Below are 144,179 nucleotides of genomic sequence, written 5' to 3' on the forward strand. Positions count from 1 at the left end.
CTTCTATTAAAAAAAAGTGATAATGCCTTAGCAATGGCTGTCATAGTGGAGAGGAAGAGAAATGCATATATTTGAGATGTATTTTGAAATTAATTGAAATTATTAATGAATCAAAGGAGAAAGTTAAGGAAAAACTTGGGAATCAAATTTTTTTTGAGCAACTGGGTAGATAAATGATGCCATTTGCAGAATTAGTTTAGAATTTAAAGGAACAGGTTTAGGGATGGATTAAAACCCGCTTCAGATATTGCGATCCATATTAGTTTTTTATTGATGCAGTAGCAAATTACCACATATTTAGTGGCTTAAAGAAATACATATTTATTGTCTTACAGTACTGAATGTTGGAAGTTCAAAATCAGTTTCACTGAGCTAAAGTCAAAATGTCAGCAAGTTTAGTTCCTTCTTGAGATGCCAAGGAAGAATCTGTTTCCTTTTCTTCTCTAGCTTCTAAAGGCTGTCCTCATGCCTTGGCTTGTGGCCCTCGCATCCCATTCTCTTTTCTACCTCTTGTTTCCATGGTCACATCTCCTTCTCTGGCTTTGATTTTCTTGTATTTCTCTTATCGGGAACCTTTTGATTATATTGGTCTTACCAGGATAATAACTCGAAATTAGCTCCCATCTCAATAACCTTAATTTAGTCACACCTGCAAAGTCTCTTTTGCCATATAACATAACATATTTACAGTTCTGAGTATTAGGACAGAGTCACCTATGGGGGATCATTATTCAGCCTACCTCAAGGACTAATATGTTTGAAGAGCCTATTATGTATTTTAGTAGAGATGTCAGATGGACAGTTATGAATGAAGAGAGAACTGGCAGGCTAAATTTGGGAGTTATCAGCATACAGATATGATTTAGAACCAAGTAACGGTTGAGTCTGAAGAATTCCAAATTTAGCAGTTGGGCATCGCAGGTGAATTCAGAGTGTGGATTTCAGAAAGCTAGGCAAGTGCTGCACCTGAAAAGCCAAGAGAGCAGCACATTCAGTAGTATGGAGAACATTATTGACTGTGACTGAGAGGTCAAGCAAGAGAAAAATTGTTCATTGCACTTGGCATCATAAATAAAGTTAGTAATTTTTACAAGAGCAGTTCCAATCTAATTGAAGTGGGTCGAAGAATGAGATGGATCCAGTGAATGAAGACAAACCTTTACTCTGAAGAACAGTGACTACATAAAGGCCAGGGGAAGATTTGTGTCAAGAAAGAGGTGTTCTCTTTTTCTCAAGAGAGAAGATAAAAAATATGCTTTTTTTTTTTAAATAGAAAAGATCTAGTAGAAAAAGAAAGAAATAATAAAAGAGAAAGAAGGGGTAAAGGAAAGAGGGACATCTTTAGTAAGGTAACAAAGAGGTTCTTCAGCAAAAGAGAAAGAATTTGATGGAGCAAAGCACTTAAATAAGGAAAGGCAGGAAAGTACAAGTGAAAGCTGGCAGGTCAGTTTGCAGAGCCATTATGAGTTAGATCTGCTTTGATAGTTCTGTTTTCTTAGTTATGGAAGTTGCAAGTAAAGTTGAGGAGTCAGTTGATCAGGGAAGGTTGGAGAATTGTTCCACAAAGAGAGATATTATAAAATCCCTTTCACAAGGCCAGTTTGATGCTGGCAAAAAAAAAAAAAAGAAGGAGGTGGGAAGTGGGACAAAGCCTTCACCTTGTGATGAGATGTATTTGGGAAGTCAGTTTCCTGTCTGATAATTATAAACACATTATTTAGAATTAATAATTAAATTATGGTCAAATATGATAAATTAATTGATTAGAAAAAATATAAGCGACTAAAACAAGGAACCACAACCTGATTACTCTACCTGGCAAGGCTAACAATTAAAATTGAACGTGAGATAAACAGCTTTCCAGACAGGAAAAAGCTAAAGGAATTCTTCACTAGTAATCCATCACTAAAAAAAGTTAAATTTAAGAAGAGGAGAAAAAAATGTAAAAAAGAGCATAAATATGAACAATAAAACTGTTATAACTAAGTACCTATATTAATAATCGCTTTATTTTTATTTACTTATTTTTTGTTTATTGGGATAACATTAGTTAATATAATTTTCAGATGTGCATTGTAATTTGACATCTGTATATTCTATTGTGAGTGTCACACTCAAAGTCCAATTTCCTTCAACTACCATATATTTGATCCTCTTTACTCACTGCATCCTCCTGTTTCCCCCTCCTATATTTGACCCCTTATAACCTAACAATTCCTTCCTCCCCCGCACCCCACCTTCTGGTAACCACTAGTCTATTGTCCATGTCCACGAGACTCTGTCATTTTTATTTGTTGCTTTTAGGTTTATATCCCACATATAAGTGATATCATGTGATTTCCAACTTTTTTTGTCTGGCTTATTTAGCTTAGCATGATTACCTCGAGGTCCATACATTTTAATCACAAATGGCAATATTTCAGCTCTTCTTATGGCTGAGTAATATTCCATTGTATATGTGTACCACAGCTTCTTTAGCCAATCTTCTGTCATAGGATACTTTGGTTGCTTCCATAATCTGTCCACTGTGAATACTGCTGCTATGAACATTGGTGTGCAAATATCTTTTTGGATATGGGTTTTCAAGTCTTTGGGATAAATACCCAGTAGAGGGATTACTGGATCATATGGTAGATCAATTCTTAGCTTTTTGAGGAACCTCTATACTGTTTTCCATAGTGGCTGAACCAATTTGCAGCCCCACCAGCAGTGTATGAGGGTTCCTCTTTCTCTGCATTCTCTCCAACATTTATTATTACTTGTCCTGTTGATTATAGCTATTCTAGCAGGTGTGAGATGGCATCTCATTGTGGTTTTGATTTGCATTTCCCTAATAGCTAGCAATGTTGAGGATATTTTCAAATATTTGTTGGCCATTTCAATTTCTTCCTGGGAGAAGTATATGTTCAGGTTCACCGTCCTTTTTTTGATTGGATCATTTGATTTTTTATTGTTATTGAGTGGTATGAGTTTTCTGTATATTTTGGATATTAGGCTCTTATATATTAGGCTGTTTGGATGGTTGTTTCTTTACCTTGTTGAAAGTTTCATTTGCTGAGCAGAAGCTGTTTAGTTTGATGAAGTCTCATTCGTTTTTGCTTTTACTTCCCTTGCTTTTGAGGTCAAATTCATAAAATCCTATTTAAGTCCAAGGTCCTTGAATTTAGTTCTTATGTTTTATTCTATGCATTTTATTGTTTCCTGTCTTATATCAAGTCCTTAATCCATTTTGAATGAATTTTGGTGCGTGATTATAGTCAAAAATCTAGGTTCATTCTTTAGCAGGTGGCTTTCCAGTTTTCCCAGTAGCATTTATTGAAGAGGCTTTTCTTTCTCCACTGTGTGTTTTTGGCATTTTTGTCAAAATTTTACACACACACACACACACACACACAGTTGTTCTAATGAGTCATTTAAGGATGTTATTTCCTTATTGATTTTTCTGTTTGGATGATCTGTCTATATCTGACAGTGGGATATTTAGGTTCCTTACTTTGATAGTGTTTTGATCTGTTTCTCCCTTTAGTTCTGTTAGTAATTGCTTTAGGCATTTTGGGGCTCCCTGATTGGGAGCATAGATATTAATAAGTATTATATCTTTTTCGTGCATGATTCCCTTCATCATTATGAAGTGTCTCAAGGTATCTGTCTTTACCTTTTTTTATTTTGAAGCCCATTTCATCTGATATTAGTATCGCTACTTCTGCTTTTCTCTGAATGTCATTTGCTTGAAATATCATTTTCCACCCTTTCACTTTGAGTTTATATATGTCCTTAGAGCTGAGATATGTTCCTGGAGGAAGCGTATTGTGGGCTTTTGTTTTTTGATCCATTCGGCACCTCTGTGCCTTTTTATTGATGAGCTTAGTGCATTTATATTTAGGGTGATTATTGAAATATGAGGTCTTATAGCCATTTTGTCTTTTGCTTTCTGGTAGCTCGGTTTTTCCATTGCTTCCTTGTCCTTGCGTTTCTGTTTTCTTTATTTTGGTTGGCTTTTGTGAGTTTTTTCTCTGGTTCCTCTTGTATTATGTTATATACTTCAGTTCCGAATCTTCTGTGTGTGGGTACCATTACAAATCTATAAAGGATAGTTATATACATATAAATATGCATATATATACATATATGTGTATATATATACATATATGTGTGTGTACACACACACACACACACACACACACACACACACACACATATAGTTGTTCATTTTCTTCTGCGCATGGCTTATCTCCATTCCCCTTTGGGAATTTGGATCTTTGATTCTCCCCTTTTCAGTCTATTTATCTCAATTTGTCTCAATGTATGCTGAACATTCATTTCTACCTGTTATAACAATTTTCTTATTATTTGTTTATAATGCCTTTTTCTTAGTAAGGGTTGCACTCCTCTGCTTTTATTTGCCTTGTTTTTTTCTGATAGATATTTAATCACCCTTGCTACCCTCAGTTTCAGTCTCTGTCAGTGTTAGCAATAATTTCGGTAGTATTTGCTCATATTCCTCTGGAGTTTTGTATTGTTTGGTCTTGGAGGGTACACGGGGAGTGGCCCTCTGGGTTGGTGGCTGGGGACGGCAGCTTATCCTTGGTTTTGCAACCAGGGCCGGTAAAAATGAACTATTCTTTTTCTGTTGTCTGCTTCTTTGCCTCCTGCCCTGATGACTAGTCCCTGCCACCGGCCAGCCACAGGGAGCTCGCAGCTTTCCCAGGCAGGTCTTTTCAGGGAACTCGCTGCTCCTTCTTCCCTTCCCCTCCTCCTACAGGTATCTATGGCAGCTGCGAGATGCAGCTTTTTTATTTCTCCCAGTCCACGACCTGAAACCCGGGGTCCTGACCTGTGGTATATCTTATGCGCAGATCTCATGCTTAGACATGCTATTGTGCATTTTGGGTGTTTTTTGTTGAGTTTTAGATGTTCAGCTTGTTGTTGTCTCAAGGGGAGAGATCTGGGGATGCCTCTCGCTCCTCCATGTTTCCAAAGATCCTTCAATAATCACTTTAAATGTAAATGAATTAAATGCTCCAGTCAAAAGAGATATGTTAGCTGAATGGGTAAGAAAATAAGACCCATACATATTGTGTCTACAAGAGACTCACTTCAGATCAAATGACACAAAGAGTAATGAAAGAATGGAAAAAGATATTTCATGCAAATCAAAATTAAAAGGAAAAAAGCTGGGATACCCATACTTATATCAGACAAAATAGACTTTAAAACACAGGCTATAATAAGTGACAAAGAATGGCATTACATAATGATAATGGGATCAATCCAACAAGAGTCTATAACTCTTATTAATATTTATTCACCCAACATAGGAGCACCTAAATATACAAAGCAAATATTAACTAATGTAAAAGGAGAAATTGACAGCAATACATTCATAGTATGAAATTTTAAATTCCCATTGACATGTGTGAATAGATCTTCCAGACAGAAAATCAATAAGAAAACAGTGACCTTAAGTGACATATAAATCAGGAGGATTTAAGTGACATATAAATCAGGAGGATTTAATTGATATTCTTAGAGCACTTCACTACAAAACAGCAAAATAAACATTCTTCTCAAGTGCACATGGAACATTTTCCAGGATCAATCACATGTTAGGACACAAAACATCTCAATAAATTTAAGAACATTGAAATTATATCAAGTGTCTTCTCCAACCACAGTGGTATGGAAGTAGAAATCAATTATGAAAAAATAAACTGAAAAACAAACACATGGATGCTAAATAACATGCTACTAAACAATGAATAGGTTAATAATGAAATCAAAGAAGAAATTAAAAGATACCTAGAGACAAATGGAAATGAAAACACAATGACTCAAAATTTATGGGACACAGCAAAAGCAGTCCTAAGAGGGAAATTCATAGCAATACAGGCCTACTCCAAGGAACAAGAAAAAGCTCAAATAAAAAATCTAACCAGATACCTAAAGGAACTAAAAAAAGAATAGCAAATAAGCTCTAAAGTTAGTAGAATGAGGGAAATAATAAAGATCAAGCAGAAATAAATGAAATTTAGTCTGGAAAAAAAGATTAATAAAAGCAAGAACTGGTTCTTTGAAAAGACAAACGAAATTAATAAACCTGTAACTGGTCTCATCAAGAAAATAGAGGGCTCAAATAAATAAAATTAAAAATGAAAGAGAAGTGACAACAGATGCTACAGAAATACAAAGAGATATAAGAAAATACTATGAACAATTACGTGCCAAAAATTTGAGAATCTGGGAGAAATGGATAAATCCTAAAAATATACCATCTTCCAAGCCTGAATGAAGGAGAAAATCTGAACAGATTACTACTAATGAAATTGAATCAGTGATCAAAAATTCCCCACAAACAAAAGTCTTGTATAAGATGGCTTCACAGGTGAATTTTACCAAACAGTCAAAGAAGAATTAACACCTATCCTTCTCAAACTATTCCAAAAAATTAAAGAAGATGGAAGACTCTCAAGCTTGTTTTATGAGTCCAATATTACCCTGATTTCAAAACCAGACAAAAATGTTACAAAAAATTATAGGCCAATATTATTGATGAACATAGATGTAAAAATCCTCAACAAAATATTAGCAAACAGAATTCGGTAATACACTAAAAAGACCATACACCATAATTAAGTGGGATTTATTCCTGGGATGCAATATTTATTCAATATCCACAAATCAATGAACATAATTCACCACATAAACAAAATAAAGGATAAATTTATAAGATCATGTCAATAGATGCAGAAAAAACATTTAACAAAATCCAGCATCCATTTATGATTTTAAAAAAATCTCAGAATGGTTTGAATAAAGGGACAATAACTCAACCTAATTAAGGCCATATATGACAAACCCAGAGCTATTATCATATTCAATGATGAAAAGCTAAATGTGTTTTTCTTATGATCAGGAAGAAGGCAAAGATGTCCATTTTTACCATTTCTATTCAATATGGTATTGGAAGTCCTCGTCACAGCAATCAGACAACAACAAAATAAATAAAAGCCATCTAAATTGGAAAAAAAAGTAAAACTGTCATTATTTATAGATAACACAATATTATATAGAGAAAACTTTAAAGATTCCACACAAAAAATATTCCTAGTAGAACTGGAAAATGATTTCAGTTAAGTAGCAGAATAAAAATTAATATTCAGAAATTGGTTGCATTTCTACACACTAATAATGAGTTATCAGAAAGAAATGAAGAAAACGATTTATTTAATAATTGCATCAAAAATTCCTAAGAATAAATTTAACCAAAGAGGTAAAAGACTCAGAAAATTATAGACATTGAAGAAAGAAATTGAAGAAGATATGAATAAATGGAGGCATATATTTTTCTCATGAATAGAAATAATTAATATCATTAAAATGTCCAAAGTAATATATAGATTCAATGCAATCACTATCGAAATACCAATGACATTTTTCATTAAATTTGAACAAATAATCCTAAAAGTTATATGGAGTCAGAAAAGATCACGAATAGCCACGGCAATCTTGAGAAAGAAGAATAAAGATGCTTGAGGAATCTGCCCTGTGGGTTTGTTTTCTACGGAGGTGGTTGAGTGGTACTCTTGTGTGGTCTGAAGCTGGCTATTAGGTGTGTTTGTTCTGAGTCCTGTTAAGAGGGTTTCTGGTGCAGGGCAAGTTTAGTTATAACCCGTGCCCTGCCTGGGGTCACCTGGTGAGTCACTAAGCAATCTACAGATGGCCCCCGCTCATGCTAGGCTTAGAGGTACCTCAGGAGGCTAAGCTGCAAACCAAGGCCAACATCCCCTAGTGCCACACTTGGGGCTGCTTAGCAAGAGGTATGGGGCATACCAAGGCCAAATGCTATTTGTTTGGATTGTGTGAACCTTTTAGATATTTAAGAAAACTCCTCAGCATGAGCCAAGATGCCATTTGTGTGAAAAAGCCACTGGAAGCTGCTCGGATGGGTCTGAAATTTGGGTGGGGCACAATCTCTGGGAATCACCAGGGTAGGGTGAATGATGGTAGCCAGGCTGATGGAGACTCAGATATTGTGGCTGTCTGCATCTGGGCGTTGGCTGTGGGGAGGGCTTGACAAAAAACAATGGCTTCTGCTGCACTTTCATTGTTGTTGTTGTTGGAGACACCTGTGCCATCTAGCCCTCGTCCTGAAGTCAGTCAATTCAATTCTTTACTGTATGGCCCTTGTGCCTTTCAATCTGATGCCCCAGCAGTGGAGCTCAGAGCAAGTGAGTCTGTCAGCAAGTAAGTTCATGTGCAGGCCCTTTAAGAGGATCACCTGGCTCTCCAACAGCCCTCTGTCTCACTCAGCTACAATCTCTGCTGATTTTCGCAGCCAGAAGTTATCGGAAATTTTCTTCTTGGCACTGAAGTCCTGGTTTTGGGAGATTGGTGTGAGGCTTGGAACTCTTGTTTCTCAGGGTGGACCTCCACAGTTGATGTATTACTCCCAATATTTAACCATAATGCATGGGTGGAGAGCCAACCCTTTCTACCTCCCCACGCTTCCTACCAGTCTCTGTGAGACTTCTGTATATACTTAGATATAGAATTCTTGTCCAGCTAGACTTCAGGTGATTCTCAATGATCATTGTTTTGTAGTTCAGTTGTAATTTTGATATTTGCGAGAGGAGGCAAACACATCCTTTACCTATTCCACTGAAACTAGACAGCACCTAGTTTTTTAATATACCCAAATAACTGGCTGGGATTTTGACTGGGTTTGCACTGAATATACAGATTATGTTTGGAAGGACTGGGAACTTGACAATATTGAGTCTTCCTATCAAGGAATATGGAATATCTTCATTTATTAGTTCTGCCTTTATATTTTTCATTAGAGTTTTGTAGTCTTTCTCATATAGGTCCTGCACATATTTCATAGTATTTATACCCAAATATTTCATTTTGGGGGACACTAATGTAAACAGTAATATGTTTTTAATTCCAATTTCCACTTGTTTATTGCTGGTATATAGAAAAACAATTGTGTTTTGTACATTAACTTTGTATACAGCAACCTTGCTATAATCACATATTAGTTCCGGGAAGTTTTTGATGTTTCTTCTAGCTTTTCTATATAAACAATGCTATCTGTGAACAAAGATAGCTTTATTACTTTTTCTCAATCTATACCTTTTTTTCTTGTCTTGTTTCATTAGATTCCCAATATGACTTAAAAAGAAGCAGTGGTAGGAGACATCTTTGCATTATTCTTAACTTTACAGGAAAGTTTCTAGCTTTTCTTTATTAACTATGATGTTAGTTGAAAGTTTTTCCACATATTGTTTACCATGTTGTGAAGCCCTTCTCTAACCTGGTTTCCTGAGATCAATGAATGAGTGTTGCAATGTATGAAATGCTTCTGCATCTATCGATATGATCGAAAGATTTTTCTTAAACTTGTCGATGCAATAAAATAAATAATTTTTTCAAGTGTTGAGACAGCCTTGCATATCTGGAATAAATTGCACTTTGTCATGATGTGTAATTCTTTTTATACAGTATTGTATTAAATTTGCTAATACTGAATTGAGGAATTTTGTATATGAGTTAATGAGAAATATTGCTCTGCAGATTTCTTTTCCTAAAATGTCTTTTTTCTGGTTTTGGTATTAGAATAATGTAAGCCTCATAGAATGAGTTATGATGTATTCCCTGTGCTTTTATCTTTTGAAAGAGATACTAGACAATTGGTATAATTTTTTTTCCTTAAATGTTTGGTAGAATTCAACAGCTCATCTGGTCCTGTTACTTTCTCTTTTGGACAGTTATTAATTGTGAATTAAGTTTTTTTAATTTTTATTTTTCAATTAGAGTTGATAGTCAATATTATTTTATATTAATTTCACGTGTACAGCATAGTGATTAGAAATTTATATGATTTGTGAAGCGATTACCCCTAATTAGTCTAGTACTCAACTGGCATTAAACATAGTTATTACAATATTGTTGACTATATCCTCTGTGCTGTACTTAACATCTCAGTGCCTAACCTGTAACTACTAATTTGTACTTCTTAATTCTTTCTCCTTTTACACCCAGTCCCCAAACCTCTCCTATCCAGTAACCATCAGTTTGTTCTCTATATTTATGAGTCTGTTTGTTTGTTTGTTTATATATATATACATATCTTTAGATTTCACATATAAGTGAGATCATATGGTATGTGTTTTTCTCTGCCTATCTGAGGAATTAGCTTAATACCCTCTAGGGCCATACATGTTGTCCCTAATGGTGAGATTTCATTTTTTTATGGCTGAGTAATATTATATTTTTTATATGTGCCATTCTTCTTCATCCGATCATCTGTAAATGGGCACTTGAATTTCTTCCATATATTGGCTACTGTAAAAGGTGCTGCCGAGAAATAGGGGTGCATATATCTTTCAAAATTAATGTTTTGGATTTCTTAGGATAAATACCCAGAAGTAGAATTGTTGGGTCCTAAGGTAGCCTTATATTTAATTTTTTAGGAACCTCCAAATTGTTTTCCACACTGGCTGCACCAGTTTGCAATCTTACTAACACTGCACGAGGGTTCCTTTTACATCCTCACCAACAATTGTTGTTTTTTCATTTATTGATGATAGCCATTTTGACACATTAGGTGATATTTCATTGTGCTTTTAATTTGCATTCCACTGATAGTTCGTGACATTGAGAACCTTTTCATTGTCTTTTGGCTATTTGTATATCCACTTGAAAGAAATGCCAATTCAGGTCCCTGCCCACTTTTTAATTGGATTGTTTGTTTTTTGATGTTAAGTTCTATGAGTTCTTTATAAATTTTGGATATTAACCCCTTATCAGATATATCATTGGAAAATATCTTCTCCCATTCAGTAGGTTGATTTATCATTTTATTGATGATTTCCTGTGCTGTACAATAAATTAAGTTTACTATAGTCCCATTTGTTATTTTTTCCTTTGTTTATCTTGCCTGACGAGATGTATCAGAAAAAAATTGTTACTAAGAACAACGTCAGAGAGTTTACTGCCTATGTTTTCTTCTAGGAGTTCTATGGTTTTGAGTCTTTTAAGTCGTCAGTCCAGTTTGATTTTATCATTGTATATGGTGTAAAAATGCGGTCCAGTTTTAATTTTTGATGCATCTCTTTAGCTTTTCCAACAACATTTATTAAATAGAATGTCCTTAATCCATTGTATGTTTTTACCTCCTTTGTCATAGATTAAATGACTATATAGGTGTAGGTTTATTTCTGGGCTGTCTATTCTGCTCCATTGGTCTATGTGTCTGTTTTTATGACATTACCATAATGTTTTATGGCTATACTTGTAGTATAACTTGATATCACTAGTGTGATACCTTCAATTTTGTTATTCTTTATCAAGTATACTGGGGCTATTTAGAATATTTTGTAATTCCATATTTATTTTAGTATTATTGGTTCTAGTTCTCTGAAAAATGCCATTGGCATTTTGATATGAATTGCATTAAATCTATAGATTGCTTTGGATAGTATGGACATTTTTTAAAAAATAATTTAAAGTTTTTTAAAAATTATAGTTGGCATACAATATTATATTAGTTTCAGGTGTACAACACAGTGATTAGAAAACTATGTGACTCACAAAGTGATCACCTCAGTAAATCTAGTACCCATCTGACACCATACAGTTATTCAAATCTTACGGACTATATTTCTTATGCTATATTTTGTATCTCAATGACTATTTTGTAATTACAATTTTGTACTTCTTAATCCCTTTATTATCTGTATTTATGAGTTTATTTCTGTTTTTTTTGTTGTTGTTCTTCTTTAGATTCCACATGTACATGAAATTATGTAAATTTATTTTTCTCTAACTGACCTACTCCACTAGTACAATACCCTCTAGGTCCATCAGGAATCAGATCCTTTGTTTACTCAAATGTAAAATAAAATAGCACCCTGACAGAACTAAGGTAAGTCAAATGCAAAGAGGCATTAGATACTTTGTAAAGTGTAAAACACTATGTATTTCAGTTGTCATCTTCACTGTTTCTGTTGCCTCTTCACTTGCCACGTAAAATGTTAATATGGATACTGTTGTGAGGGTGTTCCATCTTATCCCATAACTAATTTATCTCTTGTTTGTGCTCTCTTACCGAGGTTTCAGATAGGCTTGAATTTGCATGTGACAAAAGAATATTGCTTTAAGGCAACAGAGGGAAAGACTCTTTGTTATAAAGAGACCACCTCCCTCTGCAAACTGCAAGTAGACCTCTCATACTCCCAAATACCAAAAGAGCCCATGAGAGCTGTATCCACCTTTCCTTGTCTAGTGGATAGGTTTGAGCCTTATCTCAGCCTTCTATTTTCCTTTGGCAACTTTTTTTTTAACATTCAGAAGATTTTTGGGATCTACGAGCCAAAAGATGGTACCTGCCGCTCTGACTTTGAGGCTTCCTCTGGAACAGGTTTTTTATTTCTAAAACACAAATCTGTAGGCTCCACAAAGGATAGGTAGACCCATTCTATTCTTCCCCCTACCCCCTCCACCACTGAATGCTCTTTGTTTAAATCATAGTCACAACCTTCTGGAGACCACAAGGAGCGTCAAAATCACCAAGTTCACTCATACAGTGTTCTAACATGTACTTTAATGTACAGAAATTTCTGCCTAAAATATGGAGAAGACACTCAGCATTTTCTTCAGGGTGATTGTGCCAGGAACTTGGAAGAATAACGTCCTAAAGAACTTCTGAATCCAGAAGTTAAAGGTACTCATGCAACCACCAGCCACTCGCTTTTCGAAAACAGTTCACTTCCAAGGAAAATCAAAATAAAATTTGGATCTTCAAATCTCACCCCACCAATTTTCCCATTATCCCTATGTTCTTAGTCCATAGTTTAGTTGTGAATTATCTTCACAGCTCACTTAGCTTTGGTTAAGAATGAATGTGCCTAGGTCCTGGAAAACAGAAGAAACAATCAGTGTGTTTTACTCTTGTTATTTACTCTGTGAGAAGGATCAGTCTTTAGGAATTCCCACACCTTCCAGTGTCAGTTGGTGATATAATCTAGCTGTTGAAATTTGTGATATAAGATACAAGGGGAGTCACTTATCCCTAAGTGCCCAAGTGGAGCAAAACAAACAAACAAATGAACAAACAAAGAAAAAGAGATAGTACATCATTTCCATGGAAATAAATAACTGAAAAAAAATCCTCAGACAAGTTTTTATCCTTCATCTGCCTTTCTGCTACCCATGCTCCTTTGACAGCAGAGGTAGCTACTAATCCATGGCTTGCTGGGAGTGCATTCCAGATATGAAGTTCCAAAATCCAGCTGTTACTTCTTGAGAGACAGAAGCTTAAAGCTATCATCCAGAATCGACCTTCTGTTACGTCGGAGTTTTTTCTGCTGATGTTGGTACCAGACCACACCACCAAGAGCCAGAGCAATGAGTAGGAGAATGGCACCCATGGCAATTAAGACAGAAACCAGCACCTCAACATCCTTTATGGGGATCTGTATGCCGAGAATCCTCACATTGTCTTCTCCAATGTCTCTGGGGATTGCTGCTGAAATGGAACAAGAAAATATGGGCACCATGGGCTGGAGAGTACTCCACAGGGGCACTTTTGCTGTCAACTTCTGGAAGAGGAGAAATAAGTCCATCCAAATAAAACAGAGGAACTGACCCTATCCTTCAAAAGACAAGCTGGTTAAAACAGATTTAGGGGTTACAGAGAATCAGAGTAACAAGATGTTACACCTGAGAAAGTTCTTAGGAATCATTGAGGCCCCAATCTCCCATTGGAAAGAGCTCAGTCTCAGAGTGGGAAGGGCCTTGGTATATTTCTTCAAATATATAAAGACCTACAATGTAAAGACAAAGAAATTGGATTTGGTTTATGTGGTGTCAGAGGGTAGAATTGAGGCAATAAGTATAAATTCCAGGGAAGAAGTTTGACTCAATGATCTAGCTTGTTAATGCTCACTTTGATTACTAGACCATAACGATAGCCTGCCACTGTGCTGTCTGGTCTCTCACCTCTTTGAGCCATGATAACACATGATGTTATGAACTTTTCAGGTGAAATATTTGATTGTCTTAGTTCCTGCCATGCAAACTTTTGATTTGGAGATAAATGATCTACAATTAACCTATGGAGTAGAGCTCAGACTCAAGGCAGGCATTCTGGCTCTCAAAATCAGGCTATGACCTACTTTTCTAGTCTTTTATCTACTACTCTTCAGCTATAGTAACTCATTCTTTGTTTCCTAGAATAGGTGGTCTGCTTTTAGGTTTCCAAGACTTTCTCATGCTACTTCCTTTGTCTGAACATCCTTTCTACCTCTTCACCTTTCTATCCCTGCTTAAAATTTACAGGTCTCTGTGAAGCTTTCTTCAATCCATCAAGACAGTTAATGGTTTTTCTGTGTTCTTAAAGTATCTGTACTGTTTGTAATCCTACAAGTTACTTGGTTGGGCCAAGTGACCTTTCACTTCTGCACTTTAGTCATCACTTTTTAAAAAGGGGGATAAAAACCACACTTAACTCCGAGGTTTATAGTGAGGTTTAAATAAATTAATATTTATAAATATATAGCATAGATACTGAAAGATATCAAATGCATAATAATTAATAGCCGTTATTATCATCTGCCTTTTATACAACATATAGCATCCAGCACTGCAATTATTGTTTCTGCGTTTCATTCTGTTTGTAGAAACAAACCTCTTTGAAAGTAGTATCTATGTCTTGTTTTGGTGTACCTGACACTTAGCACCTGTTTAATGAATGCATAACTGGATGAATGTATGTTCTTACAGAACAGAGACATGATGAAATATATGCATATGTATGTATGGTGCTCCACTCTCTCAGGCTCACCTTACCTCTTCTAAATCCCTCCAGAATTATCTGAGTTCCATGGTTGACAGTTTATGAGATAAAAATACTTAGGCGGATCATTAGAAATGTTTCAAACACAGCTGAAAAACCTCCAAACTAAATTTATGATCTCTAATGTTCCTTCTATCTCTTATAATTTCCTAAATCTTTCTCAGTTTAGGTACAAATAGGTAGAGAGTGAAAGCACTATTTGGACCTAGATTAGACAGAACAAAAATCTCTATTTTCTTAAAGGGTAGAAATGGTTAGTTCTAAAGAGTCGACTCTTCATTATTCCATAGATGCAAGAATTCAAAGTACTTAGTGCAGACTCTATGGTATTTGTTCTAGTTTCTCACTGTCCCTATAGGAAATTTATACCTGTGCTACAACATCTTTATGCCCACCCAAGCAAGACCTTGAATTTTCTTCCCTATCACACATTAAGTGGGAGGCTAGGATAGTAGCCTTCAACTGGGTATGAAGCAGTTTTCACCAACTCTGGAGGTTGGGGGTGGGTGCCAGAGAGAATAGGCCTACCAAGAAAAGCTGAAACTTGGATACCTGGCTTATGAAGTCTTGTAGAAATCTCAGGATTTCTAGTATTGCATTCTGCTTTTCAGTTGTGTGAATCCCATATTTTAGAGACACTGCATCTCCCCACAAATGCACACCACATATAACTATCCATTCTGTGCATCACTTTCCCTACCTTTTCCAATCTCTTTGGTGATGGTGGTGATAGTGCTTAAGTGTTCTGGAGAGGAAAAAAAAGAAAAGATGTTAGTTGTGTTTTTTTTTTGTTTGTTTTTTCCATATCAGTCCACAAGCTCATTGTTGGAAGTTGGCATTGGTTGAAGGAATCTCTCTGTGCTATAGTAATCATAATTAATGTCCTGGAATTAATTAACTTACAGTCAAAGTCAATATTGGTATTTAATTTGATTTTGAGTAGTGACAGAAAATATGAGCCTATATGGGTGGTTGGGAATAGCACTAGAGTAGTAAGTTGAAACCACATTCTACCAGTAAAGGTTATCAGAGAACAAAGTTTTTTGAATATATAGGAAATCATAGTATACAATTATTTGTTTACCTCCCTGGCTGTAAATAGCAGAGTTGTAATCTCCACTCTGGTTTCTTAAGCCTGTTTGAATTCCTGAAGATGTTTGCCCACTTTTTTTTTCTTGCTGACAGAGTGCCAATGGCTGGCAATCCCAAAATACCTATTTTAACACCACCATTTTCCAAAGTCATATAACATTAAAAAAAAGGAGAAAAAAATCTGGATTCCTGTGGGTCCCAGGAAGTTATATATGGCCTCTTGGTGGGGGAATAATAGTAAGTACTGGACTCAGGTCAAAAGGCTTAAAAAATGCGACACTTAACGCGTTGACAACCCAAAAGCACACAATCTAACACTGCCTACACTTCTATGTTGTTGGTGAGTAACAAAGACTTATTAGTAACGAAAATAGCCTAGCTATTCTCTCTCTATAAAAAAAAAGGTAAAGAAAATATTTTTTCATCCTTGGTAGCAACTCTGTCTGGGCTAAGCTATAATTGAAGGCCCATATCTATTTCTATCCTTAGACAGAGTTGTTCCAGGACAGAAATAATTGCCTTTCACAAGCCCCACAAAACAAATCAAGGGGTCACTGTTAGAATTATATTTCTTTTTTTTTATAAACTGGATTTATTAGCAAAATTTCTTGAAATAGTCTGCAACTCTAATGAATTATAAAATGATTCATTCATATAAGAATTAAATGTATTTCAAAGGAAGCAAATCTGCACTAAGCATCAATGCCTAGAGTTCAACCAGTTTCAGGCTGGTTCGACAGACATGAGCTCAACAGGTGTCAAGGGGGCCATGGGAAATGAGAAATTTTGGATGCTAGAACACCTAGAGGGGTATACCCTGTCTTAAGTCCTGTTATTTTCTGGGATTAGAAGGACAAGTGAAAAAGACTTCTTGTGATTATCTGATTTCTGTAAGCTAGATAAAGTGCTAAAAGATGGCACATATTGGTTGTTAGGCCTTACCTCTTTGGGACAAGACAGTAAAGAGTGTCTCCATGCCAGCATGGACATGGTCAGTAACATGGCAGTGCATCAGCCATGTCCCAGGGTTGCTGGCCACCATCTCCACAACCTCAAAGGTCCCTGGGAACAGATCCACTACATCTGCTCGGTAGCTCTTGCCACTCTGCAGGAGAGATTAGGGGTAGAGGAAAGGAAATAAAAGGTATAGAGAGCATCTCAGAGTTTATAGAAATGAAAAGGTTTGGATGTCCACATCAGGGACATGGGACTATGATTTACAGACCAGAAAGCAGCTTAAGGATTCCTTTCCTATGTACTCACCCACACAAACTGAATCAATAGAGGGGACTCTTTCTCCTACTTATTCTTAAAGTGTTTCAAAGTAAAAGACATTACAGCTTCCTTTAGGAAGCTAAAAACTAGTGCTTCCATACTTTTCAGCAAGCTAAAATCTGGGGAATTCAGCCTAAATCCAGACTCCTAAGAAGGAGCCACATATTTACTTTGGCGGTGAAACTCAAATTAGTTTATTTTTCATATCATCACCTTTATCAGCACCTCTAGATTTTTATGTCTATATGAATACCTCCAACTCTGCCCCTTTTCCTAAGACTAGATCTTCTTCTTCAAAACCTATATGCTTTTTCCATGTAGCTCCTGAACTGAAGTTCTTATAATGCAGTGAGGATTTTCAGAGATTGAGACAGCACTCTGAAATTTCTATATCTTAGAATAACTGTTCAGTATCATAAGTCCTTGGCAAAGACCTAATTACATTGATTCCTTTCATCTTCTTACCCCATAAATGAATCACTTGTTTCTTCTATATCAGCAGAGAAAGCTAAGGCCTAGAGAGAAGTGACCCTGAGATACACAGCCAAACTAGATTTCCAGTTCAATGCTCCATGTACAAGATCTCTCTTCTTTTAACTGGTTATTATTTTGTTCCTTGCTATTTCCTTCCTCTTTAATGACTGTTAAAGCGCTCCTCTAATTACCCCTAAAGGACTCAGTCCACTTTCCAGCTTACCTGGTAGAGGAAGCTCTCTGCATGGAAGTGGACAGTGTGCAGGTCAATATCTTGGCCCATGGCCAGCATGTACCAGGCCACTCGTTCTCCTTGGTACATGGTAAGACCCTTGAGGTTGGCATAGAGCTTTCCATTAATGGCTGTAAAAAAAATAAAAACTCCTATATCTCTAATTTTGATTTCTGATTGCCATTGCCCTAGGGTTAGTCCTTATCATTTCTGATTATAGCAATTGCCTCAGCTTCTCTTGTTTCTATTTAATTTGTCCCCCTCCAGTCTATCTTCTGCACTGGTGTTATAGAAATTACCTTCTAAATAACTAATATGACCATGTCATTTTGCTGCTTAAAATATTTTACTAGCTCCCTCCTGCCCCAAAGATTAAGTACATGGCTTTTTAGCCTAGCCAACATGGTCCTTCAAAATTTGTCCCCAAAACATTTTCCAGACTCATCTCCTATTATCTAACACACTTATTCCAATTAGGGTGATTTATTCATCATTCCCCAGATAGCCCAATGTTCTTTGTATCACTACTTGTGTTTTTTATCTTTCCTCCCAGAAATTCTGCCTCCTTGTATCCATATTTTCAAAGCTCAGTTAAAGCCTTCAACTCCTCCAAGTATACTTTTTTGATTAGCTCTCCTCAGTACCTCCCATTCCCTGCATTCCCTTCAACCTCCGAAATTCTCTAGTACTGTCTTACCACTCTTTGAAATGCTCTAGAAATTGTTTTCTAGATTTATCTAAATTTTAATTTGTGGAAGCTCATATCCTCAACTAGACTCTAGGCTTCTAGTAAGCAGAAGATGAATGTATATACTATAGTACTATAGTTCTTTTCATTCTTCAGAACACCCAGAAGACATCAGAGCATACAATACATGTTTTTTAAAAAGACTAGTCACATTTTTAAATTAATCGTATTAATGCATGGATCTCATCATCTGCCTTTTCTCAGGCTATATCCTGTACATTAAAGACAACAAACTAGTTTATTGCCATGGTAATTAACACTACCTAGACTATGCCCAGGACATAGTCCTCCATTTCTCATGTACTCACAGAAGGAAGGTAATTTTCACTCTACTCCATAAGAGGGGAAATAATGGAAGGAATATTTATAGCATGTCTCTGTATTTACCCCCACCAAATTGTGAATTTGCTAAAAGGGACTAAACATGCTCAACTCAGCCTTTACTGAATCTTCTCTCTTTTAGATCAGTCTGACAACAGAAAAGAGTGCAGACAGATTTACTATTTCATTATGGGAAAGATTCTGCCCCTGAAAATGGAGAAGACTATTGTTTTCCATCTATATCAGTGGCAGAGTGGACAATCTATTACAGAACGAGTATTAGCAACCTTATTTAATTGCAGAACTAAATTCAGTTTTCCAATTAGCCTTCTTAGTAGCCTCAAATTTGATTACTTTTTCTTTCACTATTGGTTCAGGAATCTAGGAGGAAAGGGAAGGATATTGTTTAGTTTCCCTCAGACCACAATTTTATTTAACATTTTATCTCCAGTGCCAGAACTCAGAAAGTGCTCAACAAATACCTGGTAGACAAATAGGTAGATGGATTAATACCTGAAGACTTTGGATAAATGAACATATAAACAAGCAGATGGAAATGGGCATTAGTCTAACCCCTATACTAGCAAGATCTCACTGTGCTCACTCTTTTTGTTACTTCTCTGATTTGACAGGAGCTGAAAATTTCACATTGTAAAGTTTGTGAATCATCTGTTCTGATGTAAAACACTCTTATCTCCAACAAGCAGAAACAACTAGAGTCTGTGTGGCAATGAGATGCTACTTCTGAATTTCATTAGAGTCACTATCAAGCCACACCTTATCCTCAGATAAAAGAAATATTAGGTTAGAAAGAATAGTGAGAAATCATTTCATCCATTGCACTTAAGTTCTCCCTCTTATTTGAGATTTTCATATTTTTAAAGAGGCATGTGTATCACTAGACAAAGGAAGGATTGGATGCACAATTTCCCTCTGAAATCTATTCGAGCATCAAAAACTCTTCCTTGTATGTAATACAAACCCAGTATGCTACTCTCTGAGGCTCTCTTTCAATTGTTACATCTATAAAATAAACTTTGTTTTAAAAAAATAGACTAAAATACAAGTTGTACATCTGTCTATATTGAAAAAGAAGATATGAGATCCAAAGTGGTAAATAAATAAGATGATATTGAGACACTAAAGTTATGATTTTGAAGCAGAGGAGCCCTGAACAACCAGCTCACCAAATACTTTGAGTGTCATAAATGTCCACTTTGCCCTCTCTAAGGTGTTAAAATGTGCTGGTGACACTACAACAATTTCACAGACTAAGCTTCCTGTTTTCTAGGCACCTGATCTAATATGGATCACATGTCTGCTTTGTCTGTATAAATGTACAATAGCAGGGGACATTTTTTCCCCAATTTGCTCCCATTCCAACTTCCTACTTTCCTACTTTTTCAGGAATTATGCTCTTTTGGGTAATAATGGGTCTATCAGATACTACTAATGTGGGGATTTCTATGGAAGAGGGGTATGTTATTTTCTACAGACCATGCATTTTATTACTCTCCAAGAAAGTCTCATCCTGTAGGTTGACATGGCCTGGATCTTGGGGCCCATGGGTTGCCACGTTCTCCTCCAGGTACCAAGACTGATTCTCATCAAAGATCAAGAATAACAAGGCAAATTCTCGGTCCATGTCACTCCGTCTTCCATGGGGCTCCAGGATGCCCTTTCTGCAGATGGCCAATGGCCCCACCAGGCCACTATACATGTCCTGAGAATAGGAGGAAGAGGAGAGAGTGAAGAATATGAGGTTGTTCCTGGGTGGCATTGTTCTACAGGGAGCCAAGCCAACATCTAAGGCCACTCTACTTTCAGAACATCGTCATAATATCTTACATTTATAAGCACCTTCGCAACGTTATCTGAATTCACCCTCACAACCATCTTGGGACACAGGTAAGATGTGCTATATGACTTATGTTTTAGCTAGGCTAGACTATTCATTGATCTTCAAACCAACCAAGAACTTTCAAAACACAGTGACTTTCTCATGCTGTTTCTTCCTGTAATATCCTCCCCTCTGCCAAATTTCTAATCTTATGGGATACTACTGTTCATCTTTCAAGGCTAAAAGTAAGTACATATAAATTTCATTAAATGTATGGCCTTCTCTGGCTTCCTTCTCATTCATCCTCTTGTCCAAGTAGAAGTAATCACTCTCTCCTGGACCCCCAACAGAACTGTTATATGGTTTTAAAGATATGTTAACACAGAGATAGATGATGATGATGATGATAGATAGATAGATAGATAGATAGATAGATAGACTATTATACTTATATTCATCTGTTTCTCCAACTAGATCTTATTCTTTGAAAATGGGAACTCTGCCTTACATTTGTACCATCCAAAGCACCAAGTGAAATGCCAAAAGTATGGTAGGCTCTCAGTAAATGATTGCTGTGATCTGTCTGTAGATGGGTGGCTAGGGAGATAAACTCATCTTCCAGATGAAGAAACAGAAGCAGAACGACTTATCCAAAGTTACTCCAAAGGCTAGATAAAAACAAATTTGGGACTAGAACCCTAATCTCTTGACAACTATTTCTAGGCTTTTTAAATGAGAACATTTTGCCTTATAGGATCCAAGAAGAGTAAAACAAGAAGTGCTTAGCACAAACATGTGGTGCTACCTACTCCCTTTAATCCTCCTTCTGTCTTTTAAAATAAATTGAGCATTTAAGGAATTTCCCCAAAACTCTGGGATTAATAGTCCAGAGATGGGCTTCTTACTGCACCTATTTAATAGCTTTTTTATGTTGGCCATTCTGCCCATTTATGAGACTCACCTCCAGGACGCCAATATAGTATTTACCTTTATGGGATCTACTGCAGAATAATAAATCCAGGAAACACAAGCAGAATCATTGGGTCCAGGGCCGGATCTCTCTGGGATGTACCATTTGTAAGTGAGAACCTCACCTAGGAAGGGTAACAGGTATCTCCAGTTGGACAAGGTCATAAATTTCTCCCAACTCTTAGGTCTTACCAAGAGTCTGTGGAGGGTGAGTCCCAAACCCTTTAAGATCCTTCCCCATAATTTTCATACCAGTCTCCATTTTATTTTTGTGACTTTTTTATTCCTCCTGGGGTACCCTCATCCTTTCTTCTACTAACCCGACCCTTAAAGGCCCAGGTCCAAAATCCTCTGCTAAGGCAGCCATGCTACCGTTATCTCTACTTAGGATGTCCTCTCTACTTTGGCTCTATTTTGTTCTTTTCCTGCTGCTGCCTCTTATGTAAAGCAGTTTCCCCAGGCTTTGTTTCCAGTCCTCTTCCTTTTATTCATACTCCCTCCATGGAAGCCTTCAGCCACCTTTCTGATATTGATTATTATCTATATATTTATGACTCTTAAATACTTAGCCAGACTTTTCTTGTCATTAAGCTCCAAACTGACATTTCCAATTAGCTACCTTGGCATCTTCTGAAGATTGTCCTGACAGCACATCAAAAACTAAAATTGTTATGAACTCAGCTGCCTCTTTTGAAGAAAATAATGCTGTTACTCACTTTGTGCTCCCAGTGTCTAGTAAAGACATCAAAACAATCCTAGCTACCCAGACTCAAAACTTTAGTCTTTTTTGTCTTCCTACCTTCACACATAAATCACCCAACCCAATGGCAAGTTCTATTGATTGTACCTCTACAATATATTTTACAGCCATACTTCTTTACAATTCCTAATACTCCTACCCTAATGTAGACAGTTGTTTTTTCAACTGGACTATTATAAAACCTTCTAATATGTTTCTCTGACTCCAAGTCTTGCCTTCTCCAATCCTTCTTCTGACTAGTGCCATATTAATTTTTAAAACAGCTTTATCAACATATAATTTGCACACCATATGATGGACCCATTTGAATTGTATAATTTAATGGTCTTTAGTATAATCACAAAATTTTATAATCATCAACAGAGTTTTAGAAAAATCATTGTCACAAAAAAATCCCTATACTCTTTATTTGTCATTCCCTAATGCACCCACTCATCTAATCCCTAAGCAACAATTAATCTACTTTATGTCTCTATATATTTTCCCATTCCAAACATTTTATACAAATTGAATACTAAAGAAGTGACATCAATAAAATGACACATTAAGGAGGTCCTAATGCATATTTCCCCCAAAATAACAACAAAAACAAGAAATATGCTATATACTTATAAAAATAGCTCTGAGTGCACTCCATAATACAATAAAGAATCTGTAGCAAACTGGTAAAAAAAAGAAAAGAAAAAAGAAAGAAAAAAACTAAAGAAAGAAAACAGCCATATAACCAAGAGTAGGAAGTATTTTATGATATCATCCCAATTATCCCAGTCTGGTACAGCTAGGGAACCCCCACTGGGGAAAAGAATGGCAAGAGAACCCCAGCAGTCCTCAGCACGAGGAAGTCTTTCTTGATGCTGACCCCAACTGACTGAGCTGTATAGAGTCCAGGTTCCTCTGCCACCTCTACAAGAAAGAGCCACCACCACTCTTCCACAAGCCGAGAAAAAGTTGTAGTTGCTCTACCCTCCCCAAAGAAGGAGCTGCCATAACCTTACCTAACAAAAAGGATTCTCTGGAGTGACATCAGAAACATGGTGGAATGAGAGACATCCCCAGATCTCTCCCCTTGAAACAAAAATAAGCTAAACATCTAAAACTCAACAGAAAACACCCAAACTTCAAACCAGCACATCTGATAATGGGATCGGCACATAAGAGCTACCACAGGTCATAACCCTGAGAGTCAGGGGGTAGACTGGGAAAGACGAAGAAGCTGCCTCTTGCAGATGGACTCCCTGCAGGAGGAGGGGGAAGGGAGAAAGTGTGGCAGGTACCATGAACAATCCTGCCTTGGAGAGTGTGAGTTCCATGTGGCCGGCAACAGTGCCCAGGCATTAGGGCAGAAAGAAGAGAAGGGGGACAACAGAGAAGTGGGGACAGCAGAGAAATGGGGATGGCAGAAAAGTGGGGATGGCAGAGAAACAACAGCAGATTATTATGAGCCATGGTTGCACAATGTGAGGCTGACCCACAGACCCCATCCACCAACACAGAGGGCCCCACTCTGCATATTCTCCTAGACTGAACACTACAACACCAAGGAACCCCAAGGGAATCTCAGCAAACACTACTGAAACTGTAACTAACACTGACAGGGACTGAGAATGAGAGTAGCAAGCCTGATTGAATATCGATAAGGGGAAAAAAAAGCATTATTAAGACTTTATATACAGCAAGGATCCAAAAAGATTAGACACCACCTACTAGAAACCAAAAGAAAAATGTCTTTGCAACAGGCTAAAGAAAAACCTTTATATAATAAATCTTTCTGGAAAAAAGATTTCCATTAATGCTCAGGCAGAGAAATAGTCCATTAAACACCAAGAACAACCAAGGTGACAAAGCAGCTTAGAAAGAAAAAGAAAACTCTCCAGAATATAAGCTTACAGACATAGAAATGTGTGACTTAAGTGACAGAGAATTCAGGATAGTATTTCTGAAAAAAACTCGATGAGATTCAAAACGATTCATATCAACATTTTCAGGAATTAAAAAAAAAACATCTAGATGAGCAGAATGCATTCTTTAGCAAGCAAACCAAAATCCTCAAAAAGAACCAAAGAGAACTTCTGGATATGAAGAACACACTGAAAGAGATGAAAAATGAAATAACAAGCTTGGGAAATAGAGTTGACCAAATGGAGGAAACGATCAATTATATCGAAGGGAGAAATATAGAAATAAATTAGAAGGAAGAAAAGAGACAACAAAAAATGAAAAATAATGAACAAAAATACAAGAGCTAGTTGATACCATCAGGAGAGGAAACATAAGAATAATGGGCATTCTAAAAGAGGAGGGAAAGGAGCAGAGGTTAGAAAGCATTTTCGGACAAATAGTTTACGACAATTTCCCAAATCACAGGAATGAGATGGAGCTTGGAATTCAAGAATTCAACAGAACATCAAAATCTCAACACAAAATGGCCTCTCCAAGACACATTGTATTATAATTATCAAAAATCAAAGACAGAGAAAGAATTCTCAGAGAAGCCGGGAAAAAGAAGTCAGTAACCTAAACATGAAAAACCATTAGATTATCATTGGACTTCTCAGCACAAACTTTACAAGCCAGAAAGGAGGGGAATCAAATATACAAAACAGTAAATTAAAGAAACTACCAGCCAAGAATAATGTATCCAGCTGAGCTTTCCTTTAGATATGAAGGAAAAATAAAGACCTTTCCAGACATAAAAAAATTGATAGAATTCTCCACTACAAGTTCTTCATTATAAGAAGTATGAAAGGGGTCAGGTCCTCCAAAACAAAATGACAAAAATAAAAATACATAAGGAGGAGTTTGGTGACTAGCAGGTAGATAAAAGCAGAGGAGTGCAACCCTTACTAACAACAGGGCATTATAAGCTTAAACAATAACTATCCTTTACATATTTGTAATGGTAACCATACACCAAAGAATCAGAACTGAAGTATGTAATATAAAACAAGAACGGTAGAGGGAAAAACCATAAAACACAATCAAAATAATTTTTAAAAAAGATACACAAAGACAAGGAAGCAATGGAAACACTGAGCCACCAGAAATGAAAATATAAAATGGCTATAGGAAAACCTCATAATCAACCTAAATGTACATGGATTGAATTCAACAGTATAAAGGCATGGAGCTGCAGAATGGATTAAAAAACAAAACTCAACCATACGCTGCCTCCAGGAGACACATCTCACTCAGCTCCAAAGACAGATATAGACTCAAAGTGAAAGGATGGAAAATGATATTTCAAGCAAATGGCACTCAGAGATAAACATGAGTAGCAGTACTAATATCAGAGGAAATAAATTCAAAATAAAAAAGATAAAGAAAGATATTGAGGGATACTTCATAATAAAAATGAGAATCATGCACCAGAAAGACATAACATTTATTAATATCTATGTTCCCAATCAGGAAGCCCCGAAATATGTAAAGCCATTACTAATGGAACAAAAAGGAGAAACAAAACAAAACTTTATCGTGGTAGGGGACTAAAATATCCTGCTATTGGATACAGACAGATCGTCCTAACAGAAAATCAATAAGGAAATAACATCCTTAAATGACACGTTAGACCGATTGGACATAATTGACATATACAGGGCTTTTTGTCTCAGAACATCTCCTTATACATTGTTCTCTAGCGCACATGGAACATTCTCAAGGATTGACCACATACAAGGACACAGAGATAGCCTCAACAAATATAAAAGGGTTGAAATCCTACCAACCATATTCTCTGATCATAATACTTTGAAACTGGACATAAACTGTAAAAAGAAAGCAGAAAGAATCACAAACACGTAAATATTAAACAACATGCTACTGAAGAACGACTGAGTCGGAAAAAAAAAGGAGAGATTAAGAGATACATAGAAATGAATGATAATGATAGTACAACATATCAAAACTTTAGAGGCATGGCAAAAATGCTAATAAGAGGAAAGTTTATTTCATTGCAGGCCTATCTCAAAAACCAAGAACGAGCTCAAATAAACAAACTAATGCTTCATCTTAAAAACAAATAAAGAACAAATGAAGTCTAAAGTCAGCAGAAGGAAAGAAATAATCAAAATTAGAGCAGGAATAAATGAAATGGGAAAAAATAATAGAAAAAATAAATGCAACAAAGAGCTGGTTCTTTGAGAAGGTTAATAAAATTGACAAACCCCTGGCCAGACTCACTAAAGGAAAAAGAGAACGGACACCAAAGTAATTTGGGATGAAAGTGGGAAAATTATAATAGACATCGCAGAAATGCAAAGGATTATACAAGAATACTGTGAAAAGTATATAATACCTAGAAGAATTGGACAATTACTTAGAAAGATACAACCTTCCTAGACTGAATCAAGAAATACTGGAAAAATCTAAATAGACTGATCAGTAGTATGGAAATTGAAACAATCATCAAAAATCTACTAAAGTAAAAGTCCAGGATCAGATGGCTTTACCAGTGAATTCTAACAAACATTCAAAAAAAGATTTAATACCTATTCTCTTCAAACTCTTCCAAAAAATCAAAGAGTAGGTGAAACTTCCCAACTCATTTTATAAGGCCAATATTATACTGATAACAAAACCTTGTAAAGCTAACACAAAGAAAGAAAACCACAGACCAATATCTCTCATGAACACAGATGCAAAAATCCTAAATAAGATAATAGCGAACCAAACATAACAATATATTAAAAGATTATACACACAATAAAGTGGGCTTCATTCCAGAGTTGCAGGGATGATTCAACAAATCGATTAATGGGATACACCACATAAACAAATTAAAAAATAAGAATCATATGATCATATCAATAGATGTACAAAAAGCCTTCGAAAAGATACAGCTTCCATTTATGATCAAAACACTTAATACAATTGGTATAGAAGGAAAGTACCTTAACATAATAAAGGCCATCTATGATAAACCCTCAGCCAACATTATACTTAATGGTGAAAACTAAAAACCTTCCCTCTAAGATCAGGAACAAGGCAAGGCTGTCCACTATTGCCATTGTTATTCATTATAACATTAGAGTTTCTAGCAAGTGCAATCAAACAAAAGAAAGATATAAAAGGTGTCTAAATAGGAAAAGAAGTCAAACTGTCATTGTTTGCGAATGGCATGATTATATAGAAAACCCTAAAGAATCCACAAGCTAAACACTAGAAACAATAACCAAATACAGTAAAGTTTTTGGATACAAAATCAACATTCAAAAGTCCATAGCATTCCTTTACTCTAATAATGAAGTGTTAGTAAAAAAAAAAAAGTTGAAAAAATAATTCCTTTTACAATTGCACCAAAAAGAATAAAATACTCAGGAATAAATTTAACAATATTTTGAAAGGACTTATATAATGAAAACTATAAGACCCTATTAAAAGAAATCAAAGAAGATACAATGAAATGTAAAGATATTCTGTGTTCTTGGATTGGAAAAATCAACATAGTTAAAATGATCATATTACCTAAAGCATTATATAGATTTCATGCCATCCCCATAAAAATCCCTTTGGCATTTTTTAAAGAAATGGAACAAAACATCATCAGATTTGTATGGAAGCACAAAAGACCCTGCATAGCCAAAGACATCCCGAGAAAAAAGAACGAGACTGGAGTCATCACTCTGTCCGACTTCAAATTATACTACAACACGAGAGTAATCAAAATGGCATGGTATTGGCAGAAAAACAGACACATGGACCAGTGGAACAGAATTGAGAGTCCAGAAGTAAACCCATATTTATATAGGTAGATAATTTTCGATGAAAAAGCCAAAAACATACAGTGGAGAAAGAAAAGCCTCTTGAATAAATGCTGCTGGGAAAACTGGAAAGCCACCTGAATGAAATTAGACTAAGGTTTATCACCACACACCAAAATTAACTCAAAATGAATTAAGGACCTGAATATAAGACCTGGAACAATAAAATGCATAGAAGAAAACATAGGAACTAAACTCTTAGACCTTGGATTTCTAGCAGATATTATGAATTTGACCTCAAATGGATGAGGAATAATAGCAAAAAATAAATAAATGGGACTACATCAAACTAAAAAGTTTCTGCACAGCAAAATTAACTGTCAACAAACTAAAGGGACAACCATCTAAATGGGATAATATATTTGCAAGCATGACTTCTGATAAGAGCCTAATATCCAAAATATACAAAGAACTCATACAACTCCATAACAACAAAAAAACAAATGATCCAATTAAAAAATGGGTAGAGTACCTAAAGAGACACTTCTCCCAAGAAGACACACAAATGGCCAAGAAACATGCTCAACTTTGCTAGCTATTAGGGAAATGCAAATCAAACCACAATGAGATACCATCTCCTACCTGTTACAATAGCTATAATCAACAGGACAATAGTAACAAATGTTGGAGAGGATGCAGAGAAAATGGAACCCTCATACACTGCTGGTTGGACTGCAAATTGGTACAGCCACTATGGATAATAGTATGGAGGTTCCTCAAAAAACTAAGAATTGCTCTACCACATGATCCAACAATCCCTCTACTAAGTATTTACCCCAAAGACTTGAAAACCCATATCTAAAAAGGTATTTGCACACTGATGTTCATAGTAGCATTATTCATGGTGGGCAGGACATGGAAGCAATCGTAGTGTCCTATGATAGATGATTGGCTAAAGAAGCTGTGGCACATATGTACAATGAAATATTACTCAGCCATAAGAAGAGATGAAACACTGTTATTTGTGACAACATGGGTGGACCTCAAGATAAGCATGCTAAGCAAAAAAAAAACAGACAGAAAAAGTTCAAAATCACCTCATATTACTTATACGTTGGATATAAACCTAAAAGCAACAAAAGAACAGGACAAACAGAGACTCATGGACATGATCTATAAACTAGTGGTTACCAGAAGTATAGGGTGCTGGAGGAGGGCAGAAGTCGATGGGGTAATGGGGGTCAAATACAGGGGGATAGGGGAGTGTGAAGTGGGTAAAGGTGATCTAATATATAGAAGCTGAAGGAAACTGGACTTTGGATTGTAAACACAGAATAGAATATATAGATGTCAAATTATAATGCACACCTGAAAGCTATATAATTTATTAACCAATGTTACCACAATAAACTTAATTTTTAAAAAGTTTTTATAAAGGTCTAGAAGGAGACAAAAATTTTGTGAGATGGGTTACCTTTGAGAAGGGAGCTATGGTTGAGACTAGAACCAAGGGGGCTTTTGCTCATCTGTACCATTTGAATACTTTATAATGAAAATGCATTCATTTATTACCTCTATGATTAAAAATAAAATTTTACAAATGTATACAAATAAAACATATTCAATGTTAAATATTTTAGATACTATGAAAAGTATAAAAATAAAATTAAAGACACTACTCACATTATATAGACATTAGTACTCACTTATATTTAAGTGCATTTCCATTCACTACATATAAATATATGTAGGTAGATAGGTACATGTATATGTATGTGTACATAGGCCTATTTTCTAATTTTATAAAATTTGAATCATAGTTTTTAATATAGTTTTGGAGCATGACTTTTTTTAAATTTAACTTTATATCATCAGCACTTTGCAGTGCATTAGAAAACCTCGAACACATGGCTTTAATGGCTTTATAAACTCTACATCTTATGGATTAGCCGTAATTAATACAAGCAGTTTCTCTTTGTTGGGCATTTGGTTTGCATCCACTTTTCCCCCTAATAATTCTCAAAGGTTATACTAATGTAAAGGTCCAAGGGAAGTGCATATTATACTATGTCCCCACTAACACTGAACATTCTAATTTCAAAATACGTTTTGACAATTTGAAAATGTGAAGGCCAAAAAATAAAACAAAAACATATACCGCCCCCCCCCCAATTAAAACAGGAAGATTGGTTTTAGTTTGAATTCATTATCTGAAACCTTAAATGGATCCTTTGTACTGTTCAGCAGTCTTATTTTTTTTTTCAAAAAAGTGTGTTTATACTACCTGAGTCAAAAATTTCATATGATCAGTGGTTGCTAGGGATAATAAGGGAGGGGAAGATGAATAGGTAAAACACAGAGAATTTTTAAGTCAGAGAAACTGTTCTGTACGATACTCTAATTATGGATACAAGCCATTATGTATTTGTGAAAATCCACAGTATGCACAATGCCAAGAGTGCAACCTAATGTAAACTATGAACTTTGAGTGATAATGGTGTATCAATGTCAGATTGTCAATTATAATATATGTACCACTCTGATGTGTGATATTGATAGTGTAGAAAGCTATGTGTGTGTGAAGAGAAGATGTATATGGTAATGCTCTATACTTTCTGTTTACTTTCGCTGTGAATCTAAAACTACTCTAAAATTAAAGTGTGTTAAAACTACAGACAAGGATAAAACAATTGCAATATATTTAATGAATGATCTATTTCCATCATACATTAAACAACTACTCCTTTAGAATAAATTTAATAAAAAAAGCAATTTAATAGCACGATGGCAAAAGATAAGAAAAGGAATTTCAGAGATAGTACAAATAATAAAAACAAGAAAAAATAAAAATATGTTCAACCTCAATGATAACCAGAAATGCAAATAACAGCAAACCAAAGTACTATTTTTTACCCATCAGATGAGCAAAAAATAAAGCAATTGATGACATTCAGTGCTGCCAAGGATCTGAATAAAAGAAGATTCTCATAGTGTTTCTGGAAATGTAAACAAATTATATTGGAAGGCATTTTTTTAGTTCCTATGAAAATTGAAACTGTATAATCTACTTCCATCAATTCAATTTCTAGTATTTATGCTAGAAAACCCATCCATGTTCACCAAGCAGCCCATTTAGGGATATTCCCTGGAGCTCATTATCAAACGAACAAACAAACAAACAAAACACCTTAGGCATCCATCACTGTGAAAATGCTTAAATGCAATAAGGTAAATCTATCTCACAGAGTACAACACGGTATTGATTTAAAAAGTAGATAAATAAAAATATGCATTGCAGAAATATCTGCATAGTGCAATCCTCATGTTATAAAAAGCAAAAGAATATGTTAGTACATATAAATATAAACATAAATTCATTAAAATTACTGTAAAATATAATCCGAAATTAAATTATTAATTTAAGAGATATTAATTTTTTATAAAAAGCAAAAAAAAAGACATCATGAAGGTGCATTTAGGTAATTTCAAAGTCTACAGGATAAATGACCTGTTTCTTCAATAAATAAATGGCATAAAAATTTGTAAGATAAGGGAGTGGTCAGCATAAAGGTGGAGTAGCCATCTCTAAATAACAAAAAAAAAACAATGAAAAATTAGCAGAAAATGTCAAAAACAATTTTGTTAGAACACTGTAAAACAGTTCATAATTTATAACAACCTAGTGAATGCTGAATCAAGAACTTAGAAACAATCAGAAAGCTTTGTGGAATTATTTTCTTGCTTTTGTCCCACACTTCGCTGGTGTGTAGAAGCAGTCTTGAAGAGTTCAGCTCACATGCCCAGTGTGAGAACCTGGTCCCTAGTTCTGGCAATGTTTTTTGCAGTTTTACAAGTCTTTATAGCAGTATTCTTATGGTGATAGTTCGGATAGCAAGTACCTATCTACTAACTTAAGTTTATCGATTTCACTTTTCAGAATTTTGATTTATTGGCTTATTTTGGTTCTGTTTGAGATAGCAATTTCAGAGAGGGGTATATTAAAATCACTAACAATAATTCTTGCTTTAATGTTTACTTCTTGAAGCCCTATCAGGTGTTGCTTCATATATTTTGATCCTATATCATTGGGTATGTATGTGTTTATAATGGCTATATCTCCTTGTACTATTCTTCCTTTTTCTATTATATACCCAGTTATTATTCAAAAAAATATTGCGTACATCTGTTCTACCTGAAGGAGTGGCACAAGGTGCTTGTCTCTATTTTTCCTAACTCTCAGTTCATCCAGGATGGAAAAGTGGTAGTTATTGTTCAAATATACTGTAAAGTGGGTGAATGACCCAGAGCTAACTGAGACAAAATATTATGGTTGAGACATACAATAGACCTTCAGTCTGGGAGAAAAGGCTGGGGAAATAGCTCTTTTTGGAAATTAGGGCAACAAAACACACTTGTGCATATGGAGGAATATAGAAAGCCCAGGGCAAGATACATGTTCAAAAATACCTGAGAAGACACTAAGTTTATATCTCAAGCCAATCCCTAGTTTAAAGGAAACCCCAGCTAAGTGTTGAAAGATGTCCCTTGGACAGAGCATATCTGAAAAGTTTAGAAGAGTTGATTTCTCTCTTTTTCAGCTCCTAGTATTCAAGGAAATTTCTGTCAAAACACTAGTTAAATAAAAGCTAAGAAACAGGGACTTCAAAAGTGGTTTATAGTGCTCCTATACAACAAAGAATACAGTCTCTGCAAAAATAATAATTGGAAAAAGTCACTAAACAAATGGACTATTAAAGCCTTCAACGATCAAACACGCATGCACGTGCACACACACCCACACACACATACACACACAGTAAACCCTGGAAAGGGGAAGTGGGGAATCTAATTTCCATAGTTATCACATTATATTCAAGTTTCAATGAAAATTAACAAGGTATACAAATGAACAGGAACATATGTCCCATTCAATGGGAAAACACAATTTTTCAGAAACTACCCCAAAGAAGCCAAAACCTAGGAATTGCTAGACATATATTTTATATTAGCTGTCTAAATATGCCCAATGAGCTGAAGGAAAACATGGACAGAAACTAATTTTACTTGAAGCACATATGGGAGTCTCCAAAGTAAGAGAGAAAGAGGCAAAAAAAAAAAATGCCTGAAGAAATAATAGCCGAAAAATTCCACAAAGTGAAGAAACATGAATCTATACACCCATGAAGCTCAACTAACTCAAAGTATGGTAAGTAAGCTCAAAGTCATCCACACCAAGACACAATGAAGCTGTAGCAAAACAGACAAAGAGAGAATCTTAAAAACTTCAAGGAACAAAGACTTGTCACAAAGAAAATTCTCAAGATTAACATCTGATTTCTTATCCAGCACCATAGAGGCCAGAAGGAACTGAGTTGACATTTAAACTGCTGAAAGAAAAAAACTGTCAAGTAAGAATTCTATATCTGGCAAAATGGTCTGTCAAAAATGAGACATGAATTAAGACATTATCAAAAGTTGTGGGAAATCATTATCACTAGATCTGTCTAGCAGGAAATGGTAAAGGGAGACCTTCAGGTTGAACTGAAAGGACTCAATGCCAGGTGAAGAAATAAAGACCTCTGTTAAAGGTAACTACACAGGCAAATAAAAAAGTCAGTATGACTACATTTGGTTTGTAATTCCACTTTTTATTTCCTACATGATTTAAAAAACAAATGCATAAAATAATTATAGGTCTATATTATTAGGCACACAAGATATATGGATGCAATTTGTGAAAAGAGCAGCCTAAAGGTGAAGAGGAACTATATATGAGAAGAATTTTTGTATACAATCATAGTAAAATTATCAATTCAATATAGATTGTTATAAGTAGAATGTTAAATATAATCTGACTAGTAACCACAAAGATAAATGAGAAGGGAATCAAAACATTTCATTACAATAAGACCAAAAATAAATGAGAAGGGAATCAAAACATTTCGTTACAATAAGACCTGAAACAACAAATTGCATTGAAGGAAACATAGGTACTGAACTCATGGACCTTGGATTTAGAGAGGGTTTTATAAATTTGACCTTAAAGGCAAGGGAAGTCAAAGCAAAAATAAATGAATGGAACTATATCAAATCTAAAAGCTTTTGCACAGCAAAAGAATCCAACAAAACAAAGAGGCAACAAACTGAATGGGATAAGATATTTGAAAATAGCACTTCTGATAAGGGGCTAATATCCAAAAATACATAAAGAAACTCATGCAACTCAACAACAAAAAACAAACAATCCAGTTAAAAATGGGCAGAGGACATGGACAGACACTGCTCCCAAGAAAACATACAAATGGACAACAGACATATGAAAAGATGCTTGACTTTACTGGCTATTAGGGTAATGCAACTCAAAACCACATTGAGATAACAACTCACACCTGTAAGAAAGGCTAAGTGTTGGAGAGGTTGTGGGGGAAAATGACCCCTTACATACTGCTGGCAAGAATGTAAATCGGTACAACCATGATGGAAAAGAGTATGGAGGTTCCTCAAAAAAATTAAGAATAGAATTCACATATGACCCAGCAATCTCTCTTCTGGGTATTTACCCCACTGTTCATAGCAGCATTATTCACAGTGGCCAAGACATGGAAACAACTGTAGTATCCTTCAATAGGTGATTGGATAAAGAAGTGGTACATATATACAATGGAATATTACTCAGCCATAAGAAAAAGTGACATACTGCTTTTGTGACAACATAGATGGATCTTGAGATTATCATGCTAAGCAAAATAAGTCAGAAAAAGTTGAAAACCATATGATCTCACTTATATGTGGGATGTAAATCTGAAAGCAACAAACAAACAAGATAAATAAATAGGGACTCATGGACACTAACAACGATTTATTTGTTACCAGAAGGAATGGGAGAGGTTGTTAAAGAAAAAGTGGGTCAAATATATGGTGACACAAAGAAATTTAACTCTGGGTGGTGAACACACAGTACAATAAACATATGATGAATTATAGAATTATATACTTGAAACCTGTATAATTTTATTAACCAATGTCACCACAATAAATTTAATAAAAATATAGTAGCCAAATGAGAATGAAAGCAACATTTTTTCAGTAGTTCAGCCAGTGTCCAGAAACCCATGCTGCAGAGTTCTGATAGCAGATGAGTTGAAAAATAAAGCTTTGAATTACAGGCTTTAAGCAAGGCTTCCTCTTTCTAGCTCCATGAAATTAAGATAGCTAGATATGCAGTGCAGGTATTTTTCTAACTCACATAACCAATCTACCCAGTTACAGGCACAGGTCAACTTACCACATGGAAGCAGGCAGTGCAATAGTAAGTGTTGAGATGAAAGAAACAGTAAACCTACCCACTAGTAAAACATTGTCCAACTAATACTCTGTGTTCTGACTGATAATAGCATCTCCTTTGTGAGGAGCTATAAGGAGGGAAGTAGAAGGAAGAAGTGTGGGCTAGTATTGAAGTAGTTGAATTTACACTACTATTGACAAAGGCAGAATTTGGGTCTATTTAAAGAATTTTTATTTTGCCCTATTGATTTTTTTTTGCAGTACCATGTTGTTTCAATTATTGTACCTTTATAATATGCTATACTATCGAGTTGTGCTTATCTTCTCTCATTAATCTTTTAAAAAATTATTGGATATTCTTGTCCAGGTTTCTTTTTTGTTCCTAATGAACTTTATGTACAATCCTTTCATTTAAGTACAAAAATGTCCAATTGTGATTTTGATTAAAACTGCTTTAAATCTACAAAGTATTTTAAGATAGATCACCTTCTCTTCAATAATGGTATTTTCCGAAGTTTCATTCTCAAATCAATGTTATTGTTACTTTACACACTATATAACTGGGTGATCTCATATATAATCATGATTTTAACAATCTTCTATTGCATTGCTGATGACTGCTAAGTTGCTGTATCTATTTGAGGTGTCTCTTCCAAATTACAGACCCATTCTCAAATTGAGTATAACCTCCTGTTCTTATAAGCACTGTCATTTCCATCTAAGTGACTTACAGGCACCTCACATTCAAGATGTTAAAATAGAAACTCCATATATTTACCCTCTAAACAAACAAACAAACAAACAAACAAACAAACAAAAACACCCCCTGCTTCTTGCATTTTTAATCTTCTTTGTGAGTGGTACCAGCTCTAGGTGCATAATCTAAAAATTTGTTTGTTATTCTTAACTCCACCAGCTCCTTTATCCCCTAAACATTTGTTCAATCATCATATCCTATTGATTCTTCCTTAACATCTTTCAGACCTATCTAATTTTTTCAATTCTCATGTCCTACCATCTTTGTTAAAGTTATCATCACTTCTAAGGATTACTGCAAGAAACTTTTAATTGGTTTTCCTGCTTCCAATGTGTCACTTCTCTCCTTTTAGTAATTTATGGATTATTTTAGTACCTGAATCACCATTTTTCTTTCAACCTCAATATCCCCCATTCTTCTGAGTGACTTCAAAATCTATGTGGATGACTCATCAAACTCTTTAGCCTATCAGTTTTTTAATCTCAGTTTCAGTGTCATTCACTCCCACTTTGCTTTTGCCTTTGGTCAAACCACAGACTTTCTTATTGCCTGAAAGTGTTTTCCCTGTCTTAAAACTAAACCACATTCACCATTTCCACTCCCACATCTCCTGATTACTCTTTAGTCCATTATAATCTGGATTCTATTCTCAGCAAGTTATTAAAATCACTGGTCACTCCCCTGTTGCTGTATCCAATGGAAAAAATTCCTTTCTGATCTTATTTAACCTCTCTGAAGCAGCTGAAACTGTTGACCTCTTCATTCTTAGAATAATCTTCCTATTACCATTTTGATACCAGATTTTCCTGGTTTTATTTTTAACAACTTGCTTATTTTTTTCTCAGGCTCCCCTCCCACCTAGTAATTACCAGTTTGATTCTTGTGTCTATAAGTCTGTTTTTTGTTTTGTTTGTTCATTTATTTTGTTTTTTTTTTTGATTTCACATTGAGATCATATGGCATTTGTCTTTCTCTGACTTATTTCACTTAGCATAATACTCTCTAGATCCATCTATATCATTGCAAATAGTAAGATTTCATTTTTTAAGGCCAAGTAATATTTCATTGTATATATGTACCACAACTTCTTTATCCGATTGTCTTTTAATGGACATGTTTATGTTCACTGCAGTGTTATTTACAATAGCCAAGATATGGAAGCAACCTCAGGCTTATTTTTCAATGAGTACCTCCCTTAAAAATTGGTCTTCCTCGGGGTCTTAGGATTCTTGATTTTCATTTAATATACTCTTCCACAGTGACTGCATTCATTCTTTGCCTTCAATTACTACTTAAATGTCGATGCTTCTTACATCATTCCTCAGATCATATCTTTCTCCTAAGCTCCAGAGCGTTATTTCTACTAGATATTTATATCTTATTATCTTATAGACATTTCAAATTCAGTGAATTTAGAAGTGAACTCATCATCATCCAATCTCCCCTATTTCAACTCAACTCCCTCCCATGTTCCTTATCTTGGTGAATGGCATCACTATCTACTTGGCTGTCCAAGCCAAAAAACCTGGGTAACATTTCAGAATTTTCCTCCAAAAATATGGGTTTTATTCAACAATCCTTCTCTTTCTAACCTTCGATATCCAATTAATCACAAAATCTTGTTGATTCTACCTCACTTATCTTTTTAGAACCTATTCCCTTTTCTCTACTTAAACTTTCATCTCTCTTACTACTGGGTTTTACATATTGTATTTGCCACATCTGAACTTCCTTTTCCTTACTTTTCTTTCATATGATTCCCTTACTTGCATATTTCTTTCTCAGCCTTTGTATTAGTGGTTCTAAAAGTATATTTCTTGATCCTGCTACATCAAAATCACCTGGGAATTTGTTTGAAGTAGCAAATTTTTGAGCCCCATCCCACATCTAATGAATCAGAAGCTCTGAGGGTTGATCCCAGAAATCTATTGTTTAACAAGCCTTCCAGGTGATTGTGATGCATGCTAAAATTTAAGAACTGCTGATTTAGATCTTAGCTGCATTATAATTACCGGTTTGCCTGTCTCTCTATGATAATAGCCCACATTATTTCAAGGGTAGAATAAGTATTATTTCCCACTGCATCTATACCTTCTAAAATTGTTCTTGTACCCAGGAGGCCTCCAGTAAGTATTTATTCAATGAATGAATGAATGGAAGAGAATGTAGTCAAGATTATAGTCACCCTACATTTAGTATCAGGAGTTTAGTCTATGATTGAGGTTAGAGTTAATTTGTACTAAGGGGACAAAAACTTTATAACTGTGGTTAAGGATCAGTTTGTGGTTTGAGACAGGTAACTCTCTACCCATGATTTGGAGATCATACTATAACCAAGATTAACTTCACATCTAGAGAGGGTTCGAAGCTCAATTTGTATTCAGAGTTAAGGCCAGTATAAGTGTTAAGAACTTTGCTGATGAAACAAACAAATGAAAAACATGTAGTAGCCTGTTCTGACTGAGAAAATGAATATTTCATAAAGACAAACTCTATGGTTGTGGCTTAGTCATGGCTAACATTCCTGTTCAGTTCTCTAAGAGCATTATTTTCAAACAAGCAAAACAGAGGGCTGAAGAAGTACTGCACATCCTTTTCCCTTCACCAAGTGTTCCCACTCACCAGGCTCAGCAGCTTGTGGCCAGCCAGTACTAGATTCTAGCACTCCATGGGCATGCACAGAGTAGGGGCGGCTGGCATTATTCTTGAACACCACAGTTAGGATATCACCAACTTCTCCTCTGAGAAGTGGACCTAATATATGCAATATAAGAAAAATTATCATTAGTGGAGTAGTGGAACAGGGACATTAAAGGCATTAAAGAAAGGGACATATGTAGGACTCCCTAGAATTAAGAGTTTACCCTGAGAAAGGATTCTCCTGAGACTAAAAGTCATGACTGACTTAATTTTTAAGTTCAGAAGCCCTTAAACTGATACAGGATGAGGATACTTCAACAATGAGATTATACTTTCAGTTACTCCCACTTTTCCCACCCCAACTCTCTCCATATAATGCCCCAAGTTTTTAGAGAATCAGAGCCCTGTATAATAATTATTAATAAGGAGTTAGACACAGAGTAAAGAATTGCTGAGCTCTCGTAAAGAGCCAGTGGATCTCTTCTGCATGAGGACAAGTTTGAGGAAACTCACTGACCCCTGCCAAAGTGAAGAAACTGCAGCAACAGTTAAACTGGGGTGCAAGGGTCATTCTGGCTCCCTGTACCATTTTCTTTCTACTTTTTGATGTTTCTACATTCCCCTGCCTTTAGCAAAAATCTGTCACCTTCAGAAATTCCTAGATATAGAGGCCTAAAAAAATCTTGTTCATGTTGCAGCAGAATTCATGAATTTCCCCCTTTGAGTTCTTATATCTGTGGCTGATTTATAAAATATGATATAGTTCCAGTATATCATAAGGAAAACAAAACTGATAATGAGGAATGGGAGGCCTTCCTGATATGATGTAGCCCACCTAAGAGCAACATAGGCTTCTGGATACTAAGAAGAAAGTGAAATCACCTTACCTAAGATTCCCAGGTGCTCCTCTGGTCCAGTTCTTGGTCGAGGGATCTTGAATGTACCATCAGTATATTCCCTGAATACAGCTTTCTTGTATCTGGAACCTAGGAGCCCATCTCTGTTGCTCAGGAAGATGTGACCATAACTGGAAAATCCAAAAACTGGTATCAGCACTTTGTTCTCAACTCCTCATTTTCGTACGGGAAGCTACATCAGATCTAAGCTCATGTCACAAATAGAAGAAGGGGGACTATTCCTTCTAATGTTAGATTATTCACCATGTTGGATGCATATATACAGTTATAAATGTCAGATTTCATTATCTATTTATGCTCTTTTGTTTGCCATCATCCAGATAGGAATTTGTAGTACAATTTATATGGCAAGAGTACTGGGATATGAATCAGAAGACATAGTCTCTAGCTTCAGCCTTGATGATATTTTAGATGGGATTCATTTGACAAAAGGACAAAGTACAAAGTATCAGGAAAGTACTAACTGCTTCTGCTGCTGAAAGGTAAGATATGAGGAGAGATAGGGAGGAAATGTAATCTTACAAATTTTTCCTGATGGGATGCTTTCCTTTTTACCAAAAGCTTTATTATTAATTTTATTATTTAACATTCCCAATAGACTGATAAGGTGGGCATGTCCAGAGGTGAAATTGGCAGTCCATATATGATAGGACACATTTTCATTGATACTGTCAGCCAGAAAGAGAGCCAGAAGTTGGATTCAAGTCTGCTGCTTCTTCCCTTTCTCCTTCTTGTCAAGTTCTTTCAACATTACCTTAAAGATGAGTAAACTAATACCAAGAAAAAGGAAAGTCACTTATTCTAGGTTTCAGAACAAGTGGGCAAATATGTTTCAACTTTCAACAACCAACATAAAGGGCAAGAATTGGCAAAGGGTTGTGAGAGTACTAAAAATAAATCATAGTGCAAATTGCTAATAGAATTACCTAGGATTTAGCTGAACACATGGCTGCCTAACCATAGATTACACTTTCCAAACTTTCTCACAGCTAGGTATGGCCATATGAATAAATTCAGGATAATCAAGTATGAGACAGAGTGGGGTATATAACTTGCAAGTTATCAACTTACAGACAATACTGCTTGCCTTGGACTTCTTTCTTTTTTTTTCAATAGGTGGGAATGATTACAATTGTAACAAGCATCTTAGTTCTAAAGATGAAAGCAAGAGTTATGTGTGACTAGTTCACCTACTAGCCCTGGACTGTTCATCTTTGTACTATTATGCAAGCAAGAAATTAAATTCTAACTTATTTAAGCCACACTATTTCTTTCCTGCTATACAGCATAAGCCTAAGTTGCACCTTAATGACATTTTGTAAATGAACAGCTGCTCTTGGCGTATTCAGTCCCATAAATAAGTTCTCTATAACATTTAAGTCACAGCATAGGTCCCTCTGGGTAAGCAGAGGAAAAGAAGGAAAGATTACAATCATGAAGATCTTTTAATTCAGCCCCACAGTATAGCAATATAGAAGCACTGAGTTCCACCGTACCTACATTCTAGCGCCTTCACCAGATTTGTTGGTACTTTATGAGGTGACTTTAGATAAGTGTCTCCTTCTTTCAGAACTTCTTATCTGTAAAATGATCCACAGTCTCTGAAGCCTTACCTGTCCTTCTCAGACTGGTTATGCCATTCCAGTTCCCAGCTCCTGTCAGGACAATAGTCCCACTCCACCTCCTCTGCCATGATGTAGTAGATCCTTGCAGCCTGATAGTGTTGGTGAGGGGTAGCTTGGTGGCCAGGACACTGGGAGACATTATAGATTGCCTTCATCCCTGCTTCTTTATGGTTGCCTGTCTGGCAATAAATCTCAAATATCCCTGAAAAAGGAAGAACGAGCAAAATATGAATTAAAATACCCCCGCGTAGCACCTGGGATATTTCCTGCCTCTCTCTAGGCATACTGCATAGAGTGGGTAGTTTCGGATAAGACTATTCTATGCATTAGACAAAATATTATTGAAGGATTATTGAAAGCAATGAGCACAGAGGTTAAGAGTTCTGGCTCCAAAGCTATACTGTCTGGGTTTAAAACTAAACTCTGGGTATTTCCAGTCAAGATAGCAGAGTAGATAAAAATTGTACTTGTCCCCTCTCATGACCACATCAAAATTAAAACTAAACTATAGAGAAACCATACTTGAGAACTGCTTAAAATCTAGTTAAACAAGTTATACAACTAAGGACATACAGAAGAAGCCACCTGGTAGAAGGAGTACAGACGCATAACACACTGGACCCACACCCGAGTGTGGCGGTTAAAAATCAGGAGTATACCTCGCTTCAGAGGACCCCTCAAGGAGTGAGGGTTCTATATCAGGATCCTCAGCCTAGGTTTCCAGAAAAGGGAAGAGAGCTCCTCACAACTTCTGGCTGTGAAAACCAAGCAGTTATTGTGGCTGAGTGAGACTGGAGCTCCTCTTAAGGGGCACGTGCATGAACTTACTAATGGACTTACTCGCTCTGAGCTCCAGGTCTGGGGCAGCACCTCGAACAATTCCAGGGACATATGGGATGGCATGAGTTGTCTGGCTTTAGGTAAAGGGCTGGAGAGGCAGCTTTATCCTAGACAGAAGTGCTGGTAGGGTCTACTATTTCTTTGTTGAGCTCTCACACCTATTATTTCTTTGTTGAGCCCTACCACTGTGCAGATGCAGGAAGCTGCCATATTTGAGTCTTAGTCAATATGGCTAACACTTGTTGCCCTACCCTGCTGATTCCCTGAGATCCAACCCCAAGGAACTTGCGGACCAATCCAAGGGGCTTCCAATATCTTTTCTATACAAATAGTTTGTCTTGGCTCAAGCTGTGAGCTTTCCTAAAATCACTCAAAGGTTCACAAAACTCAAATAAGCAATATCTGGCCTTGGCATGCCCTGTACCTCTTGCTGAAAATCCTGAAGCCAGCATTAGTGGCATCTAGCTTTGGTTTGTGATTTGGCCTCTTGAGGCACCTCCAAGACCAGCACATCTGCAGATTACTTGGTGGCTCATGCTAGGTGGCCCTAGGCAGGGCACAGACTGTGGCTGAACCTAACCTGCAGCAGGGCCCCTCCAAGGAGACCCTGGGGCCTGCACACCTGGTGGCCAGCTTTGGACCAAACCAGAGTACCATGCAGGGCTGTAACTGAGGATGACACAAAGGGAAGACAGGGAAGGCACCAGAGCCCTGCTAAACCAAATCCTTTTCTGTAGAGTCAGTTCCTACACAACAACTCCTCCACTGTAGTCACTGGCTAATCCTCACAACAAATCTTGTGGGTCAATCCCTCCAAGTGAAGTGCAAACAGCAACCAAGGCTCAACTACAACAAGAGAGCACACACAACCCACATAAGTGGCATAACTAGAGCATATATATTGCGTTGTGTGCTCACCACCCATAGTTAGATTTTTTTCTGTCACCATATATTTGACCTGCTTTATTCCTCTCATGTTTTTATCTACCATTTTTCCTGGCTATTAAAACTCTAGTATCAGTAGTTTTATTGGAAGAAATGTATTATGCAGTGATATTTTTAAATATGATATGTCATTTCTATTAAATGCAATATAGGCTTATTAAAATTTAAAGCAGAACAAAAAGAAGATAAAAAATTACCAATAAACCTACATGACTAAAACATTTTTAACACTTTGCTGCATTTTTTTCTGGACATTTTTTACACATAATTGTAAGCCTCCAGCACACAGCATATTGGCTCTCTCTGGTGGTGTTTTTAATGTTATACACAAATCTACCTAGTTAAATATGTATATTTACCCATCTCCATCACTATTCCTTTCTCTAGAATCCCAAAAATGGATTCTGGTCTTGCCTTTTCCATTAACTGGGTACTTTTGCCCTGTCTTTGGAGAGCTACTCACAATGGTTTCTCACAGTCTTAATCAGAGAGCAAGTCTCCATAGGCAGAATAAAGGAGATTTCAGATTCAAGATATTATCTAGGAGTAAAAATCAATAGGGATTTAAGGAGAATGGGAAGGAGGAAAAAATAAAACAGAAAAAATAGAGGCAACACATCTAATCTGAGCAAAGCATTTCTCCCTTTCAGGCCTCTGTCTCTTCCTTCCATTAGTAAAATACGTCGATTGAGATTATCTCAAAGGTACTCTACCAGTTCCAACATTCTATGGCTTGATAACTATTCAGAAAGAGGAAAGAGTTTGAAAGTTCTAGAAAATGCAAAGGTAAAATGTGTTTGGGCTTTTGTTAATAAGAAAACTCAGGAATCTTGACAAAGAATAACATTTCAAGGCTTTTATCATATAAACCCATTTACTCCCTCTCCCTCATATCAGATTAGACTGATTTTAAGCCATCCAAAGACATCCTCCTTGGGGCCTCAGTGTGGCACACACACACAAAAAAATCATATATCCAAAGTAAGAATGAGCCCTGGGAGACATATAGACATCACTGGGGAGCCAAGCTAATTGTGCCAGAAGGCGATTAAACCTAGGGTTTGGCTTTAGGACCAAGGCTAGAGAGAAGGGTCATTTTTATTCATAAGTTCCCCACCCTAGGCCTCACTAAAAGCATTTGTTTCTGTTGTTCCTTTTAGTTTCATTAACTCTTTCTAATTTGCTACCAATTTTCACTAACCAAAAATGCTAGGTAGATGGGCAGGAATAAGGACCCAAAAAATCTGTGGAGACCAGCTTTACGTCAAGTGTTTGTCAACCCCAGTGCCAGGCTGAAATTACTAAATTGTCAAGGAGACTTGTTTTGTTTAGGATTGTTTTTTTTTTTCCAAATAGAAATGTAATTTACAAAACTAAAATAAAGTTTAGTGGGAAATACACAGAACTGACAGATATTTTTCTTATAAACACTATCTCCACCTACTGCCTAGAAAAAGAATGTACCCTAGGAACTGCAAAGAGAAATTACTGCTACATTATGAAATGTTAAGCATAGAGGTAATCAGGAGAAATATTCTAGTCAAAATCATTTCCAAAAAAAAAAAAACAGGGAGAAGGAGAGGTAGGGAGAAAAACAGAGGGAGAGGAAGAGGCAGAGGGAGAGGCAGAAAAGGGAGAGAAGGAGAAAAGAGGAAAGAAAAGGGAAGGAGGACAGACAGAGAAAGAAGAAAGAAATTTAACCACTGAGAAGGGGAGTGATTAGACAAAAATTAAACAGCAAGTTAATGAAAGAGCCTGGACTAGAAGTTTGTGTGTTCCAATTCCTGGTCAGAAACTGTTACAGCACATCCCATCTCACTCCCACCAGAAATCTTCACAGAACATCAGAGTTGGAAGTGTTTATAGGTATATTTCACGGACCTCCCTCCAAATGCAAGGACTGTATCTATAGAATCTCTACGTAGCTAAGGGACTACATGGCCAAGTCCACTGTCTGCCTATATAAGAATTGCCCTGATTCTGGGCAGCATTTCTGTTTCTCTCTTGTTCCACAAAAGAGTTTTTAAAGCTTCTCATTCTGTCCTGCCTGCGGCTGAGATGAGAATCCAAATAACCACAACATGGAATGGTTGTGGAAGAGTGAGAAACAAAAGTGTTTTCGAAAATTTCCCAAATACTCCCAATATAACTCTTCTTTTCTCATCGCCAGCCCCCTTTACCCAGCCCTATATCCAACAAAGCCTCTCAGCCTAGGCCAGTTGCTAAGGTACTTACCGGGGTTGTCAGGCTGCATAATGGCTGTTACAAAGGTATGAGGAAAGAGCATGGCTGCACTCTTTCTCATGCCCTGAAGCTGCACAGTGTTGCCCTGGAACATGACCCCATGCACGTCATTCTCTGTGCCCAGGCCAAGCAGGTGCCAGGTCACTGTGTCGCCCTTGCACATGTCCAGCCTGGGCAGGTTAGAGAATAGAAACCCATTAATTGCTGGAAAACAAAAACAAGATAGGATGGGGTGATGAAATCAGACTACTCAAGCACTGACCAAGAGCATGACATCAACTCTGTAATACGGTTTCCCACAACTTGAAATTTCTGAATCATCTTCAACTCCCTGTTTTCTTCCCTAAGCCACTTTAATTCAACTTATGAAGGCCTGCCATTTTGGGATGAGAGCGCAACCAGTCTTTCTGGCCTCACCTACAGCCCCTGTTCCACCGTACTACACATCCTTGCAAAACTCAACTACTCTCCACTGCAACTCCTTTACACATGCACAATAGTACCCAACTCTTCTTTCTTACTCTCTTGAAGCTCTCCTCATTTGGCTTCGATAGTACCACAATTTTCTGGTTCAATTACAACCTCTTTCTTTCTCCTCTGACTTGTTCTCATTTTCCATCACTCTAAAATTTTGGGGTTCCCAAGATTTCATATTGAGATTTAAACCAATCTCTTCCTCTTCATCTTCACTGCCACTGCCCTGGCTCTACCCTTCATCATCTCTGGCCTGAACTCCTGTAAAGCCTCCTCCCTAGTATTCCTGCCTGCAGTCTATCCTTTCACCCCTCTCACACACATATACACAGCATTATCATGTGAATTCTATTCGCCTCTGCAGTACAAGGCCTTAATCATGATAGGTACTTAAAATACACTTGTTTACATCACATACTGTTCTGTCTGCCTGGAATATACTTTTCTTCTGGTCTCTATTGTAAACTGCTACTCATTCATCATGCCCCAACTCAAATATCACCTCCCCTGTGAAACAGATTTATTATTCTATCTCTAGTTTTCATGAAAATGTCCCGCACAAAATTCTGCTGTATCACTTACCACATAACCCAGTGATTTACTTACAAACCTATCTCCTACACTAGATTGACCTAGCAGGAAGCACTTCTTTTTTATGTATCTGTGTCGCTGCCCAAGCACCTGATATGTTGTCTGATACTAATCAGGTGCTTCATAAGTTCAAACTGGAATGAACTTGGTTCTCAGGACTGTCTTAGTTTTTCCAGCTGATGTAACTAACTGATGATGAGAATCAAGAAATGGAGCCAATAAACAACACACTTGTTCTTGACCCCTTTCACCTTCCAAATCCCCATCAAAATTATAGGGAAGCCTGCTTGAAGTGGATCCCTTTTAAATGTCCCCACATTCAATGTAACCAGCTTTAATGAGTTACCCAATCCATGGGTAATCCCCTGAAATGCTAATGGGAAAACTGGTAACTTTCTAATTCTGCTTCACCTGCCTTTAATGTCTGATTGCAAGACTGTTTAGCCTTTGAGCTCCAGCTCAAGCATTCCTTTTTTCCAGGAATATTTTAATTGGATTGCTCCTCATTAATATTCTCCTCCTTTTAATTCTATGTCACTTAAAATCTGTTTCACACAATTTACCACTTACTTATAGTCTGTCTCAGATTGTTCTATAATTGTTTCATGGATGTTATTGGTCTCTTCTTATTGCAAAATTCTAGGAGCTCCATGAAAACTGAGACCATGTCTTTCTATTCATTCACTCACCTACTGACCCACCTACTCATTAATTTAGTAATTCACTAGTTCATAAGCATTTGCTGCATATTAGACAGAGATAAGCAACAAATAATACTCACTTTTAAGGAGACTACACTTTAGCAGAAGTCAAAAGCAATGTACTACAATATTGGAGAGTGTGCAAAACTCGCTATTAAAATAATCAGATAAAAATGCAATAGTAGTTCAGTAGAGGGTGTCATCATCCTGGGATTGGGTGATAAAAAAATTGTTATATGGAGGAGTTAGCTTTTGAGTAGAGACTTAAAGAATGAAAAGAATTTCCACAGGCTGGGGGCAAAGATGTAACGAGGGACATTTCAAGTGGAAGGCAAAGCATTGCAAAGCACAAAGTTAGAAAGGTATAAGGTAAATCCATATGGAGAAAAATAGACTTGTTTGGCTGGAGTATGGGTTGTGGAGCAAGGGTAGTGGGCAATAAAGGAGGAGATAAGACTGGAAATGCATCATTTCAGCTCACTCTTTTCAGTCTATAGTAGATTCCTTGTGTGCAATCCTCATTTTACAGTGCCTTTATCCATTGTCTCTAATACTGTGTAACACAGGACCCACATAAAGTGCTAAGTATAAGATCTTTTGTCAGATTTAATTCCTTGAACTAGCTCTGCCCTTGAGCATAGGTGACCAGTGGAATCAATGTTTTCAGGGATGGATCATGGTTAAGTTTAGGTTAAATTTTACTTATAACATCTCAGCTGTAGCTCAGGACAAAAGCACTCACTCCCCATACCATACATCCGATTGGAATCTCGAAAACCCATGATATCCTCTGAGAGTAGTCGGGAATCCAACATAGCAGCTGCTTGATTGGCATTGCTGTACCAGCTCTTGTTCTCATCCAACACAGTAAAAAGGAGAAAGAATTCTTTATCCACCCCTTTCTGTAGGCCAAGTAGAAGAGAAGAGAGGGAAAAATAACAACAGTTTCAGCAGTTGTAGACTGTTATTCACTAGATCCAATGATGCCTGGTTCTTTCCTGTTTCCTTTTCCAGACACAGAGCAAAGCCCATATCACCTGCCTAGAACTGCAGTTGTTGCTAGGTACTTTTTCCAAAGGTAACCTGAAATCACAGTGAGTGAAAGTCAGAATAAAGTGACAAGACCGTAAGGGATAGATGTTTGAAAGAGACCAAAGAAGAAGCACAAGCTCAGGATTATGAAGAAGAAGCACAGAGTATAATAGAAGAGAACCTATAGTTAGCTGGGGGAGCGGGAAAATGTGGCTAAAAGTCATAGGAGGACTCTAAGGGGATTAGAAAATAAAATAAAAAATAATAATTATTAATATGATATTTATTATTATTATTACTGCTAACATTTACTGAGTGCTTACTATGTACCAGACACTGTACTAAGCAGCACAGGAATTATTTTAATTAATCCTTACAAAAATCCAAAATACCTTCTTCCATTGTAAATTCCTTATCATAGATGAGGAAACTGAAGCAAAGAGAGGTTAAGTAACATGACTAAGGTTACACAGCTAGAAATGGTGGGCTGGATATAAAAGAAAATAATCAAATATTAAAGCAGATTTAGGAACTTGGAGCAAGGGTCAGGGGCCACAGAAACTAAAAAAAATGAGGTATTGATGAGATGATATAAATTAGAAAGCAAGAGACTAAAAAAAAGATGTGTATTTGATAGTAAAAGAATAACATGCAAGACAGCATATGGTCACCAACTATTGATGTCTGATTCAATAGCTTGATTATTTTTTTCGATCACCTCACCTCTAGAACCCAGTTCCATGCTTAACTCCTATTCAGCAACCCAGCCTCATCCTCCTCTCAACAGACTTTTTAGCCAGAAACCCTGGAAATACCTGTTTGCCATCTGCACCCAAGGCACCAGCTTTGCACACTAGCAGGGGGCCCACCAGACCAGAATTTGTATCTTTTATGGGATCCACAGCAGAAAAATACATCCAAGTGAGACAGGAAGGATCCTGAGCAGTGGGGCCGGCATGGGGGGGCACTGTCCAGCGATATGTTATTTTCTCAAAGGGCTTGGCCACCAAGCCAGGGTGTGATGAGTCTGCAGGGGAAACATGAGACTCATTACTCACGTTGAGTGAAGATCAGCTCCAAACTGTGGGGTAAAGATCATAAACTACAAAAGCATTTTGGAGCAGCAGTATGAACAATAGTAACATGGAATATTGAATATTTAAAAGAGCCCTGGGTAGGAGTCAAGACACTAGAGTTTGGTTCTTGGTTCTGTCACACCTTCTTAAATAAATTGGGAAAATTAAAACTTCCCCAAACTTCCAAACTCATAGGACCTAATGAATAAAAGTCCTTTGAAACTTACTTGGAATATTCTTCACTTGAAAACATACACTTATCTGTTATTACATCTTTACCTCTAGTTAAAAATCTCTAGAGATGGGAGATTCACTACCTTCTACCATAGTCTGTTTCATCTTTGAATTATTCTGATTATTGAATATCTTTCCTTTCTATATGAATGTATGTATGTACATGTGGATATATGTATGTTACATATATGTGTGTATATATGAAAAAGAACACTAAGGCTATAATTTCTTAAATGGGCACAAGTCAAGGTCAATCAATGTACAGAAATTTTATTTAAAATTTTCAAACTTATTAGTAATCCAAAAGTACAAATGAAAATGCTGAATAACTTTTGCCTGTCAAATTAGCAAGATTTTACAAATGAAAATAATCAGTGTTTGTGAGAAATGGTCCAGATGACATTCCTCTCATTCACCTATAATGACATGTGATAAATTAGAATAGCACTTTTGGGGAAAAAATGTTGGGAAAATGTATTAAATGCTGTAAAATTATCCATGCCCACAAAAACTGTAAGACATGCAATAAATACTAAAAAGAATGTTCAAACTAATGCAGATTAAAACAACAGTGAGTTTTTTTGTTTGTCCACAAGACTGAGATTTGGACAAAGGTTAAATTGGCTTCCCTGTGTTGGTGAGGTTGTAAGATAATGGGTCATCCTTCTCATTTACTGTTGATAGAACTCAAAATTGATGGGACTGTAAATTTTTCCAGAGAGAAATTTATATGTAGGTACCAAAAATTTTAATGTATGCACCCTCAGACACAGTGATTCCACATCATAAAAATATATTCTGAAGAAACAGTCATATACAAAGAAGTGTATGCAAAGATATTTGTAGAAGAACCTATAATAGGATGGTATAGTTTAGGATGTTATTAACTTATCTTTCCTTATTAACTCATTGTTCCCAATTTTTAAATTTTCGAACACAGAAAAAATTTCAAAGTTAGTACAATAATCTTCCTACTACCTGGAGTTGATGTTAACTTTTTGTATGCCTTAATTCATCTACATCTATGTGTATGTATATCTACACACACATATATACATGCACTTTTTGTTTGTTTGCTTTTGCTAAGTTATTTGGAAGTAAAATGCAAGCATCATGAAATTTTATTTCTAAATATATCAGTAAGCATCTCCTATATTACAACATTGCCACACCTAAAAAGTACCCTAATGTCATCTAATATCCAATCTGTAACAGAAATTTTCTAATTATCTCAAAAATATCTATTTTTTTTAATAACCAGGATCGTACAGGTTTTGCAATTTGCCCTTGGTGTTGTCTCTTTAACATTTTCCCTGTGGCACTGACTTCTTGAAGAAACTAGTCAGCTGCCTTATAGAGTGTTTTTTTAGGCTAGATTTTACTGTAACTTTCCCCTTTATACTTTCAGTATTTTTCATATTTTTGGCTTGGGATTACCATGTATTCATACTACTTTCAGAGAAAACAAGAAATCAGTTACTCAATAATCCCACCTTAGGGTTCCCTCCTAAAATAGAAATCCAGATCATATATATGTATTCATTCATGGCAATATAATTTACAATATTCTAAAATAATGAAACAAATTTATGTGTACAAACAATAGAGGATAAGATGAATAAATTATGGCAAACCCATGCGACAGTATTATATAGCTATTAAAATATTTGTAACATTATTATACAATGGGAGAATGAACAAAATATAATGGTGAATGAAAATAGTATGATATAAAATTGTATAAACCATATGATTGCAAATCTATAAATATAAACATTTTTATGATGACTGAAAAATATTAAAAGATATATCAAAATGTAATGGAAATTATCTATGAATCATGTTTAATTATTTTATAATTTTTTACATTTTTCAAAATTCCATAGTACATATATATTATTTTTATAATCAGAATATATTTTAAAGTGGTCTCTTATTGAGTCCAGCTCTGTCTTGCTATAATACATACTCACTCAACAATATCCACACGTGGCTATTAATTCTGTCTTTTTCTCCCTCCTTCTCTTCCCTATTTATTTGTCCTCTAGAGTTACCCGCTATTACCTGCAGTCCACATTAGTTGGAAACCCTGCCCACTCACCATCATTGTACACAGTTCCCTCGTAGTCTTTCTCATAAAAGACCCCATGAGGCTGTATGCTGAATGCCTGTGAGGCACGGTTGTAGAAGATCACCTGGATAGTGTCACCCACCTCAGCCCGGATCACTGGCCCTGTCAAATGGGAAGAAGAAATCATGGAAATGAAAACAGGAATGGCAAGAGAGAATGGGAATAAAAAAGAGGGAGGGAAAAAAGAGAGAAGTGAAAAAGACAGAGAACTGTTTTCTTTGCAGTTGTAAAAAAGCATGTCAGAATCTATATCATTTTGATCCTCAAATATCATTCTAAGGTACACAGGGCAGGGAATATCTTCATTTTACAGATGAGGAAACTGCAGCTCAGAGAGGTAAAATTGATCTTGTCAAGTTCAAATGACTGATTAGGAACTGAGACAGGAACTAAAACCAGGGCTTTCTCCCACACTACTATCAGATTAAATACTATTTCCCCTGCCTTTATTTCCTCAGTTGCCATATTTGCATTTCCTGGCAGGACTCATCTAAATATTTGAGCTTGCCTGAATTCTAAAACAATTCTGAGCAAATAAAACTATTATATCTTCTATCAAGGCCCTGGATTAGGTAGTCTAGCCATGACTACTGTACTTTTCTTTGTTATACTACCCATCACCTCTAATCTAGCTTAGATCACCTTTGAGACCAACCAGAAATACCAAGATAATACCCTGAGCACTTATGCTGATTCTAACCCTGGTTCAGAGTTTCTGTCTTGGGTTCTACTCAAAGTCCATACCTAATGCTCCATCTCTGCTCAAGACTAGGACCAATACACCACTCATAATAATGAAAAAAAAGATAGAGGATGGGTAGGAAATAGAAAACTTAAAAAAAACACAATAGACCAAGGTTCTGATCAAGATGGCAATCTAGGTGAAAATAGGGTTCACCTTCTTCCATGACCACATTAAAATTACAATCAAATTATACAAAAAATCCCCAACAAGCTGGAGAATCACCTAAAGTCTAGATGATCACAACACATACATCTGAGGATATAAAGAGAAAGCCACATCGAAAATAGAAGGAGGGGCAGAGACATGAAGAGGGCTGGTTCTGCACCCATGTGTGGTGGTTGAGCAACAGGAGGGAGAGCGCAGCTTCAGAGGTCCCCCTGAAGGAATAAGGGGCCCTAGACCCACACAGGGTCCTCCCAGGACAGAGTTCCAGCCTCAGGAAGAATTCCCACAAATGTGATTGTAAAAACCAGTGAGGATTCTGGTCATCTGGGTGAGATAAACAGAATCTGAAAACCCAGACGTCCCATTAAAGGGCTTGTGAACAGATTCACTCACTTGCAAACGTTCACCCTGGGCTATGGCAGAGGGTCAGCACCTCAAGAGGCACAAGAGGCATACGGGGAAAAGTTAAGTTTCATGGTACCAGTGCAAGGGCTGGAGGGGTAGCCACCACTGCTTCTTTGTTAGGCTGCCTCCAAGGCAGTCTACAGGTGAGTTTCATCTTGTCTGTGTTCGACACTTCTCTCCACACAGCCAGTTCTGAAGCTGCATTGCCCTGGTGAGATCAGATCACTCCACCTCATGTCCTCCTGGGGCTCCACCCCACCCAGCTCACAAATTGCTCCCATTGGCCTATTGTCAGGCAGCCAACCTCACCCTGCATCTTCCCTTGGCCATACATTTATTGGCAGGCAGAAGCTCACATGACCTGTGCACAGCCTGCACATTTCAGGGGAGACTTTTGGTGGTGAGCCACTGGTGCCAGTCTGAGTTGCAGTATCTCTTGGGTGGAACATGGGGGTCTGAGGTCCTGATGAGTACAATGGCTGGCCTTGCTGTGATCTGAGACTTTCGCAAGAAGCTGCAGATTCAGCACTGGCATGAAACCTGACTTTGCATTAGCCAGGTAAAATTTGTTCACTTTACTCCAGTGACTCCCTGGGTCCCATTCCACCTAACTCACATACTACCCAAGGGTTCTTCCAGCTGAAGAGTCATAAGGGAAGCTAGCAAGCAGCCCTAGGCCTTGAGATGCACTGGTCCTTTTGCTAAGCCACCCCAGGCCTGATACTAAAGGTATCTGACCTTGGCTCACAGTATGTCTCTCCCACTTGCCTCCAGAACCAGCACGGGCAGCAACCATTTGTGGATCACTTTTTAGCACATACCAGGTGACAATGAACAATCAAAGGAAGTGGCAACCCTTGGCCTACATGGGAGCCCCTCACAAGGGGCCCAAGAACTAACACACCCGAAGGCTGATGTCAGACTACAACGGATTATCACCTAATTAGCCCTACAAACAGAACACCAAACAGGGCGGTCTTAATAAGTACACAACCTGATGGAGTGAATCCCACTCCCTGTGGGTGTAACCAAACCCATAGCCAGTCAAACACAGAGATCAATCCTGTCCACTGACATGATAACAACAATCAAGGCTTAGCTACAACAGGAGAACACACATGACCCACACAAGGAACACATCCAGAGCCCCCAGTGCAGGTGATCAGGGAGACTGAGCCACTGAGCCACACAGGATGCCTACTACATAAGGACACCTAACCAAGGCAGGAAGAAGTTACAAATCTTCCTGACACATAGAAATGAACATGAAGAGGCAACTAAAATGAGAAAACAAAGAAAAGAAACATGCCACAAATGAAACACCGGGAGAAAACTCAAAAAAAAAAACCTAAATAAAATGGAGGCAAGCAACTATCAGAAACAAAGTTCAAAACACTGGTTATAAGAACATGCTCAAAGAACAGAGGGGGAGAATAGGTGATCTCTATGAGGACATCTACATAGAGATAGTAAGCATAAAAAGGGGCACAGAAACCATAAAAATATCACCAGTCAGAAATGAAAAATACAATAACCAAAGTGAAAAATAGAAGGAATCAACAGTGGATTAGTTGAAGCGGAGGACTGAATCAGTGAATTGAGAGACAAGGAATCAGAAAACACTCCATCAGAATAGCAAAAAGAAAAAAGAGAAAAAAAATAAAGAAAGCTTAAGAGACCTGTGGGACAACATCCAACATCCGCATCATAGGGGTACCAGAAAGAGAAGACACAGAGCAAGGGATTGAGTATCTATTTGAAGAATAATGACAATAAACTTCCCTAACCTGGCAAAGAAAATAGACATACAAATCCAGGAAGCTCAGAGAGTCCCAAACCAGAGGGACCGAATAGATCACACCAAGAGACATCATCATTAAAATGCCAAAGTTTGGAGATGAAGAGAGAATCCTAAAAGAAGCAAGAGAAAGGCAGCTAGTTAATTACAAGGGTATTCCCACAGAGTGATAGCTGATTTTTCAATAAAAAACTATTGGCCAGAAGGGATTGGCATGAAATGTTCAAAGTGATGAAAAAGAAAAACCTGCAAACAAGGCTACCCAGCCAGGCTATCAATTAAAATTGATGGTGTGATAAAGAGCTTCCAAGAGAGGAAAAAGCTAAAGGAATTCATCACCAGCAAGCCAGAATTACAAGAAATGCTGAAAAGCCTTCTGTAAAATGAAGGAGGGGCGGTGATCATAAATACAAATAATAAAATAGTAGTAACTATGTACTTACCAATAACCACCCAATGTAAATGAATTAAATGCTCTGACCAAAAGGCATAGGGTAGCCAAGTGGATAAGAAAACGAGACCTATACATATGCTGTCTACAAGAGATCTACCTCCAATCAAATGACACACACAGACTGAAAGAAAAGAATGGAAAAAGATATTTCATGCAAATGGAAATGTTTTAAAAAGCTCAGATAACAATACTTAGACAAAATCAATTTTAAACAAAAGCTATAATATGAGACAAAGAAGGACATTACATAATAATAAAAGGTTCAATACATCAAGAGCATATACTCTAGTAAACATATATGCATCCAAAATAGGTACACCTACATATATAAAGCTATAATTAACCAACATAAATGGAAAGATTTATGGCAACACACTCATAGTAGGAGACTTTAACACCCCATTTACAACAATGGACAGATCTTCCAGACAGAAAATCAATAAGGAAACAGCAGCTTTAAATGACACACTAGACCAGATATTCTTGATATTTTCAGATAATATCACCTCAAAGCAGCAGAATATACATTCTTCTCAAATGCATACAGAACATTTTCCAGGATAGACCATATGACAGGCCACAAAACAAGTCTCAATAAATTTAAGAAGATTGAAATCATATCAAGGGTCTTCTCCAAACCCAATATAATGGAACTAGAAATCAACTACAAGAAAAAAACTGGAAAATACACAAACATATGGTGAACATTGAGATCAAGGAAGAAATAAAAAAGATATCTAGAGACAAATGAAAATGAAAACAATGATGCAAAATATATGGTACACAGCAAAAACAGTTATTGGAGGGAAATTCATATCGATACAAGCCTATCTCAAAAAACAAGAAAAATCTCAAATAAATAGTCTAACTTTACACTTAACCAGAAAAAGAACAGCAAATAAAAACCAAAGCATGTAAAAGGAAGAAAATAAAGATGAGAGTGGACATAAATGAAATAGCGTCTAGAAAAATAATACAAAAGATCAATGAAACCAAGAGCTGGTTCTTTGAAAAGATAAACAAAACTGGTAAATTTTGAACCAGACTCATCAAGAAAAAAAGATAGAGGACCCAGATAAATAAAATCATAAATGAAAGAGGAAAAGGAACTACAGACTCCATAGAAATACAACAGATTGTAAGAAAATATTACAAGCAATTATATGCCAACGAAGTAGACAATCCAGAAGAAACAGATACATTCCTAAAAACATACAATCTCCCAAGACTGAGTCAAAAAAAAAAACAGAAAATCTGAACCAACTGATTACTACCAATGAAATTAAATCAACAAACAAAAACTTTTTCCCCAAAAAGTCCTGAACTAGATGGCTTCATAGGTAAATTTTACCAAATACTGAAGGAAGAATTAACACTTATTCTTCCCAAACAATTCCTAAAAATTCAAGAAGAGAGAGGATTCCCTCTTTATATGATGCTACCATTACCCTGATTCCATAAACAGACTCTCTCTCTCTCTCTCTCTCTGGTATTCTTGATGAACATTAATGCAAAAATCCTCAACAAAATATTAGCAAACTGAATTAAGCAATATATTAAAAAGTTCATGATCAAGTTGCATTCATTTATGAGATGCAATGTTGGTACAATATCTGCAAATCAATTAATGTGATGCACCTTGTTAACAAATTGAAAGATAAAAATCATATGATCATAACAATAGATACAGAAAAAGAATTCAACAAAATTCAGCACGGATTTATGATAAAAAATCTGAGCACAATGAGAATAGAGGGAATATATCTCAACATAATAATGACCATTTATGACAAACCACAGCTAACATTATACTCAATAGGAAAAGGCTAAAAACATTTTCTTTAGATCCGGAACAAGACAAGAATGCACACTTTTACCAATTCTATTTAACATAGTATTGGATGTCCTAGGTACAGCAATCAGACAAGAAAGAGAAATAAAAGGCATCCAAATTGGAAAGGAAGAAGTAAAACTCATTATTTATAGATGACATGATACTATGTAGAGAGAACTCTAAAGATTCCACCAAAAAAAAAACTGTTAGAACTGATCAATGAATTCAGTAAAGTAGCAAAAAACAAAATTAATATACAGAAGTTGGTTGCAATTTTATACACCAATGATGAACTATCAGAAAGAGAAATCACAAAAACAATCCTATTTACAATTGCATTCAAAACAGTAAAATATCTAGGAATCAAATTAATCGAGGAGGTAAAAGACCCGTTCTCAGAAAATTGTCACTGAACAAAGAAATTGAAGAAGATATAAATGAATTGAAACATATTCTGTGTTCAGAGGCAGGAAGAATCATCATCATTAAAATGACCATACTATCCACACTATCCAAAGCAATCTATAGATTCGGTGCAATCTTTATCAAAATATCATTGTCATTTTTTATAGAATTAGAACAAATAATCCTAAAATCCACATGGAAACATAAAAGATCCCAAATAGTTACAGCAATCTTCAGAAAGAACAAGTTGGAGATATCACACTACCTGATATGAAACTATATTACAAGGCTATAATAATCAAAACAACATGGTACTGAAATAAAAACAGACACATAGATCAATTGAACAAAACAGAGAGCCCAGGAATGAATTCACATCTATATGGTCACTTAATCTATGACAAAGTTGGCAAGACAGTCTCTAGAACAAATGGTGTTGGAAAAACAGGACAGATATATGAAAAAAATGAAACTGGACCACCTTCTTACGCCATATACAAGAATAAACTCAAAACAAATTAAAGACTTAAATGTAAAAACTTCTAAAAGAAAACATAGGCAGCAAACTCTCTGATATTGCTACTGGTAATTTTTTTTTCTGATTTATCTCCTTAAAGAAGAGAAACAGAAGAAAAAAATAAACAAATGGGATTATATCAAACTAAAAAGGCTTTGCAAAACTAAGGAAAGCATTAACAAAATGAAAAGATAACCTACTAAATGGGAGAAGATATTTGCCTATGATATTTCTGACAAGGGGTTAATATCCAAAATTTATAAAGAATTTATACAGCTCAACAACAAAAAGCCCCAAACAAACCAATTAAAAATTGGACAGAAGACCTGAATAGGTATTTCTCCACAGAGGACATACAGATGGCCAAGACATAAGAAAAGATACACCAGGTCACTAATCATCAGAGAAATGCAAATTAAAACCACAACGAGGTATCACCTCATACCTGTCAGATTGGCTATCATCAGTAAATTAAAACACACACACACACACACACACACACACACACAAACAAAAAAAAACAAAAAACAAAAAAACCCACAAATGTTGGGGAGGATGTGGAAAAAAGGGAGCCCTTGTTCACTGTTGGTGGGATTACAAACTGATGGAGCCACTATGGAAAAAAATTTAGAGGTTCCTCAAAAAATTCAAAATAGAACAACCTTTTGACCCAGCAATTTCACTTCTTGATATTCATCCAAAGAAATTTAAAACACTAGTTCATAAAGATCTGTGCACCATATGGTCACAGCAGTGCTATTCACAATAACCAAGCTATAAAAACAATTCAAGTGCATATCAATAGGCAATTGGATAAAAAAAGTAATGGTACATATATATACTGTAATATTAGTCGTCCATTAAAAAATGAAATCTTACCATTTATCATAATGTGGATGGACCTAGAAGGTATTATACTGAGGGAAATAAGTTCACAGTGAAAGATAAATACCATAGGATCTCACTTATATGAAGAATCTAAGGAACAAAAGAAACAAACAATCTAAATGGAAACAGACTCACAGATACAGGGAACAAACTGGTGATTTCCAGAGGGGTTGAGGGTTAGAGGTTTGAGTGAAAAAGGTGAAGAGATGAAGAAATACAAATTAGTAGTTACAAAATACTCATGGGTATTTGGAGTATAGCATATTATTACTATTGTGATAGTTTTGTGTAGTGTTGGGTGGGTACTTGAGTAATCAGAGGGATCACTTCAAAGCTTACATAAATATATAACCATTGTACTGTGTACCTGAAGCTAATATAAAACATTAAAAATAAAGTAAAAAGAAAAGAAAAATATCAGAATAGACCAACTAGAGCTAACATATACAGGACACTCTACCCGATAACAACAGAATACATATTCTCAAGTGCACATGGGACACTTTCCAGATAGACCATATGTTAGGCCACAAATTAAGCCTCAATAGATTTAAAAAGATATCATACAAATTATATTCTCCAACTATGATGAGATTAAGTTATAAATCAATAAGAGAAAGAAAAATGTAAAATTTACAAAATCAAGGAAGATAAACAACACATTTTTAAAGAACCAATGAGCCCAAGAAGAAATCACAAGAGAAATTAGAAAATACTTAGAGGCAAATAGAAATAAAAACACAACATACCAAAACATGAGATGCAGTGAAAGTGGTACTAAGGGAGAATTTATAGCTATAAATACTTACATTAAAAAAGAAAAAATCTCAAATCAAAAACCTAACTTTACAACTTAAGGAACTAGGAAAAGAAAAACAAACTAAACCAAAAGCTAGAAATATATTAGAGTAATGGTAAATGAAATAGAAAATAGTAAAACAATAAAGAAATCAATAACATCAAAAGTTAGTTCTTTGAAAAAATTAACTAAATTGATAAATATTTAACTAGATGGCTTAAAAAAATAGAAAAGACTGAAGGGTTTAAAGAAGCACAAATTAGTACTTGTTAGATGGTCACAGAGAGGGGGAACATGGCATAGGGAATGCAGTTAACATTAATATATTAGCTCGGTGGAAAACCAGAGGAGAGAAGGAGCAATTAGGGAGATAGTTTTATAAACTATATAAATGTCTAACCAATGTACTGTTTAGTCGAAACTAATAATAAAAACCTAGAAAAAAAAATGAAAGTGGTGACATTACTACCTATCCTAGAGAAATAAAAAGAAATTGTAAGATAGTACTGTGAATAATTGTAGACCAACAAATTGGATAATCTAGATGAAATGGACAAACCAAAAACAGAAAACCTATCAAGACTAAAGCATAATTAAATAGGACATGTAAATATACCTGTAACTTGTAAGGAGATTTAATCAGCAATCAAAAATCTCCCAGAAAAGAAAAGCCCTGAGTCTGATGGCTGCACCAGCAATTTCTACTAAGCATTTAAAGAGCTAATTCCAATTCTTCTCAAACTTTTCCAAAAAAAATGAAGAGGATGGAATACTTTTTAACTCATTTTATGAAACCAGCATTATGTTACCAAAGCCAGACAAAGACATTACAAGAAAACTACAGACCAACATTAATGAAAAAATCCTTAACAAAATACTAGCAAACAAAATTCAGCAACATACTAAAAGGATTGTATATAGTGACCAGGTGAAGTTTATTCCTTTAATGCAAGGATAGTTCAACAAGAAAATTGATCAATATAATATAACATATTAACAGAATGAAAGAAAAACAAACACATAATCATCTCAATTGATGCAGATAAAGCATCTAACAAAATTTAACACCCTTTCATGATGAAAACATAAAAAAAACTAAGAATAGAAGGGGACTGCTTCAACATAATAAAAGCCATATATGAAAATCCCACGGTTAGCACCATACTCAATGCTAAAAGCCTGAAAGCTTTTCCTATGAGATCAAAGTAAGGAACAAGGTAAGGTTTCCTGTTTTCATCACTTCTCTTCATATTACTGGAAGTTCTAGCCAGAATTATTAGTCAAGGAAATAAAATATATCCAAATTGTAAAGGAAGAAGTAAAATTATCTCTGTTGCAGATCATATGATCTTCTATGTAGAAAACTATAAAGAGCATACAAAGACAAACAAAAAAAACCTGTTAGAACTAATAATTCAGCAAAGTATCAGGATACGAAGTCAACACATAAAAGTTAGTTACATTATTATACATTAACTATGAACAGCACAAAAAGAAATTACAAAAATAATTCCCTTATAATATATCAAAAATTAAAATACTTAGGAATTGTCTTAACCAAGGATATGAAAGATTTGTACAATGAGAACTATAAATCATTGCTGAAATAAAAGATGACATAACTAAATGGAAGCACATCCCATTGTCATAGATTGAAAGACTTAATATATTAAAATGTTAATATTACCAAAAGCAATCTATAGATTCAATGAAATCCTCTAGAAATTCCCAATGATGATTTTGCAGAAATAGAAAATAAATAGAAAAGCCCATCCTAAAATCTCCAGGGGCCCAAAATAAAATAGTGAAAACAATCTTTAAAATACAGAACAAATCTGGAAGACTCACACAGCCTCATTTCAAAACTTAATAAAAAGTTACAGTAATCAAAACAGTATGGTACTGGCAGAAAGACAGACATATAGACCAATGGTATACTAGAGAGCCCAGAAATAAATCCTCACATTTAAGGGGACCATCTTTTAATCTAATGGTGTTAGGAAAATTGGATTTTCATATGCAAAATAATAAAATTGGACCCTTACCTAACACCACATACAAAAATTAATTCAAAATAGATCAAAGACCTAAATGTAATACCTAAAACAATACAACTTTTATTAAAAACATAGGGATAATTTTTTCACAACATTGGCTTTGGCAATAATTTCTTGGGTATGACACCAAGGCACAGGCAAAATAAATAGACCTAGTACATTTCATTAATTTTTTTTAAATTGTGCATCAAAAGACACTATCAACAGAGTCAAAAGTATTTGCAAATCATATGTCTGATAAGGGATTAATATCCAGAATATAAGAGAGCTCCTAAAACTCAACAGCAAAAAGGTAAACAACCTAATTAAAGATGGGCAAAGGACTTGAATTAACATTTCATATATATATATATAAAATGCCCAATAGCCCAATAGGCCCATGGAAAGTTTCTAGACATCACTAATCATTAGGGAGATGCAAATCAAAATGGCAAATAGATACCTCCTCACACCCATTAGGATGGCTACTATAAAACAAACAAACAAACAAACAAAAGCAGAAAACAAGTGTGGAGAGGATGTAGAAAAATTAGAAACTGTGTTGATCGTAATGTAGAATAATACAGCCACAGTGAAAAACAGTATGGTGGTCCCTCAAACCTTAAAAAAAATAGAATTACCAGATGATCCAACAAATCCACTTCTATGCATACCCAAAAGAATTGAAATAATGTCTCAAAGACATATTTGTACACTCATATTCATAGCAGGATTATTCCCAATAGCTAAAATGTAGAAGCAACCCACATGTCCACTGATAGATGAATGGATAAGGAAAATGTAGTATATACATATAATGGAATATTATTCAGCTTTAAAACAGAAGGAGATTCTGAACTATTCTACAATATGAATAAAATCTGAGGGCATTATACGAGGTAAATAAGACAGTCACAAAAATATATAGTGTATGATTCCACTTACATGAGATACTTAGAGTAGTCAAAAATATAGTCACAGAAAGTAGAATGGTGGTTACTACAGCCTGGGGGAAGGGTAGAATGGGTAATTATTGTTTAATGGGTATTGAGTTTCAGTTTTACAAGAGTTAATGGAGACAAATGGTGGTGATGATTGTACAACATTATGAATGTACATAATACCATTGAATTGTACACTTAAAATGGCTAATATGGTAAATTTTAAGTTGTGTGTATTTTACCACAATAAAAAAATGAAGGAAAAAGAAAGACTGGGGACCCATACTAAACACAAGCTAATGAGAGCTCCTTAATACTCAGTGCGTATCCTCTTTCCCAAGGTAGGTTTCCGTTCTATATATCTTTCTATTAGATGTAGGCCCTGTTGTCCATGTTCAGATCTCCTAGAATCAGCTGACACATGCCTACCCCCAGAATATGGTCCATTACGTTGCTTTCATTTCCAAGTTTTCTCCCTTCTGATCTTTTTTTTTCCGACTCCTCTAAGTGACTAAACTACACCCAACCTTGCTATACTGTTTCAATACAGCACTTTAGGCATCTGGATATCTTCTCCAAGGTCAGGCTCTAAGGTTTGTTTTTCATCCCTCACCATACCAAGCATGTCTGCATGTGATGTCAATCTGCTTTTTTCCCCATATTTCCAGGAACCTGAACAATCATACTACCTTATATAGCCCTTTAGAAATAAACCTAGGAAAACACTTCTAAAAGCATGACCTATAAAATGGTATTACCAGAAGATGTTCAATGAAAAAAAGTTTAGTTTTAAAATAAGCATGAGAAATACTGCATGCTCTATTCCCATCTTGGAGATTCATGATGATCAAAAATAAATCCTAAGTTCTGAGAAGCCCTCCAGAAAAGAACACTATTTGACTGTTTTACTTGACTATTTTTAACCTAGTGTTTTGCAAACACATCCAGACTCATAATTCTTTTTCACAAAATGCTCACCTCTTGGTACTCACTTTGGGAGATGATGCTGTAGAGTGTGTCTCTGAGCTGTCCCCAGGCTCCAGCTTCTAAGTACTTCCTAGTTTTCTGGCTCTAGTCAATGAATTTCATAAGTTAAGTATTCCTTACCCAGGATTCCAAGATGCTTATCTTCCTCCAGATGTACCTTTTCCTGAAATGTTTCATCTTGGAAGGCTTCATATCGGACTTTCCAGTAAGTGCCCCCAATTCGGCTGGAGCTCTTCTTGAAGAATTTATCTGAGCCACTGGTATATAAGGAAGCAAATGTCACACAATTTAATTATATATCAAATAGACTCCCATCTCGCCCTTGGTCTCATCAAGTATATAACTCTATGATTAGGAAAGGCCTCAGAGATCTTCAAGATTAACTTCAACCCTCTGGTGACACTATAAATAAATAATATGCAGTTTCTTCTTCAGCCTTTCCAAGATCAGGGAACTCGTTTTCAGAGAAGTCAATCCCTCTTACTGTTGAATAAGTTTAATTATTGGAGTTCTTTGTTATAGTAAGTTGAAATCTTCTTGCTTGTAAGTCCCAGACACTAGCACCAGTTCTGCCCACCTGAGTTACATAGCCTTACATTTGTCCTTAATCATCTTTAGCTACTTAAGATACTTTCTCCCCCTAACAAGTAAAATCCTTAATTCCAAAATAAAAGCCCACTAATTTATCAAAGCCAGTTGAAAATTCTAGAAGCCATGCTGAGACCAAAGTGCCTACTTTCCTGTGTTTTCTGAAAATTCATTTCATTATTTCTTGCAAGAAGAAAAAACATGGTGGATACCTTAGGCTATCCCCTCAAACTCTCTTAGTTATTTACCAACTGTCTCTTTTGTGAAAGACCTAGAATCACTGACAGGCCAGTGAGTAGGAATAACTTAAGGCTGATAAACTAACTAGGGAACTTATCTGCTCTATCTTCCCCAGTCTGACTCATGGATGAGGCAAGGAAATTTGGAGAAATTTCTCCAAAAGGATGGGCTTGGAATGGTCATAAAGCAGTTTGCTTCACCTCTTCCTACATTTCTCAGAGTGCCTTTTACACTCCTGCTTAAATTCCCCTTTCAGACTATGGGCAAGAAAGGTAGGAGTAAGGAGGTAAATAACAGGTAAAATAAAGAAGAGTTGGAAAAATACCATTTCAATTGATCTAGCCCCACCAAGGCCTCCTTTTCTTGATGTGGCTTGGGATTATAGCAGGACTAATCTCAACCACTACTAGGACCTTTTTCTGGGGATATGACATAACCCTACAGAAAGTTTTGTAGTTCCCCAAGAGCAAGCTGTCCAGGGAGCAAAAGAATTTGGTTAACAGTTGCATAACATAACTCCAGTCAGACAATGATTGTGACACCCAAGTGAAAGCGTTTGGGGCTGGGCCCAGGTGTAGGGAGAAAAAAGGCCACTAACTCTTACCTGCCTGGTTCCCTCAAATTCTTCCCTGTACTCCCATCATGCCCCATTGGGCCGTAGTCCCATCGAATCTCATGGGCCTCGATGAAGTACTGCCGAACTTTTCCTGTTAGTAGGTTCACGGAAGGGGCCGTGGAGCAAGACTTGACCTTGTAGAGTGCTTGCATGCCATCTGGAGGAGGAATATCATGGCTGGTCCCATTTCACCCAACAGGTTTCTACTCAGACCATCCACCTTCCTCCCTCCCCTAATGTTTTTTTCCTCCTACCCTCCTTTACGCTCTTTACCCTTGTCTTCAGATGGACCACTTACTCTCACTCCTTAAGAGCCTGGCTGAGAAATATGGAGCCCAGGTAGAAATTCAAATACCTCCACATGCTCACCACAACTGATTCACTTACCAGGTCTTCATTCCCACCTCTGTGAAAGGCTTACATTGTACAAACATCACAAAGCTTGAAGTCTGAATACCTGAGTACTAGTCCAATTCTTATCACTATCTGTAGGACCTTAGCTAAGTAAATTCCTATCTCTGAGCTTTAATTCCTGTTTTGTAAATAAGGAGAATAGAAAATCTATGACACTAGGCTGGTGGGAGCATCAGATTAAAAAAGAGAAGTAAGTGATTTGTACAGAAGGAAACTTCCCAAATAATGGAACATATTCTATATATGGAGATGAAGCTTCAGATTTAGAACTGGCAGGAAAATGTGAATTCTAAGTAATATCTCCAAAATCTGAAAAATGTTACATTGAGGTATGGTGGCAATCGATGATACTGCCTTATTCGTTTTTATCGAATATGTATATATGCCAGGCCTTGTGTCAGGTGCTTTACATATATTATCTCCTTCAGTCCTCACAACCACCCTGTGAAATAGACTTTAATATCCCCTTTTTCCAGATAAAAAACAAACAAAACTAAGGATCAGAGAGGTTGAGTAACTTGCTCAAGATAACACAGCTAGTCCATGGTGAAACTGAGAAACTGAGACTTAAGCTCTTATCTATCTTTTAACTACAAATGTGAGTGCTCATTTTCTTCTCCTATATCCACTATTTTGGTCTCATTCCCCTGGTCTCTAAGACTCAAAATAACATTATCACTCTGAAACCTTATTACAGTTTTATAAGGTAGGAATTACTATCACACTCCTCAGATGAAGAAACAGAGGCTCGAAGAAGTGATATGACTTTCCAAAGGTAACTAAGCAACTGGTAAACCTGGATTTGAATCCAAGCTTGTCTGGCTTGTCTGACTCATTCTTGTTCAACTATTGTTCTGTATTCCTAACCTCCATCTGAATTATTTCACTAGGCACCTTTCAAACTGAGGGAAGACTCTTGATGATGGAGCATGGGTAACTGGCCCCTGTTGAGAAAATCTTCCTATCCAAGTCTCATTATCCCACTAGTTTATAACTCCTCATCTACTCAAATTCATTTTCACATACTCCCATATCACATTCCTGACATCTACCTAATTTAACATATATAAAATAATTCTACAAAATGAGAACTGGAAAAGATTTTAGAGAGTATTTAGACCAAATCTACCATTTTATAAATGTGACAAATAAGCCTAGAAATAGGAGGGACTTTTCCAAAGTCATTACACAGAGTTTTTCAGAGCTGAAGCAACAGCTGAAACCATCTAATCAACTACCTGGTGCTCTTTCCATTGCCTCATATGTTCTTCTTCTCCTCTGATGCTCTTCAATGCACTACGCCATTGCTTCAACCATTCTCCCTCTGAAAATCAAACGTCCTACCCCTATTTCTGTTGAGTCTTAATTAGAGTGTCACCACTTGCCCACAATGCTTCATAATTTCATGCAGAGGCCTTACTCTTTTTTAACTGATTTCTCCTCTACTACCTACTCAATCAGCTACAAATACTCTCGGGTTTTAATTCTTTAGGATTCTGAGCAACAAAAACAACAACAAAAAAAAACATGCGGCTTAAAAGTCCAATTATTCATCCCTATACCATCTTATGTTAGAGATAAAAAAAAATGAAACCCAGAGAGTTGTGCTCAAGGCCACCCTGTAATTTCATGGCTGAGCCAGGAAATAACCTGGGTCGCTAGAATTTGATTATAGTGTTTCATCCTTTATCCTAGCTGTTTCACCTGAAAGACCTATCTTGTGGCTCTAGGCCATAAGCTCAGGCTCCTGAGGACCATATTGCCACCTGTCTCCCATATCTCAAGGGTCAAGAGATGGTGGCTCTCACCTTGCAAGTGACTATTCACTTGACAGTTAATTAACCAGATTCCAAGTTTCTGGGGGACCATCTCAGCAGTCACAAAGGTGGCTGGAAAGATGTGAGCCACATCAGTGTGGTGGCCCCGGATGGTCAGCATCTGTCCATGGAAGAAAGCTGTGTGGACATCTACTTCATTGCCCATGCCAAACAAGTGCCAGGCCACACGCTTCTGTGCACACATGTTCAGCTCTGGTAAGTTCCCAAATACAAAGCCATTGATAGCTGAAAAATAAAACCCAAAGAAAATATCAGTTAGGGAAAGACAGCTCAAAGGGAAAAACCTTAGCATCTGACAATAACAATAAATAACATTTAGAGGTCTTAAAGAGCACAGTGTGCTCACAATATGCATTACATCATGTAAAAATCACAAACAACCCTGAGAGATAGGCAGATATCAATGGCCTCATGTGAAAAAAAACGAATAAACAAACAAACAAAAAACCAAGTAAACCAAGGTTTGGAGAAGTAAAGTTACTTTCTTCTCAAGGCCACAGAGCTATTAAGTGGTAGAGCCAAGATTCCAGCCCAGCAATCTGAGGAAGCTTTCTAGGGAATGGAGTTTATTTCGTAAGCAGTATTTTTTCCCATCCAGGACAATTTCCTTCTAAAATCTTCACAGGACAAGTGTCAAGCTTGCTAATCATGGTTATTATAAGCAATTGGTATAAAATCCAAGAGAAATTTGAGCTGTCCAAGCCATTAATTACAGCTCCTCTGATTTTTTACTTCCCCTTGGGATTGTATAGCTTTGATTCCACCTTTGTCATCAAAGGTAAGTAAGTCACTCCCTTAATTAAACAAAAACAAAGCCAACTTGTATCTATTCCTAAAATCACTTCTCTGCCCATGCTTTAGGGCTTTTGTGCCTTTAGTTTGTTTTACATTTAATTAAGATGATCTATTGCTTTATAGGCACGCATTTTTTTCTCCACAAAGGGGATAATTCTTCCAGCTTGCATACTTTTTAGAACAAAGTTGACTAATTATATCAGTGAACAACCGTCACCAAAGTGACTGAACATATAATATAGGACTTTGGAATGTACAGCCTGAGCTATTCCACGGTGAGGAGGCAAGGTACCTAATGGCAAGAACACAGTATGCAGTCAGACAGAACAGGGTTGGAATTTTATTTGTGCCGTTCATCTGTTATGTAATCGTGAAGCCTCAGTTTCCTCATAGGTAAAAGTGGGTAAAACTATCGACTATTCCTGGTCCGTGTGAGGATTAAAAAGCATCAGGTACATGAAAGCACCCACCAAATGCTAGACCCAGTGCAGACCCTTCATCAGTGTTCCCTGTCACAGAGCGGCCATTGCCTCCTAGCTCACCATGCATCTTATTGCTCTCCTGAAAGGCTTCATCTTCTTTGTTCACTGAGGCAGGATCTGAGCAGTAAGTGGCAATGTTCTCATCGATATGCCAACTAAGATTCTCATCTACCACACTGAAGAGCAGGAAGAAATAATTGTCCACGTCTTGCCGCCGAGGAGGGGAGTTACTATCCAAGGTTCCTAGTGCAAATAAGAAAGGTGTTCTTGAGAACCTCCTATCCTTAAAAAGACTACACTGCAAGGGTTACTTATAAGAAAGAAATAGGAAGAGAGGGACCTTACGAATCTGTCAGTAAAAGAAAAGCAAATGGAACCTTCTGTTACTAATGTATATCTCCAAAATCTCTGGATAAAACCATCAATTCAGTTGAGTCTAGGACTTGAAGGTGGGGCACATAGGATTTAGAATAATTCTCCCCCATCATCCTTACCTATGTATTCAACCCAGGGCCTCAAGTTGATCACACTCTTGCAATACCAAGGTATTCAGTTCTGACTATATCTTAAACATACCTTATTTCCAATCAAGTCCACAATCCTTCCCAAATACTGATGGCTATACTTTCAATCCTATTCACACTTAAAGTCTTTCCATATACCTTACTGTGAGATTAGAATGAAAAAAAAGTAGAGTTTTTTTGTTTGTTTTTGTTTTTAGAATAAAAAGGATAATAAAATAGAAAACATAGTGGAAAGGGAGGTTGGCAGGAGTTATCCTTGCTAATAAACAAAGATACTATTTTAACACTACTCAGGCTGCTGCTCAATATGTAAGTGGTTCAGCTATATCACTGCTTCCCATAGATATCCAAAATTTTATCTCATACTTCATCCTTGGGATCTGTACCTCTTTTACAGGTGATAAGGGGTCCAATGAGGCCAGTTGCAATGTCTCGTGGAGCATCTACATGAGAATGGTAAATCCAGGTGAGGCACGCTGGATCAGCCACAGTGGGTGCATGGCTTTCTGGAATGGTCCAGTTGTATATGTGACTGCCTCCCGGGGGAACAGAGTCATCAGCTTTCAGCTGACCAGAGGATCCATCAGGGTACAGGGAGCCTAGAAAATAATATTGTACATGCCCAGTCCTAGGGTGAGTGAGAGTGAGCCTGGAAGATATAGAAACCAAGAAAAGGCTGACATATGCAACACTTAGGTCCAGTCTTATGGAAAATAAAGTTCTAAGGTCCAGCACAGTGTTCCTCACAACATGAAGAGGGCAAATATTCAGGTAATATCTAACCAAAGAATCCCAGACCTCACATCAACAATGGATGGAGAGGTGGCAGCAATTGGGGAAGGAGCTGCAGCCAATGAAAACTGCTCCACGGCCTGATCTAGTAGTGCCCTGATGCAAAGTTAATGTTGTGAAGGCAAGGAAGAAGATAGAATTCCCTACATTTAGGTATTCACTTTGGAAAACAGAAAGCAGACAATCACAAAATTTCATTTTAAAGGCAATTTAATGAATGGTTGGTCCACTTCCCCATTATATGGAAGATAAAACTGAAGGAAAGTAATTTGCCAATGGTCATATAGAGAGTTAGTTGTCAAGTCAGGACGTTCTGACTTCCTTCTCTATTGTGTTACTATTGTCTTAGATTATAAGCCATTGCAGATAGTGAGAAATACAAAATGAGTAAACTTAACTGCCTCTTAAGAAGAAAATGGACCTTTTTGGAAGACTATGACACTAGAATAATGTTCCCTTATATTCAGAGTACATTCTTCTCTTTTCAAAGCATAGTCAAATATTTTATGAAAATGCCATTCAAGTATTTTTTTGTGATAAAAGGCAGATTTTAAAACTTTTTTAAAAATGTCAAATATAGTAGATATTCAATATTATATTAATTTCAGGTGTACACCATAGTGGTCAGACATTTACATAACTTATGAAGTGATGTCCCTGATAAGTCTAGTACCCACCTGACACCATACGTAGTTATTAAAATATTCACTATATTCCTTTAACTGCACTTTAAATCCCTGTGACTATTTTATAACTACTAATTTATGTTGCTTAATCCCTTCACCTTTTTCACCTAGCTTCCCAACTTCCCTCCTAACTAGCAACCACCACTTTGTTTTATCCACCATAAAACAAATAAAACAGAAACAAACTCATAGATAAAAGGCAGTTTGAATCTCTCGACCTTCCTAATGAAGAGTCTGAGGCCCAGAGAGAGGCAATGACTAGTCCAAAGTCACACAGTATATGAATAACAGAACTGATAACAGTACCCAGCCATGTTTTCTCTGAAAGAAGAGTCTCTGTTACCTCATATAAATAAGGAAGAAAAAACTGTCCTTGTTCCCAGCTTCTCTCAAATGGCAGTAAAGGAAAAGTAATATTTGTTGTGGGCAGAAGATAGAAAGAATGGGCTGATTTACCTTCTGAGTCCTTCTCATAGAAAACACCATGGGGGTGGATGGTATAAGGACGAGTGGCAAAATTCTTCAGGTGGATAAGGATGACATCTCCCACCTCAGCCTGTAACACTGGCCCCAGGAAACCCAACCAGGCAGGCTGAGCCATTTCATGCATGTATGAACCATCCCTATATTCTTTGTAGATGGTCTTCTTGTAGCTGCTCCCTATCCGGTTCTTGCCAGACTTTAAGAAGCTGGAAGCTACTCTGGGAAGGAAGGAAAGAAAGAGTCATAAATGTGACTCTACTAATCAAACCATTAAAGCCTTAAGTTAGTCTATTGTTAGACAATGGGAAGTATCAGGTTAAAGCACATGAAATTGTTGGTATTTGACCACTTTTAACCTACAAAAAAGGCAATTTCAAGTGGTTCAACCGAATAATACAGTAATAGGGAAACAGACAAAAATGGATTGATGCTTTAAGTGATCAATTCCCTACCCATGTGGCCTGACTTGTCATTGTCCTAATATATATGGTAGATTTTATAGCATCATAGTTAAGTTCTCAAGCTCTGGACCCAGGATGGTTCAATTACATGTTGATGCCACTTCCAAATCTGTGGGACTTTGAGCAAGTGATTTAAATTCTCTGGGCACTAGTTCCCAATCTGTAAAATGGAAACAAACACAGTACCAAACCTGGACAGTTGTTACTGGTGACTAAAATAATTAAAATACATAAAGAGCTTAGGCCGGAGCCTGGAAAATAGTTAAAGCTTAATAAATGCTGCTACTTCGAAATGTTGGGGAGGGGGGATGTTAAAGTTATCCCTTAAGGACACTTTTAAGACAGAGACTTTTGTGATTCCTAAACTACATTGTCAAAAAACAATGGCTGTTTTTCTTACTCTAATTCTTCCTAGAGAGTTCTGAGATGTTATAGTCAACTTTGGAAAACTCCGAGGCTTTGGAAAGACAAAGTGGTTCATGATCACAAAAATTCTTTAATTAATTCATTTTTAACAGGTATTTGTGGAACGTCTGTAAGATCAAGAAAAGTTAATCCTGTGGGATCTGTGAGTGGCAAAATTGTAAGAAGAGTACCAATTTTTCATGTGCATTACCCAGGTTCAAATCCTACCTCTTCCATTTTACTAGCTGTGGGACTTGAGCAAGTTACTTAATCTCTCTGACCCTCAGTTTTCTCATCTAAAAGATTAGGATATTCAGACTCAGTCTCTAGAGCTTTTGTAAGAATTAGGTGAGACAAAATGTGCAAATTTCTAGTACAGTGCCTGTCACAGACAGTGTTACATATCTGGTAGTTATTACTGTTATTTCTTTGATTCTAAGATTTACCTTATTTTTTTCACATTTTCACATATCTGAAATTAGTAGTTCTATTGAACTATGGGAGCATAGTTTCACCACATATATCTTATAAACACTGTATATATGTCAAGTTTCTTTTTTAAAAAAAAACTAAATAGCTATTACTAAGACAGTATTGTGGATATAATCTTAGCATCAAGAGAGCATGAAATTACCATTAGGACCCTAAAAATACTGAGGTGCCTCAGTGTGGAAAAGCAGACTCCATATGGAACATTGCCTCTTGAGTCAACTAGTCCTATTCTCAACAAACATGCCACTGGGCGAATGGTCCAGAGAGATCAGGAACTGGCTGCTACCACACCCTGGGAAAAGGTCTTTAAGAGGCTACCTTCTGACCTCAAGGGTGGCCCCCCACCCAACTCCACCTCTAATTCCACAAGAGATTAAACCTACGTGTCACTGTCCAGAGGCTGCTTTGTGATGACATTCCTTCCCTTGGGAGCATAGTTCCATTGCACGTCTCGGATGCCCAGGTAATAGACTCGAGTGGCCCCATCAGTCAGTCGGGGCCACAAGGGTTGCATGAACAGAAGAGCCCAGAGGAGATGGCCCGGCTCCATGGCCCACGTTATGCTGGGAAACAGGCAAATGAATAGCTGCTGGTACAGAAGAAAGAGAACAAAGGGGCTTTGTTCTTTTGCATGTGTCTGGAAAATTAAAGAGTCAAGAGCCAAACCAAGTGACTGAGAAAGCAAAAACCAATTAGTCTTGAATCTCTGCCTTACCTGATCTTTTTTTTCAGTTAAACAAATATTCAATGATCTCTACACATTGGACTTTGGAGGGCAAAGTTAAAAAATCACGTGTACTGATAATTATGTATCACTTCCTTCAGAAGAGAAATATGTATATGGTTTCTTCAACAGTGTGAAAGAAATAACATACTCTGGCTCAAGAAACAGGATAAAAGTATAAGAAGCCTGATTGGGCCACTGACTCACTCAGTACTTGAATCAAGTCACTAATTCTCCTTGTGCCTCTGTTTTCATTGTCACCACTTTCCATCCTCGATGGATTGTGTTTTAAAAAATGAGAATTTACCAAAAGACATTTACTAGAATATTCATAGACCCAAAATGAAAACAGACAAAATGTTCATGGACACTAGAATGGATGAGTAAATTGTATTTTATTCATACAATGGAATTTTATATAACAATGATAATGAACAAACTACAACTACACATGAAATTATAAGTCTCTTATGAATGTAATGTTGCATAAAAATCAGACACAAAAGAGTACTTACTCTGTGGTTGAATTTATGTACACTAAAAATCAGGCAAAACTAAACCATGACAGTAGAAGCCAAGATAGTGTTCACCCTTGAGGTAGGGATTAGTGACTGGGTAGGGAAGAGGAGGAACACCTCTAGATAATGTTCTGTTTCTTGATCTACATACTGGTAACATGTGTGTGTTCAATTTGTGAAAATACATTGAGCTGTGAACTTATCATTTGTGCATTTTTCTGTATGTGTTATACTTCCAAAAAATGAAAAATAACATAAGACAAAAGAAAATATATGAGGGTAATATTAACTTCTCAGAAGAAATGTTCTCTGCTGGTTCTCTGCTATACACGAATCATTTCTTGGGTCTAATCTTGAGTCAGAGTCAGAACTAAGCTGCTAGCCCCACACTCTAGTATATCAGTTAGGAAGTCAGACTTCTTGGGACTGGGATGAAGTACTCAGTCATACAATACACAGCTGCAGTCAAACTTAGAAACATAGATAACATAAATTAAAGACCCCTATATTTATACTTGTGTGCACATAGGCACATGCAGTCTTATCTAAAAACAGAGATGCACGCACTTTCATCCACATTTAGAACCACAGTGTTGCACAAAACTTTTGTCACTTTCAGAACAACAACAACAATAGTAAATCAATATTTATTGTGTGTGCATGGCACGGCAGACACTTTTAAATGTCTTATATAGATTAAATGATTTCATCTTCAGGACCACATTATGAAGCAGATGCCATTATTTTCCCCACATTACAGAAGGAAAAACTGCAGGACAGAAACATAAAGTAATTTGCCCACAGTTACCTGGTTAGCAGTTAGTAGAGTTAGTGAGCCCAGGAATTATGGCTCCAGTGTCTACTTTCTTAATCACCATGCTATACTACTTTCCACAAAACTTTTGCATACTCACATGAATATACAGAGAGAGTATGTATATGTCCATAATTATAACCATACCTGGGAAAACCCTATACACTCTGAAATATGCAATCACATGTAGTTGTGATCACTTCTAAAAACAGACACATATACTCATTTAGGCAAAGATATACCTAATAAGTCACTCATAATGATGATAATAATGATGGTAGCTAACATTCATTGAGACATCACTATATACTAAGCATTGTGTTCATTGGTTTATATAAATTATTTCACTATATACTCTACTCACCCTAAACACATGAGATAGAGACGATTAATCAAAAATAGAAAATCAAAGATATGCACAGACTCTCATACAGTTAGGAAATCCCCAAATATTTACCTTGGTTAAGCCTAGGTATTTACCTTGATTAATTAACAGACCTATATACTTCTCTACAAAACCTCAGGCTCCTCTACACATACAGCAGTAGTGTAAGTGTTAATCCACAGTGTTCATATGGCATTTGGCAGAAAGCCCTTGATATATGGGAGAACCTGTACTTGGGTTCCTCTTTCCAAATCCTGAATTCTCCACTGGCCAGTTGTGTAGCTTGGGGTAGTACTTAATTACTCTGAAACTGTTTTATTACCTATAAAGTATGCATAATAATACCAGTCTTGGAGAAATAAATTAGAAAACTTATATGAAAAGAACCCTGTACAATTAATGTTTAGAACATAATGGACAGTAACTGCTGATGTCCTTCCTCTTCCTTCTTCCTCCTGGGTATAATTTATTCTAATTTATCCTCATTATTTCCCACACATCATATACTCTATATTTCTACTCTAAGGGCTAACTTAAATCCTAACTGCCCCAGAAGGTCCCCTCTAAATTCTCCATACTACTGTCTTCTGAAGGACTACTTATTTTCTATAGCACTCGATTGCATTAAGTCAGACTTTGTATTATCGTTAACTTTCTGTTTTATGAGTTGCTTCATGAACTGTCTTTATTTTCCAGATATGACTATAAACTTCTTGAGGGTGGATGTCATGTCTTAGAAGTCTTTGTGCATCTATTGTTAGACATGGCGATGGGGCCCTGTAGATATACTATAAACAGCTACTGCTAAAGTGACATGAATGACATACATTTTCCCATCAGTTAACTCTAGTTCAGTTTGCCACTGGTTCACAGAGCGGCTTTGGACAAGTTACTTTAGTAAGCCTCAGTTTCTCCATATATAAAAGAATTGAGCTGGGCTATATAGTTTTTACCTTTTGGGGGTCATGAAGGTTTGGGAACATCATAAAATGCAAAAATGTGGAACTACAAAAATTGTTTTATATAAAGAGTTCACAAAAAGTCTTTCTAGTTCTCATACTTTGTCAATACAGTCACTGATGAAACACAGGTGCATTCATATGCACTTACATATAACCACATATGGTCAAACAAATAACCATGGCTTGGAAACTTCAACAGGGAGGGAGTGTCCTGGGTTTAATGCAACTCTGAATGCAATATGGACCTCCTTTAAGCTTCCTTCTCAGAGAAGTGCCAGCAAGACTGCTGTGCCTTAAACTCACTTACCTGGGAAGAAAACTGTCCCAGGTAAGAGTTTCACAATTGGAGAAGCACATAATAAAGTTAGAAATATTCCAAGAGAGGACAAGTAGAAATCTTCAGCATACAATGAATGAACATTCAAAGGTGGTGACTATTGACCAAAAGAGCTAGAAAATAGAGACTGGGGAAAAAGTACTATCTAGTGTTTGCCTAAGCACTTTCCACTTTACAGTATGGTTTTTTTTGTATCTGTCATGTTATTTAATTCTCAAACTCTTGTGAGATAAGGATTGTCTTCCTCATTTTGCATCTAGGGCACAAGCTTTGGAATCAGACTACCTAAACAAATTCTGACTCCACTTTTCCGGTGTGACTTGATAATCTGCTTCACTTCTCTAGCCATAGCATTTTCATCTTCGAGATGGAATTAATACTATTAGCTACATCTCAGAGTAGTGTGAGGATTAAATAATTTAAGATCTGTAAGTGCATAGAACACAAATAGTTGCTCAAGTACACACATAAGTGATCTAAAAGTGTCAGTGGCTATTACTATTACAGATGAGGAAATAGGTTTAGAAATGAAACTTGTCAGGATTCCAAAGATTCAATCTTTTACAAATAGCCACAACATATACACACTCTTAAGTTCCTATATACAGTAACACATACTAAGCAAAGAGGCAGATGTATATGTCTGAGATTAGTCTCTTTGGAAGCAAGATGGTATAATGAAGGAACCAGAACTTTTGAGTCAGATAAACTTAAGTTTGAGTTTTCAGTTCCTTTTGAAAGAGATAGCATTAGGGACTTAGTAGGCACCCAATAAGTATTAGTTTTCTTTCTTTCTAATCACTGGCTTCCTTTTTCCTCCCAAAGCTTCATTTGCTGTTGCTATTATCATTGCCACTGCTGCTGTTGGTGTTTCTGTTGTTGTTTTTAATTTGGTTTTATCAAAAACTACTAAAACAGAAAAAAGGAAAACCCATTAAAGTCCTTTAGATTCTCTTGGATATTTCATGGTAAAATTGAAAGACTTTGGTTTCTAAAAAAAAGAAGTTCTAGTTCTGGATTCATTATTTATTAGTTATATGACATTGGGCAAGTCACCCAATTTCCTAAGCCTCACTTTCCTCATCTTGTAAAAGAAGATGATCTCTGCTTTGGGCTCTTCATTAGTTTGCTATGAAGATCAAATGAGACGAATTATGTGCAAACCCTATGTAAACTTTTCACTTGCGCAGGGTTATTTTCTCTCAGCTAAACTCACAGGAGGGAGTCTTAAAGAAAGGCCAGACCAAGGAGGAAAAATAAAAGGGAAAGGTAAAAAGACAAATGAAATAAGTAAAGTGAGCCAGAATCCTGAAAGAAAGCAAAAAAAGAGAGAGGACAGAAGGAAAAGGTGCTTAAAAGGAGAGAGAGAGAGAGACAGAGACAGAGACATAGAGAGAGAGAGGCAGAGACAGAGAGACAGAGACAGACAGAGAAACAGACAGAGAGGCAGACAGAGACAGAGACACATAGAGACAGAGAGAGATAGAGAGAGACACAGAGAGAGAGACAGAGAGAGACAGAGAGAGACAGAGAGAAGAGAATGAATGGGTAAATTTTTGCTCTGCTTTGAATTAGACATAGTTTAGTTAATATGAACTGAGACTAGCCCGGGGAGAAAGTCGGTCAACAGCAAGTCAAGTCAAGCCTCCCCTACCCTTACCTTACCTTCCTATCATCCCAACATCACCTGGTCCTGATCACCATCATCCAAGACAATTTACATCACTGTTTTTCCTATAATTTGCAAGCTGTTCTTTTAATGATCTTTTGATGATCTTGTCTCTCCATCCATCTTCCTTATCTCTCCTTCTGAGTTGGATTAGACTGAGCTAGACAGGCTTATCCTAGACAAAAAAGTCACTCAATTGAACACATGAATACTGAGCTATCTTTGGGGTCCCTTCTTCAATCTCATCAAAATAAATATCTCTATCTCTTTTGGTCTTCCATTTTCTTAATGTGTTTTGGCTCTTTCTTCACCTTGTGACTCAAAATAGGTCCCAAATGGGGATTTTTTTTTGTACCTTTGGTGAATATAAGTCTTTATTTACTAGGAGGGATAAAAGAGAGTGTGTTGAAAACCCTACAAGGTTCAAGATAATATAAGCACAATTTATATTATTTTTAAATCATTATCACTGTAGTCTAGCATGTCAGAGGTGATAAAGTTGAGACCCAGAGAGGAAGGGATTCACCTGAAGTCCTGAAAGCTAGTGCTAGAACCTAAGACTACCAACTTGATCCCCCAGACTAGCAACCATGTCCAGCATATCATCACCATACCATTCCTGGGACAATATAATTTTACTACATATTTTGCACTTGTATTAAGGAGGCTGCTTTATTTCCTCATACCCCAATCATAGTATTATAGAAAGCATACTAATTTGAAATTAAGAGACCTGAATTCAAATCTTATCTCTTGTCTGTGATAGCTATGTGACTCTCAACAAGTCACTTTTATCTGTTTGGATTTCATTTTTTTTAAATATGAAAATGGAATATTTATCTCACAGAATTGTTTTGAGACTAAAAAATAAAGGATATTTGAGCCCTTAACAAAAGACTTGGAATAAAATAGATTCTCAGTGAAAAATTAAATGCATTGTAGGTTCATACATCATAAAAACCTTTATAAACCACCTTTTTTCCAAATCTTTTGTGCGACATATAGAAAACTGAGACCAGAGGGGTGAGGGAGTTTACTCAAATCAAATAGCCAGTTACTGGTAAAGCCAGAATTTGAACCCATGTTTTCTAAAATATTTCTGTTATTCAGACACTAGGTATGAGAGTTTAAGAGTTTAGAGTTTAAGCTTACAGCTTAGTTCACCTATCATATATTTGTTTACTTTATGCCAATCTGGATCTCAAAAATATGAAACAAAGTGATTGTTTTTAAGTGTTTCAGCCTCCCATTTATGTAGTTCTCAGATCCATCACCTCAACAAATCCTTCAACCTGTGAGATGGAAAATGAGCACATTATTAGCTACTCTTACAACTCCAAGATTGTCCCTGAAGCAATCAAGTCAGTGTGTTCCTGGACATTTTGGAGAGAGAAACGAAAGGAGCATATTGTTCACTTTAACTTCCCTGCACACCCAGCCAAGCTTCCCCTAACTTCTCAGCAACTGAATTTCTCTCCTAGTAGCCCAAGACTCTCCTAAACTCAGATGAATAAAGATTTTTACAAAAAAAGTAAGGCGAGGTAGGATTTGGAAAGAGAAAAGAAAGCTTACCTTTACTAGAAAAAACCCTTCCATATTCATGTCAGCGGCCTAGTGATGCTGAATTGCAGACTCCAGCGTGAGTCTGCCAACCCTGCTCAGTTAGTATCCTGGGTTACAGGGTCTTGCTCATAAATTAAGTCAAGGACTCCAATCTGTGGGGGGAGGGGTGTTACCGGGATGGGGTAAATGGAGGAGGGGTCAGTGCTGGGTGCCGTCCTTTCCAGAAAGTAAACTACTACTGGAATGTCTTGTTCCGGCCTGGTTTGGTACAAAACCCGGGATGGTTCTTTGACCATATCCGGGTGTTTTCCAAATCCCGGATAGGATCTCAGGAGGAATTACAAGGGGGTGGGTTGCATTTCTGTTGTCGCAGCTTGCTAGTTGGTTGCTGAGAGGGGAGGAGAATGCACTGTCAGTGTGGCCAGTCAGAGCTCACAGACAGATTCCAACAGTCCCATTCACGAAATGGGACCCTTTGTAAGAGTTACTAAATGTGGTAAGAGCCCTTATCCCCACCAATATTTTCCCTTCTTATATAGGATAGTTGTCAGCCCTGCCTATTATCCTGAGGCCATGGTTGTTTGGTAATAAAGAAAAATAAAACTGGAAATAAAACAACTTTCTACATGCCAGGCCCTATGTTAACCACTTGATATGCATTCTCTCATTTAAGTTTCCTGATATCCTGTGCAATGGACTCTCTAATACTTTTTATTTCACAACTGAAGAAAATCAAGCACCAAGAGAGTAGGTAACTTGTTCAAGGTCATACAATTAGGAAGTAAAAGAGGGGAGATTTTACTGGGTCTTAGCCACCACACTATCACACTGTGCAGTTTAAGAAACAGAGAGAAACAGAGAGCCCTTTCGAGATGAGAGAATTGACTTAATTATTGAGTGCTTGCGGTCCACCAGTCACTGTTAGATATATATTTTAATATATATAAACTGCCTCTGCCATTTCTAGCAGTTCCTAGAGTGAAAGCCCAAGAGCCGTATTACCAGTATTTTCCATAGAAGAGGCTTAATATGGCTAGAAGATAGCCTGGATTAATATAAAACTAAGAAGAATCATAAGAATTGGAAATATTAAATTAAAAAAAATAAAATGAACTGAAATAAAAGCAAAATTGGCCCTAAAATTTCTGGATGACACTGGAATCTTGGTTTATTTAAAACCAAAGTTCATTATTGTTTCTACTGGAAAGAGAAGGTAGTGAAAGAAATCATTGGCCTGAGTCAAATGACCCAGATTCCAGCCCCACTGGCCCTGGCAGTCATCAGCTGTGTAGGCTTGACAAAAATTTTTGTCTTCTCTGGGCAAGAGTCGTTCCATTTGTATGAGGGCCTTATACTAGCTACAGATCCTCCCAGATGTATACATTGATGTATTTAACATTCCATGAAGAAAACACATTCTTGATATTAAGAGTAGAAGAGAAAGCGTTTCCAAAGATTCAGGCTAAAAGGAAAAAAAATAATGCAGAGTAAAGAGTGGAGAAAAGATGAAGCATTTCATGCTTCTTTGGAAAAGGCTGCATCTACCCACCAAACCGAGGCATAGGAAAGAGACAGGCATAGTGGCAGTTCTACCACCTAATATTCTTACTTTATGACGAGATCTTGGCTAGGAGCAGATTTTGTTCTTCACGCAGGCTCAACACATTTTTCTCTCCTGGATTTAAAGTGTCCGGAGCAGGGTCCAGGGAGGAGGACTTTCAAAGACTGTGCTGGTGGGGCAAAGTCTGGGTCATAAACCATTGGAGGTGCTTAAGAGTGCCTAGACACTTAGGAGCTGCCTCACAAACTGCACACCAGGCCAAGTCAAGTAGAAGCACCAATAGGAAGAAGCCACCAGCCTCAGCTCCCTTAGAAATGCTCAGAGATAAAGGGAAGCTGGATCAGGATACAGCAGCCCCTGGGATTATCTGCCTCTTTCCCCACTTGGTGAAGATGTGGACCTTGAAGCTAGAAGGGAAGGTGGCGATGAAACCCATTAAGCTGGGATCTAAGTCCATGCTCTAAGGCATTTATGACAGGGAGGGGAAAGGATAAGGTCTCTGCTCTGACTCATGAAAGACAATAAGAAACAGGTTATATAGACACACTTGAGTCAACACAGTAAAAGCTGCAGGAAGCCAGCTAGGCCAGTTTTAGTGTTTGTATTACTCATTCAACAACTCACTGAGAGGGCACACAGTACCTTCCTCTTCTGCAAATCCTGGATGTATTTCTGCTGCTTTTCATCAGAAGTCACCTAAAAAAAGTTAAGTTGGCACATATAGACCAGGAATTGGTAAACTAGTTCAATAAAGGACCAGTTAGTGAATATTAATTTACAAAACATGTATCTTCTGCCACAACTACTAAAATAGGCTATTATAACATGCTGGGCATATCTATGTACCAATAAAAGTTAATTTACAAAAACAAGCAGAAGGCCAGATTTGGTCCACAAGCTATAGTTTGAAAACGTTCACTATAGGCTTTTTTTTTTCAATATAGACATTTGCAATATGGCAATATTATTAAGAGCATGGGAACTAGAATCAGGTATCCTAGATTGAATACTAACTGTAAATTCTTGATTCTGTGACCTTGGAAAAGTCATCAGATTTTTCTAAATCTTGGTTTTGCCACTGTATAATGGGGATAACAATAGTACCTATTTCATAGGGCTGTTATGAGGACTGAAATAAAATTATTCATAGGGGCAATTTAGCACAGTAACTGACACATAGGAAATACCTCAAAATAAGTAATCACTTTTTAAATTTTCAATAAAGAAACAAATGTAAATCCTCCTTCCTCATTCTTAGAAGATGAGTTAAATTGATTCATCATGAAAAAAAAAAAAGATTGAAGAATCCTAACTCTAAGATCAAGTTATGCTACTAAAGGAAACACAATAATCCTAGACAAGCTAGTTTTCCTTTATGGGACTCATTTCTTTCACCTGAGATTTTTCCTTTTTCAAAATTATTTTTGGTAGCAGAACTATTTCCCCAAACATAATCTTACAGTAAACACGGACTATGTATGGAAAATGAAAGCGGAGCTCTTCTGGTAAGGCTAGAAAAAAGGAAGGAAATGGTCAGTGCTGAGGGGACCCAAAGGCTCACCTCCTTGTATGCCAGCCCACCTAGACAATGTTGTTAATCCTGGAGCACAGGCAAGAAACATCAATGACACTGAAAAGAAGTTTGAGAAGCACAAGACCAGAATGTGTTTAAGAGTCGATGAAGACTTAAATTTTGTCAATAACCCATCTTTTTATTTATTCCTTTACTCAATCAATATTTTCAGGTTACCTGTGTGTGAACACTCAAAAGGGCATGGTCCTGGGATGGCTACAAAGATGAGAAGATATCAGAAACCCTCATGTTGGGAGTAACACTATCTAGTGTGAGAGCATTGGGTTTGGAGTAAGAATGACCAGGGTTCGTAACCTGGCTGGCTCCTTCTGAACTCACTCAAGCTTTCCCAGCCTCTGGTTCCTCATCTGTAAAATAGGAACAATATATTTCTATGATTGGAATATTGTGAGAATTAAGTAACCTGACTTTTCTATGAACACTTAGCACAGTGCTCAACACAATAGGGACCTTAAATTAATGTTCCTTTCCTTCTCATCTTCCTCACAGTAAAATTTAGTGATAGCATCAGGTACCTGGTGTAAACAAAAAGCTATGGGTAGTAAGTGTCCTGGCATAGCTAGTCTACCTGCTTTACCTCAGGACCCTTTGATGTCTACCTTTATCAGTTATAAAAATGGAAGGCCTCTGGGAAAGGGCGGAGGGGTGCAGAGAGTGAGAGATTGTCCCCTAGAGACCAAATCTCTGAAGCCACTACTCTTTTATTCATTCTCCACCACAACCTCTAACCGGCAGGCTCTTTCATGTCTTGAAAAGATTGATATATGCTGTTGTGATGTGTAATTGTCCTGGGCTCCCTGCAGGGGGGGATTGTCTGGTTCTCGAACTCTGGTTCTTGAATTTTATTTGTTGCTTTATTCAGTCCTTCAAGGCAGTGGATCTTATACTTGATCATGCATCAGAATCCTTTGGAGGGTTTCTGTTTCAATAAATCTGGGGTAAAGCCTGGTAATATGCAATTATAAGAAGTTCCTAGATGATGCTTATGCTGCTGGTCTGAGGACCACGCTTTGAGAACCACTGTTCAAATCTAAGAGACTCTTCTTCTGAAGCTCACTCCCTGCCAGACGACTTATGTCTGCAGACTGATCCTTGAGCTCTCATCACCCTTCCACCCCTATTTTCAAATATCCAACCTTTGGGCCCAGGTCAAAAGTATACTTCTTTCAGTTTTCTGGTACTTCATTCATCTGGAGTCTCCCTGTGTATCCTCCTCCCAACACTTATTTGCCCACTCTCTTTGCTTCACACTCTTCCTGATGGCCTGGGTGAACCTCTCTTTTCCCTTCATGCTCAGTCAACATGTCTTATTTTCTGGCTGCCTTCCTTGAACGACTCTAGGAATGGCATCAACTCTTCTATCCAACTCTTTTCATCATTCTCATGTGGCTTCCTGATTGTGGGCTCTGGGCGCAGACAATCCTGGTCAGAATCTTGGCTCTGCCTCTCTCAAAGTGTGTGATCTTGGGAAAGTCACTTAATTTCTTCTAGACTCAGTTTATCATCTGTAAAGTCACTTTGTGAAAATAAAATCGAAGACATCTGTAAAAGGGTCTAGTGCAGCACCTATCACATAGTAAGTGATGAACAAATGTTAGTTTCTTTTTCCTTACTTCCTCTACTTTTTTCATACATGCCTACCTCCACCATTACTATTAGGAGCTGGCAACAAATAAGATTGATAATGTAATGCAGGAGTAAATTTTTTCACTAGTAAAAAAAGGTATGGTAGATGAGAGAAAGGGAGCCCATGCAAAGTGATATAACATTTAAGAGAAGAGAGAGGTCATTTTTAATGGGTGGGTGTCAGGATCAGCTTCATGAGTAAATATCATTTCCCTTCCTATTCCCATTTCTTGAGCCATAGACCTGAATGTCAATCAAGATTCCTGCTTTCTCTTTCATTCTCCACACCTTATCCTTCAGCAAATCATGCTGGAAACTTATATTTTAAATATCTGTTGAATCCGCCTACATTTCTTTATCTCTGCTGTCATATCTTTGATCTGAGCCATGCTCATCTCTTAATTAGATCACTGTAATATCCTCCTCACTGTTCTTTTTGCCTTCATTGTTTCTTCCCACAAAATCACTCTACAAACAGAAGCCAAAACTATTTTTCCCAAAATACAAAGGTGATTATATCTCCTCCTTACATAAAACCCTCCAGCAGTGTGTGCTTTATTGATTGAAATTTGAATAACACAGAGATTAGCAGGGATCCTGGGTAAGAAAGACATTCAAACTGCTGAAATGTTCCATATGTGTGTGAATGCACGTGTGGAAATATCTCTAAGATATATCATTAAGTTAAAGTACAGAAGAGTGAGCGTCTGGTATTTGCATCATAAATACAGATGCACAGAGACTTCTATATATATACTTATAATGGAGGACCCATTTTTTTCTTCTGGAAATCATAAAAATGTTTTTACAGTTTCTGAAAAGATTTAATTATTTAAATAGGAAGAAAACTTTTTCAATATAACATATTATAAGCAGTTGAGACAACAATGAACTGTTTTGCACATTTCCCTGTACATTTCAATTATGAAATTAATATATGCATATCTCTTGAGTATTCCAAGATGATTTTTCTGTCATTATGTAATTTAAATAACTTTCAAAAATTCAAAACAATTCTCTAAAGAAGGCAGAGAAAATATCTTTATTTATTTTCCCCTTTCATTATGCACAGCCGTGAATGAGGCTCAGAAAACCTGGGTGGGTTACTGGATTTCTAGAGAGGAGGGAGTTAGGGAGCTGAGTGAAAAAGTGAAGAGATGAAGAAGTACAAATTAGTAGTTGCAAAATAGTCATGGGGATGTATAGTACAGCATAGGAAGTATAGTTAATAGTATTGTGATGGCTATGTATAGAGCCAGATGGGCGCTAAAGTAATCTGGGGAATCACTTCATAAACGATATAAATATCTAGGCAATGCAGTATATTCCTGAAACTAATAAAAATTTTAAAAAATTAAATATATTTTTAACAGCATTTTCCTTTAAGGAGAGTGATATGGTGGAGAGAAGAGAGACTTCTACTTTTCATTTTGAACTGTTTAAATTTTCTAACCTCATACATTTTTTTGTTGTTATTTATTATTTCTTTAAAAAATTTTAAATAATTTTATTTCTCAATTATAGTTGGCATACAATATTATATTAGTTTCAAGTGTACAACATAGTGATTGGACATCTATATAACTTACAATCTGACACCATATATAGTTATTACGATATGATTGACTATATTCCTTATGCTATACTTTACATCCCCATGACTATTTTGTAACTGCCAATTTGTACTTCTTGATCCTTTCTCCTTTTTCACCCACCCCCACACACCCATCCAACCTGGTAATTCTCACAATGTTCTCTGCATCTGTGAGTGTGATTCTGTTTTGTTTGCTTATTTTGTTCCTTAGATTCTACATGTAAGTAAAATCATACAGCATCTGTCTGACTTACTCCACTCAGTACAATACCCTCTAGGTTCATCCATATTGTTGCAGATGACAAGATTTCATTCTTTTTTATGGCTGAGTAATATTCCATTGTATATATGTACCACCTCTTCTCTATACATTCATCCCCTGATGGACACTCAGGTTGCCTTCATATCTTGGCCATTATAAATAATGGTGTAATGAACATATGGATGAGCATTTCCATCAACATAGTGTTTTAGGTTTCTTTACATAAATACTCAGAAGTACAATTCAAGGTCCTTTTTTTGTCTCTTGTTACAACCTTTGATTTAAAGTCTATTTTGGCTAGTATAAGTATTGCTACCCCAGCTTTAATTTCTGTTTCCATTTTCATGAAATGTCTTTTTCATCCCTTTACTTTAATCTGTGCGTATCTTTCAATCTGATATGTAAGGGCCTTGTTTTCTTATCCACTCAGCCACCATACCTTTTGGTACACATTTAATCCATTTCCATTTAAAGTAATTGTTAATAAATATGTAGTTATTTCCAGTTTTTTTTTCATTTTTTTTCTCCTCCTTCTTCTCCTCCTCTTCCTCCTCCTTCTCCTCCTCCTTCTTTTCTTTCTAGAAGTACTCCCATTTCTTGTAAAACTGGATTGGTGGTGACAAGCTCGTTTAGCTCTTTCTTGTCTGGGAAGCTTTTTATCTGTCCTTAGATTCTAAATGATAGCTTTGCTGAGCAGAACAATCTTGGTTGTAGGTCCTTATTTTTCATCGCTTTGAATATTTCTTGCCAATTCCTGCTGGCCTATAAATTTTCTGTTGGGAAATCAACTGACACTCTCATGGAAGCTCCTTTGTAGATGACTAACTGTTTTCTCTAGCTGCTTTTAACATTCTTTTTTCTTTTCTTTTTCTTTTTCTTTTTTGTCTTAAACTTCGGTATTTTAATTATGATGTGTCTTGCTGTGACCATTTTGGGCTCCTCTTGTCTAGGATCCTCTGTGCTCCCTGGGCTTGTATATCTATTTCCTTCACCAGGTTAGGGAAATTTTCAGTCATTATTTCTTGAAGGAGGTTTTCAATTCCTTAGTCTCTCTATTCTCCTTCTGATACCCCTATGATGCAAATGTTGGTATGCTTAATGCTGTCCCAGAGGCCCCATTTTTTTGAATTCTTTTTTCTTGTTACTGTTTTGATTGGATGTTTTCTGTACCCTATCATCTTAATCACTAATTAGATCCTCTGTTTCATCTAATCTACTGTTAATTCCCCCTAAGGTATTCTTCATTTCCTTTGTATATTTTCTATCTCCACTTTTACGTTTTCTATCTTTTTGTTAAAGATCTCATTGAGTTCATGTACTCTTCCCCTAAGTTCAGTGAGAATCTTTATAACAAGTATTTTGAACTCTGCATCTGATAGATTGCTTGTCTCCATTTTGTTTATTTTTTTCTAAAGTTTTTTTTTAAACATGGGTTATGTTTCTTTGTCTCCTCATTTTGGCTGCCTACTTGTGTTTGTTTTTAATGTATTAGGTAAGGCTGCTATGTCTCCTGGTCTTAGTAGAGTGGCCTTATATAGTAGATGTCCTGAGGGTCCCAGCGGCAGTCTTCCTTGATTACCTAAGCCAGGTCCTCCAGGTGTGTCCCTTATGTGGGTTGAGTGTGCCCTCCTGTTCTAGTTGAGCCTTGGTTTCTCTTTGCTCATCAATGGGAAAGATTGACCCTTTGTTGATTGGTTGTGATGACTGACTATGACCAGGAGAGGAGCTGCTGTGCAGAGGCAGACTCTACAGAGCAGGATTCACTTTAGCAGGGCTCATGTGCCTGTCCTGTCTGCTCTTTGGATGTGTCATTCTCAGAAGTGATCCAAGGTGTTACTCTGGCTCAGACCAAAGCTGGCCACTAGGCATGTAGGCCTTCCTGAGGGGGTCCTGCCTTAGGCCAAGTTCAGTTGCAGCTTGTACCCTGCCTGGACCATTCGGCATGAGCCACCAAACAATCCACAGATGGCCACCTCCCACCCCGGGGTTGGAATTGCCTCAAGTGTCCAAGCAAAAAAGAAGGCTGGCTATTGCTGGTGCTGGGCTTGGGACTGCTCAGCAAGATGTATGGAGCATGCCAAGATAAGATGCTGCTTGTTTAGGTTTTGTGACCCCTTGAGAGGTTTTAGGAACATCCACAGAATGAGACAAGACAGTTTGTATGGAAAATCCAATGGAAGCAGCTTGGGTGGGGCTACGCATTAGGAGGGGCAAGGTCTGAGGACTTACCAAGATGGGGTGACCAGTGTTAGCTATGTTGCCAGAGATTCAGATATGGTGGCCATCTGGGTCTGCAGCTTGACAGGGGAGGGCTCAACAAAGGAACAATGCCCTCTGCCAGCACTACTATCTGGGAGAAGGTTGCCCCTCCAATCCGTCACCCTGAAGCCAGACAGCTCAGTTCCTTCTTCTACATCCCTGGCAACTTTCGAGCTGCTGCCCCAACACTGGAGCTCAGAGTGAGTGAATTCATCACCGAGTAAGCTGCTGTGGGATCCTTAAAGAGGAGCACCTGGGACTTCCTCCGTCTTTCATCTCACTCAGCCACAATCTCTACTGATTTTTACAGCAAGTCATTGTGGGGAATTCTTTTCCCAACACTGGAACTCTGGGCTGGGGAGCCTGGGCTGAGATCTCTTGTTTCTCACGAAGGAATTTCACAGTCAAGATATTAATCCTGATTCTCAACCATCACACATGGCTGTAAGACTAGCCAGTTTTGCATCTCTGCCCCTGTTACTAGTCTTAAAGTGGCCTCTTCTGAGTGTTACTAGTTGTAGGACTTCTGCTCAACTAGACTTCAGGTGACTCTCAGTGTTGGCTATTGTGTAGTTTAGTTATAATTTTGACATGGTTTGAGAGGAGGCAAACACAGCATTTACCTACTCTACCATCCTGACCAGAAGTTTGGGTAACACATTTTTACATTAAATAACCAAACATCTGCCTTCTTCTATCTTCTGTTCATTGGTTCTTTTTTTCTATTTAATTGAGGACTCCTGAACAAAAATTGTATTCAATGCCATTTCAATTATTTTTAACAGCAAAAGTAACAGCTCTCTTCTGAAGAGTGGTTTCTCCTCTTGAGCACCTATGATTTAGTGTTGGCTCCCACACTCCATAATTTTTGTTCTCATGCCAGTACTTTCTTCATTCTCAGAAAACTGTGATAGAAAATGCCACAATGGTTGCTGGCCCAATCATGGGCATGAATAAGTCATAATCTACATAATATGTTTTAAAGGACTTAAAAAAACACCTTTCCTATCTCAAAAAATGATAGCTTGTTTTGGTGAAATTAGACCCAGTAGTGAGGACTACATTCCAGTCCTCACAATGCCACAATCTCTTCTTTTACCTGGGATGAGCTATTTTACTTCTTTGGCCTCAGTATTTTCACTTGTAAAATGAGTGCTTTGTATTAGCTGAACTCTGATATTCCTTCCAGTTCTAAAATCTTGTATTTCTCTGATTTACACTTTTGGATTACATCATACCAGCATCCAGAAGGCATGTGTAGGTGTCTGAATACAACTACTCTGTGTTGGACTAAATGACTTTATGACAATTTCACCACTTGGAAGAAAGAATTGTGTGCAGCTTCAAATCCTGGACCTCTGTTAAAATGCAAAAAGATAAAAACAAACAAACAAACAACAACAACAACAAAACACAGGCATTCTCATAATACAACTGCTCTTCCAGGAAATGTGAACATAATCAGAATTCAGAGGATAACCAGACTTTGCCAGATGGGTCCCTTCTAAGCCTTACTTTTTAAACCAATTGATCTCCTTTGGCTACTTGTTATTCTGTGAGAGCAGAAAAGACAGTGAATTGCGGGCATGAGGTATGCAGAATAATGCCTCCCCCAAAGATGTTCATGTCCTGATCCCCAGAACCTATAAACATGTTGCATGGCAAAGAGGAAATGAGGTAGCATATGGAATTAAGGTTGCTAATAAGCTGATTTTAAAATGAGATTATCCTGAAGAAATGTCTTTGCATGTCCTCTGCCCATTTTTCAATCAGATTCTGTATTTTCTTGTTATTGAGTTGTGTGAGTTTGTTATATATTTTAGATATCAACCCTTTATCGAATATGTAACTTGAAAATATATTCTCCCATTCAGCAGATTGTCCTTTTGTTTTATTGAAGGTTTCCTTCACTTTGCAGACGCTTTTTAGTTTGGTGAGGTCCCTTTGTTTATTTTTTGTTTTCGTTTCCCTTTCTTGAGGGGATGTGTCCAAAAAGATATTACTCAGATGATGTCAAATAGTTTACTTCCTATGTTTTCTTCTAAGAGTTTTATAGTTTCAGTCTAACATTTAAGTCTTTAACTCATTTTGAGTTTACTTTTGTATATGGTGTAAGAAAATGTCCAAGTTTCATTTTTTGCATATAGCTGTCCAGTTTTTCCAACATTACTTGTTGAAGAGACTGTTGCTGGTGTATATTTTTCACCTCCTTTGGCATAGACATATAGATGACCAACATAGACATATAGATGACCAATATAAGAAGATGCTCGACATCACCAATCATCAGGGAAATGCAAATCGAAATCACGATGGGATACCATCTTACATCAGTCGGAATGGCTATTATCAAAAATTCAAGAGGAGGGGAAAATTCAAGATGATAGACTCTTTGTTCATCCCTCTTGTGACCACATCAAAGTTGTGACGGAAACATAGAGCAAACAGCAAGCAGAAAATGCATAGATAAACATATGATAAAGCAAGCATAGTAAACTTTAATGATAGAATCTAATATGTCAGTATATGGATATTGTTTATAAAATTTATTCAAGTTTGCTTATATTTGAATTTTTCTTAATAAAAGAAAGGGGGAAAGAATATGCTGATTAGATAAAAAAAATATTGACAATAAAAAGTAATGAGTCATATTTGTATTACAAAGATAAATACATATTTACAACAGAGTAGAGCAGGTACGATACTAAAATATGTTAATATAAAAATATTATGCATTTTCTTTTAAAATATGCTAATATAACAATATTATGCATTTTCTTTAGATAAAACATGTATGTATCTGTATAGCTACAAAACCTTGGGGTTAGAGGACAGTGTGTGTATACCAGGATTGAGGTATGGTCAAAGGGATATTAGCCTAATCTATAATGCCTTAATATTTTACAAAAGTAATGTTACCAGAAATCACTTTTTAAATAAAATTAAAAATAATATTTAAATATAAATACATATTTTTATTTAATCTCATTCTCCTAGGTAAGGACCCAAGCTATCTGTGGCAGGCATAAAATTGAGTACTTATTGCTTCTTACCACAGAGGCTTCTCCAAAGGATCCCCTCTCTTCCTGGGTCCTAACACTTTGTCTCTAGCCCTCAGAAGACTAAAGCCCTCTCTCTATTTAACCCTAGCCAAACTTATGAAGTGATTAAGTGTGAAGACTCTGGAGACAGTCAACCTGGAATTGAATCTTACAATTCCACTTTCTCTGCCACTTCCTAGGTGTAGACTTTATGCGGATTATTTAAACCTCATTTTGCTTCAGTTCTATAATCTATAAAATGGAGATTATAAGACCTCATAGGGTTGCTGCAAGGATTACATGGATAAATACATGGTAATTATGCAGAATAGCTCCTAGCGCATAGAAGATTCTCAATATGCATTTGTTAGTGTTACCTGTGAAAACTGCATGATTTTGACTAATAGTTCTGACTGCTATATTTTAGTCAAAGGAAGCCATCGTTCCTGCTTCTCTGATTAATTTGAATTTTATAGAAAATTTAAGAAGACTATTCTTTCTGAAGCAATAGCTAGATATAAAATTAGTATAAGGCAAAAAAAAAGTTATAAGTGCCAAACGGCAACGTCAGTTTATAACTAAAGCCTAGTTTAGGAGTACAAACATGTTTTATGACCCTACCACCACTTCACTTGAAATGCACTTGTTCTCACTTTCTACTGATTCAAATTATTTTTATCCTTCAAAGTCGAAATCCTACTTGTCCAGAAAGCCTTCTCTAACTTTAGCTTTCATTAACTGCTTCCTCCTCCAAATTCCTTGACCACTTTTAGTTGGTACCAAGCAGTATAACTTTTAGTACAATAATGTTTTGTATCACTCTGTAATAATTCAGTATGGGAGTTTTGTCTTAGGTATGAGAGTGAGATAGCTATCACCTCCCTAATCACCAGTACTGAGCCACATGTCTCATGTGGCAAGTTACCTTTCCTTCCTTACTACTCCTGGCAAAAGAAAGAAATGCAGTGGACACTACAGACACATAGTGGTCCGATTGTCAAGACATTTGCGAATGAAAATGTATATTGTTTAAAAGCAGGTTTACTAGGTTTATTTCTAGGATTTCTTAAAGTCTTGTATAATGTTCTGCCTATAATAAATATCTGTTGGATGGATACATCAAGGGACATTATTGATGGCACACACTACAAAAAGTATAAAGTGGAGCCACTATTATTTGTTAATGAATACTTAGATTAAAATGGCTATTCTGGCAAAAGCAAAGTTTCAGGGAAAGAAAGTGCTTTGTTTCAATATTTTAAAACAAAATCTTTCTACTGGATAAATCATGATCAAAAGAGAGACTTTAAAAAAATTCATTTGTGAATCTATCTGGACCTGGGCTTCTCTTTGTTTGGAGATTTTATTACTGAGTCAATCTCCTTGCTATTGATCTGTTCATATTCTCTATATTTTATGATTCAGTCTTGGTAAGTTGCGTTTTTCTAGGAATTTATCTATTTCTTCTAAATTACCTAATTTATTGGCATATAATTGCTCATCATTGTCTTTTACAATTCTTTGTATTTCTGTGGCATCATTTGTAACATCTCTTTGATTTATAATTTTATTAATTTGTGTAATCTCTTTTTTTCTTAGTCTATTTAAGGTTTCCAAATTTTGTTTATCTTTTCATAAAACCAACTATTAATTTTGTTAATATTTTGTATTGTTTCTAGTCTTTAATTTATTTCTGCTCTAATCTTTATCACATTCCTCTTTCTGCTAAGTAAAATAAGCAATACAGAAAGAGAAAAATACTGTATGATACCACTTAAATGTGGAATTAAGAAAAAGCTTATTTCATAGAAATAATTAATTGTGGTTTCTAGGGGCTGCAGGAAGAGATCTACAGTACTATGTGGTGACCATAGTTATTATATGGCATCGTATATTTGAAAGTTGCTGAGAGTATCTCTTAAGCATTCTTTTTTGTTATTTTCTTTCTTGAGAAATGCTTGTAAATTTTTTTTGGTTTATTGAAATATAATAGACAACTAGTTGCTTGTAATACATATTACAATCCAATGAGTTTTCTTTTCATAGTTGGCATACAATAATATAGCAGTTTTGGTTATATAGCACAGTGATCAGAGATTCACGTGACTCACCAAATGATCACCCCACTAAATCTAGTACCGCTTCTACCCTTACATATTTATTACAACATTGCTAACCATCTTCGCCATGCTACACTCTACCTCTCTATGTCTATACTGCAATTATTCATGTGTACCTCCTAATCCCTTTGCCTTTTTTTCTTCCCCCAATCTCCCTTCCATCTAGTAGCCCTCAAAATATTCTCTGTATCTCTGAGTTTATTTCCACTTTTGTTGTTGTTTATTTTGTTCTTCATATGCCACATGTACATGAAATCATGGAATATATGTCTTTCTCTGTCCGACCCATTTCATTCAGCATAATACCCTCTAGGTCAATCAAGGCAATATCTTTTTCAATCCCCTTCCTTTTAGTCAGTATCTTTTAACCCGAAGTGAATCTCTTCCAGGCAGCAAATATAGGGGTCTTGTTTTCTTATCCATTTAGCTGCTCTATCTTTTGATAGGAGCACTTAATTATTTACAATTTGAGATACTTGTTGATAGGAATGTAGTTATTACCATTCTTTATTTCTGTTTTTGGTACATGTTCTTTCTTCTTAAATAAGCCCTCCAAAATTTCCTGTAATACTGGCTTGGTGTTGATGAATTCCTTTAGCTTATTTTTGTCTAGGAAGCTCTTTATCTGTCCTTTGATTCTAAATGATAGCTTTGCTGTATAATGCATTCTTGGTGTAGAACCTCAGTTTTCATCACATCAAATATTTTCTGTCATGCCCTTCTGTGCTGCATAGGTTCTTTTGAGAAATCGGCTGCCAGTCTTATGGATGTTCCCTTGTAGCTAACTAACTGCTTTTCTCTTGTTGCTTCCAAGATTCTCTCTTTGTATTTAACCTGTGGCATTTTAATTCTGATGTGTCTTGGTGTGGGCCTCTTTGGATTCCTTTTTTTTAGGTGGGGAGCGGAACTCTCTGAGCTTCCTGGGGTTGTATGTCTATTTCCTTCACCAGGTTAGGGAAGTTTTCCATCATTATTTCTTCACATTGCAATTTAATGTCTTGTTTTCCTTCTGGTGCCCCTATGACATGAACATTTTTACATTTAATAATGTCCCATAGGCTCCATGAGTTATTATTATAGTCCTGACTTCTTTTTTGTGCCATCCTAATTGAGTGTCCTTGGGTTCCTCATTCTCTATATAGGTCATTTGATCCTTTTTCTTTATTCACTCTGTTTATTCCATTTAATATGCTTTTTCATCTTAGACAATGTGTTCTTCATTTATGGCTAGTTCTCTTTTATAATTTCCATTTCCACTTTTATGTTTTTTTTAAATATCTCTGTTAAAGTTCTCACTGAATTTATCTACACTTTCCATAAGTTCATTGAGCATCTTTATAACCAGTGTTTTGAACTCTGCATCTGTTAGATTGTTTGAGTCCATTATTTCTGGATCTCTGTTCTGTTCTTTCATATGGATTCTGCTTCCTTGTCCTCCCATTTTGACTGTCTTTCTGTGTCTATTTTTGTGTACTGAGCAAAGCTCTGACATCTCCTGGTCTTATTAGTGTGTTCTTGTGAAGTAGGTGTCCAGAGGAATAGTCCTGAGAGGGGTTAAGCTGTAGGCCAAATTTAGCCCTTGCCTGTGCCCCTCAGGGCCACCTGTTAAGATTCAGCAAGCAACCTACAGATGCTGTGCTTATAGTTGCCTCAAGAGGCCATGCCCAAAACCACGATCAGTCTTGGCACTACTCTTCAAGGGGCACCTGACTCTCCTAGGATAAATTTGGATGTGGCTTGTGTGGGGCCACAAGTTAGGAGAGGCAGAATTTCAGGAAATCCTTTGGGCAGAGTGACCTCTGTTATCCAGTTCGCTGAAGTCTCAGATATGGTGGTGCTGAGTCAGAACACTGGGAATTGGGAGGGCCCAACAGAGGAACAATGATACCGCCAGCACTTTTGCACAGAGTGAGTCTTGCCTCCTCACTCCAACAACTCAATGTCCCTCTGTAAGTCCCTGGTGCACCCTGTGCAGCCAACCTGGTGCTGATGCTGAGAGCAGGCAGGTCCATCACTCCAAAATTTCACTCATAGACACAGCTCCTTTAAGTGGCATCTGCATCAGCAAGCTGCCTCTGCTATGGCCTCTGTTCCACTGAGCAACTCAGAACCAGGGAGCCTCACATCCTGGCCCCAACCTACCTCCTCCTATTGCAGGGTGATTTCTTATTTTTCTCCCTAGTTGTAGGACTTATTCTTCTAGATCCAAAGTGATTTTCCTTGCTATTTGATTCTTGTTTCTGTAACAATCTTGATTTGGTCACAAGAGGGATGAACAGAGCCTCTATCATCTATGCCATTTTTTTTTCAGTCTTAGGCATTCTTACCTGAAAAAGTTAATTGTGTTACTTATGTGAGGCAATGAATAAATGTTTAATGATTTTCATCTTGGTAATGTTGCAGTTCCACGATGTATATGTACATCACCTCATACACTTTACATATATATAATTATAATTGTCAATTATTTATTAACAATTTTTTTAAAAGACCATCTATAAAACAAAAGGAAAAGGTAGAGAGAGATGATTTCTTGATTAATAGAGGGGAATTTCTGGAAGCAAGGTTATGTGCCTTTTATATAATATTTTGCCCAGAGAAAAATTTCTGGAAAGAAGGGCCCTGTTGTGCAATCTGAAACAGGAAAATCATCAGTGTAAAATATGGAATCCAAATTTCCATCGATAACAAAAATGACTTAGTATTCAACAAAATTCTTAATTGTATTATGATAGTGGAGATAAAAACAGTGATGTAATGTTTAAATAAAGTGTTCTACCTTATCCTTGGGGATATATTCCAAGACTCCCAGTAGATAGATATCAAAATCCACAGATAATACAAAACTCTCTACATACTGTTTTTTCCTATACTATACATATCTATGATAAAGGCTAATTTATAAATTAGGCACAGTAAAAGAATAATGATAACTACTAATGAAATAGAAAAATGATAAAAATTTAACATAATAAATGTTAAGTGAATGTGGTTTCTTTTTCATTCTCAGCATATCTTATTGTACTGCACTCAATGTTGTGATGACGACGACGACAAGTCTTCCTATAGGTTCAATGATTTCTGGCATAACATGTTGTCATCAATTAGAAACATTTTTTGTTCATATCTCCCATACACAAATCTAAGTACTTATCATGCACTTGGATGTAACTTTTTGCAGTTTGAGGTACAAAGCAAAACTAGCACAATTTGTTCTTCACAATTTCATGAATACAAGATTTGTTCTTATGGTAGATCTTAGCAACTCAGAATACAATATTTTTTTCTTTCCTTATTAAGTCAATAACTTTCATCTTTTCACTTCAGAGAAGTACTTTACAGTTTCTCTTTGTCATATTAATATTGCTACCACTGTTACTCTTGTGCTTTTCCTTTCTGGCATTATTAAGTAAAATAAGGGTTATCTGAACACAAGCACTGTGATACCTTGACAGTTAATCCAATAACTGAGACTGCTACTAAATGAATAATGAGCAGCTTGTGTAAACAGCATGGATACAGTAGACAAAGGGAAGATTTACATTTGGGTAGAGTGGAGTGGGACAGCATGAGATTTCATCACGCAACTAAGAATAGCACACAATTCAAAACATGTGAACTGGGAGACCAGTCAAAATGGTGTAGATGTTAGAAGCTTCACTCGTGCTTTCTTGTGACCACATAAAAGTTGAGGTGGAAACTCAGAGCAAATAGCAAGTAAAGTCATCTGAGGTCTAGATGAACAAAAGCATTACTATTAGGGAGAGATATAAGACATTGACTTGCAACAGTAAAAGGTAGTAAGGGTTAAAGATGCGAGGCTGACCAGCCTCCAGCAACTGAGGGAGACAGAGTCAACCACAGAGGAAGCTATACACTGCAGTTGCTTCTTAAAGTGACTGCATCCTCAGCTGGACTTCTGCAGTGACAGAATCACTTGTGTTGAGCACCAGAGCTAGGTTGGCTGCTCAGGGTGCAACAAGAACGTACACTGAGTTGTCAGAGTGAGGGCTGGAAGAGAGGCTTTTCCCAGGCAGAAGTATTGGCAGTATCCATTGCTCCTCTGTTAAGACGTACCCTATCCCAGCAGGTGGATGGTATACCACCATAGCTGAGATGTCATCATACTGGGTAGCAGAGGTCACTCTGCCCAGAGAATTCCCTAAAACATCATTCTCCCAACTCATGAACCTACTCAAGCCACATCCAATTGTCTCTTTGACGAGTCCTGTGTCCTTACTGAGCAGTGGTAAGATCCCACACTGGTGGCAGTTAGCCTCAGTTTCTTGCGTAGTCTCTTGAGGCAACTGTGAACACAGCATCTACAGATTCTTTGCTGAATCTTATAGGTTTTTCTGAAGGGACACAGGCTAGGGCTAAACTTGGCCTGCAGCTGAATCCCTCTCAGGACTGTGCTGCTAGACACCTTCTACACAATGCCATGCTATAAAGACTGGGAGAGACTTAAGAGCTTTGCTTAGTACACAAAAATAGACACAGAAGGGCAGCCAAAATAGGAAGACAAAGAAGCATAAACCATATGAGAAAACAGAACAGAAAGCCAGGAAAAATGGAGTCAAGCAATCTAACAGATGCATAATTCAAAACGCTGGTTCTAAAGATGCTCAATGAACATAGGGGAAGAGTACATCAACTCAGTGAGAACTTTAATAAAGAGATAAAAAACATAAAAATGGAAATGGAAATTATAAAAGGGAATCTGTCAGAAATAAAATATACATTATCTGATATAAGGAGACTATTAAAAGGAATAAACAAAGTGAATAAAGAAGAGGATTGAAACACTGGTAAAGACAATGGGCAAACCAAGGATATCCAATCAGAATGGCAAGAGGAAAGAAGCCAAGAATATCATAATAATTTTAGGAGACTATGGAACAAAATTAAATGCAAAAACATCCATTTCATCGGGGTGTTTGAAGGAGAAGAGGAAAAACATAAAGTTGAAAAACTATTTGGAGAAATAATGATGGAACACTTTTCTAATCTGGTGGAGGAAATAGACATACAACCTCAGAAATCTCAGAGAGTCCCCCACAAAAAAAGGAACCCAAAGAGGCCCACACCAAGACACATCATAATTAAAATGCCACAGGTTAAATACAAAGAGAGAATCTTGAAAATAACAAGAGAAAAGCAGTTAGTTAGCTATAAGGGAATATCTATAAGATGGGCAACTGATTTCTCAAAAGAACCTATGCAGGACAGAAGGGCTTGACACAAAATATTTGACATGGTGAAAATCCAGGTTCTACAACAAGAATGCATTATACAGCAAAGCTATCATTTAGAATCAAAGGACAGATAAAGAGCTTCCTAGACAAAAATAAGCTAAAGGAATTCATTAACACAAAGCCAGTATTACAGGAAATTTTGGAGGGCTTATTTAAGAAGAAAGAACATGTATCAAAAACTGAAATAAAGAATGGCAATAACTGCATTCCTATCAATAAGTGCCTCAAATGGAAAAAAAAAAATCAGTGCTCCTATCAAAAGATAGACTGGCTAAATGGATAAGAAAGCAAGACCCCTACATTTGCTGACCAGAAGAGACTCACTTTAGATTAAAAGACACACACAATCTATAAGAGGGTTGTGATAAAAGATAATAAATTGATGGAATTAAAAGGTAATGCACTGAATAAAATAAGTTTTATAGAGAAAGACAAATATCACATGATTTCATGTACATTTAAATCTGAAGAACAAAATAAACAACGACAACAATGAAAATAGAGAGAAACTTATAGATACAGGGAATATTTTTAGGACTCCTAGACAGGAGGGGGTTGGGAGGATGGCGAAAAGGGGCAAAGGGTTTAAGAAGAACAGATAAATAGTTACAAGTAGTCATGGAGGTATAAAGTTTAACATAAAAAATATTCAACTATGTTGTAATAAATATATAAAAGGGAAGAGGGATACTAGATTGAGTAAATGATCACTTTATGAGTTACTTAGATCTCTAATTACTATGCTGTACAACTGAAACTAATATATTATTGTATGCCAACTATAATTGAAAAGACTCAATAAATTGTATAATGTGAATATAAGGAACTAATTGTCTGTTATATTTCAATAAAGCTGGGAAAATTTTTTTTAAAAGAGGAAAAAATAAAATGAGTGAGATGTGTTTCTAGAATTTTTAATTTCATATTTTTGGACCACAATTGACTATAGGTAACTGAAACTGTGGTAAGTTAAACTGTGAATAAGAAGACTATTGTATATGTAACTCTGATGCATTTTTGTACCATTTTTCTTACAACATCCCTGTAAATTTACCTTTTTTTCAGCGTTATTACCTGAAAAAGAAAATGTATATAATTCTAGGCACCCTAAATAAGTTATTTCTATGAGATGACATGTGTGAGGGGCTTTATTATTTTTTAAATTAGACTCCTGTATGCCAAAAAATGGCAGAGTGAGAGATGTCCCCAGATCTCCCCTGTTGAACCAGCAATAAGTTGAAGACCTAAAAGTCAACAAAAACACCCAACCTGCACAAACACGTAACTGAACATGGGATGTGAGCATAAGAACTACCACAGGTCAGAAACCCAGGAGTGGGGGGATAGATTGGGAGAAACAAAGCAGCTACTTCTAGCAGCTGGAGTTCCCAGGAATAGGAGGAGGAAGGGAGAAAGTGCAGCATGTTCCATGAACAGCTCTGCCTGTAAGAACTGTGAGCTGCACACAGCGACAGTGCTCAGGGGTCAGGGCAGAAAGCAGAGAATTGGGGGCTGCAAGGAAGTGAAGAAAGCAGAGAAATCACAGTTGATTATTACCAGCTTTGGTTGCAAAATGCTAGGCTGAGTTGCAGCTCTCATTCCCCAACTCGGAGGGCCACTCTTTATATCCTCCAAAACTGAACACTGCTGAGCACCAGAGAAATCTAAGCAAAGGCTACAGGAACTGTCACTAGCACTGACAGGGACAGAGACTCAGGATAGCTATTGTGTCTAAATATTTATAAGGAAAAAAAGGCATTATTAAGACTTATACACAGCAGGATCCATGAGGCTTAGACACCACCTTCTGGAAATTGAAAGAGAAACGCTATTTTAGCAACAGGCAAAAGAGAGATCTTTTTACAATAAATTTTTCTGGAAAAAAAGTAGAATATGCTTCCATTAATGGACTAATGAAGTAGTCCATTAAACACCATGAACAACCAGGGTGAAAAGGCATCTTAGAAAGAAAGAGAAAATCTCCAGAAAATACTTGCAGACATAGAAACATACAATTTATATAACTTCTGAAAAAAACTCAATGTGATCCAAAATAATTCATATAAAAAACTACAGGAATTAAAAAAAAAAACTAGATTAGCAGAATGAGTATTTAGCAAGTATATTGAAACCCTCAAAAAGAAACAAAAATAAATTTTGGAGAACAACACACTGAAAAAGTTGAAAAATGAAACAACGAGCTTGGGAAATAGAGTTGACCAAATAGAGAAAGCAATCAGTGACATTGAAGGCAGAAATATAGAAATAAATCATAAGGAAAAACAGAGAAACTGAAGAATGAAAAATAATAAAAAGTAAATACAAGAACTAGCTGATACCATAAGGAGAGGAAACATAAAAATAATGGGTTTATCGAAGGCAAGGAAAAAGAGCAGGGACTAGAAAACATTCTCAGACACAAAGTTGATGAGAATTTCTCAAATATAAAGAATGAACTGGACATTATAATTCAAGAAGTCAACAGAACAACCAATTATCTCAACCCCAAAAGGCCATCTCCAAGACACATTGTATTAAAAAATATCAAAAATCAATGACAAAGACAGAATTCTCAGGGTAGCTAGGGGAAAGAAGATGGTAAACTATAAAGGAAAACCCATTAGATTATCTTTTGACATCTCAGCAAAAACCTCACAAACCAGAAAAGAGTAGAGTCAAATATTCAAAGTATTAAGTGAAAAGAACTAACAGCCTAGAATAATGTATCCAGCAAAGCTCTCCTTTAGATATGAAGGGAAAATAAATGTTTTACAAACAAAGATTGAGGGAATTCTCCACAATGAGGCCTGAAATACAGGAAATACTGAAAGAGGTCAGCTCACTGAAAACAAAATGACAAAACAAAACAACAACAACAATAACAACCATAATTAGGAGTAAAGTGACTATCAGGCAAATAGAAGCAGAGCAGTGCAACCTTTATGAAGAATGGGGCATTATGAATTTAAACAATAAGAAGAGATATGCTATAGAAAGATAGTAATGAATGGTCAGCATACTTACAGATAAAATGAGACAACAATGACAGAAAAGGGGAGTGGAGATGAGACACACATGGAAGAAAATGTACTACTATATATACACGAATATCCTCTACATATTCGTATGGTAACTACACATCAATGACTGAAGTATATAATATAAAATAAGAAGAGCTGGAGGGAAAATCCACAAAACCCAACCAAAAGAAAAAAAATCAGACACAGGAACAAGGAGGCAATGAAAACAGCAAACTGCCAAAAAGCAAAAAATAAAGTGGCTATAGGAAGACCTCATATTTCAATAATCCCTCTAAATGTAAATGGACTGAACTCACCAATAAAAAGGCACAGAGTTACAGATTGGCTCAAAAAACAACACCCAACTATATGCTACCTCCAGGAGACATATCTCAATTTCAAAGAGAAATATAAACTCAAAGTGACAGGATGGAAAATAATATTTTAAACAAATGGCATTCATAGAAAAGTGGGAGTAGTGGTACTAATATCAGATAAAATAGTCTTCAAAATAAAAAAGGTAAAGAATGATACTGAGGGTCACTTCACAGTGATAAAGGGAATCATACATCAAGAAGATATAACATGTTAATATCTATGCTCTCAATGGGGGGTGGGGGCAAAAAATATAATAGAACTAAATATATAATAATATATAACAGAACTAACAGAACTAAAAGGAGAAACAGACCAAAACACTATTGTAGTATGGGACCTAAATACCCTACTGTCGAATATGGACAGATCATCCAAACAAAAAATCAGTAAGGAAATAAGATCCTTAAATCACACATTAGACCAACTTGACATAATTGACATTTTCAGAGTCTTTCATCCCAAAACAAATGCTTATACATTCTTCTCTAGTACACTTGGACCATTCTCAAAGATTGACCACATACTGGGACATAGAGATAGACTCAACAAATACAAAAGGGTCAAAATCCTACCAAACATATTCTCTGATCATAATGCTTTGAAGCTGGAGACGAACTATAAAAAGGAATCAGGAAGAACCACAAATACATGGAGACTAAACAACATGCTACTGAAGAATGACCGGGTCAAAGAAAAAATAAAAAGAGACATCAAAAGATACATACAAACAAATGATAATGATAGTACAATATATTGAAACTTTTGGGACCCAGCAAAAGCGGTCATTAGAGGAATATTCATATCATTACAGGCCTATGTCCAAAAGCAAGAATGAAACCAAATAAACAATCTAATGTTTCATCTTAAAAAAATATATATATATATAAGGAAGAACAAATAAAGCCTAAAAGCAACAGAGGGGAAGAAATAATAAAAATTAGAGCAGAATTAAATGAAATTGAAAAAAAAATAAATGCAACAAAGAGCTGGTTCTCTGAGAAGGTTAATAAAATTGACAAACCTCTGGTTAGACTGCCTAAAAAAAAAGAGAAAAAGACACAAATATAATTTGGGATGAAAGTGGGAAAATTTTAATAGACACCACAGAAATGCAAAGGATCACACATGATTACTATGAAAAAGTACATAACACCCAATTTAATAACCCAGAGAAAATTGGCATGTCCTTAGAAAGATATAATCTTCCTAGACTGAATCATGAAAAATCTAAATAGACTTATCAACAGTACAGAAATTGAAACATAAATCAAAAACCTACCAAAAATTAAAACTTCAGGACCAGACGGCTTCACCAATGAATTCTACCAAACATTCAAAGAAGATTAAAAACCTATTCTCAAACTCTTCCAAAAAATCAAAGAGGAAGCAATACTTCTCAACTCATTTCATGAGGCCAATATTACATTGATACCAAAACCTGGTAAAGATAACACAAAAAAAGAAAACTACAGGCCAATATCTCTCATGAACACAGATGCAAATATCCTTTGTAAGATACTAGTGAACTAAATACAGCAGCATATTAAAAAGATTATATGCCACAATCAAACAGGCTTCATCCCAGAGGCACAGAGATAGTTTAACATATGCAAATTGATTCATGTGTTACACCACATAAAGAATTAAAGAATAAGAATCATATGATCATATCAAACAATGCAGATAATTTTTTGAAAATATATAGCATTCATTTATGATCAAAATGCTTAACAAAAACAGTATAGAAAGAAAGTACCTTAACATAATATAGGCCATGTATAACAAACCCTCAGCCAACATTATATTTAATGATGAAAAACTAAAAACTTTCCCTCTAAGATCAGTAATAAGACTAGGCTGTCCACTGTCACCACTGTTATGTAACATAACATTGGAGATCCTAGCAAGTGCAATCAGACAAGAGAAAGCTATAAAAGCCATCCAAATTGGAAATGAAAAAGTCAGAATGTCACTATTTGCAGATGACATGATTCTCTATAGAGGAAATCCTAAATACTCCACAATAACACTACTAGAAACAATAAGCAAATACAGTAAAGTTTCTGAATACAAAATTAACATTCAAAAATCTATAGCTTTCCTATACTCTAATAATGATGTGTTAGAAAAAGAAGTGAAAATCATAATTTCTTTTGCAATTGCAACAACAACAAAAAATACCTAGGGATAAATCTAATGAAACATATGAAGATCCCATATAATGAAAAGTATAAGACCTTATTCAAAAAAATGGAACAAGATACAAAGAAAAAATGAAAGATATTCTATGTTCTTGAACTGGAATTATCAATATAGTTAAAATGACCTTATTACCTAAAGCATTATACAGATTTAATGCAATCCCCATCAAAATCTCATCGACATTTTTTAAAGAGATAGAACAAAAAATCATCAGATTTGTATGGAAACACAAAAGACCCTGAATTGCCAAAGACATCCTGAGCAAAAAGAACGAAGCTGGAGGATCACTCTGCCCAACATCAAGTTTTACTATGAAGGACAATAATCAAAACAGCATAACATTGCCAGAAAAATAAATAAATGCACTAGTGGAACAGAATCGAGTGTCCAGAAGTAAAGCCATCTTTATATGGGCAAATAATTTTCAACAAAAGAGCCAAAAACATAAAGTAGAGAAAGGAAAGCCTCTTCAATAAATGGTGCTGGGAAACTGGAGAGCCACCTGCAAAAAAAAAATGAATTTAGACTGTTGCCTATCACCTTACACCAAACTTAACTCAAAATGTATTAAGGACCTGAATATAAGACCTGAAAAAATAAATTGCATAGAAAAAAAACATAGGGACTAAACTCAAGGACCTTGGACTTAAAGAGGACTTTATGAGTTTGACTTCAAGGGCAAGGGAAGTAAAAGCAAAAATAAATGAATGAGTCTACATCAAACTAAAAAACAAAAATAAAAACAAAAACAAAAAAAACTTCTGCACAACAAATGAGACCATCAACAAGGTAAAGAGACAACCATCCAAATGAGAAAATATATTTGCAAGCAACACCTCCAATAAGGTCCTATCCTAATATCCAGAATACGCAAAGAACTCATTCAACTCAATAATGACAAAAAAAATCCAATTAAAAAATGGGCAGAGGACCTGACCAGACACTTCTCCCAAGAAGATACACAAATGGCCATCAAACATATGAAAAGATGATCACCACCAGCTATTAGGGAAATACAAATCAAAGCCACAATGAGATATCATCTCACACCTTTTAGAATATCTGTTATCAACAGGACAAGTAATAACAAGTGTTGAGGAGGACGCAGAGAAAAAGGAACCCTTGTACACTGCTGGTGGGACTATAAATTGGTACAGCCATTACAGAAAACAGTGAAGAAGTCCCTCAATAAACTAACAATTGATCTACCATATGATCCAGCAATCCTTCCGGTGGGTGTTTATCTCAAAGGCTTGAAAGCCCACATCCAAAAAGATATTTGCACACTGATATTCATAGCAGTATTATTCACAGTAGCCAGGACATGGAAGCAACTGAAGTGTCCTGCAATAGATGATTGGCTAAAGAAGCTGAATATATATGTGTGTATACACACGCACACATACACACACACACACACAATGGAATAATACTCAATCATAAGAAGAGATGAAATACATTCATTTGCAACAACATGGATGGACCTTGACATGATCATGCTAAGCGATATAAACCAGTCAGAAAAAGCTGAAAATCACATGATATCACTTATATGTGGGATATAAACCTAAAAGCAACAAAAGAACAGGACAACAAACAGTCTCATGGACTTGGGCAATAGTCTCGGGGTTACCAGAGTGTCATCATGGAGGTGGGATGGGGGTGGCAGATGGCATAAATGGGGTCAAATATTTGGTGACAGAAGGAAATCTAACTATGGGAGGTGAACACACAATGCAATGTATATATGCCTTACTGTTAAATTGTATACCTGAAACTTACCAGTATACCTGAAACTCACTTATATGCTCAGCAATGATGAGTATGGAACCTTGCTATTTGTGACATCATGGATAACCTAAAGAATACTGCTAAGTGAAATAAGTCAGTAAAAGACAAGTATCACATGATTTCACTTACATGTGGAATTATAAACATCAAAAAACATGAACAAACAAAACAAAATTATGGCATACTAATAGAAAAAAGCAAAAACTGATGGTTGCAGGAGTGATGGTGAAAGAATGGATGAAAATGGTAAAGGGAAATGTAGTCTGTAATAGTATAACTTTCACAGAAACAGATGGTTACTAGACTTAGTGTAATGTTCACATTGTAGAAGGTAGAAATATCAAAACAATATGTTGTGCACCTGAAACTAGTATAATATTGTATAACACATGTACTTTAATAAAAATAAAAAATAACAATGAAGTATAACTCCCACATAACAAATTACACAAATCTTAAAAACTGAAAAGATAACCCATAAAATGGAAGAAAAGCTTTTGAAATTCATATATCTGATAAGGGAATTGTATCTAAAATATATGAAGAACTATTACAAGTCAATAATAAAATGACAAAATACAAATAATGCAATTAAAAGAAGACAAAAAGATCTATATAGATATTACATCAGCAAAGATATACATATGGCCAATGAACACATGAAAAAATTGTTCTATTTCATTATTCACCATGGAAATGCAAGTCTAAACCACAACACAATGAAATACAACTTAATAAACTCTAGGATAACAATAATAATAATAATAATAATAATAATAATTAAAAACTATTATTATTAAATTATTATTATTATTATTATTATAAACACATCAAATGTTCTCAAGAATATGGAGAAATTGGGCCCAAGCAAAGCCTGTTCATCCTGGAGAAGCATTTGGTGACAGGCCACAAACCCCCACCCACAAGCTTCAGTAATTCTTAAACAGAGCTTTGATATTTGCAGGCCCAAGGTGAGCAGTGGCTGATCTTGCTATAATTGAAAACTTGTACAGGGAGCCAGAGAAAGTGTTGGCATGTAAAGTGACACTGTAGTGGCAGGGGAGAATTTACTCAATAGACTCAGGAAACTCCCCATGTCCATGCACCACAAGAATTTACAACCACAAATACTCTACCCAACAAGGCTTTCGATTAAAATGAAAGATAAGATAAAGAGCTTTTCAGAAAGGGAAAAGCTTAAAGAATTCATCGCCAATAAGCCAGTATTACAAGAAATGTTCAAAGGGACTTCAGTAAAATAAGAAGGGAAAAAAAGGAAAAAGAAAAGAAAAAACAAATTTGAATAACAAAATGGCAGTAACTATGTACCTATCAGTAATCACTTTAAATGTAAAAGGATTAAATGTTCCAATCAAAAGACATAGGCTAGCCAAATGGATAAGAAAACAAGACCCATGCATATGCTATATACAAGAGACCCACTTCAGATTAAGTGACACTCACAAACTGAAAGTAAAGAATGGAAAAAGATATTTCACACAAATGGAAATGAGAAAAAACCCAGGGTAGTAAAACTTATATCAGATAAAATAGACTTTAACACAAAGACTATAATAAGAGACAAAGAAAGACATTACATAATGATAAAAGGATCAATAAATCAAAAGGACATAACTGTAGGAAAGATATACACACCCACCATAGGAGCACCTACATACATAAAGCAATTATTAACTGAAATAAAAGGAGAGATCAACTGTAATACATTCATAGTAGGAGACTTTAACACCCCATTGACACCAATAGACAGATCTTCCAGACAAAAAGACAACAAGGAAACAATGGGACTAAAAGATACACCAGAACAGATGGACTTAATAGATATTTTCAGAGCATTTTACCCCAACGGAGCAAAATATATGTTCTTCTCAAGTGCACATAGAACATTTTCAAGGATAGACTACATGTTAGGACACAAAACAAGTCTCAATAAATTTAAGAAGATTGGAATCATATCCAGCATCATCTCCAATAACAATGGTATGATATTAAAAATCAACTATAAGAAAAAACTGGAAAATATACAAACACATGAAGAATAAATAACATGCTACTAAACAATGAATGGGTGATCAATGAGATCAAGTAAGAAATCAAAAGATTGCACACACCCGATCCCATTTGATCTCAGAAGCTAAGCAGGGTCGGGCCTGGTTAGTACTTGGATGGGAGAACACCTAGGAAGACCAGGTGCTATAGGCATAAAAAAAAAATCAAAAGATACCTAGAGACAAATGAAAATGAAAACATTGCAACTCAAAATCTATAGGACATGGCAAAAGCAGACCTGAGAGGGAAATTTATAGCAATACAGGCCTACCTCAATAAACAAAAAAAGCTCAAATATACAATCTAACCTTACACTTAAAAGAACTAGACAAAGAACAACAGACAAAGCCCAAAGTGACTAGAAGGAAGTAATAAAGATCAGAGTGGAAATAAATTAAAAAAGAGTCTAGAAAAACAATACAAAAGATTAATGAAACCAAGAGCTGGTTCTTTGAAAGAATAAACAAATATAGAGACCTTTAATCAGGCTCATCAAGGAAAAAAGAGAGAGGATTCAAATAAATAAAATCAGAAATGAAAAAGGAGAAATAACTATGGATTCCACAGAAATACAAAGGATCATAAGAAAATACTATGTGCAATTATATGCCAACAAATTAGACAACCTGGAAGAAATGGACACATTCCTAAGAACATACAATCTCCCAATACCGAGTCAAGAAGAAACAGAAAATCTGAACCAACCGATTACCACCGATGAAATCGAATTAATAATCAAAAACTTCCCTCCCTCCACCCCTCCAAAAAAAAGTCATGGACTAGATGGCTCCATAGTTGAATTTTACCAAACATTCAAAGAAGAATTATCACCTATTTTTCTGAAATTATTCCAAAAAATTCAAGAAGATGGAAGACTCCCTAATTCCTTTTATGAGGCCACCATTTCTTTGATCTAAAACTGGATAGAGACATTTGAAGATAAAAAAAAAAAACTATAGGCCAATATCTCTTGTAAACATTGATGTAAAAATCCTCGACAAAATATTAGCAAACCAAAGTCAGCAATACATTAAAAACATCATACATCATAATCAAGTTGGATTTATTCCTGGCATGCAAGGTTGGCTCAATACCCACAGATCAATTAATGTGATACACCCCATTAACAAATCAAAAGTAAAAAACATATGATCATATCAATAGGTGCAGAAAAAGTGTTGGAGAAAATCCAGCATCCATTTATGATAAAAACTCTCAGCGAAATAGGTATAGAGGGAACATATCTCATCATAATAATGGTCATATATGGCAAACTATAGCTGACATTATATTCAATGGGAAAAGGCTGAAAGAGTTTTTCTTAAGGTCAGGAACAAGACAAGTATGCCCCACTTTCACCATTCTTCTTCAACATTGTGTTAGAAGTCTTAGCCACAGGAATAAGAAAAGAGTAATACAAGGCATCTGAATTGGAAAGGAAGAAGTAAAACTTGGTATTTGCTGAAGACATGATACTTTATGTAGAGAACTGTAAAGTTTGCACCAAAAAAATAAAACCTGTTAGAACTAACTGATCAATGAATTCACTAAGTAGCAGGATACGAAATTATTATTCATAAGTCAGTGTCATTTTTATACACCAATGATGAATGTTCATAAAGAAGAATGAAGAAAATAATCCTATTTACAACTGCATCCATAACAATAAAATACCTGAGAATCAAATTAACCAAGAAGGTAAAAGACCTGTTCTCAGAAAGTTATGCATATTCTTTTATATATGAGGTATATTCATTATTGATGAAATATCATATTTTATTTTATACTCTTCAGAAATTTGATTTTTTCATTTAAATATACATCACAGATCTTTATACTTTAGTAAATATTCTACAGCTTCATGTTGATGACTATATAACATTCACTTGTATTCATATGTACTCAGGTTGTTTCCAATTTTTAAATATTATATACAACTATTTTGGTAATGGTTTGCAGCTGAATCTTTACACAGATCTATAATTATTCCCTATTCATTCTAGATTGGAATTTCTAAGTCAAAGACAATATTTCAGTCTTTAAATACATGTCATTAGAGATGTTATATAAAGTTACATTCTCACCAATAATGCAGAGTTGCCTGTTTATTTCAACTCTTGACAACTTGCCAACACAAGATATTAACATCTGTAAGAAATCATTGTTAATTTGATAAACAAAGGATTATATTTTATTGCTGTTTCATTTGAATTTTGTACACTTTTTTTAAAACCTTAATTGACTAATTTTAATCACTTTTCCATAACTTTGTCCATGTTTTCTAGTGGAGTTGTTGTTTTTTATTTTTAATAATTTTAGGAGATCACTACATGCTAATAGGAGTAGTCATTCATTATATGTGCTGAAAATATTTTTCCTCATTTTGTATTTTGCTTTTTAATTTTTTTTACTTTTTAATTAATGGTATTTTATGTTTGTATAGTTTAATTTCTAGTGGTTAAATCCATTACATTTTTTTTACATTTTTCTCTCTGTAACATTTTCTGTCTCTTTATAGGAGAATATTTTTACAATAATTTTTGGCTTTACAGTTTCGCCGGTCTTTCAAGTATTTGGTTCCTGAAGCATTGTTGTTTTGTGGAAACTTTTTATTTCTGTTAATGAGTATATTTTGGTTTTCCTTTATTTCTAGAACTTTCATATTGCGAATGAGCTAATGTTTGCCAAAAAACTACTTACCAAATATTTCAAACATGACAATATATCAAGCTTCCCATGGCAGCTTAATATGTGTAAGCATGACTGTTTTATTTCTGCAAGCACTGTTAGAATTCAGCAGAATATCACAGAAAAAATAATCTTTAGAAAAAAGGCATATGGATATCACTTTAGGTTGAGTGAGGACTCTTACTACAGCTTATCATTAAGACTTTAGTAGTTTGGTTTATTGATTGTGGTTCCAAACATAAAAATTTACTTTCTGGAAGGCCTTATTTTAATAATTTTTTGTTATAGATTCTTAGAGCTGAAAAATGCCTAAGAAGTTATTAAGTTCAAACCCATTATATTGCAGCTATGCAATGGAGCCCAAAGAGATTAAGTAGACTTGCCTCAGGTCAGTCATATTGATAGGCAAGTCAGGTCTGAACTCTATTATTTTGGTTAAAATAGATTATTTTTTCTCTACTTTAGAAATCAATGTCTGAACTAGCACAGATGTGAGTGCTACTTTTGTCATTAAGCACCTTTTTGCATACATAAATTTTTGTATGACCATTACAAAAAATTAAAGAATACACAAAATTATTATAAAGCATATATAATATATTATACATATATTATAAATTATATACTATATGTCATATAGTATATATAATTTTAGGACACTCTTTTTGGAAAATTTGTCTTGCATATTTTTAATAGCATTTGTCAAAAAAACCCTCCCCACATTTAAAATAATATATTATTATATGTAATACCATTATCATTGTTATTGTATGTAATACCATTATCATTATTAAGGCAACTCTTATTTGTACATTTTTACATGTTTTTAATAAGATGCTTATGTTTTCTGTATTTTATCCAATGTTCATAACAAGTATGTATTATTATAGTAAAAAGAAAGTATTATTTATAGAAAATATCTTTACAGTATTACTTTCATGACCTCAAAATGGTGGTAGGAGAGAGAGCAAAATGCACTGTTCTAAATATCTAGGTTTATAAGCACAAAAGCTTTTAAAATTTATTAATATAAAATATTTTTTAAATACTTGACGTACACCACCAAAAACCATAGATATTGTTACAAGTTTAATTAAAGGCTTTCTTCATGAACTGATAAGTTGATAGTTACTTTTTCTTCATTTTTCCTCTTTTCATCTTCCAAATTTATCCCTTTACTACTGAATCTGTTGCAACATAACCAGAGATGTGAGTTGTATACCTAATTACTTACAAGAATAAAAAAACTGCTTATGAATTTTACTAAGTTCAAGTCAAGATGGCAGAGTAGTTATATGCTGTGCTCACTTCACCCATGATCAGATCCAAATTACAACTAAATTAAAGAACAATCAGTCTGGAGAACCACTTAAAGTCTAGCTGAATGGAACTCCTATAACTAAGGACATAAAGAAGAACCCATGTGAAGACTGGTAGGAGGGGAAGAGATGCAAAATGGGCTGGTCTCACACCCACTTGTGGCAGTTGAGAATTAGGAGAAATATCTTGGCTGCAGAGGAGTAAGGGTTTCCAGACCCACAATGGGCTCCTTGACCCAGAGATCTAGTGCTGGGAATAGAATTCCCAATAGCTGGCTGTAAAGATCAACATGATTTTATCCCAACCCAGTGAGACAGAGGGATGCTGAAAATCAAGCTGTCTTCTTAAATGGCCCCTGCCCAGACTCACTCCCTCATAGGCACTTACCCCGAGCTCCAGTGAAGGGATAGCAGCTGAAAAGATGCCAGAGATATACAGGGAGAAAATGAATTCTGTGGCTTCAGGGCAAGGTCCACTATTTTCCCTGGGTTGAGCTCTCCCCACACGCAGCCTGCAGGTACAAACAGGTGCCAAATCTGAATCTGCATTAACCAGGTAAACATCGCAAGTCCCACCCTGGTGACTCCCTGAGACTCTACTCCAACCAGCTCAGTAGGAATTACCTTTGAGTGAGATGAATAGCTGCTGTAAACCCAGGGGTCCTCTTAAAAGGCCTGTACAGATTCAATAGGTCATGTTCACTCACCCTAAGCTCTAGCAAAGGGACAGCAGCTTGAAAGGTGCCAAAGACATAAGGGGAGAAACTGTGGTTCCAGGGCAAGGGCCATCGTTGTCTTGTGTTGAACCCTCCTCCAACACAGCATCCAGGAGTAGGAGGTACCAAACGAATCTGCATTAACCTGGTGAACACCACTAACCATATCCAGGTGACTTCATGAGATCCACTACTGTAAACATAACACCACTCTTGGCTTTTTCAGTGACTTTGTCTATTGGGCAGCCTCAGTCCACACTGCAAGCTTTCTTAAAAACTCTCCAAGGACTACAGCTACCAGCAGGTGGTGGCTGGCTTCATTGTGAACTGGGCCATTTGCTGAGCGACACCAGCCTGGCACAGGTGGCAGCTAGCCTTGTGTCACTGCGTGGCATCTCTCACATGCTTCTAGGCCCAGCACAGGCAGCTTCCAATCTCGGATCACTTTGTAGCTCTTACCAAGTGCCACTAAAATATGCAAAGGTGGCGGCTGAACTCTGACTGCACAGGAACCACTACCAGGAGGACTCAGAATCAAAACACCTGTTGGCCTACCCCAGACCACAACAGAGCACAACCTGATTAGCTCTGGAAATGGCACACCCAAAGGGTGATCTCCACAGGCATGAGAAATTGACTAGTCACTACTTAAATGTATGGTTGAACTGATGTATGGTTGCTTATAGTTTAATAACAAAGGGAGTATATAGTTGAGGTTGCCTTTGGTTAAATTATACTACCTAGCAATGTAAATTGAGATCCCTCATGAGAGACAGTGAAGAATAAAAAAGAGTTAACTATCCTCTCACTTAAATACTCCAATTTTTTTAAATTAAGAAATTCTGGGTCCAGACAGGAAAAACTGGCATAAATGATAGAGGCTTTGTTAATCCCTCTTGTGACCAAATCAAAGTTGTGAGAGAAATGTAGAGCAAACAGCAAGGAAAGCCACCTAGGGATATAAATAATTAATCAACTTGCAATGGTAGAAGTTAGGAAGGGGTGAAGATATGAGGCTGCTCAGTCAGAGCAGATGAGTATAAAAGAGGCTGTGTCAGTGGCAGCCAGCGCTGTAGATGCCTCTTAAAGGGGCTGTCTCTGTGAGTGGACTTTTGTGGTGACTGACCTGCTCACTCTGAGCACCATCAAAAGGTTAGCTGCATGGTGAGCACCAGGGACTTACAGAGGAATGGTGAGTTGTTGGAATGAGGGCTGAAGGTGAGACTCACTCCTGGGCAGAAGTACGAACAGTATCTATTGTTCCTCTATTGCATCCTTCCCAACTTCCAGTGTGTGGAGGCAGTGCTGCCATAGCTCAGACATCATTGAGCTGGATAACAAAGGTTGTTTTGCCCAGAGAATCCCCCAACTCATGGACCCATCCAAGCCACATCCAGGTGTGTCCTTGACAAATCCTGTGCTCCTTACTAAGCAGCACCAAGATTCACGATGGTGGCAGCTGGCCTCGTTTCTGGTGTGGTTCCTTGAGGGACCTATAAACATAACATCTGTGGATTGCTTGCTGAATCTTAACAGATGGCCCTGAGAGACTCAGTTTTGGGCTAAACTTGGCCTGCAGCCGAACCCCTCACAGGACTGTGCCACTGGAATCCTACTCCACAAAGCCATGTTAATAAGACTGGGAGACTTAGGAGCTTTGCTTGGTACATAAAAACAGACAGAGAAAGGTAGCCAAAACGGGAACAAAGATGCAGAAACCATATGAGAGAACAGAACAGAGATCCAGAAATAATGCCAGAAATAGTGGAGTCAAGTAATCTAACAGATACAGAGTTCAAGACACTGGTTATAAAGATGTTCAATGAACTTATGGGAAGTGTAGATAAATTCAATGAGAACTTTAACAAAGAGATAAAAAAACATAAAAATTGAAATCAAATTTATAAAAGGGAACCAGTCAGAAGTGAAGAACACATTATATGAAGTGAAGAGTATATTAGAGGGTATAAACAAAGTGGATAAAGAAGAGGAATGAACCATCGATATAGATGATAGGAAAGCTAAGAACACTCAATAAGAACAGTAAGAAAAAAAGAAGCCAAGTCTATAATAATAAATTAAGGAGGCTATGGGATACCATTATGTAAAAATATCCATGATATAGTAGTACCTGAACGAAAACAAGACATTGAAGAGCTATTTGAAGAAATAATGATGGAAAACTTCCCTCACCTGGTGAAGGAAATACACATACAACCCCAGGACACTCAGAAAGTCCCAAGAAAGAGGAACCCAAAGAGGACCACAACAGGACACATCATAATTAAAATTTCAAGGGTTAAATACAACGAGAGATTCTTAAAAGCAGCATGAGAAAAGCAGTTAGTTACCTACATGGGAGCACCCATAAGACAGGCAGCTAATTTCTTAAAACAAACTATGCAGGACAGAAGGGCTTGGCACAAAATATTTGACATAATGAAGACCCAGGATCTACAACCAAGAATACTTTATCCAGCAAAGCTATCATTTAGAGTTGAAGGACAGAAAAAGAGCTTCTCGGACAAAAATGAGCTAAAGGAATTTATCATCGCCAAGCTAGTATTACAGAAAATGTTGGAGGGACTTCTTTAAGAAGAAAAAAAGTTATCAAAAACAGGAATAAAGAATGACAATAACTACATTCCTATCAACAAGTATGTTAAATGGAAAATAATCAAGTGCTCCAACCAAAAGAGAGAGTGGCTGAATGGATAATAAAACAAGATCCCTACATATGCTGCCTACAGGAGACTCACTTCAGATCAAAAGACACAGACTAAAAGAAAGGGGATGGAAAAAGATATTGCCTTGATGAATCTAAAGGATATTGCACTGAATGAAGTGAGTCAGATAGAGAAAGGCAAATATCGCATGATTTCATAGACATGTGGAATCTACAGAACAAAATTAAAAAAAAAAACAACATAAATGGAAATAGACTCATAGATACAGAGAATATTTTGAAGGCTGCTAGATTAGAGAGGGGAGGAGGGATGGTGAAAAAAGGCAAAGGGTTTAAGAAGTACAAATGGATAGTTGCATAATAGAAATGGAGATGTAGAGTGTAGCATGGGGAAGATCATTAATAATGTAATAAATATGTAAGGAGGAGATGGGTACTAGATTTAGTGGGGTGATCATTTCATGAGTTATGTGGATCTCTGATTACTATGCTGTACAACTGAAAGTGGTATATTATTGTATGCCATCTATAAATGATAAAAAACTCATTGAATTGTATAATGTAAATATGAGCAAAAAAAGAAATTCTGAAAACTAGGAAAATAACATAAAAGCATAAACATTAGTTATTCCTCAGACTTATGTTTCAGTATAAGGTAAGAGCCTCCCATTTGTTCTCCAGCAAAGTAGTTATGGAAGGAGGCTTAATATATCAAGTGCTGCTGCTAGACTATGATATGTCTATCCTAGGAAGGAGGCTTAATATATCAAGTGCTGCTGCTAGACTATGATATGTTATAAAGGGTATATTTCACATCCTCATTTTAAAAAAGTGTTCATAAACTGGAATGAGACAGAATCTCTCTAGATGTCTTTGGAAACAACTACCTTCCTGAGGAAAGTCACAAAAGGAAAATTAAACTTCTTAGTACAACCAAGAAATAGAAATGCTTCTGATAGTACATTTTTAAATATACATACTCTAACTGACATCTGAGTATACTTTTCCCATTTCTTTGCTTAGTTTCAATTTACTATGAACGAATGAGTATGTGTGTGTGTGTGTGTGTGTGTGTGTGTGTGTTAATAAATCTATATTCTTACATTAAGTTAAAGGAATGAGGTGGGTAAGCCACATTTAGTTTTTACAAACAATTCAAAGCCTTGCATTTTACTCCCATTGCTATCCTCTCCTATCGGTACACTAGACTGCACCTGGAAAGTGTAAATTTTATTCTTTTAAAATAGTCTATCTTACTGATTGCTATTTTGCCTCCTGTGAATTATTTATATAGCCATAGTTGTAATATTTTGTTAATTAAAAAGTACATACACAGAGATACATCTAATTGCCGATTATTAAGCAGCAGATGATATAGTTTTCCATCTCTCCAAATGTCTTTGATTCTTTTCCTTTCTCAAACTGCCTTCTTTTGAACTATCTTTTCCAAATTGTGAGCAGAGAATTAAAAGGAGATGAAAATTGGATCAGTTAATTTTACTTTCACTCATTAATCCTTGGAAAAGATACAGTGGATCTTGCAGAAAATTGAAGTTATTGGTTAAAATAAGGTTTGAGAACTATATGTAGATTTGAATTGTTCATGCTTTCCATTAGCAAACTAGAGTAATTTATAAATTCTATAATAACAAAGTAAACAGTTGAGATGTCAGTTTCAAGTTTGAAAATTAAACCATTATGAAGCACTAATTTAGTAATGTGTAGCAATCAAATATTTTGCAGTGTTGTTATTTATTCTGGTGATTTTCAAAAATCTTGTCAGAGGTTATATTAATACCTTCCTTTATTATTTCTTTGTTTTGCTTTTCTTTTATGTTTTGTATCTGTTTGTTTTTAATGGATGGGTTCCAAAAAATGATTGCGGTGGAAAATGCAATAACTGAGTAGGAGAAGAAAGTAACTGTGGAATTTCAACATCAATTCTTCAGAAAGGGGAAGCCAACCTGCTGAACAATAACAGACACCAAGTATGTGTAAAGTTGCCACAACTTCTTCCATAGGATTTTGGGCTACAGACGGGCTTTCCTTGATCTAAACATTTTACAATTGTTGTAAGTCTTAGGGGTCAAGTTGTTTGCAATTGGGATTTTCTGGCTGGAAACTCATTTGCTAGGTACTGCTTCTAATCATCTGGAAAAGATGAGTTTTAGATATAAACTTATCCAAAGATTTATAACCACTGTTTCTGAGGTGTATTTTAATATCTTTATTATTTTTTACCATACGGATGTGGATAAATCATTTTAGGAATTGAGCAGAGGAGACTAGAATACATTAGGAAGTAATAAATTTATTTTTATATTTTTTAATGAGAAAAATATCTGCTGAATCTCTGCTTACACACAGAGCTCCTTACAAGTAAAAGAAGAATATAAAACATTAACATACTATTTTACTTATTAAACATCCATTTATCTTGATATTTTGCATAAACCACCTATACAGACGAAGTCTTTGTTCTGGACGCTCAACAGAGAAAGCAAAATCAGGAAGATTGATGTGTATAAATAATTACCAAAGGGGAAGGGAGGAGGGTGAGGTAGATAAGTGTAAAGGAGGTCAAGTATGAAATGGAAGTAAACTTGACTTTGGGTGGTGAACATACAATGCAATATACATATAATGTGTTATCGTACACTTAAAACCTATATAATTATATTAACAAATGTCATGCCAATAAATTTAATAAAAAAAAACAAAAATTAGGAAGATCTGAAATATCACTTACAACAGCAGTACTCAAAGCATTATTTGTGAATTCCTGGAAGTATCCAACACATTTTCAGGGGAACCGTGAGATGAGAACTATTTTCATAATCATAGCAGGACAGTATTTGTTTTTTTCACTCTCATTCTTTCATAGAAACAGTGGAATTTTCCAAAGAACATATGATATCTGATAATGTCATTATTCTAATGTTAAAATATAATGTCTACATGATTGTACTTTTTAAAATTAATTAATTTATTTTTAAATGAGCAAATGATTAAAATTTTTTCACCCAACTACCTCCTCTCTCCTCCCTCCTACCTACCTTCTAGTAACCACTAGTATATTGTCCATGCCCATGAGTCTCTGTTTGTTTGTCCTGTTCATTTTTTGCTTTTAGGTTCATATCCCACATATAAGTGATATCATGCAAATTTCTACTTTTTCTGTCTGCTTATTTCACTTAGCATAATTATCTAAACGTCCATCCATGTTTTCACAAATGGAAGTATTTCAATTCTTCTTACAGCTGAGCAATATTCCATTGTATATATGTACCACAGCTTCTTTAGCTGATTATCTATCATAGGACACTTTGATGGCTTCCACGTCCTGGCCACCATGAATAATGCTGCTATGAACACCAGTGTGAAATATCTTTTTGAATATAAGTTTTCAAGCTTTGGGGGTAAATACCCAGTAGAGGGATTGTTGAATCACAAGATAGGTCAATACTTAGTTTTTTGAGGAAACTCCATACTGTTTTCCATAGCAGCTGTACCAATTTGCAGTCCCACCAGAAGTGTATGAGGGTCCCTATTTCTCTGCATCCTCATCAACATTTCTTATGATTTGTCCTGTTGATGATAGCCACTCTAGCAGGTGTGAGATGGTATCTCATTGTGGTTTTGATTTGAATTTCCTTAATAGTTCGTGATGTTCAGCATCTTTTCATATATTTGTTGGACATTTGTATGTCCTCTAGAGAAAAGTGTCTATTCAGGGCCTCTACCTCTTTTTTGATTGGATTATTACTTTTTTTGTTGTTACTGAGTCGTATGATTTCCTTGTATATTTTGGATATTATACCCTTATCAGAGGTGTTGCTTGCAAATATATTTTCCCATTTGGATGGTTGCCTCTTTACCTTGTCGAAGTTATCTTTTGCTGAGCAGAAGCTTTTTAGTTTGATGTAGTCTCATTCATTTATTTTAGATTTTACTTCCCTTGCCTTTGAAGTAAAATTCTTAAAATCCTCTATAAGTCTGAAGTTCTTGAGTTTGGTTATTATGCTTTCTTCTATGCATATTATTGTTTCAGGTCTTACATTCAGGCTCTTAATCCATTTTGAGTTAATTCTTGTGTGTGGTGTTAGACAACAGTCTAGTTTCATTCTTTTGCAGGTGGCTTTCCAGTTTTCCCAGAACCATTTATTGAAGAGACTTTCTTTTCTCCATTGTATGTTTTTGGCATTTTTGTTGAAAATAATTTAGCCATATAAACATGGGTTTACTTCTGGATCCTCAATTCTGTTACACTGGTCCATGTGTATATTTTTCTGCCAATATCATACCATTTGATTACTGTTGCTTTGTAGTATAATTTGAAGTTGAGCAGAGTGATGCCTCCAGCCTCATTTTTTCTTTTCAGGATGGCTTTGGCAATTCGAGGTATTTTGTTCTTCCATACAAATCTGATGATGTTTTATTCCTTTTCTTTAAAAAAAATGCCGATGAGATTTTGGCAGGGATTGCATTAAATCTGTATAATGCTTTAGGTAATAAGGTCGTTTTAACTATGTCGATTCTTTCAATCCAAGAACACAGAATAACTTTCCATTTTTTGTATCTTCTTTGATTTCTATGAATAGCTTCTTATACTTTTCATTATATAGGTCTTTCACATATTTCATTAAATTTATTCTTAGATATTTTATTTTTTTGTTGTTGCAATTGCAAAAGGAATTATTTTTTCCACTTCTTTTTCTGATGCTTCGTTGTTAGAGTATAGGGATGCTATGGATTTCTGAACGTTGATTTTGTATCAAGAAACTTTAGTGTATTTTCCTATTGTTTCCTGTAGTGTTATTGTAAAGTCTTTAGGGTTTTATATAGAGAGAATCATGTAAACCCCGGTTTTACTTCTTCGTTTTCTATTCGGATGCCTTTTACATCTTTCTCTTGTCTGATGGCACTTGCTAGGACCTCCAATGTTATATTGAATAATAGTGGTGATAGTGTACAGCCTGCCTTGTTTATGATCTTAGAGGGAATGTTTTTAGTTTTTCATTATTAAGTATAATGTTGGTTGAGGGTCTGTCATAGATGGTCTTTATTATGCTAAGATATTTTTCTTCTATACCAATTTTGTTGAGTGTTTTGAACATAAATGGATGCTATATCATGTTGAAGGTGCTTTCTGCATCTATTGATATGATCATATGATTCTTATTTTTTAATTTGTTTATGTGGTGTATCACATTATTCGATTTGTGTATGCTGAACCATCCATGTGCCCCTGGGATGAAGCCCACTTGATCGTGGCGTACAATCTTTTTAATATATTGCTGTATTTGATTTGCTAGTATCTTATTTAGGATTTTCGTATCTGTATTCATGAGAGATATTGGTCTGTAGATTTTTTTTTATCCTTACCAGATTTTGGTATCTGTGTAATACTGGCTTCAAAAGATGAGTTGGGAAGTACTGCCTCCTTTCTGATTTTTTGGAAGAATTTGAGGAGAAGAGATATTAAATCCTCTTTGAATGTCAGTAGAATTTACTAGTGAAGCCATCTGGTCCTGGGCTTTTACTTTTTGGTAGGTTTTTGGTGAATGCTTCAATTTCCATACTGCTAATCGGTCTATTTAAATTTTCCAGTTCTTTTTGATTCAGCCTAAGAAGATCATATTTTTCTAAGTACTGGTCCATTTCTTCTAGGTTATCATATTTGGTGTTATATACTTTATCATAGCATTCTCGTATGACCCTTTGTATTTCTGCAATATAAGTCATAATTTCCTCTCTTTCATCCCTGATTTTGTTTACTTGTGTCCTTTCTCCTTTTTCTTTAGTGAGTCTAGAAAGGGGTTTATCAATTTTATTAACCTTCTTAAAGAATCAGCTCTTTGTTGCATTTATTTTTCCATTGTTTTGTTTGTTCATTTGTTTTCAATATCATTTATTTCTGCTCTAATTTTGATTATTTCTTTCCTTCTGCTGTCTTACACTTCATTTGTTCTTCCTTTTCCAATTTTTTAAGATGAAGTATTAGGTTGTTTCTTTGGGCTTGTTCTTGTTTTTGGAGATAGGCCTGTAATAATATGAACTTTCCTCTTATGACCGATTTTGCTGTGTCTCAAAAGTTTGGATATGTTGTACTATCATTACTATTCATTTCTATCTATTGCTTGATCTCTCTTTTTATTTTTTCTCTAACTCAGTCATTCTTCAGTAACATGTTGTTTAATCTCCATATATTTGTTGTTCTTCCTGATTTCTTTTTGCAGTTGATCTCTAGTTTCAGAATATTGTGTTCAGAGAATTTGGTTGGTATGATTTCAACCATCTTATATTTTGTTGAGGCTATCTCTGTGTCTCAGTATGTGACTGATTTTTGAGAATGTTCCATGTGCACTAGAGAAGAAAATATAAGCAGCTGTTTGGGGATGGAAGGCTCTGTAAATGTCAATAATGTCCAGTTAGACTAATGTGTCATTTAAGGATGGTATTTCCTTATAGATTTTCTGTTTGGATGATCTGTCCATATCCACCAGTGGGATGTTTAGGTTTCCTACTGTGATCGAGTTTGAGTCTGTTTCTCTTATTAGTTCTGATAGTAATTGCTTTACATATTTTGGGTCTCCCTGATTGGGAGCATAGATATTAATAAGTGTTATGTCTTCTTAGTGTGTGATTCACTTTATCATTATGAAGTGACTCTCAATATCTTTCCTTACCTTTTTTATTTCGAAGTCTATTTCATCTGGCATTAGCATTGCTACTATTACTTTTCTCTGAATGTCATTACTTCAAATATCATTTTCTACCCTTTCACTTTGAGTCCGTATTTGTCTGTGGGGCTGAGTTGTGTCTCCTGGAGGCAACGCATGGTTGGGCTTTGTTGTTTTGACCCATTCTGCAACACTGTGACTTTTTATTGGTGATTAAGCTCATTTACATTTAAGGTGATTATTGAAATATGAGGTCTTCTTATAACCATTTTATCTTTTGTTTTCCGGTAGCTCAGTGTTTTCCTGTTTTTCTTATCCTTGTGCTTCTTTTTTCTTTATTTTCTTTATTTTCTTTATTTTTCTTATTCCTTGTGTTTCTTTTTTCTTTGTTTTAATTTAATTTTCTTTATTTTATTTTAATCAGAAACTTGGATTCTGACCTGTGGTAGCTCTATTGTGTCTTTTACCTGTGGTTCTTTTTATTTTATGTTATATACTTTAGTTCTGAATCTTTGGTGTATGGTTACCATTACGAATATGTAAACAATAGTTATTTATATACAATGTGTCCATTTTTTTCTGCATGTGCTTTACCTCTATTCCACTTTGCAAATTTGGATTTTTGAATCCTCCTTTTTCAGTCATTTTTGTTTCGATTTGTTTTTATGTATGCTGAACATTCATTATTATCTTGTTATAATAATTCGCTTCTTATTATTTAAGCTATATCGCCCTGTTCTTAGTAAGGGTTGCACTCCTCTGCTTCTATTTGCATGATATTGGCCTGAAAGTCTCTTTACTCCTGATTATGCATGTTTTTGTTGTTGTTATTTTGTTTTACGTGAGCCGACCCCTTTCAGTATTCCCTGTACTGCAGACCTTGTAGTGGAGAATTCCTTCGATTTTTATGTCTGGAAAGGTCTTAATTTCTCCTTCGTATCTAAAGGAGAGCTTAGTTAGATATATTATTCTAAGATATTCTAAGATGGTAGTTCCTTTCGCTTAATAGTTTAAATATTTGATTCCATTCCTTTCTGGCTTGTAAGGTTTGTGCTGAGAAGTCCAAGGATAATCTGATGGGTTTTCCTTTATAAGTTACCATTTTCTTCTCCCTGACCACATTAAGTATTCTATCTTTGTCATTGATTTTTGATAACTTTAATATGATGTGTCTTGATGAAGGTCTTTTTGTGTTCAGATAATTGGGTGTTCTGTTGACTTGTTGAATTCCAAGCTCCAGCTCATTCTTTAGATTTAAGAAAACCTTGTCCACTATTTGTCTGAAAATGCTTTCTCGTCCCTGCTCCTTTTCTTAGCCTTCAATAATACCCATTATTCTTATGTTTCTTCTCCTGATGGTATCAGCTAGTTCTTGTATTTCTCTTTCATTATTATTCATTGTTTGGTTTCTCTGTTCTTCCTTCTGATTTATTTCTAGAATTCTGTCTCTGATATCACTGATTCTTTTCTCCATTTGGTCGACTCTATTTCCCAAGCTTGCTATTTCATTTTTTGACTCTTGCTGTGTGTTCTTCATCTACAGAATTTTTATTTGTTTCCTTTTGAGGGTTACAATCTTTTTGCTCTGCTTATCTAGTTGTTTTTTCAATTCCTGAAATTGTTGATATGACTCGTTATGGAACTCGCTGTGTTTTTTCTTAAGTACCATCCTGAATTCTATGTCATTTTAGTTGCATATTTCTATGTCTATAAGCTTATTTCTGGAGATTTTTCTCTTTCTTTTTGAGATGCCTTGTCACCTTTGTTGTTTATGGTGTTTAATTGACTATTTCTCTGCCTGGGTATTAATGGAAGTGTATTCTGCTCTTTTTCCAGAAAGAAGGTTTATTATATAAAGGTCTCTCTTTAGCATGTTGGAAAGAAAGCTCTTTTCTTCTGGTTTCCAGTAGGTGGTGTCTAAGCCTATTGGATCTCCTTTATATAAAGCCTTAAAATGCCTTCTTTAAAAAAAATTCTAGTAGAAATTTAATCATGTTCACTACCCTCAGTTTTAGTGTCTGTCAGTGTCAGCACCAGTCTTGGCAGAGTTTACTCATATTCCCCTGGGGCTCTGTGGTGATCAGTCTCTGAGGGTATGGGTGGAGGGGCCCTCTGGCTTTGGAGTTGGTGGCTGTGGTTCAGCCTTGGTTTTGCCACAGTGGCTGGTAAAAATCAACTATTGTTTCTCTGTGGTCCAATCCTGCTTCTCTGTCTTCTGCCCTGATGACTGGGCCCTGCCACCTACCACAGGGATCTTACTGCTGTCCCATGCAGGGCAGTTGAGGAAAGTCCCCATACTTTCATTCCTCCCGCTCCTTCTGTGGGCTGCGAGAGGTAGCTTCTTTATTTCTCTCAGTCCACCAACAGAAACTTGGATTCTGACCTGTGGTAGCTCTTATGCACAGATCCCGCACTCAGATGTGCTGGTGTGCAATTCATTTTTTGTTTTTGTTTTTGTTGTTGTTGTTGTTTTTCTGCCAAATTTTAGATGTTCAGTTTATTGTTGTTTCAAGGGTAAAGATCTAGGAATGTCTCTTATCCCACCATATTTCCGCAAAATATGATCTCAGTTTTTTTCTTGTAGCTGAATTCTTGTTTCATACCATTGTGGTTAGAGCAGATGCTTGATATGCTTTTTGTCTTTTTAAATTTATTGAGACTTGCTTCATGTCCTAACATGCGGTCTACTTTGGAATATTTCCCACATATACATGAAAATAATATATATTCTGCTGCTTTGGGGTTAAATGCTCTAAAAAATATTAATTAAATTCATCTGGTCTAATGCATCATTTCAGGCTGCTTTTTCCTTGTTGATTTTCTGTCTGGAAGATATATCTCTTGATATCAATGGGATGTCAAAATCTCCTACAATGACTGTATTGCTGTAAATTTTTCCCTTTATGGTGGTTAAGTCCTCTATATATTTAGATGCTACTATGCTGTGTGCATAAATGTTTACAAGGGTTATATCCTCTTGTTGGAGTAATCACATTATCACTATGTAATGTCTCTTTTTGTCTCTTATTGTAATCTGTGTTAAAGTGTTTTTGTTGATATATGTATTGCTACTCAACTTTTTAAATTCCCATTTGCATAAAATATCTTTTTTACATTTCTTTACTTTAGAATGTGTTACTTTTCAATGATATGCATTTCTTGTATATTGTTTTAATGTTATATATGTGTCTTGTTTTCTTATCTATTCAGCTACTGTATGTTTTTTGATTGAAGCATGTACTTTATTTACATTTAAAGGAGTTATTACTAGGTATGATTGAAGCATGTACTTTATTTACATTTAAAGGAGTTATTACTAGGTATGTTGTATTGCCATTTTATTATTCATATTTATATTCTTTGCTTTTCTCCTTCTTCTCCTTCTTAAATAACTTCTTTAATATTTCTTGTAATACTGGTTTTTGATGATGAATTCCTCTAACTTTTTCTTGTCTGGGAAGCTGTTTATCTCTCTTTGAATTTTAAATGATAGCCTTACTGGGTAGAATAATCTTAATTGCAAGTGATAGCTTTTCATCACCTTAAATACTCCATGCCAATGTATTCTGTTTTTCTTTTGAAAAATCAGCTGAGAGCTATATGAAGGCTTCCTGTAGGTAACTAACTGCCTTTCCCTTGCTACTTTTAAGATTGTCTCATTGTCTTTAAACTTTGACATTTTAATTATGATGTGTCTTGGTGTGGGCCTGTTTTGACTTATCTTGTTTGGGAGTCTCTGCACTTCCTGAGCTTGTATGTCTATTTCCTTCACTAGGTTAGAGAGAAGTTTTCAGTCATTATTTCTTCAAATAGTTTCTCAATCTGTTTTCTCTTTTCTCCTTCTTGTACCCCTATAATAGGAATGTTGATACACTTGATGTTGTCCCAGAGATCTTAAACTATCTTCATTTTTATTCTTTTTGCTGTCCTGATTAGATGTTTTCTGCTACCTCACCTTCTAAATCACTAATTTGATTCTCTGCTACCTCTAATCTGCTATTAATTTCTTTTAGTGTATTTTTCATTTCAGTAATTGTATTCTTCATATCTGATTTTTTAAAATGATTTCTATATTCTTTTTCATGTTTGCTATCTTTTTGTTGAAAATGATCACTGAGTCCCTTAAGCATTCTTATAACCAGTATTTTGAACTCCGTATCTGATAAATTGCTTGCTTCTATTTTGTTTAGTTCTTTTTATGGGACTATGCTCTGTTCTTTCATTTGGGACATTTTGGCTGTCTCCTGTGTTTGTTTCTGTGTATTGGGTGGAACTGCTATGTCTCCTAGTCTTGGCAGGGTGGCCTTATGTAGTAGGTGACCTGGGTGCCCAGTGGCACAGTTTTCCTGGTTGCTTGAGTTGGATGCCCCGGGAATGTGCCTTGCCTGAGTTGTGTGTGCTCTCCTCTTGTCATTGAGCACTGATTGTAGTTGGCACATCAAAAGGTAAGACTGACTTTCATGCTTACTGTCTGTGAGAGTTGGCCAAGATCACAGTATGGAGCTGCTGTGTGGATGCTGATCTCTTGGAGCAGAATTTACTCCAGCAGGCTCTGATGCCTGCTAAAACCACACTTTGGGTGTGCCATGTTTGGGGTTAATCAGGTGGTGTTCTGTTATTGTAGGAAGCCTGCTGTTCTGTGGCCTCCTTGAATGGACTCTGATATAGGCCGAGGTCAGCCACTGCTTATGACCATTCCTGGATTACCTGGTTAAAGTTTCAAGTGATGCATGGTTGGTCACTGCCTGTGCTATACCTGTTGGTGCATGGGAGAGGCTACACTGAAAATCAAGTTCAGCCACTGCCAGTCATGTATCTATAAGGCTCGTTTCCTGCAGGAACCTTGAGTGGAATGGGTGATATTGGAATTGAGTGGAGCAGAATCTCAGTGAGTCGCTAGTGAGGGAAGTCATGTTCAATGGGTTAATGCAGATTTAGATTTGGCACTCGTGTTTAGCCTGTTGCTGCTCTACAAAAATCTCAGAGCCCACTGATGTTAGCAACCACTCACCCAGGGCCCACAGACCCCCAAGAATTTTCCAAGAAAAACTGAGATGCAAGCCAACAGCTGTCAGCCAGCCACTAAAAAGCCTCTGGCATAGCTTGAGTTGGGTGGGGCGGAAACCCAGGAGTCAACAGGGTGGAATGAGCAGGGCTCACCAGGTCAATGAAAATTTGTATTTGGCCATGTGGAAGGAAGTCTCAACACAGGAAAGATGGTATCTGCTCACTGGCTACATGGGAGGAGGGCTCAACACAGGCACAGTGGCTTCTGTTTTTTCCAGCCTTCACCCTGAAGGCTCACAATTCAATTTTTCCCTGTGTGTCTCTGGCAACTCCCCAACCGCTGTCTCTTTGCTGGAGTTCAGGGTGAGCGACTGGGAATAAGAGAGTCTATGTGGACCCCTTAAGAAGATACTTGGATTTACAGCTGCCTTCCATCTCACCTGGATGGAGGGAATCCAGGCTGATTTTCACAGCCAGGTGTAGTGTGGGCTGCTCTTCCTGGCAGTAGTTCTCCAAGCTGGGGAGCCTGGTGTGGGCTGGGGCCACCAGCTGTTTAGAGCAGACCTCCACAGCCAAGATATCCCTTTCGATTCTCTACTGTCACACATGGGTGTGGGGTCAGCCCATTTTGTGTCTCTTCTCCTCTTACCAGTCTTGAGGTGGCTTCTTTTTTATGTCCTTAGTTATAAGACTTCTGTTTATCTAGTCTTTGGATGGTTCTCCATGTTGATTGTTTGGTATTTTAGTTGCAATTTTAATGCAGAGATGGAATGAGGAAAGCACTCTGCCATCTTGACTGGAATTTTGAATTTATTAACTCTAGGTATTTTCTCAGTTACAGAAATCTCCATTATTCTCATGTCTCATAATTTTTCTCTTTCCAAGCTCATTCTTATTTTTAAAGGTCAAAGCAGTTAATCAGCATGTATGAATTGATGTGTGACATCTGGACAAAAAAAAAATACCTTTCAAGGAAAGCTATACATATCACCAGTTCATTATATGTTTTCATACTTTTAAAATAATACACACTAATTTGTCACTGCATGATCATAATAGGTGTAACCTAGTTGCTAACTCCTTTTTGTAGATTGCTTCTGTCTAACTCCTTTGTATCTTTAAGGTGTTAATAGGAGAGCCATTGAGAATCAATACGGTCTAGGAAGCATCAGTCATTCTAAGGTTTCTAATAAGCTCTGTGGACTCGAATGAAACTGGGTGACTTCTGACATCTAACCTAAGATTCTCACAAAATAAAATGTAAGATATCCATAAACTTCACCTTGTTAAGGAGCCACGGAACTACTACAGATGTTCTTTATACAAAGGCTTTACGTGGGTTGCTATTTTCTTACATAACAATTGTATAATATTAAAATCAGGAAACATCATTGATTTAATACTATTTTTTTAATTTCCAGGTTATACTAAAATTTCACCAGTTGTCTCACTGATGTTTTTTATAGCTATCACAATCTCCTCTGTTTTCTCACAGTCTAGAATTTAACCCAGGATCATACACTGCATTTAGTTGTTATATCTCTCAATTCTCTCTCTCTCTCTTTTTAATCTGGAAGAGTTTCTATGCCTTTCTTTGCCTTCTATGACCTCAACATTTTTTAAATGTCTGGTGTGGTCTCATGAATAAAATCAGATTAGGTACATTTGGCAGTAATACCAAGAAGTAATGTTATGTTCCTGGTGTGTCGTATCATAGATAGCAAATGCCAGTTTGTTTCATCATTGATGATGTAAACTTTAATAAGTTGATTAAGGTGCTATCTCCTAGATTTCTCCACTTTTATGTTGCCATTTTTTCCTTTGTAATTAATAAGTAAATTGTGGGGAGATATTTTGAGTCTATAGAAATACCCCATTCCTCAAAAATTTATCTATTAAGTTTAGCATTTATAAATAATTTTAACTGAATTATATATCACTATGATGGTTATACAATGGTAATGTTCTAGTTTCATCATTCTCCTATGATTTCAGTTTGCATTCTACTATAAGAAAGTTTTCCTTCTTTCCTGTTTACATATTTATTTATATCAATATGGAAATGTGGATTCTTATTTTGCTCAAGGGTTATAATCTATTTCTATAACATGTTCATTGGCCTGCCCTAGCCTGAAATCAGGCATTGCTAGAAGGATTCTGGTATCCCCTTTTGCCTTTTGCTTTAGTTTAATCTGACAAAATGTACATTTTTAAAAAATCAAGCTGTTAGGATGTTTTAATGTAGGCACTCGGGAGGAAGCTAACCTAACGAGGATAATAAGGATAATATTCCAAATTGTTAATAATTCTAAGCTACCCACCATTTAAATGTGCTGCATCCTTGTCTTTTCCTATTTTGCTGCTGAGATACACAAAATTTATGTCTCATGAGAACTGTTTTGACAAGAATGATTAAAATTTAGTTTTCATACAACAGAGTTGGCTGCCCATCACAACATTCAGATAGCTAATGACAGTGAAATATGGATTTCATTGCAAGTTATTACTAGTCACATCTGGGGCTTCAGCTTCTAAATGTTTTCATATTCCAGCAAAAAAGAAGAAAAAAACTAAGATTTTGAGACGAGACAGTGAGTTGGTGGTGGTGGTGAGGGGAGTGTAAAGAACATTTACTGTTGGTGAAAAATCCAGTGTTTGTTGCTATTATTTCTTAAATCATTGGTAAATATTATCAATGGGAATAACATCAAATATTATCTAAGAAATAGCAGATATATAAATATAATCATAATAATCTCTCATTTTCTCTAACCCTCCTATTTATGGAGATATTAAAAATTTATGCACTCGTTGAAGACAAAAATAAAAGTCGTCTTGATAGTTCCTTAACTACTTTGAAAAATAAATCTAAAAACTTAGTGTCACCTATGAATAAAGCAAGTGGAAATGATGGATAAGCAACATTGTGAGTAATGAAATGTAATATGAACTGCAACTATGTTAAAACATGGGGCATGTCTTATTTTTAAGTGAGTATTTGCTTTCAGTTGAAAATGATAACACTTGCCTTTAATTTAAAAATAACTGTACTGACACCATGTAATTATATTATTCAATATATTTGAGTTTGTTTCTTAATAGTGGTAATGGATATGTAGTGCTGTCCATGTTCTTGCTTAGTCTCCCTTATCACCACCAAAACACACCTGAAAAATAGCTAACTTGACCTGTATTTTATAGCCACAGAACATAGCAATGTCAGCTGACTCATTAAAATGTATATATAATAGTATGATTTTGAAGAAATAGATATTAAAACATAGCTTACTTAGTATAAAATATGTGTATAAAATTAATACTTTTGCTAAACGTTAACAATAGTTATTCTTTTTTACTTAAAAAACTTTAACAATGGCAATGAAAATTAAATTAGCAAATACTATAAATTTAATAGGAAACATTGAGTACCATTTGAAAAATGATGGTCTGAAAATATGAGGTTTTATATACATGCTGAAGAAAAAATAAACATTAATATAATTCTAAAATGTGTTTTATAAATGAAAGATCTCTGGATGTCTGTTGCAGGGGTTATTTACTTAGATATCTAGGACTAAATGATTCTTATTTGGGTTGAAAGAAGAATAAAGTAGAGAATTATTAAGTCTGGTGGGAGACGGTGAGAGTTTTGGAAGATTATACCTGTCTTTTTTATTACAGTTATTCTGAATGCAATGTCTTATTTTTTCATAAAATTAAGGTGATTAAATGGAGGCCTGTCAGAATGTTCAGCAACTGCACTATATAATTTGTAAATAAAATGAAGGAAAGTGTTGTTGGCATGTTATAGGTTATTTGATCTAAATATTGTAAATCTTTTGATATTATGGGTATACTACACCCCATATAATTTAAACTCTTGAAAATGTTGGAGTAATATTTTCTTGTGTTAATTATTTCTCAGAAAATACCATAACGTGTAAATTTAGGATGTATCTATGAGTGAAGATTCACTGGACATTTATTGGATTTGTTAATACCAGATTTCTAGCACTACATATCCATTACCTCTATTTAGAAACAAACTAATGGCCAAGGAATTCTTTGGACAGAAAACTAAGTATATTTATTTGGAGTTAGTGTCATCTCCTTCTCAGGGCAATGATCCAATCTTGAATGAAGACAAATCAGACACTCAGTGTAACACTATAATGTACAGGTATAAAATTTCAGCCTTCTCTAACCTCGGAGTGGGGTCCTCCACTTGTTTTTAGAAAAGATGTCTAATTTTTTTCAATTTTTTACAGTCTTAAAGTTACTTTAGCTAAGGTTGAGGAAAAGTAAGGATTATATTAACAATAGTTTGTAGAGTCTTTGAGGGAAGCTATTTCCCTTTCCTTTCTGAAAAGCACAAGAATATTATTTAAAATGATGAGGGGGACTTGAAAATACAAGTATATAGCTGGCAACCCCAAAAGCTAGCTGAAAGTTAGAATACTTTTATGTTATATTAATGGTTGTACAGGTGAATATTAAATTTACACTCACTTTGAAACCTTTACCAATCATGTTTTTTTTAAGGGAAAAACTAAATTATGGTCAACAACATATACAAAGAATTAGCTCTTATAGATGACGTGTGTTTCTGAGGAACTACGGTTGTTGATTGTCAAAGACATAGTCTTCTAGGGTTAGAAAATTACCTGTTAGCCCAAAGGGTAATATTATGGTGAGGGTAATGAGATGTGACTAAGTAGACATTTGCCTTACATCTCCACTCCCAAACATTATCATCATTTCCCATAATACAACAAATTCACTCTTTACTTTTCCCCCCATGTTGTATTATTCTTTGCTTCCCCCCCATACATTGATAGTGTAACATCCACTTTTTATCTTATATCTGAAATTAGCTCTTTAACTAGGGTGAAACTTCCTGCTTGGCACATAACTGTAGGGTAAAAAAAAAAGATGTTTTCATTTCCTGAAAATAGGAGATTGTGTGTGCTTCAGCAGAAATACTACCAAAATAGAGCCACAAAGTCACTATCATCAGCAAATCCCTACCCATAAAAACCTTAAGCAGCATGTGGAGGAGAGGTGTCTGCCTAAGTTTCAACTTCATCAGCAGTGCTTACATTTGCATGCTTTATGATTTTATGTTTATGTTATTCCCTGCTACTGATCTTCTTTTATTGCCCAACCTCAAGGTGAAAAAAGTCAGATATTGGCCTTGATAGATCTTTTCACATGAATTGTTTCCTGGGAAACACACATAAAAGGGGGGTCTTCGAGATTTCTCAGCCTGATCCCAAACTTCACTGTAGACCATACCCTTGTTCCTGTACCAAAGGGAGCTAGATAGACAATGAAATAATCTTCATTCTTCAGGGCACTGGAGCTCCTCAGAACCTTAACTGTTCATAGCAACTTTGTCAAATGATAATTAACTGGGATAGCTTTAACAATAAATGCCTGAGTTGGCTACCAAAGCTGAGTTCAAGTTCTGTTAGATTGAGATTGCTATGGAGAAGACCAAAGACTTCCTGTGTTAGTGGGCTATAAGAATCTAGTGGCATCAAGGCCTCTTGGAATCAGATTAAATTTTAATGGTTAACAGTAATACCACAAATGTTTCTCAGAGTACCTGATTTTTCTGATGAATATCACCATCAAATGAAGTCAATAACTGTGCCATAGGATGAAGTCAAAATATGCAACTTTTCTTCAGATTAAGTGCTGTTCACTGGGAAGAACACAGTCATCTCAAAGCCTAAATTACATGTGTATAGAATCTTGTACACAATAGTACCCTAGAGGTCATTTGGATTAGGCAGTTACATTGCTGCAATACTTTGCACCTCACTCTGTTCTGACTGAGGACAATGAAGAGATTTGCCTGGCACCACATGATGAAAGTTGTATTTTTGGAGGTGAGGGCTTTCCTGGATTGAAGAATACTTCTTAATCAGAATCCCTATACACTAATCTAAACTAATGTGTTGTTTTCTTCCTCCTTCCCTTCTGGGCCTCTTCAGGTTACAAACTCTGGACTGTCACATGGAAGAGAGCTACTCTGGCTGAATTATAACCAAATGAATTATGTACTGAAATCTTATGAATAATAGGCTTTATTGTCTGGAACTGAAATATGCCATATAGTTTGTGATATATTGATCTAGGATCTGCCATAATCTGTAAAATTTATGATGTTTAGATTTTTTCCTTAAAGATTGATTCTCTTATTAGTCTCAGGGTTGTGTACCTCCTGGCAATTAGATTACCATGTTTTTTCACCCTGCTTGACAGCAGAGCTTATTGATTCCACATCCTTCCATTTGTCATTTAAGAAAAGAGATGCACATGCAATATATTGAAGCTAATCCCATGGAACAAAAGTCATTACTATGTAGGAAAAAAAGTGAATTATGACCCTGATTATCTCAGTGAGGTAAGCCTATAAATTCATTTTTGTGACTGTATTGCCTTTATGTGGCTTATTCAACAACAAAAAAAAGAGGATGATATATGATAACTGACAGAATAATATTAGGCCTAGGATTCCAAAATATTTGAATTCTCACCTTGTTTTTTTTCACCAATTTAGTGTATGAATCTTGGTTTTATGAACTGGAAAATGATGAAGCTATTATAGCCTCTCTTCACCAGAGTAAAACCACCATTTATTTGTTATTATGTAGTGTATGGTGTTTTTACTTGATATAATAACTTAAAAATAGTCTATATGAAGATAGCTATCATGTAGAATTATGATGCTTTAATCAGTTTTTCACGCATCCAAAGTTCCTCTTCTTGTCATATTATCTTTTACTATAGTATAAAATACTTTTATACATGATAATTAAAAGTTTATAATTTAAGTTATTATATTTTGAAGACCTTGTTTATAATTCTTATTTTTTTTCAGCCAGTCAGTTTGTAACTTCCTGCTTTGATAACAAGTGAAATTGTAACTTTACTCAATATGGATGTCATGGCAGAAATAGATGTAAGATCCATTTCTCTACTTTTTCTATATTGCTTTTTACATAGCACCCTGCTTGCTGTAAGGATTGCACGCATACCAAAGAAGACTGCCATAATAGTAGGTTATTAGCATGAAAACTTTACAGTTATGTGACTGAAGCAGGATGGTTTAAGTTATGCCAGCTACATCCTGCTACTGTCTTACTCATGCTTTTTTCTCCTCTGCCTTAATACTGACTAATTACAGAAAAGTCCAGTCTAGATTAGTAGTTTTTTCAATACTTTATTGCCATCTAGGATGAAAGTGATTTATGACCTTGATCATGTCGGTGAGGTAAGCCTATCAATTCATTTTTGCAACTTTAGTGCATTAATGTGGGTTACTCAACAAATAAAAGGATGATATATAACAACTGACATTGAGTATAATATTAGGCCTTGGATTAATATATATATATATATATATATATATATATATATATATATATATATATTTGAATTCTTGTCTTTGCTTTTATGCCAATTTTGTGTAAGTTTTTTTTGTTTGATTACTTTATTTATTTTGTTTACTTGATACTGTAGAATATCCACTCCATTTTTTACACCATAATTTTGAGGCCTTGGTTAACATTTAATGGGAAAATTTGATAAAGGAAGCATCTTCGCATTTTAGACTGTGACATAGTTAAATGTCTAAATGGTAAATGCACTACTGTATAAATATTAGATAGGCAACCAAATTTAAGCTACACAAAGATATCATAATTTTTGACTGAACTGAGTCAGATACTAAAAGGCCATATTATAACAGAAATTGTAGGAGGATCAAAAAGAGCAGAGGCTCTGCTTTTGAAAATTGCCCTTATTAAGCTCTTCCTCAACTACATATGAATAACAAGGAAACTTAATTTCTGCCAGATAATTGTCTTTAACACTGTGCTTACAGGTTTCTTCCTCTTGCCTTAATAAGATCTTAACAAGGTCTGTATTTCGACACAAAAACCAAAGTAAAATAAAACTCTCTACTAGTACATCATAGGGAATATAGTCAATATTATTGTAATGACATCATGTAGTGTCAGATAGATCCTAGAGTAGTCGAGGGAACGTTTTATAAATAAAACAAATGTTTAGCCATTATACTGTATACCTGAAACTAATATAATATAAAAAAAATATTTTAAAACTCTGTATTGAGTGATGTTAGAAACATGATGGAGTGAGAGACATCCCCAGATCTCTCCCCTTGAAACAATAGCTGTGAGCTCCATGCAGTGGCAGTGTCCAGCGAACACAGCAGAAAGCAGAGAAGTGCAGACAGAAAAGAAGCACCTAAATATATAAAGCACTTAATCACCATAAAGGGAAAAATTTAAGCAATACAGTCATTGTAGGGGTTTTTTTAACACCCCATTGATATGAAGCGATAGATTTTCCAGACAGATGGATTTAATTAACATTTTTTAGAGCATTTAACCCCAAAGCAGCAGAATATACATTCTTTTCAAGTATGTGTGGGAGATTTTCCAAAGTAGACCGCAAGTTAGGACATGAAGCAAGTCTTGATAAATTTAAAAAGACAGAAGATGTATCAAGCATCTGCTCTAACCACAATGGTATGAAACTAGAAATCAGCTCCAAGAAAAAAAAAACTGAAAAAATTACACATACATGGAGGCTAAGTAGCATGCTATTATGCAATGAATGTGTTAACAAGGACATCAAAGAAAAAAATCAAAAAATACCTTCAGACAAACAACAATGGAAACAAACAAGGCCAAATCTATGGGACACAGTGAAAATGGTCCTAAAAAGAAAATTCAAAGCTATGCAGGCCTACTTCAAAAATAAGAAAAAATCTTAAATAAACAGTCTAACCTTATACTTAAAAATTAGGGGGAAAAACAATAAACAGCGTCCAGAGTTAGTAGCAGGAAGGAAATAATAAAGATCAGAGCAGATATAAAAATAATAGTCTAAAAAATAGAAAAGATCAATGAAACCAAGAGCTGATTCTTTAAAAAGATAAACTTTTAACAAGACTTATCAAAAAATAGAGAGGAAAAAAACAAATAAATAAAATGTGAAATGAAATGAGAGATGTGACAAGTGACACCACAGAGATTCAAAGGATTATAAGAAAATACTATGAACAATGGTATGATAACAAATTGGACAAGCTGGAAGAAATGAATAAATTCTTAGAAACATACAATATTCGAAGAATGTGTCAAGAAGAAACAGAAAATATAAACCTACCAATTACTACTAATAAAGTCAAAGAAGAAATAATAAAAAGAAAAACTCCCAACAAACAAAAGTCCTGGACCGCATGGCTTCATGGGTGAATTTTACCAAACATTTAAAAAATTAAGAGTGACATCAGAACATGGAGAAGAGGCGTCCCTAGATTTCTCCCCTGAACATCTAAAACTCAACAAAAAACACCAGACCTACACACAGGCACATCTGAGAGTGACATCCGCGCATAAGAGCTACCACAGGTTAGAATCAAAGGAGTCAGGCAGTAGACTAGGAGGAAAAAAAAAGAAGCTGCCTCTCATAGTTGGAGCTCCCTGCAGGAGTTGGAGCAGGGGAGAAGGTGTGGCGGGTTCCTTGAACAAATTTGCCTGGGATAGCTGTGAGCTCCACGTGGCCGGTGGCAGTGCCTAGGGATCAGGGCAGAAAGTAGAGAAGTGGGCACAGCTGAGAAGAGGGTGTGGCAGAGAAACAACAGTTGATTATTACCAGCTGCAGTTTAAAATGCGAGGCTGAGCTCTAGTCCATATCTCCCAACCCAGAGGGCCCCTCCACCCATATCTTCCAAAACCAAACACAGAGAAACACCAAGGAAATCTGAACAAATGCTACCAAAATTGTTGCTAACATTGACAGGGACTGAGACTGAGGGTAGTGAGCATGATTAAATATCTATAAGAAAAGACAAGGCATTATTAATACTTTATGTAGAACAGGGATCCAAGAGTCTTAGATGCCATATACTGGAAAACAAAAGAAAAACACCATCTTAGAAACAGGTTAAAGAGAGAATTTAATATGATAAATTTTCTTTCTGGGAAAAAATAAGCAGAATACACTACTGTCAACTCCCACACAGAGAAATTGTCCATTAAGTACCATGAACAAATAGGGTCACAAGACAGCTCAGAAAGAAAGTAAAAAATCTCCATAAAATAAGCTTAAAGACATGGAAGAAATATGACTTAAATGACAGAAAATTCAGGATACTCCTTCTGAAAAAAAAAATTCAATGAGATCCAAAATAATTCATATCAACAATTCCAGGCATTGACAAAACAACTATATCAGCAGAATGAGTTTTTAGGAAAGGAGACTTAAACCCTCAAAAAGAACCAAACAGAACTTCTGGAGATGAAGAACACACTGGAAGAGGTGAAAAATGAAATAGCAAGCTTGGGAAATAGAGTTGACCAAATGGAGGAAAGGATCAATGATAACAAAGACAGAAATCTAGAAATAACTCAGAAAGGATAGAGAGTAGAAGAATGAAAAATAATGAAAGAAAAATACAAGAACTAGCTGATACCATCGGGAGAGGAAACAAAATCAGGGGAGGAAAAGGGGCGGGGATTAGAAAGTATGTTCAGACAAATAGTTGAGAATTTCCCAAATCTAAGGAATTAACTGGAGCCTAGAATTCAAGAAATCAACAGAACACCAATTGTCTCAACCCAAAATTCCCTCTCCAAGACGCATTGTATTACAGTTATCAAAAATCAATGACAAAGAGAATTCTCAGGGAAGCCATGGAAAAGAAGATGGTAATCTATAAAGGAAAACTCATCATATTATTGTCAGACTTCTCAACACAAATCTTATAAGCCAGAAATGAGTGGAATCAAATATTCAAATTATTACATGAAAGGAACTACCAGCCAAGATAATGTATCCAGCAACCACTTCTTTAGATATAAAGGAGAAATAAAATCTTTCCAGGTATACAAAAATGAGGGAATTCTACACTATGAGGACTGCATTACAGGAAATACTAAAAGAGGTTGGATCACCTAAAACAAAATGACAAAAAAAAAACATAATTAGGTGTAAAGTGACTATCAGGCAAATAGAAGCAGAAGAGTGCATCCCTTATTAAGAATGAGGCATTATAAGCTTAAACAATAAGAAGAGATTTGCTATAGCAAGATAGTAATGAACAGTCAGCATACATAGGGGCAAATTGAGACAACAATGACAGAAAAGAGGACGATCCAAAGATCTACGTTCGCAAAAGAAAATGGACATAAGATACACACACACAAGAAAATGGATTACTACATACACATAAATGTCCTCTATATATTCGTAATGGTAACCCTAAATCAAGGATTCAGAACTAAAGTATACAATATAAAACAAGAAGCACCACAGGGAAAATCCAGAAACCCCAAGCAAAATTAAAAGAAAAAGAAAATCAGACTCACAAAGGACAAGGAAGCAATGAAAACATCAAACTACCAGAAAGCAAAAGATAAAATGGCTATAAGAAGACCTCATATTTCAATAATCACCCTAAACATAAATGGACTGACTCATCAATAAAAATGCTGAGAGTTGCAGATTGGATCAAAAAACAAAACCCAACCATATACTACCTCCAGGAGACACACCTCAGTTACAAAGACAAATATAGACTCAAAGAAAAGGATGGAAAATGATATTTCAAGCAAATGGCATTCAGAGAAAAGCAGAAATAATGCTACTTCAAAATGAAAATGTAAAGAAAGATACCAAGGGACATTTCATTATGATAAAGGTAATCATACATCAAGAAGACATAAAACTTACTGATGTCTTTGCTCCAAATCGGGGAGCTCCAAATAAGTAATTACTAATGGAACTAAAGGAAGAAAGAGAAAAAAACACTATAACAGTAGGGAGCCTAATACCCCATTGTTGGATATGGACAGATTCTTCAAACAGAAAGCCAATAAGGTAATAATATTCTTAAATGACATGTTAGATCAATGGGAAATAATTGACATTACAGAGCCTTTCAGCCGAAAACAGCTGCTTATACAATCTTCTCTGGTGAACATGAAACATTCTCAAGAATTGACCATAAACTGTGACACAGAGTTAACCTCAACAAGTACAATACAGTTGAAATCATACCAACTATATTCTCTGAATATAATGATTTGAAGTTAGAGATCAACTTTAAAAAAGAAAAGTAAGAACTTCAAATGCATGAAGGTAAAACAACATGCTATTGAAGAATGACTGGGTTAGAGAAGAAATAAAAAGAGATTAAGAGATACATAGAAACAAATGATAATGATAGTAGAACATATCAAAACTTTGGGACATGTCAAAAGCAGTAATAAGAGGAAAGATCATACCATTATAAGCCTATCTCAAAAAAAACAAGAATGAGCCCAAATAAGCAACCCAATTCTTCATCATAAAAAAAATCTACAAAAGGAAGAACAAATGAAGCCTAAAGTCAGCAGAAGAAAAGAAATATTCAAAATTAGGGCAGAATTAAATGAAACTGAAAACAACAACAAAAATACAAAAAACAAATTCAACAAAAAGCTGGTTCTTTAAGAAGGTAATAACATTGAAAAATCCCTGGGTAGACTCACTAAAGAAAAAACAGAAAAGGACGAAAATAAACCAAATCAGGAGTGAAATGGGAAATTACAACTGACATCGCAGAAATACAAAGGATCACACAAGAAAACTATGAAAAATTATATAACACCACATTTAATAACCTAGAAGAAAAGGATATGTACATAGAAAGGTACAATCTTACTAGACTAAAACAAGAAGAAATGGAAAATCTAAATAGACTGATCAGCGGTATGGAAATTGAAACAATCATCAAAAACCTACAAAAAAGTAAAAGTCCAGGACCAGATGGCTTCGCTAGTGAAGTCTACTAAACACTCAAAGATGATTTAATACCTATTCTCAAAGTGTTCCAAAAAAAAAAAAAGGATGCAACACTTCCTAAATCAATATCTGATGCCAGTATTATCCTGATATAAAAACCTGGTAAAGATAACACAAAAAAGAAAACTACAAACCAATATCTCTCATGAACACATATGCAAAAATTCTATGTAAGACACTAGGAAACCAAACACAACAACATATTCAAAAGATTATACACCATGATCAAATTAGCTTCATCACAGAGGCACAGGGATGGTTCAGCATATGCAAATTGATTAATATGTTACGCCATGTAAACAAATTAAAAAATAAGGATCCTGTGATCATATCAATAGATGCAGAAAAAGCCTTCTACCAGATACAACATCAGTTTTGATCGAAACACTTAATAAAATTGGTATAGAAGGAAAGTTCCTTAGCATAAGAAAGCAATATATGACAAACTCTCAGCTAACATTATACTTAATGGTGAAAACCACAAACCTTCCCTTGAAGATCAGGAACAAGGCAAGTATGTCCACTCTCACCACTCTTATTCAATATATCATTGGAGGACCTAGTGAGTGCAATCACATAAGAGAAAGATATAAAAGGCATCCAAATAAGAAATGAAGAAGTCAAACTGTCACTATTTGTGGATGACATGATTCTCTATATAGAAAATCCTAAACATTACACAAGAACATTACTAGAAACAATAAGGAAATACAGTAAATTTTCTGGATACAAAATCAACATTCAAAAATCCATAGCCTTCCTATACTCTAATAACAAAGTGTCAGTAAAAGAAGTAGAAAACATAATTCCTTTTGCAACTGCAACAAAAAGAATAAAATACCTAGGAATAAATCTATTAAAATATATGAAAAACCTATATAATGAAATCTTTAAGACCATATTAAAAGAAATCGAACAAGAGACAAAGAAAAAATGAAACATATTCCATGCTCTTGGATTGGAAGAATCAACATAGTTAAATTGACTTTTATTACCTAAAGTAGTATACACATTTAATGCAATCCACATCAAAATCCCATCGGCATTTTTTAAAAAAGAAATAGAAAAAAAATCATCAAATTTGTATGGAGGAGCAAAAGGCCTCAAATTACCAGAGTCATCCTGAGAAAAAAGAATGAGGCTGGAGGCATCACTCTGCCTGACTTCAAATTATATTACAAAATGATAATAATCAAAACAGCATGATATTGGCAGAAAAACAGACACACAGACTAGTGGAACACAATTGAGAGTACGGAAATAATCTCATGTTTATATGAGCAAATAATTTTCCATAGAAAAGCAAAAAATAAAGTGGAGAAAGGATAGCCTCTTCAATAAGGGGTGCTGGGAAAACTGGAAAACCACCAGCAGAAGAATGAGACTAGACCATTGTCTGTTACCACACACCAAAATTAACTCAAAATGGATTAAGGATCTGAATATAAGAAGTGAAACAACAGACTGCATAGAAGAAAACATAAGAACTAAACTCAAGGACTTTGAACTTAAAGAGAATTTTTATGAAATTGACCTCAAAAACAAAAATAAATGAATGGGGCTACATCAAACTACATCAAACTAAAAAGCTTCTGCATAAAAAGAGAAATCGTCAACAAGGTAAAGAGACAACCATCTGAATGGGAAAATATTTTTGCAAGCAACATCTCTGATAAGGGCCTTAATCCAAATGAAAAAATTAAATAGCAAGCTTAAGAAATAGAGTCGATCAAATGGAGGAAAGGATCAGTGATATCGAAGACAGAAATCTAGAATTAAATTAGAAAGAAGAATATAGGAACCAAACAATGAAAAATAATGAAAGAGAAATACAAGAACTAGCTGATACCATCAAGAAAGGAAATATAAGAATAATGGGCGTTATCAAAGGTGAGGAAAAGGAGCAGGGATGAGAAAGCATTTTCAGACAAATAGTTGATGAGAATATATCAAATGTAAGGAATGAACTAGAGCTTGGAAATCAAGAAGGCAATAGAATACTCAATTATCTGAACACAAAAAGGTCTTCACCAAGACACATTGTATTTAAGTCATCAAAAATCAACGACAATGACAGAATTCTCAGGGCAGCCAGGGAGAAGAAAATGATAACTTATAAAGGAAAACTCATTAGATTATCATTGGACTACTCAGTGCAAAACGTACAAGGCAGAAAGGAATGAAATCAAATATTTAAACTATTAAGTAAAAGGAACTGCCAGCCTAGAAAAATGTATCCAGCTAAACTGTCCTTTAGATATGAAGGAGAAATTAAGACCTTTCCAGACATACAAAAATTGAGAAATTCTCCACTATGAGGCCTGCACTACAGGAAATATTAAAAGGGGTCAGCTTACCTAAAACAAAATGACCACACAAAAAATACATAATTAGCAGTAAAGTGACTATCAGGCAAACAGAAGCAGAGGAGTGGAACCTTTACTAAGAACAAGGCATTATAAGCTTAAATAAAATGAAGAGAATTACTATAGCAAGATAGTAATGAACGTTCAGCATACATAGAGATAAATTGAGACAACAATGACTACAAGGGGAGAAATCGAAGATCCAAATTTTCAAAGGGGAAAGGCACCCGCATAAGAAAATGAAAGACTGTATATATTTAACTATCTTTTACATATTCGTAATGGCAACCACACACCAAAGATTCAGAACTGAAGTATATAACACAAGAACCAGCAGGAAAACTCACAAAAGGCAACCAAAACACACACACACACACACACACACACACACACACGAGCAAGGAAGCAATGGAAACACCAAGCCACCAGTAAGCAAAAGATAAAATGGCTATAAGAAGAACTCATAATGCAATCATCACCCTAAATGCACATGGTCTTAACTCACCAATAAAAAGTCACAGAGTTGCTGATCGGATCAAAAAACAAAACTCAACCATATGCTGCCTCCAGGAGACACATCTCATCTCCAAAGACAAATAAAGACTCAAAGTGAAAAGGTGGAAAATGACATTTCAAGGAAATTGCATTCAGAGAAAAACGAGAGTAGCGGTACTGAGACAAAATAGACTACAAAATAAAAACGATAAAGAGAGATGCTGAGGGACACTTCATAATGATAAAGGGACTCATACACCAAGTAGATATAACACTTATTAATATCTATTCTCACAATCAGAGAGACTCAAAATATGTAAAGCAATTACTAACAGAACTAAAGGGAGAAAGAGACCAAAACACTATTGTAGTAGGAGACCTAAATTCCCCACAGTCAGATATGGACAGTTCATCCAAACAGAAAGTCAATAAGGAAATAACATCCTTAAATGATGCATTAGTCCACCTGGATATTATTGACATTTACAGAGCCTTCCATTCCCAAACAGCTACTTATACATTCTTTTCTAGTGCACATGGCACATTCTCAAGAATTGACCACATGCTAGGACAGCAGAGATAGCCTCAACAAATATAAGAGGTTTGAAATCATATGAACCATATTTTCTGATCATAATGCTTTGCAACTAGAGATCAACAGCAGAAAGAAATCAGGAAGAACTACAAATACGTGGAGATTAAATGACATGCCACTGAAGAATAACTGGATAAAGAAGAAATAAAAAGAGAGATCAAGAGATACATAGAAATGAATGCTAATGATAGTATAACATATCAAAACTTTGGGATTATGACAAAATTATCATAAGAAGAAAGTTCATATCGTCACAGGCCTATCTCCAAAAACAAGAACAAGCTGAAATAAACAACCTAATGCTTCATCTTAAAAAATGAGAAAATGAAGAACAAATGAAGCCAAAGGTCAGCAGAAGAAAAATAATAGTCAAAATTAAAACAAAATTAAATGAAATTGCAAACAAACAACAAAAAACATTAGAAAAAAATAAATGCAAC

General features: G+C 35.9%; 1 protein-coding gene across 5 annotated transcripts; it reads right to left on the reverse strand.

The window, feature by feature from the left end:
• Positions 1 to 12,587: 12,587 nt before the first annotated feature.
• HEPH (hephaestin) lies at positions 12,588 to 79,819 on the reverse strand. 5 transcript variants are annotated; one of them, XM_036227092.1, is made up of 21 exons: positions 79,533 to 79,819; positions 72,935 to 73,114; positions 71,167 to 71,411; positions 69,619 to 69,831; positions 68,769 to 68,951; positions 67,402 to 67,656; positions 65,168 to 65,336; positions 63,856 to 63,992; positions 51,732 to 51,863; positions 49,136 to 49,347; positions 48,040 to 48,190; positions 45,514 to 45,726; positions 41,482 to 41,695; positions 39,839 to 39,978; positions 38,934 to 39,065; positions 21,830 to 21,936; positions 20,500 to 20,725; positions 17,925 to 18,064; positions 16,895 to 17,057; positions 15,561 to 15,605; positions 12,588 to 13,531 (listed from the first exon to the last, which is right to left on the reverse strand). In XM_036227092.1, the coding sequence occupies exons 2-21, from the start codon at positions 73,099 to 73,101 to the stop codon at positions 13,299 to 13,301; spliced, it is 3,477 nt and encodes a 1,158-aa protein (XP_036082985.1). In that variant the 5' UTR covers positions 73,102 to 73,114; positions 79,533 to 79,819; the 3' UTR covers positions 12,588 to 13,298. The 5 variants fall into 5 exon arrangements, with proteins under 5 accessions (XP_036082985.1, XP_015982197.2, XP_015982198.2 ...); XM_016126711.2 differs by having other exon boundaries at positions 72,935 to 73,137; XM_016126712.2 differs by having other exon boundaries at positions 12,588 to 13,528; positions 72,935 to 73,140.
• Positions 79,820 to 144,179: the final 64,360 nt, after the last annotated feature.

Source organism: Rousettus aegyptiacus, unplaced genomic scaffold (genome assembly GCF_014176215.1).
Source record: "Rousettus aegyptiacus isolate mRouAeg1 unplaced genomic scaffold, mRouAeg1.p scaffold_m13_p_9, whole genome shotgun sequence".
NCBI classification, from domain to species: Eukaryota; Metazoa; Chordata; class Mammalia; order Chiroptera; family Pteropodidae; genus Rousettus; species Rousettus aegyptiacus.

Coding starts and splice junctions, on each gene's coding strand:
- HEPH (XM_016126710.2), bottom strand. CDS start 79,562: ATGAATATGGAAGGGTTTTTTCTAGTAAAG. Junction 71,412..72,934: donor CAGCCTCTGGACAGTGACAC/GTAGGTTTAATC, acceptor CTTCCTTCCCAG/AGTAGCTTCCAGCTTCTTAA. Junction 39,066..39,838: donor GGAGCACCTGGGAATCTTAG/GTAAGGTGATTT, acceptor TGCATATATTAG/GTCCACTTCTCAGAGGAGAA.